General features: G+C 37.8%; 9 protein-coding genes and 1 pseudogene across 13 annotated transcripts; 3 read left to right on the plus strand and 7 right to left on the minus strand.

Moving 5' to 3' along the window:
• Window positions 1-23,648: 23,648 nt before the first annotated feature.
• Window positions 23,649-26,880, minus strand: LOC149402266 (protein CHUP1, chloroplastic-like). The gene is made up of 4 exons (XM_089608094.1): window positions 26,414-26,880; window positions 26,257-26,321; window positions 25,176-25,820; window positions 23,649-24,895 (listed from the first exon to the last, which is right to left on the minus strand). Exons 1-4 carry the CDS (start codon window positions 26,526-26,528, stop codon window positions 24,287-24,289), a joined length of 1,434 nt encoding a protein of 477 aa, XP_089464220.1. The 5' UTR covers window positions 26,529-26,880; the 3' UTR covers window positions 23,649-24,286.
• Window positions 26,881-30,690: 3,810 nt separating this feature from the next.
• On the plus strand, window positions 30,691-34,318 carry LOC149402267 (snRNA-activating protein complex subunit-like). Of its 3 annotated transcripts, none has more exons than XM_089610136.1 (11): window positions 30,691-30,855; window positions 30,943-31,004; window positions 31,094-31,160; window positions 31,261-31,319; window positions 31,473-31,623; window positions 31,952-32,037; window positions 32,123-32,213; window positions 32,370-32,465; window positions 32,989-33,114; window positions 33,194-33,454; window positions 33,914-34,318. In XM_089610136.1, exons 1-11 carry the CDS (start codon window positions 30,730-30,732, stop codon window positions 34,193-34,195), a joined length of 1,407 nt encoding a protein of 468 aa, XP_089466262.1. In that variant the 5' UTR covers window positions 30,691-30,729; the 3' UTR covers window positions 34,196-34,318. The 3 variants fall into 3 exon arrangements, with proteins under 3 accessions (XP_089466262.1, XP_089466263.1, XP_089466264.1); XM_089610137.1 differs by having other exon boundaries at window positions 30,724-30,855; window positions 30,950-31,004; XM_089610138.1 differs by lacking the exons at window positions 30,691-30,855; window positions 30,943-31,004 and having other exon boundaries at window positions 31,445-31,623.
• A 10,447-nt stretch (window positions 34,319-44,765) lies between these two features.
• On the minus strand, window positions 44,766-45,161 carry LOC149402268 (uncharacterized). Its single transcript, XM_089608297.1, has one exon. The coding sequence runs from the start codon at window positions 45,159-45,161 to the stop codon at window positions 44,766-44,768; it is 396 nt and encodes a 131-aa protein (XP_089464423.1).
• Window positions 45,162-47,883: 2,722 nt separating this feature from the next.
• LOC149402269 (Enhancer of polycomb-like transcription factor protein) lies at window positions 47,884-52,376 on the minus strand. The gene is made up of 11 exons (XM_089609933.1): window positions 51,803-52,376; window positions 51,613-51,715; window positions 51,288-51,411; window positions 51,133-51,204; window positions 50,903-50,941; window positions 50,633-50,713; window positions 50,498-50,545; window positions 50,122-50,172; window positions 49,844-49,912; window positions 49,175-49,417; window positions 47,884-48,637 (listed from the first exon to the last, which is right to left on the minus strand). Exons 1-11 carry the CDS (start codon window positions 52,122-52,124, stop codon window positions 48,386-48,388), a joined length of 1,404 nt encoding a protein of 467 aa, XP_089466059.1. The 5' UTR covers window positions 52,125-52,376; the 3' UTR covers window positions 47,884-48,385.
• A 2,345-nt stretch (window positions 52,377-54,721) lies between these two features.
• On the plus strand, window positions 54,722-58,647 carry LOC149402270 (TatD related DNase). Of its 3 annotated transcripts, none has more exons than XM_089610193.1 (7): window positions 54,722-54,794; window positions 55,187-55,400; window positions 55,800-55,932; window positions 56,040-56,140; window positions 56,232-56,385; window positions 57,378-57,575; window positions 58,207-58,646. In XM_089610193.1, the coding sequence occupies exons 2-7, from the start codon at window positions 55,201-55,203 to the stop codon at window positions 58,306-58,308; spliced, it is 888 nt and encodes a 295-aa protein (XP_089466319.1). In that variant the 5' UTR covers window positions 54,722-54,794; window positions 55,187-55,200; the 3' UTR covers window positions 58,309-58,646. The 3 variants fall into 3 exon arrangements, with proteins under 3 accessions (XP_089466319.1, XP_089466320.1, XP_089466318.1); XM_089610194.1 differs by having other exon boundaries at window positions 55,190-55,400; XM_089610192.1 differs by lacking the exon at window positions 54,722-54,794 and having other exon boundaries at window positions 54,874-55,400; window positions 58,207-58,647.
• Window positions 58,648-70,382: 11,735 nt separating this feature from the next.
• On the plus strand, window positions 70,383-72,175 carry LOC149402271 (large ribosomal subunit protein uL18c-like). Its single transcript, XM_089608737.1, has 3 exons — window positions 70,383-70,675; window positions 71,139-71,300; window positions 71,890-72,175. The coding sequence occupies exons 1-3, from the start codon at window positions 70,499-70,501 to the stop codon at window positions 72,037-72,039; spliced, it is 489 nt and encodes a 162-aa protein (XP_089464863.1). The 5' UTR covers window positions 70,383-70,498; the 3' UTR covers window positions 72,040-72,175.
• Window positions 72,176-76,850: 4,675 nt separating this feature from the next.
• Window positions 76,851-78,413, minus strand: LOC149402272 (uncharacterized). The gene has a single exon (XM_089608298.1). The coding sequence runs from the start codon at window positions 78,351-78,353 to the stop codon at window positions 76,851-76,853; it is 1,503 nt and encodes a 500-aa protein (XP_089464424.1). The 5' UTR covers window positions 78,354-78,413.
• A 29,447-nt stretch (window positions 78,414-107,860) lies between these two features.
• LOC149402273 (uncharacterized) lies at window positions 107,861-108,379 on the minus strand. Its single transcript, XM_089608299.1, has one exon. The coding sequence runs from the start codon at window positions 108,377-108,379 to the stop codon at window positions 107,861-107,863; it is 519 nt and encodes a 172-aa protein (XP_089464425.1).
• An 18,273-nt stretch (window positions 108,380-126,652) lies between these two features.
• LOC149402274 (enolase 2-like) lies at window positions 126,653-129,840 on the minus strand. The gene is made up of 14 exons (XM_089608300.1): window positions 129,764-129,840; window positions 129,538-129,660; window positions 129,325-129,435; window positions 129,167-129,247; window positions 128,920-129,039; window positions 128,689-128,832; window positions 128,539-128,601; window positions 128,367-128,444; window positions 127,640-127,891; window positions 127,387-127,478; window positions 127,228-127,279; window positions 127,086-127,142; window positions 126,930-126,973; window positions 126,653-126,826 (listed from the first exon to the last, which is right to left on the minus strand). The coding sequence occupies exons 1-14, from the start codon at window positions 129,797-129,799 to the stop codon at window positions 126,802-126,804; spliced, it is 1,278 nt and encodes a 425-aa protein (XP_089464426.1). The 5' UTR covers window positions 129,800-129,840; the 3' UTR covers window positions 126,653-126,801.
• A 10,785-nt stretch (window positions 129,841-140,625) lies between these two features.
• LOC149402275 (secreted RxLR effector protein 161 pseudogene) lies at window positions 140,626-141,222 on the minus strand (annotated as a pseudogene).
• Window positions 141,223-142,601: the final 1,379 nt, after the last annotated feature.

Genomic DNA, 142,601 nt, shown 5'->3' on the forward strand with positions numbered 1-142,601 from the left:
ATAACATTTTATTATTTTTTTTTACCGAAAAAAGCGTTGTTTTGTACACTTTCATTCTTCGATGTTTACAATTATTTTTAAAATTTGTTTACTATTGGGTGGCCGTATTTAACTTTATTTATTTACTAGTTTCCGTATCATTTAAAGGAAAATAATTATTTCCAATTTCAAAAAAAAAATTGTTGAAATAATTTAATATAGCCTGTATTAAAAATGTTACATCCTAAAACCGTTATTTTCATAATTCTCTCGAAAAAGTTTAAATGAGTGATTACAAATTTTGGGGGTTGGGCTTCCTATTTTCACTCCTATCTTGGCCGTTGCATTTGAAGCCCATTAGTTGACAAAGACAATAATAATAAATAAAATGAAAAAATTAATTATCATACGAATTTTTTGTTAATGTCACAAAATGACTCAACACGAAAAACATCTCGCGGTTAGACCCAAGTCCGGACCCTGAGGCTCACGTGAGCTAAATGTGGTAGCCTTCAGGGACTCAACGTCATTGCCCTATCGGAAAGTGATTTTTTATTCTTGTAAGCTGTAAACAGAAAAAAAAAAAAAAAAAAAAAAAAAAAAAAAAAAAAAAGAAGAAGAAGAAGCTATAACTAAGGGGGTGCATGGGAGTTACCCTCCGACGCATTTTCGACACTCAATATTAGTATGTTTGTTGAGGTGGGGGTCTCATCTTGTTTCTAAGTATAGAGAGGGGAGTTTGAGTTTTGTGGGAGTGATTTAGTAGAGAGAGAGAGAGAGAGAGAGAGTTATTTCAAGTTAGAAGACGTTTTGGCTTTATATCATATAGAACTCTTAAGAGCGGGAAAAGTTTAACTGCCTGGTTGGAAACCTTTGGGCTGGGCTTTCTATTTTCATTCCCAACGTTGGGCCGATATATCTGAAGCCCAAATGTTAACTGAGACTGCTAACTTCTGTATTTATGGGGGAAACGATGGCGTTTTGACTCCTCATGGACTTCAAAGGGTAAGATGTCATTGCCTGTTTTTATGGCAAGAATAACGTTTAAATTATTTTTTATTGGAAAAAGCGTTGTTTTGTAAACTGTCATTTTTCGATGTTTACAATTATTTTTTAAATTTGTTTACTATTGGGTGGCCGTATTTAATTTATTTATCTACTAGTTTGCATATCATTTAAAAGAAAATAATTATATACTATTTGAAAAAGATTAGATTGTTGACATAATTTAATATAGCCGTTGTATTGAAAATGTTGCACCCTAAAACCATTTTTTTTCATAATTTTCTCGAAAAAGTTTAAATAGCTTATTACAATTTTTGGGGTTGGGCTTCCTATGTTCACTCCCATCTTGGTTGTTGTATTTGAAGTTCATTAGTTGACAAAGACAATAGTAATAGTTAAATGACAATATTAATTACCATAAGATTTTATTGTTAATGCCATAAAATGAATCAACACGAAAAACATATCGGGGTGAGACCCAAGTCCGGACCCTATAGCCTCATTTGAGCTAAATTAGTAGCTAGCCTTCCTGGACGTATCGTCTTGCCCTATCAGAAAACGGTTTTTATTCTTGTGACCTGTAAACAGGGAAAAAAAAAAGAAGCTATAACTAAGGGGGCGCATGGGGTTACCCTCCAACGCATTTTAGACGGTCAATAAGAGTATGTTTGTTGATGGGGGGTCTCATCTTGTTTCTAAGTATAGAGATGGGAGTTTGAGTTTTGTGTGAGTGATTTAGTACATGACGGAGAGATAGATAGAGAGAGAGAGAGAGAGAGAGAGAGAGAGAGAGAGAGAGAGATGTGTGTGTGTGTATGTGTGTCAGAGAGAGAGAGAGAATTATTTCAAGTTAGAAAGTGTTTTGGCTTTATATTTAGAAGAGTTTACCTGGAATGGAGGAGGAGAAGAAAGCTATATATAACCTCACCAAAAGAGCTTAGCGACAAAGGAAGCCATCAGTTAGAGACAAAGGGATCCATCAAATGAGGGGGAAGGGTTGGTAGATATACCTAGGTTGGTCGATACTTCACGCTGGGGGAGGTCTCGGTACGGTCCGAGCTCCCATCAATCAAGAAATCTTGCTAAAGTTTCGTAGCTCGGGGCCTCAAACTTGAGGTCTTAGTAGTCGAGACCTTGCACTGGAGGTTTTGTCAACCACAACCTTGAGTGATGTTATATTGAATGAGACCCTATGCTTGAGGTCTCGTTAATTAGGACCTCGCGGTTTGGTCTCATCGTTTTGGGCCTTGTGCTTAAGGTCCCCGGGCTTGGAAGTGGCCTCGTACAAGGGTGTGCACGCGGGTCACAGTGCAATTTCCCTTGGTCATGGTGTGAGGGATCCGAGTGTGGCGCACGACTTACTATCACATCATATTTCATCGGGAACCTAGCCAAAATCGGCATGATTACGTGTTCGTCTGAGATTTCAAAGCCTACCACAAACAAATGGTTTGTGATTCCATTCATCTTTGCAAAGTAATCGGAGATGGACATTGATCTTTTCTTCGTCGCCTATAGTTAAACTTTCAAAGGAACGAGACTCACGTTAGACTTCATGAGGAAGAGTCTTTTGAGTTCTATCCATATACATCAAGACATGCCAATTTGTGTTACTCTTCTAAGAATCAACGTGGTTAGAGAGGAGAAAAGTCAGCTCAGGAGAAGCTGATCCACATGATTACACTTATCGAATATAGGATTAGGCTCAGCTGCTTATGGTATTTCCTTCTACATCGATGGAGATGAGAAATCATAGTTTACAACGACACCTACTACTTCTATCCTTATTCAAGTAAATTGTTTTCGGGTAAAGATTGTCTTATTCTCTTATTGGTATTGATATTGTTAGTTTAGCAAGGTTTTACCTGAATTTTTTTTTCTTTTTGCAGAGATGACCAAGAAAAGGACTGCCCTCGCCGAGTTTCCGGTCAACCCTAATCGCGAGCGAGTCTCCAACTCCGCGACCCCGAGTCGGTGGCTCAGGCTTCACTTAATATTGTGGACCCTTCCAAGTCTCCTTCTGGGAATAAGGTTTCGGGGCCTTCCGGCACTCGAGACCACTTGGTGCCGACCATAGATATCCTTCATGATCACCTGACCACTGACGATGTGGAGCTCATTAAGTCTAAGGCATCAGTGGACCATCTAGTGGCGATCTCGGTACTTATTTGGTCGGTGTTATGGGCTTGGTCAACATTGTTGGGGCCGAGCTCTCCTCCTTAAAGAAACGAAACAATTGTTATATCAAGGAGCGAGATGTCACGAGAGCCGAGGTTGATTTGGTCAGGTCGGAGCTCCAAGCGAAACATTGCGTCGAACTCGAGGCGGCTTGTACCGCCACTCGTTCGAAGCCTGTGGAGGAATATAAAGCCTCCAAGGATTTCCGCAGCATGCAGGATGACCTTTATACTGCCGGGATGAATGATGCAGTCAAGATTCTTGGTCCATAGAATCTTACTCTGGATACTACGGATCTCGATGACGACTCTAAGTCGACCGATGAAACGCCCGAGAAGGAGACTGATGATGGGCGGACGCGTGAAGACCGTATCTAGAGAAGAATTTATATATTTATTTTTATAGTATTATTTTAGTCTAACCCGAAAAGGTTTTGAACAATGGATCCTTGGTCGGATCTTTTATTTTGTAATAATGATTTTACTTTATAGCCTGCTTGGGTTTATAACAATTAATTCGTGGTCGGATCTTGTATATTTATGCTTGATCCGAGTTTGGATTTCTATGCCTTTCAAAAGAGGATATCGTAATCGGGACTTAAAACATAAGTTATTGGATTTTAGACATAATTTTGAAAATTGCATCCAATCAAAATATAGGGTATTGGACTTAGCCATAAATTTGACAATAAAATCTGAATAGATTATAGATATTGGTCTTGGCCAAAATTTTGAAAATAACTTTTGATCAAAATATTTGAGGGCTCCTCATGTTAACTTCTTACTTCTGGGGGAAACGACGGCGTTTTGGCTCCTCATGAACTCCAAAGAGTAGATGTAATTGTCTGTTTTTATGGCAAGAATAACATTTTAAATTTTTTTTTTACTGAAAAAAGCGTTGTTTTGTACACTTTCATTTTTCGATGTTTACAATTATTTTTAAAATTTGTTTACTATTGGGTGGCCGTATTTAACTTTATTTATTTACTAGTTTCCATATCATTTAAAAGAAAATAATTATTTCCAATTTCAAAAAAAAATTGTTGAAATAATTTAATATAGCCTGTATTGAAAATGTTACATCCTAAAACCGTTATTTTCATAATTCTCTCGAAAAAGTTTAAATGACTGATTACAAATTTTGGGGGTTGGGCTTCCTATTTTCACTCCCATCTTGGCCGTTGCATTTGAAGCTCATTAGTTGACAAAGACAATAATAATAAATAAAATGACAAAAGTACTTACCATACGAATTTAATGTTAATGCCACATGTTAATGAGACCCAATTCCGGACCCTGAGGCTCACGTGAGCTAAATGTGGTAGCCTTCAGGGACTCAACGTCATTGCCCTATCGGAAAGTGATTTTTTTATTCTTGTAAGATGTAAACAGAAAAAAGAAGAAGAAGCTATAACTAAGTGGGTGCATGGGAGTTACCCTCCGACGTATTTTCGACACTCAATATTAGTATGTTTGTTGAGGTGGGGTCTCATCTTGTTTCTAAGTATAGATAGGAGAGTTTGAGTGTTATGGGAGTGATTTAGTATAGAAAGATAGAAAGAAAGAGAAGGCGATTTATTTCAAGTTAGAAGACGTTTTGGCTTTATAGTTAGAAGAGTTACTTGGAATGGAGGAGGAGAAGGAAGCTATCTATAAACTTGCCAAAAAAGCTTAGAGACAAAGGAAGCCATCACTTAGAGACAAAGGGAGCCATCACATGAGGGGGAAGGGTTGGCCGATATACCTAGGTTTGTCGAGACTTCTTGCCGGGGGGAAGGTCTTGGCGCGGACCGAGCACCCATCAATCAAGAAATTGTTCGAATAGATCTAGGGTTAAGAAAAGTTTTATCGCTTCTAGCAAGCGGCGGAATATAAAAAATCTCTTTAAAACTCGTAAAACATTTTTATAACCTAGACAAAGTGCATAAACATATGATTTAAAATTTAAAACTACATTTAGTTTTTACTCGGTACCAACCTCGAATGGAGCTTGAGCGTTGAGAAGCCTTTGGAAGGTTGAAACGTTCGTCTCCCCACGCAGCACGCCTCTCCCACTAGTCTTCTTGAACATGTGAGCAACCACGAAAGTTTCTACCACTAGAGTCTTAAGAGAATGGTTGGATTTAGTGTGTGGGCACTTTTAAACACGATGACTCAAGAGCAAGTCTTTGAGCCAAAGAGCTAAAACAAATGCTAGGTCTAATGAGGACCTAGGTGCCAAAACAAAAGAACAAGAAGGTGTTATGAACGAAATGACACTCTACTCCTTCGAGGGAAGGCCGCAAAGAGTCTCCTTTCATAAGTAAATGACTCATCATTAATGCATAGCCAAGATGTCAATACATCAAAATTGACTAGCCACCTTGTAAAAGAGTTTGATCACTCACATCCTTTCGCAGGGCCTCGAGGGAGGATTACTAGGGATTGAGTCTAAGTGTGTAACCAACCACTTAGTCCAAGAGATCGACTTTGAAAAAACAATCCACCGAGGGGAGGCCTTTTTTCGTTGTCTCACTCTCAGACGTAGCTCTTTGAGCAATGATCAAAGCAAAGCACCATTGAGTACTCTCATTTAAGAGAGGGCCACGAGGGTGACTCTTAGTCTGGCGACAATTGCTCTTTTCATTAGTGTTGGGGATCGGGGGTTGCAAACAACAAGTATAACCCTCCCACTTAGTTTTTAGAGTTGGCACATCGTCTCTTATAAGTTCGAAAACATATTTCCTAGTTATAGATGTTGGAATTAATCTAGGGTTAAGAAAAGATTTAACTCTTCGAGCAAGCGGTGGAATTTAAAAATTTTCTTTAAAATAAGTAAAACATTTTTACTAACCTAGACAAAGAGCAAGTACATATAAATTAAAACTATAAACGAGCATTATATGTTTACTAACCTTTGAGAAGATTGAACGTTGAGAAGCCTTAGGAAGGTTGAAACGTTCGTCTCCCCTCGCAGCACGTCTCTCTTCTTTCCTCAGGAACTCGAGCAACCACGAAAGTTTTTATCACAAGAATCACTCGAGAAAGAAAGGAATTAGTGTGTGGGCACTTTTAAACACGACGACTCGAGAACAAGTTTCAAAGTCGAAGAGCTAAAACACTAGGTCAAATGTGGACCTAGGTGCTAAAACAAAAACGAACGAGAACTTAGAGAGAGAGATGAGATGGGCGGCCAGAAGGTCTAGAGAGAGAAGCTCTCAATCTCTAACTTATGTGGACTGAATTGAATGAGAGGAATGAGGGCTCTATTTATAGGAGAGGTTTTACCTTCAATAATGTAGTATCCTCTTCTATAGAATATCACATATTCATGAGCAAATATTGCCTTTATTCTATTAAGGTCACACGTCCAAGGCTTGTCATGCTAGTCCTTGGATTTGTTTCCTTATTTGTTTTGCTTCTCTCTTGCCTCTAATTTGCCGCCCATGCTCTTTCCTTGTAGAGGAAATTTGTTTCCTCTTTTTCTTTTGGCAAGTATCTTCATACATTAATGCACAAAATTGGTCTCTCTTTTTCTTTGGGTTGGACGTGCAACATGGGGCTTCTAGAAGGTGTTTCTAGATTTTTCTTCACTTATTCATGACAACATAAGAAAAACCCATTAAGAATTTTCAAGTAAAATTCTATGAAATGAAATTAATCCTCAAGGCCCAATAATATCTTCATGGCCGAGTGGTTTAAGTTTCATTTGTCGTTTATTGACATTCATTTTGTCCTATGTCCTAAAGGACAAAAATACCCTTTAGACAATTTTCGTAAAACTTGTCTCGTTCTTGTTTTGACTTAGCTTCTAGTTTAACTATTCCTACTCGATATGATTTGTGACAGTGATCTCATGCATCCACATGAACAAAGCTTGAGCTAAAATACTTGGACTCAAAAGTTCACAAACCTTTTCCAAGTTTAGCTTAATGTCAACTGACTCCACTAAAGAGTTGACACTGAGAATCTCTCGGTTCGAATGAATTTATTTTCTACTCAAGAATTCAACTAAATTGTGATGAGTGGATCCAATGAATATTATCTATGTTTACCCTTCATGAATATCATCAACTAGTCGGGATTTACAAAATTACCATGTTACCCTTCTAGCTGTTATTTCCTCAACTCCTTTGTCGCTTGTGAATAAGTTAGAAACAATGTATTGAAGAGGAGCTAACAAGTCACATTGATTCATCCAAAAGAGTCATGATTCAATTTGGACACTAGTCAGTTCATTTATTCACATTCCAATGAACAAAGCATGATGTGATATACATTGCATTTCAGCAATCTTGTACATGAATTCCATATCTATGAGAACTTCACAAAGTTACTCATGACATCTTCATAACTTAGTACTTCACCAATAGGTCAGTTAAGAATCATATAGTGAATCCGAACTCTGACTTTCTCAAATGATAATACGTAAGCTATGAAATGACATGTCTCATTTCAGGATAGAGGTAAGCATGATGCAATTCATACGTAGTGACCTCGAGACATAAGAGGTTAAATGGTTTGTTCTTATCTTGTCTTTAGAAGTGCACTGGTCAATTCAGTACCTTCAGAAGATACCTAGAAGAACTATAGAGTCTCCAACTATCAATGTCCCATAACCAGACATCGTAGATTTTCCTAACAATCGTACTGAGATCAATAGTCCTTCGATCCTTAGATTAGGAATATATTGTTTTAAGCAAACCATGAAGAGTTTGTTCATGCAAATCTACATTTGTCTCTTCATGTGTTATTAGGTTTGTTTAAGGACTAAAGACTAAGGTTTTATCATAAAGCTTCAGACAAGGAAAATGAATGAATGTTTGAACTTTTATTAATGAATAAGCAATTACAAGCAAGTGTCTTCGTGAGACTTTATTACATCAAATGTACAAACGTAAAGACTAAAACTCTTCTTGTGGGCACCATTGACAACAATAGAGCGATAGAGTGGAATTCTAGAAATTGAACCTTAGATCGTCATGCTTCTAGGAAGAGCAGTGTTAGTGCATAAAGGCACAAAGTACATACTCGGACATTTTCCTATATTTTCTACTCGGGAAAGTGTATGAGGGAAGTGTGAACTTCTAAGTCATTCAAACACTTGAAGTTTGAAATTACACATTTCTTGCATTTTTCGACTAGTCTACGAGGAGACCTCCCACTTAAATTTACAAGAGCAAGTAGATTTTGAACATAAGTGATATAGATATAGTTTTGAAAACTTATTTGATTTGGATGATAAAATATATTCAAGTTTGAATGTGAAAACGGTTTTTCAAAATTCAAACTAGTTTTTGTAAAACTCAATTTCAATTAAATATTCAAAAATCAAAACTTTTTAATCTTACACATTATGTTTATAACATTTAGAAAAACATTTTTGCTCAAGGAAAATTTTCCATTTAAGTTCTAGAACTCTTGGAATTGGAGTCGGGATTCGGAATTCAAAAATTAAATTTTCAAGAAATCCTTGAATCACGGGCAGCGAACACCTCGGAGAAAAAAATGCCGAAAACGGCGATTCCGATGTGCAATTGAGCTAATTCTAACTGTTTTGGAAAGTAGACTCACAGACCTTTAATTTCGTTTAAGAACCATTCAAATTCAAGTTCCGAGAAGAAAGATGCGTCCCTTTTACAATAGGTATTTTTAAGCTCAAGGAAAACTGGACAGAATTTCGGTCGGGACTTTAGTGCAAAAGATTTAACTGTAACAGAACGTTTTATTGAGTTGTTAAGTCTTTGAGAAGTGTCTTATTAATATATTAATAGTATAGCACAAGAGATAATAACAACAAAAATAAAACGAGCGAGTAAATAAGCAAAGCAAGCAAGACAATATTACTTGTCACAAAATGGACAGAATTTCGGTCAGGACTTCAGTGCAAAAGATTTAACTATAGCGGAATGTTTTACTGAGTTGTTAAGTCTTTGAGATGTGTCTTATTACATATTAATAGTATAGTACAAGAGATAACAACAAAGAAAAATAAAACGAGCGAGTAAATAAGCAAAGCAAGCAAGACAATATTACTTGTCACAAAATCACCCGAAATTTCTCAAAACTTATGAAAAAATGATTTTGATCATGAAAAAATTAAAAGAATTTAGAACTGATTCTAATGTGTTTTATTATCATCCCAAGGTTGTAGAAAATCAACATGCTTTTTAATTTAAAGACACGAGCAATAAATTAAAAAAATCTAAAATAACAATTCTAGCAGTAAATTCAAGGAAACGATTTTCAAGCGGTAAGCTATGAAATGACATCTCTCATAGTGAATATAGAACTCTAACTTTCTCAAATGAGAATACGTAAGCTATGAAATGACATGTCTCATTTATTGAGGTAAGCACGATGCAATTCATACGTGTGACTTCGAGACATAAGAGGTTAAATGGTTTGTTCTTATTATGTCTCTAGAAGTGCATTGGTCAGTTCAGTACCTTCAGAAGGTACCTAGGAAGAGCTATAGAGTCTCCGACTCTCAATGTCTCATCACAAGACATCATAGATTCTCCTAACAATCATATTGAGATCAATAGCCCTTTGATCCTCAGATTGTGAATATACTGTTTTAAGCCAACCATGAAGAGTTTGTTCATGCAAATCTATATTTGAATCTTCATTTGTTGTTAGGTTTGTTTAAGGACTAAAGACTATAGTTTATCATAAAGCTTCAAACATACAAAGAAGGATGAATGAATTTTTCAACTTTTATTAATAATTCAGCATTTACAAGCAAGAGTCTTCGTGAGACTTTATTACATCAAATGTACATAAATAAAGACTACTACTCTTCTTGTAGGCACCATTGACAACAGAAATCTTGCTAAAGTTTTGTAGCTTGGGGCCTCGAACTCGAGGTCTCGGCACTCGTGACCTTGCACTGTAGGTCTCGTCGACCACAACCTTAGGTGATGTCGTATTGTACCAGACCCTACGCTTGAGGTCTCTTGAGCTGGGACCTCACAGTTTGGTCCCAACATTTTGGGCCTTGTGCTTAAGGTCCCGGGCTTAGAAGTGGCCTCGTAAAAGGATGTGAACGTGGTTCATAGTGCGAGTCCCTTGGTCATGGTGTGAAGGATCCAAGTGTGGTGCACGATCTACTATCACATCATATTCTGATGGAAGGCCGTCCAAAATCGGCATAATTATGTCTTCATTTGAGATTTCACAGCCTTCTACAAACAAATGGTATGTGATTCCCTTTGTCTTTGCAAAGTAATTGGAGATGGACATTGATCTTTTCTTCGTAGCCTATAGTTAAACTTTCAAAGGAACGAGCCTCACGTTAGACTTCATGAGGAAGAGTCTTTTGAGTTCTATCCATATACCACAAGACGTGCTGATCTGTGTTACTCTTTTGAGAATCAGCATGGTTAGAGAGGACAAAAGCCAGCTCAGGAAAAGCTGATCCACACGATATCACTTATCGAATTTAGGATTTGGCTCAGTTGCTTATGGTATTTTCTTCTGCATCGATGGAGATGAGAAATCCTAGTTGAAAGACTCTAATTATCTAATTCGTTCATTTGTGATTTGTGGGGGTCAAGAATCAATTTTCTAAAACATAATCATTTTGGTTGGGCTTTAGTTTTATCAAAAGCCCACCAACCGACCAGTCTGACTCTCGAAGACCTGGCCAAGCCCAGTCCGACTCTTGAAGGCCGGCCCAAGCCCAGTCAGCAGGCCAGTTCGCCAAAGAAGGATAAGTTGACCGTGGTGTTGAATTAGTCAAAGGATTCAGTCTTCGTCAGACCTCGCCGCGAAGACCGGATCTGAGACGAATTCGTCCAGCGACGTGGTAGAGCTTAGCTGATCAACACGTGTTATCTTCAACGAATTCTCTTCTGCTATAAATAGAAGCCGATATGCTGATTTTCGCACACACAAGCCTACATAATTATTCTCAATATTTCTTTGCTATTTTATTGTTGAGCTCGTCTGCTAGAGTTCGACACTTCGCCCCTCTTTGTAACACAATTGATCATCAATAAAGATATTAAATTCTTGTATTCGTCTTTGTTCATTTCTTTTTATTCCACTTTTGTTTCTTACACGAAGTCTTCTGATACCCATATTTAAATAAATCAAATTTATATCATATTATAATTTGTGATTGTTAGCGATCCCGAAATCTACATCAACAATTTGGTGCCGTCTATGGGAAATTTCAGAAAGACCCACCTCAAAAGAAGCAAGTTCACAAGAAAAGAAACACCATGTCTTTCACCCCAACTCATTATGAATCAAGAGATGAAATCCCTCCGAGATCAGGGCAATCCTGGATATGCTGAACAAAAAAATAGAAAGTCAGAAAGAAACCAACCGGATTCTTAATGCTCGGTTGGATTCCCTCTTGACCCCTCAGAATACTCTGGATCCCCAGGCGAGATCCGGCGAAATGAACACCTAAGAGTCTGCTCGGAATGCGGCGCCAGCCGTGTAGACGAGCCGGGTTCTTCCTCCTGGAGTCCGCCTGGACTTCGCCAGGATCCAGGTCGCCTAAGGGATAGATCAGTCCCCGGGTCCAAGCTCCCGCTCGGAGGGACTGCAGAAGAGGCCGCCACTGAAGCTACGATCGATCCAGCTGGACTGCCCCAGCTCCCACCGGCAGGAGCACCCCCTGGATCCTTCCCAGCAAGTCTCGGACCTCGCCCTTCGGCGACCTCTTGGATGTTCACCCCCCCCCCCCAATATTTTGGCGGGCAGAACCAGACACAGTACAATCACACCGAAGTCACTACAGTCACCCCAGTGCACACGGGACTTCGCCTCTCTCAAGAGGGTGAACCCAGGATGAATGAGTTTGAAAGATTCAAGGAATTGGTGACGGATGAACTGAGAGCAGTCCACTCAAAATTTCACAGTGCGACCAGCTCGGCCCCCGAAATAGACCGACTCGTCACAGAAATGGGAATGACTCTTTTTTGCTAAAAACGTCACCGACGTGTTCATCGGCGACGCTGGGAAGGTCCGCCTTCCTCGGTACAATGGAACGTCGAATCTGAAGGCTTATATCATGTCCTTCCGAATTGCAATGGGACGGGCTATGCTGACAGAGAGAGAACTAGAGGCGGGTACTGCCAACTGTTCGCTGAAAGCTTGTTTGGTGCTTTGGAGTGGTTCTCCAGACTTGAGCTTAACTCTATCAATAGTTTTTCCAACCTATCTGCAGCATTCCTAAAACATTATTCGATGTTCGTAGATGACGAACTCATGATAGCAGATCTGTGGGGGGTCCAGCAGAAGGAGAATGAGTCTCTGAAAGACTACATGGTCTGTTACAAGGACGTTCTCTCAAAAATCTCTAACGTTGATCCCGAATCTGCCATAACCTCTCTAAGGAACGGTCTGTGGCATGAATCAAGATTCAAACTAGAGATGACTATAAACCGCCCCCTTACATTGGAAGACGCGATCAAGGCCGCAAACTATGCTAAGGCCAAAGAGGAATTTGCCTCCTTATAGCGAAACAGCGTATGGCCGAAAAGTAGTCACATGGGAACACATGGGTGCGGCCCGCAAGATTTGGGGGCAACCCCCGAAGGCCCAACCCCCAGGAGGCCGAACCACAAGTCAAAAAGCAGCACGCCCCTCTGGGTTTCGCTTTCAACATAGGAGATGAAAGCAAGGAGGGATGTCCCTAAGCGAAAAAGTGGACAAGGGACCCGAACGCGTTCTGCGATTTCCATCAGACCAATGGCCACGCCACGATAAATTGTGAAACTATGCGTAAAGTCTTGGCCAAAAAATATGCAAAAGGGGAACTAAAAAACGTCGATTTGGGTCCCCCGCCCAAAAAGAAGGCCTTCAGCAACAACCGAGGGATGGGTAACCCCCTCCCCTCCTAAGAGATCAAGGCCCAGCGACGAAGGAGAACCCGGTTCCCCGCCGACCACCACAAAACATCGAGTGGACTTCATAATGGGCGATTCAAAATTTTGCAACAGCTCCGTCAACTCGATTAAAGCTCATCAGCGTCAACTGATGAATAAGACCACCAAGATCGAAGCAGAACAGGATGTTCAAATCTCGTTCTCTTAAAAGGAGGCCTCGGGGGCAATAGATTCGCATGACGACGCACTCGTGATAACGATCGATGTGTCTAATTGCGAGGTCGCCCGAGTCCTGATCGATTGAAGAAGCTCTGTAGATCTCATTTTCAAAGACACCCTCACAAGGATGGGGATTGAAGAGTCCGAGATCGAGAAGGAACAGACCCAATTAACATGCTTCAATGGATCTATTACTCCATCAATAGGGACCATTAAGTTGCCCGTAAAAACAAACGGGATAAACAAGATAGTTGAATTCCAGGTTCTGGAATGTCTCTCCCCCTATAACATCATCTTGGGACGACCTTGGATACATAGGATGAGGGCTGTTCCCTCAACCTTTCATCAATGTATCCGATTTCCCACGCCTGGAGAGATAGGAGAGATCAGAGCAAACCAGGCAACCTCCCGTAGATGCTATCTCACTAGCCATAAGCGAAATGCTAAAGACACCAATGACAAACAATAGCAATTAATGAACATAGAGCCAGCTAAAAAAAGAAAGCTCTAAATTAGATGAGTCAGACTCACCAAGTACTGAGATGACAGTACAAATACAGCTCGATGGCCGCGACCCCTTCAAGTGTGTAGGGATCGGAGCCGAGCTCAAAGGAAATATACGGCGATAGCTGATTTGTTTCCTAAAACGAAACAAATCTACCTTCACCTGGACGACGGAAGATATGTCAGGGATTAGTATCGACATTATGTCTCACCAACTTAACATTGATCCTAGTTTCAAACCAGTAAAACAAAAGAGAGTAAGCTCGGTCCCGACAGAGCATCAGTGGTCAACGACGAAGTTGAAAGACTCCTGAAAGCCGATTCAATCCGCGAAGTTAAATATCCGGATTGGTTAGAAAACAGCGTCGTCGTAAAGAAAAAGAACGGAAAATGGAGGGTATGCATTGACTTCACGGACCTGAACAAAGCATGCCCCAAAGACAGCTTCCTCTTGCCGCATATTGACCAACTGGTTGAGGCAACCGCGGGACATAAGATACTCTCATTTATGGACGTTTTCTCAGGATATAACCAAATCTTGATGCATCCAGACGATCAAGATAAAACAACATTCATAACAGACCGAGGCACATATTGCTACAAGGTCATGCCATTTAGACTAAAAAACGCTGGCGCCACCTATCAAAGGTTAGTCAACAAAATGTTCAAAGAAAAAAATAGTAAAAACGATGGAGGTGTATATTGATGATATGCTCGTAAAGTCCCTAAGGGAAAATAACCACGTAGGACATTTGGAGGAATGTTTCGAGGTATTGAATAAGTATCAAATGAAACTGAACCCCACCAAATGTTCATTCGGAGTATCCTCCGGGAAATTCCTCGGGTACTTAGTCACCCGGTGAGGAATTGAAGCAAACCCGGATAATTTAGATGCCCTACGAGAGATGCCCTCACCTCGTAACAGACGCGAGGTGCAGAGGCTGACAGGCCGAATCACTGCCCTCAATCGCTTCATCTTTCGATCTGACAAGTGTCTCCCATTCTACCGACTCCTCAAAAGAAATAAGAAACTCGAATGGGACGAGAAATGTGAAGAAGTATTCAAAGAACTAAAAGAATATCTATCGAAACCCCCGATCCTAGCAAAGCCCGTGGCTGGATAGCCACTCTACCTATACGTCGTCGTTTCGCAAGTGGCGGTTAGTGGAGTGCTCGTCAGGGAAGAGCAAAGGGACCAACGACCCATATTCTATGTAAGGAAGTCATTAGTCGATGCAGAAACTCGATATCCTATAATAATGACGACCCAACCGCTGAGAAGTTTACTACACTGCCCTAATCAGTCGGGGAGATTGTCCAAATGAGCCGTAGAACTGAGCGAATATGAAATTGAGTATCGAATTAGGACGTGCAGTAAATCCCAAGTTTTAGTAGACTTCCTTGTCGAACTCCCAAGAGAAGACCATACTGTAACCGAAGACGAGGGCACCTGGAGACTAAAAGTGGACGGCGCATCGTCAAAACAAGGGGCAGGACTAGGAATACACCTAACATCCCCTAACGGAAAAATCATCGAGAAATCATTCAGACTCGACTTCGTTGCATCCAACAATGAGGCCGAGTACGAAGCGCTAATAGCCGGACTAAGATTGGTTACAGCCGTTAGAGCAAAGCAAGTGCAAGCTTTTTACGACTCTCAGCTCGTAGCAAATCAATACTCCGGCGAATACGATAGATGGGAAGAGCGAATGGAAGCCTATTTGAAGGTCGTAAAAGACCTTACGGCGCAATTCAAACAATTCTCTCTAATGTGAATCCCTAGGAGTGAGAACACCATGGCAGATGCGCTGGCCGCTTTAGCGTCAACTTCAGATCCGGACCATAAAAGGATCATACCAGTCCAAACAATCAAACAACCTTCCATAGCCATCACTGTTACCGCAGTCATAACTATAGAATGAGGGATTAGAGAGATGAAATAATACATTACATCATGATTGGTACGGTCCCGTCCGACAAGATGGCAAAACGCAAACTCATACTGAGAAGTGCAAGATTCTGCGTGATAAACGGAAACCTGTTCAAAAGAAGCTTCGCAGGACCATACCTTAAGTGCGTCGGAATGGATGAGTCAAAACGAATCCTTAAAGACGTACAAGAGGGAGAATGTGGAAGTCACGCAGGGGGAAGAGCACTCGCCATCAAAATAAAGAGGCAAGGCTACTTTTGGCCGACCATGTTGGCAGATTGAGAGGCACATTCGCGCCACTGCGACCAATGCCAACGTCACGCACCTAACATAAAAAGACCCGCAGAAGAGTCGTCCTCTATCTTGATTCCATACCCATTCATGAAATGATCTATGGCATCGTGGGACCAATGCCGACCGCCCCGGGTGGACTAAGATTTTTGTTAATCTTAACGGATTATTTTTCGAAATGGGTCGAAGCAGACGCCTTCGTCTTTATCAAAGACGTTGATGTCAAAGCATTCATCTGGAAAAATATTATCTGTCGGCGCGGGACTCCCCACAAGATCGTGGTGGACAACGGGTCACAATTTATATCCAAAAAATTCATAACATTTTGCTATAATAATAACGTGGAACTGAGAATGTCAACACCATGATACCCTCAGGGAAACGGACATGCATAGGCAGCAAATAAGACCATCGTAAACTCCATCAAAAAGAGGCTCAAAACGAACATGCATAGGCAGCAAAAGGTGTGCTCTGTGCCCTGAACCAGCCCGCGAAGTCTGACAGGGGAAACTCCGTTCTCCTTAGTACATGGAGTCGAATCAGTCATCCCGGTCGAACACCAAGTGTAGACTCTAAGGACGATGCACGCACATGAGGATGAGCTAGAAAATGATCAATCGCTATGCGATGCCTTGGATTTTATAGACGAAAAGCGGGAGTCGGCCTTGATACGGCTATCCCACTATAAACGGTCAATTTCCAGATTCTATAATAATGACATAAGCTCTTAAAAATTCGAAGTATGAGACACTTAGTCCTCCAAAAAATATTTCATAACACTGCCGAGAATAATTTCGGGAAACTAGGCGCAAATTGGGAAGGCCCTTATAGAGTCACCAAGATCGCACATCCCGACGTATATATGAACTTGAAACTCTCGACGGAATCTCGGTTTTAAGGTCATGGAACGTCTCAAACCTTAAAAAGTACTACTGTTAAAACCAGTAAGAATCGAACTACGTCCGACTTGATCCCTACATAAGGGTACGTAGGCAGCTTTTCTTTGCAAATGCACAGTCCCACCTTAACAAAAATACTCAAACCTCTCATTTCGAGAAAACTACAAAAAATATGATAATAGGGCTCCGGAGCCCACACTTCGTCCGAGAGGTCTAGACCTCGAACTAGGACTACGGTGTGAACACCTCATGACCGAGGCGAGATCCGAAATCTCACTTCGTCATCTCACGTGACATCTGAATTAGAAGCCGCACCTTAACAAGGTCGACCTCGCCCAAGAAAAATAAAGTGACAACATCTGGGAAAAATTCATTTGATCACTTCAGCCTAAGAGAAACATTTTGGATATTTGACGATCTAAAAGACTTAGCAAATATAAAATACATATGCCCACGTGACTCTGGCCTAAGGGAAATTTTTTAGATATTTCGACGATCTAAAAGACTTAGCGAATTTGATAATATAATTATATCACTTCGGCCTAAAATCTTAAGGGAAACGTTTTGGATCTCGGCGATCTAAAAGACTTAACAGATTTTAGGAAACCCGAATTGATTAAGACTCTGACTAAGTAACATTTGATGGAAGCCCTCAAAATATAAAGGCGACATGAATGACTTAGACAAAATAAACAAACATTCATGCATTCATAACAGAATTTGGTAGGCTAAAAGACTTGGCAAAATTTAAGAAATGAAATTGCATAAAATAATAAGAATAATCGAAATAAAATAGAGGTACCGAAGCCCCCTATAGTTGTTCCAAAAGAATAGAAACTTCGCCAAAAACAAGCAGGCCCCAAAAACAAAAAGATAATAATAATAACAGGAAAAAAAAGAGTCGTGGAGAGCGAGGCTTCGAGCTCAGGCTTTGGGGTGCTCCGAGGTCGAGGTAAATGGCAGGGCGTCCTTGTTGCCCTCCGGAATTGGGTCAAGGCCTCGTCCGTCACACACATCACCGATCCGTGCTCATCAAACGGAGGAGCTTCTGGCTCCGGTACCTCGGCAGGAATGTCGGCGGCGGAGTCAGTAGGGACTTCGGAAGGGGAGCGGTCGGCGTAGGGCGTGAAGGGGATATCCTCGACTTCGGGAAAGGTGATGGCTACGTATTCAGCCTCGTATTGAGCAATGCCATCCTTAGTGTCCTTCAGCCGCCGGTCCAGTATGAGATATCTCCCTTCAACACCTGCGAGATCAACTCTTTGTTGCCCCGGCATTGCTCGAGCTTCTTTAGGACGAGGAAGGCCTCGTCCATTTTCTCCTTTTGAGCACAATACTTCAGTATCTGCTCCCGATACCGCAGTGAGGTTGCCTTCCTCGCCGCCAAGATCGTCATCTCCTTCTCGGCCTTAGCCGACCTCTCAAGCTTCGCCGCTTCATCCCGAGCGGCCTCCAGGTCCCGGTCCCGGTTCCTCACCCTGGCCTCGGCCACCTTGAGCTTCTTCTTCAGCTCAGCTGAGTGAACGCCCCACCGCTCAATCATGCTCTTCTTTTTCTCGACCTCGTCTTCCAAAGCCTTGGTCTTTGCCCCCAGATCCACTTGGGCAGCCTTGTACTTCTCCAAGAGGGCGTCCTTTGCAGCAACGTCCTCCTCGAGGGAAGCTACTTTGCCGCCCACCTCTTTGAGCTCAGCCTGAAGGGACTCCGCCCCCCTTCTTCACCGAAGACAGTTCGGGGAGAGCAGTGTTTGCCTTCCGGAGGCGCTTCTCGTACCGGTACACCCCCTGGTTGAACTGAGTCGACAGCTGCACACAAAATATCGCTAAGTATCCCAGTTCGACCTCATAATAAAAATGATAGTAAAAAGAGAACTTATCCCGATGATGGTCGACGCCATACAATGGTACCAGTCCGCCTCCGTTAGCTCGAGGACTTTAGGCAGCTCGTGACCTTCTATGGTCAGCTGCCTAAGAAAACCTGCGGACGAGTAGAGATAGTCGCAAAGCAAGTTGTCCTGGTTATAGTGGAAGTTGCCTAGTACGCCTTCTTCAGTTTCAAAGAAGATGCACCAAGGTCACCTCCACGAGACCTCGCCAGACTGCCGCGAGGCCTTGCCGGACCGCTCCCACCGGCCGGGGTCTTCTCCCATTTGTCCCCCTGAGGCACTTCGGCCTCGGGGGCTCCACTCTCTAGCCTGTTTGCGGCCACCACGGGCTCTCCCTCACTCGTCTTCTTCTTCTTCCTCCTCAACTCACCCTTAGGAGGGGCGTCATTCTCCTCACTTCGGCCCTCGCTCCGGCCCGTTGACAACTTCCTTTTTTTGTTGCCGCCGCGGCCTGGGCCGAGTTGTCGCCTGCCAAGCCGTCGTGGCCGGAACAGACCCACCCAGGGGCTTGATTGCCCTGCACATCGCCGGTCCCCGTGGGAACCGCCTCGACATCCACAACCGGGATGTCGGCCTGAAGACGCTCCCCGGTGACCTTGACTTCGGGGTCCTGAGAAGGACCTGAGGGTGCAGCGGCCGAAGAGGAAGCCATGGCGGCCTTCTTGTTACGCCTCGCATCGCGAGCGCTGATAGGCACGTTCATGCCGTCCTTGATATCTATAAAAAAAAGAGGGAAGAGAGAGAATTCTCAATCGAAAGACTAAAGAGAGATAGAAAAAGAAGAAGAAATTTCGGTCGAACTAACCTTTTTCAAGAACAACTGTTGGAGAAGATGGCCAAAGTCTGGCCAAAATGAAACGCTCCGGGGTAAAGCTCGGGCAATCACCGCGACCTTCCTGAAGTAGGGCAAGCTTGGCAGCAAACTCCGCGATCAAAGGTGATAAGCGCGTTATAAACGTGTTTGTTTGTACTCTCGAAAGTGAAAAGAAGTTAGTTCGAGAGCATTTTCATGTGTTTTGGAGTGTTTTTCGTAATTTTCAGAGTTTGGAGGATAAAAATGACAAATAGAGCATTCGAGGATGACGGGGCAATCACAAGGAGTTCAGAACATCTTTCGAATCTCGATTCCGACACTCGGAGCTCAAGATAAGTGGTTCAAGGTGAATCGGACCTTCGAGGCAACGCACAAACTTACAGAGTCTTGTGTGTTTGCCCTGTGCGGTCCCTGTGCGGCGCACATCAATTTCAAGACCCTGTGCGCTCACCCTGTGCGTTGCTGTGCGGCGCACAGGCTGCCCAGAAACGACCTGTGCGGCGCATAGGAAGGGTTGAGCGGCGCACAGACCCCGATTCCAACTTATTTGTCGCGCATTTTAATTGTAATCCAAGCCGTTGGGCACGATCCAACGGCCCATATGAGCTCCGAAAAACCTAGGAAACCTACAAAAAGACTTTAGTTTATTCAGAAACACATCTTTGCTTTTGTTTTTAGTTTTGTTTTTCTTATTCGGCCGCAAAATCCCGGAAGAGAAGAAGCGTTCAGAGAGGATCACCATCGCCACAATATCGTTTTCACCATTCACAGTTTTTATCTCTATTCTCTGAATCTTTGGAACTCCCGTTTTTATTAAAATAATTCAGTTTCTAGTCATGGTTGCTTTATATTCATCGCCGTTTATTTTCCGTTCAATCATGCACTAAATTCATTAAGGGCTATGGTGTAGCAAGTTAGGAATATGGTTATGGATTCAATCATGTCAAATTAATATTCATATGCTCTATCATGTTTGTTTATTTTAATTCCGTGTGTAATGCTTGAATTCGATTAGCTATCGTGTTCATGATATTAGGATTGCTTGATGCTCGGAAGAGATTAGGTTAGCCGTGCACAAGGATTAAATTACCGAGATACATTCATAGGCTAGACATAGCTAGGCTATTTCGGAGTCATGTGAACGTTCTTGTTTTTAATGCTAGCCGTTGTTTTTAGGGGTTGAGATCGAGAGAAGATATCCCGGCATAGGTTTAGATTCTTAGATGTTCGAGAGAAATCTTAGATTACCATTATCGTGAGCGTGATTAGCAAACATAAGAGTGTGTGTTTAGTGCTTAATTCTCGAATCCAAACCATATGAATAACTTGTGAAGCCATGGTTCTTGCTTTCTCATTATCGTGATCTACCGTATTTTAATTGCTTTTAATTTTCGTTCGTGTTTATAACCATCACAATCATCAAATCATCGGGTTCAATTCGTGCTAGTAATCTTGTCAATTTAATTAAACATTTTTCTCGTGGGATCGACTCGTACTTACGAACTCTACTACTTGAGCAACTACGTGCACTTGAGTACGGAAAAATCGCAACAAAAGGAGCCTTGATTTTTCCTATACAAAAAGAAAAGAAAAGAGTTAATATACTCAACCAAATAATATTAAAATTTTAAGACACAAGGAAATTCGTGTACTTGGTGAGCTTGCCCACTTCACTGAGAAACTGCGAGCTTGGCTCCCGAGGGATTGTTCTTTAACGGCGACGTAAAAATAACGCCGTCCCCAATTTTTATCTTTCGAATGGAGAATAGAGATCACTCCCCGGTCCGCGGCCTTCGAAAGATAAAAACATTTGTGTTCATGTTTTGAGTTCGCGTTGATCACGCAAAGACGGACTAAGTCCATCAGAGCGAGGTCGACCTTTTGTTCATGGGCCACGACCAGAAGACCCAGAACCATCCGAACAAAATTGGGGCACTTCTGGGGAAGGGTTAACCCTAAGACCTCTACAAAGTCGAAAAGAAGAGAATGGATTGGAAATCGAAGCCCACACGATTCCAACCACACTCACCTAAGTCGCTCGAAATGTAAATGGAATAAGAAGTCTTTTCGAATTACTCTTATTTATAACCATATATATTAAACCGAATTCCGATAAAATCTAATGATTACGAATCAAATCAAATATTTAGCGGTTAAAATAATATAAAATCTCAACTGACACCGACTCTTCGATTTCGACCATCAAAGCGCAGCTAATATCGCACCACGTGTCAAAAATATTTTGGAAATGCGCGCCACGCGCCAAAAGAAAATTTCGGATTCTTCCCCCCCCCCCCCCCCCCCCCTTTTACTTCGGAAATTGCGAAAGTTTCGCTCAAATATTTTCAAAAAATATTCGGAATATTTTTTTTAAAATATTTGGGGGCTAATTGTGGGGGTCAAAAATTAATTTTCTAAAACATAATCATTTTGGTTGGGCTTTAATTCTGTCAAAAGCCCACCAACCAACCAGTCCGACTCTTGAAGGCCGGCCCAAGCCTAGTCAGCAGCCTAGATCGCCAAAGAAGGATAAGGCGACCGTGTTGACTTAGTCGAAGGATTCAGTCTTCGTCAGATAAAAGACCTAAACGCGAACACCGAATCTGAGACGACTTCGACAACGACGTGGCAGAGCAGAGCTGATCAACACGTGTCCTCTTCAACGAATTCTCTTCTGCTATAAATAAGCCGATATGCTGATTTTCTCACACACAAGCCCACGCAATTATCCTCAATATTTCTCTACTATTTTATTGTTGAGCTCGTCTACTAGAGTTCGACACTTCGCCCCTCTTTGTAACACAATTGATCACCAGCAAAGATATTGAATTCTTTTATTTGTCTTAGTTCATTTCTTTTTATTCCACTTTTGTTTCTTACACGAAGTCTTCTGAGACCCATATTTAAATAAATCAAATTTATATCAGATTATAATTTGTAATTGTTAGCGATCCCGAAATCGGCATCAACATGATTGTAATTTGAAATCTTTAAAAAGATCCAAGAGCGCCAAATTGTATACTACTTTCAATCCAATTTGATTGAGACTATTCAATTTGATTGAGACTATTCAATTTGATTGAGACGATTGTGTTGAAAGTCGTAGCTAAGGGAGATTGAACATTTCAGAGAAGAGGATTATCGTTGAAAAATATATGATCAACCAACATTTATAAAATTTGAAAAAGAGTCGGAAGAAATGGTTCGATCCTCTTATTTTTATTTCTCGAACCGAGAGATCCATGAATCGGGATCCTAATGCAAATCGATACAAATGGTCCAATGGGAGCAAGAATTTACAGGAACATTTCATTTCTGAGCAGAAGAGCCATTTTCAAGTAGTGTTCGATCGATTACGTATTAATCAATATGCGATTGATTGGTTTGAGGTTATCGACAAAAAAGATTTGTCTAAGTCACTTGCTTTCTTTTTGTCCAAGTTTCTTCTCTTTTTGTCTAACTCACTTCCTTTTTTCTTTGAAAGTTTCGGGGATATCCCCATTCATAGGTCCGAGATCCACATCTATGAATTGAAAGGTCCGAATGATCAACTCTGCAATCAGTTGTTAGAATCAATAGGTCTTCAAATCTTTCATTTGAAAAAATGGAAACCCATTATTGAACATTGTTATATTGAACGGCCTCTAATTACCTCACTTGCTAATGTTGATGCGTTAAGGCATTGACTTGTGGAGTTGTCAGTACCTTTAACAATTTAACTTTGTTTATAGGTTATATTTTCATTTGTATAGGAAAATTATTTTTTACAATTTACAAAAATATTATATTCGTAATAAAATTAAATTAGAGCTATTTTCGTAAACAATCAGTGTTATATTTCAAAATTTCCCTTTAAAGAATTGTGTATATATTTTTTTTTATAACGACATACATAATTAGTGATGGCAATTTGATCCGCTGCCCTTTATTTTATATCGGGTAAAAAGGTAACGGGTCTAATATTTTTAACCCGCATACTCAGCAGGTATTCTCGTTCCCGGTCCGTCTCAAAACCCGGAAAAACGGATCCGGGTAACAGATAAAAAATTATAGCGGGTACGAGTAACAAAATGAGTATACCCGACCTTAACCGTACCCATCGCCATCGCCATCGCCATCTATAACTTGTGGATTTGAACTCATGGTCATTTTAAAAGTGGCCTGGAATTATCACCATAACGAACTAGAACCACAATTTAATGCATGCTTTGATTTTATATCATGCATACTTTTATTTTGAATAAATGAAAGTGAGTAGCAAACGCAATCCTTTTTTCTTAATCCTAGGCATGGGAGTTAATAAATCAGTAGGTAGATCCAGTCTCTTATTAACTAGCCATACTTCTTAACTCGCTCACATATTCTGCAAATCCTATTTTTATTTTTATTTCTTCATGGATATGCTAGGAAAATCACAACCCTTGTTTAACTTTAAAAGATCTTTTACATGGAAAAAAAATAGTAAAATACAATAACACCACCAATAATTTTTTTTTTTTTTTTTAGGGATAACGACACCAATAACTAAAGAGCGCAATTATGCTTTTTTTTTTTTATTTGTTTGTTTTATGTCTCATTTCTTTTTTTAGAATACAGAAAATAACTTTAAAAAACACTTTAGCTAGTATCTACTTCTAAATTGTATAATAAAAGAGCAAAATCCATAAACTCTTTTACTTACACCACAATTAATACTATAATTTCTATAATTGCCAGAGTAAAAACAAGTATGACTAATCTATACCTCCAAAAAAGAGCGTCAACAGCCAAAAGAAGCCGATTTCTTATGCAATTGAAGAGATCCACGGCGAGACCTATTGAGAGCCTCTGCGTATTTCAACAGCTCGGATTGGTCTTTCAAGCTCCTCAAAGTCGGAAGATCTAAAGAGAGCCTGGGCAACGTAGTAGGCCTCGGAGGACCTTCCTCCTCAGGTTCTTCTTTCCCTCTCACAACCCTCAAGAGCTTGCCGAAGAATCTCTTCCCGGTGGAAGAGTGGTTGGCCTTCTCGGACGAAGACGAGGACGAGGACCCGCCTTGCTGCTCGGCCCCCGAGTCCGTGAGCGCTGAGGACCACCGACCGGACCCGAAATAATCGAAATCCAACTCGGTGTTTGCGTACTCCATGATCAGCTGCTTGGCTTTCTCCTCGGATTTCGGGCTCAGAGACTTGCTCAGGTCCCGAGCCACGACCTCGGCGGCTTTCCCGTCCCGAGGCCGTTGGTAGTCTCTCAGCTCGTATCTCAGGCACGCGTTTATCCACCGCAGATATACGAGCTCCTCGATCTCCGAGCACCGCTCCGCCTGGAGTCGCTCGATCTCGCTCTTCAGCTCCTCGTTCTCTTTCCTTGCCCGATCGCCCATCTTCACCTGTACAAAGATGACACTAAATCTATAAACCACGAAAAACAAGCATACACATGTAGCGGAATACAAAAGACCTGAAAAAACCAAGGGCTGATGAGAAGAATTCATGGGAGAAATTCAAATCCAAACCAATTCAATTCACGAATACTACAACAACAAAAAAAAGAATATGTGGATACAAGCCCAATTCTCAATGTCTACTGAATTATCTTTATCTTTTATTTTTATTATTTATCTTTTTTATTTTTTTTTACAGATAACCTTTTACGAAAACTAGTAGTACCTCGGGAGATTCCAACTTCCGAGTCAGATCCGAGTTTTCGAGCCGCAATATCGAATTAGAATGGTTCAGCTCTTCGACCTGGCGCTCTAATTCCCTAAGCCGTTTCAGCTTCGTTAGAACGTCCGAGCTGTTCGCGAGAGACTCGTACTCGTCATCTTCGAACTTGGAAACTCTTCGCTTCAGACTCAATATCTGTTCCTTGTTCTTCGAAGCTTCGACTCTGAGTCTCTCCTTGAGATGCCCGATCTTTGCTCTCGCGGCGTCGAGCTCGCCGCCCAGACGGGCTTTATCGGCGACCTGAGCCTGAAGCCTCCGGTTCTCGCCCCCCAGAGACTCGATCTTGAGGCTCAAGAGCTTGGCCTCCATGGCGTTCAGCTTCAGCTGGCTCCGGAGCTCGGCCACGGAGCTCTCTTGCTCTCTGAGCCCGTGAAACTCAAGAAGCTGTGCCTCGAGAGCACTCTCTCTCACACGCAGAGTTCTAACAGTGTCTCGAAGATCAGCGATCTCACTCTCGACATACCCTTCTGAAGTCTTTAGCTCATCTTCCGAGATATCAAATTCCTTTATGAGGTCGTCGAGTTCGGGAAAGAGAGAGACGTTTCTGTCTCCATCGCGATTGCTTTTGGGAGAATCAACGACGAAGGGCTACACATGAAAAAAAAAAAAAAGGTGACTTACAATTTTGAAAGAATTGCTAAAATTCCTCTTGTTTCCACAAATTTTGCAACCAAAAAAATTGATTCCACCAAATGAAAAAGCCATTTATTATTCATAACATTAAAAAAAAAAAACAATTCTAAGATTAAATCATGTTTTAATAACATGAAAGAAATAAGTGTTTAGGTTCAGAAGTTGAAGAAGCATAAAAAATAGCTCAGATTAGTATTGAATAATGGCCAAGCTTGACATTATAAAGAAAAGGAAAAAAAAAACCAAAAAAACATATAAACACAAGGCTATATATCTATTCATTTAGACCAAAAAAGGACATGAAAATCGCTGTTTCTCCCAAATTTGGCAAAAAATTATACTGAACTAGAAAGGACCCACCAAAAGAAAAGGGTTAGAACAAAGTACTCACATGTGTTTCCGATGAAACCGAAGCCATTTTCTTCTCATCTTTTCCACTCGAATCACTTCCACTATCTAAAATTTACCACATATTATAATCATGATCGAACGAATAAATTGAGGGAAAAATAAAACGCGAAATTAGAAAGTAAGAGATTGAAAAAGACCTGAAGATCTTCTGGGTCTGAGTCTGAGACGAGAATAGACAAGACTCGCTAAAGACACAGCCAAAGCCAAACCAACTTTCACTATTACAGGCTTTATATCGCTCTTCTCTTTCATTTTCACATGCCTTTTTTTTTCTTATTTCAATAGACAACAAACATACAAAAACTCATAAACCCTTTCGTCTTCTTCTTGTTCTTCTTCATCATCCATGTTCTTGATCAGACACGTGAATATATATATATAAATACGCCCAGGAATAAGAGAGCTTTGAAAAAAATCTTGGAACAGAAGGAAAAAAATTGGGTTTTTCTAATTAAGAGCGGATCAAAATGACAGCAAAGTTTAGATTTTGTTTTGCATAAGACTATGATGTGTATGGCTCAGAGGAAGATTCGTTTGTCGAATTGTTTACGACTCCTTTTGTTACTCGAGACGAGTAGTTGGTGACTTGGTGGTAATAAACAAATTTTTAGTTGTATGTCAAAGTTCGAACTTTATAATTATGAAAATGGCATTTAATTTTGTCTCACCTCATTACGGGTGTGACGTGGCGTTACCGAGAGCGTGAGAAAGATGCTCCCAATTTTGAAGTCCCTTCAATTTTGTCTCACCTCATTACGGGTGTGGCGTGGCGTTACCGAGAGCGTGAGAAAGATGCTCCCAATTTCGAAGTCCCAAGAGTAGAGGTGTTAACAAGGTTGGATCGGGCTGGACCGGCTTTTTTTCTTCAAGCCAAAAGATGTTTAGATCCGAGCTTGACCCAAACTTTTTTATTAGAAGGTTGAACCGAGCCGAGTTGGACTTAATGAATATGATTTTAGGTTCAAATCAGGATCAAATCCTCGACTATCGGAACCGAAAACTGGGTTCGAGTCCGGACTTGAAAAAGACTTAAGCTGGGCTACAAAAAGTTCGAATTATAGTCATGAAATAATAATAAAAAAAAATATTTGTAAAATTCATAAAAATACAATTTTAATCAAAACAACAAATATGTTATTAAAAAGCATTAATTCCATTAATATAAAATTAAATTTATGTGTAAAAAGTACATTTTTAAACATGAAAATATAAATTTGAAACACAAATAAAAATTATTTTATTTAAAAAGAGTTAGGCCCGAAGCGAGCCTAATTTAGGTCCGGGTCGGGTCCGAGTTGAGTTTTTTTTAGGGCTCGGACCGGGCAGAACTTGAGGGCCCATACCTTAGGCCCAGCCCAGACTCGTCATATAGCTCGGTTCGGCCCAAACCTATTCCAAAGAGGATCGGGCCGGCCCAAAACCTCTAAAAAGGGCCGGGCCGATTAGCCCACGAGCGGTCCGGCCCAATTGACAACACTACCCAAAATGAAGAGTGGATTAGTTTTTGTGTTTTTTTAAGCAAGGAAGAGAGGATTAGTTGTCACATGCTAAAAACAATAGAGTTATTTGCGGCAAAAATACTCAATATTTTTTATTTGTTGCAGTTAAATATCATTCTTTAAAAGTTGCGGAAAAATTACTCAATGTTACAATATCCTTTCACCGTTTAAATGTAAGTCATTTAAACGAGTAAAATTAAAAATAAATTTAATTTTTTTTATTATGTTAGAAAAAACAAAAGTTAAAAATTCTATATTCTCTCATCTCCTCTATTTCCTCGCCATGAGGATGAACATGTATCTTTATATATACGATTTTTTTATGCAAACTTTACGTTAATAGCATTTTATTTATTATTAATTTTTAATTCTTTTGATGTTGTAGAATAAATTAAATAAATTTCTTCTAACTATTTATTTATTATTAGTTTAATATATTTGTAATTTATTTAAAAACAAGAGTATTCAAATTTTTTTAGTATTAAAATAAACGAAAAATATGTTGGAGGGGTAGAAAATTAGGTCAAAGATAGAGAAAAAAACTATTTTTTAATTTTTTAAATATTATAAAAATATTATGTTTATTTGTTTAATTTTGCTCATCTATATAGCTTATATGTGTTTTTTCATTCATTTCAATTGCAACAAATCGAAAATATTGAAGGATGGGTATTAAATATTTTTACGGTGGAAGGATATTGTAACATTAAGTAACATTACTTTTAAAGAATGTGTATTAAATTGTAACAAATCGAAAATATTGAATATTTTTACCGTCAATAACTCAAAACATTATGATGCTGTAATGTTTTTTGGTTAGATAAATTGATAATTGAATTTTCTTTTAATTATGATTATTTTATAAATTAATTAATTAGCTAGAAGGTCACTTTTCTTATATTCTTAGGACTTTTTTTTTCTATTATAAATGGGGCCATTATAAATAATTTTACGTTCTATATATTAAAGTATCTACTATTTTTTACATTGTTTTTGTTTATATTTTAAATATTAACTCTCTTTTTAATCATTAAGTATTTTAAGTATTTTAAATATTTCGGTTTTAGACTAAATTTGACCGGATACTGGACCGAGTTTTTAAAAACCGAAAATTCGGATTCGGATACTAAAAATGTCAAAAACCAAACCGAACCGATCCAGTTTCACCCCTACTAGATTCTCATTTTCCATTTGATTTTCGAAGGAAAATAAAATCCTCATTTTAGTTATACACTTTCCATCGTATTTTCCATCATTTTTTTTTCACCCTATTTTCCTCAATCCAAACAACCTAAGTAAAATAGGAGGGATTTCCATTTTCTTTTCCCTCCTATTTTCCGGGTTTCAAACGGAGCCTAAAGGTGTTGGAAAACAGGCTTGCTTATATAAGTCAGCCTTGTCTCTCATTCAAGAAGAAGAAGAAAAAAACCAAGAGCTTATGGCCGAAAGAACACACGAAATACTTTTCATTTTTCCTCCTCAATTCTCTCGGTGCAGATGGTAGTATTCTGGCATACGTTCAAGTTCGCCGGAGCTGAACAAGTTGGTGCTTTGTTCTTCTCGTACGTCGTTGTATCCTGGGAGGCGGTTGCTCGCGTTATTTCAGTATCCGGTGGGAGAGCAATAACGCTTTAAAGAAATTATCGAACAAGCTTCGACGTGTTCTCCATTTCATTTTTTTTACCGGTTTCTTGGTGATATCCGATTTGATTGTTTTTGGTTATTTATTTTGTACTCTTGTTTACATATATATTCGTTGATACTTATTTTATTACATTATTTTTTTGTAATTTGTCTATTATTTTCAGCTTATTATTAGCAATATGGCTAACAGGACTTTCGTTGATATTCGACGCAAGTCGGGTTGAATTTAATGTTTTTTTTAAGAACGATCGATCTCATATTATCATTCTTTTGTAAATCAAATTTATCGCCCAAGGATAACCACCTTAGAAAAGTAGGGTTGAAACTGAGAGGTTATCCGCGAGATTTTGAAACAGAAATTCGAAGCCTAACCATTCAGTTTTCAAAGAGAAATTTCATTTTATAGACCTAAAATTTAACAAAATATCGGGATTAGACCTCACACTTTAAAATATCTAAAAATGGATTTTTGTCCCAATTTCGGACATAAATACCCTTTTGAACAAATATATTCATTTTACTTGAGATATCTTCTCAATCCTTCATTCGATCTTTAACGCTCGATTCCAATGAGATATAACTAAATTCAATGAGATATGAGGGAATCCGACGAGCTATAATAACATAGAATGACAAAATTTCACGTGAATTTGACTTTTTCCGCTTAAAATATTCAAAAATATGAATTTTATCGTATAACATCGTACATTGTCGTATGGCATCGTACGATGTCGTACGATGCCATACGATGCGATACGATACATTATAATTATAATGTACGATAAAATTCATACACATTATAATGTACGATATCGTACAATACTGTACGATGTTGTACGATTCGATACGATACATTATAATTATAATGTACGATAAAATTCACACATTAATGTACGATGTCGTACGATGCTGTACGATGTCGTACGATGCTGTACGATGTCGTACGATGCGATACGATGCCGTACGATGAGATACAATGTGAAACCCTCAAAATCGAAACTGAACACATACCCAAATTCCTTAAAAAAAATTCTAATCCTAGCGCAACCAATTCGAAGATGAAAAGAATTGCGATGAAAATTATTTGAAAATGAGAGAAAAATATGGGTTATTTGAATCAGGGATATTTTGGTCCAAAATGTGTCAAAAAGTCCAATTTCAGATATTTTTAAAATGTGAGGTCTAATCCCGATATTTTGTTAAATTTGAGGTCAATAAAATGAAATTTCTCTTTTCGGTCCGGCTCTTGGCTTACAAATTATTAAAAAAAAAACTATGAAAGAAATAAAAGAAAAGTAGATTTTGGGAGAATGGAGAAGAGTAACGGCGAAGAAGAAGAGAGTGTCCCGAGAGGTGGTCCCATTTACGTCCCCAATCTCGTCAGCCCTCTAACTAGCGTCCATTTCTTCCAGTCTTCTCTTCTTCTCGCTGTTCAGGTTTTTCTTTCTTTCTTTTCTTCTCTTCCTTAATTTCTGTTTTTTAACTATGGGTTCTAATTTTGTGTGGGCTGTTTTTCTTTCAAGGGTTTAGAGGTCGAAGTTTCTTCAGATGGAAACAACGTCAACCAAGATGATGAAGATCTTTCGTACGCGTTTATTTCGTTGATTTGTTTCTCTTGCTCCATTTTAAATTGGAACTGGAGAATTTAATCGAAAGAATTTTGTTTTGGTGCAGAGTGGACGAGCTCAAAATATTTTCCGAGGAGGAGTTGGTTGATATGGCCATGAAAGAAGCGTTTAAGGTACACAGCTCTCAATTTTTTTTTTATTTTTTTTTTCTTTCTGCTTATGGGTTTCCTAAAGTTTAATACTTTATTTTTCTGATGCTGATGAACGTTAAAGGAAAAAGAAGGCGATGAAGAGATAACTTCAACGCCCGCAATTGCTTTCCCAAATGAAGAGTTAGTGTTTTAACATTTGTACCCAAGTTTTTGTATGATGGCTCATTATTTTTACAGTTTATACCCGCATTTTGATTCAACATTAAGCTATTCTACAATGTAAAATCGGCTGAAGTTAATTTCAGGTGACTTGCGTATTTTCATTCGATTCAGGAAAGACAATGAGCGTGGAGTGTCAACCAACGGAGACACGTATGTCGATGAAAGAGCAATATTCTTGACTGAGATTAGAAACAGTGAACGAACAGGAAATTGTGAATCTAAGCATAAGAGACGAAAGAAATCTCGTGACCCGATCAGTGAGGTAGAAATTCTGTTACACGAAGGGTTGTTTTGCGTCTGCTGTGTAAAAAGATTTTGTTCTTTCGTCATGCCATTATTCATTTATTTATTTTTCTATTCCTTTTTGTTTTTAATTTCTTTTAGCTGCTAGGTAGCTTCTAAATCGTACAGCTTTTTCAGGACTGGAAATTTTTGATGTTTAGATATCACACCTAATTTTAGGAATTGTTTCTTAAAGCACCTATATGTACACCAGAATTTACATGTACTGTGATTCGAAACACCGTCCATCAAATGACATTTTACTTTTTGTAATTGTCTCAGGGCTGATATGTTACAGTTTTCTTCAGGAAATATATGTCAAGTTGGAGGAAATTTCCAGAATAAAGAAGAAGCAGGATGAAGATAAAGCTACAGCGACACTACATTCATTCAAGTTTGTACTAGTTACCATGACCTCAAAATTTATTCAAGTATCTTAAATCTTTTTCATAAAAAAATGTTCTATGAAATTGTTTTAGCCCCAGCTGCAAAACAGTGGACTTGGCCGTGTCATCCTCTGAGAGAACTGAAAGGCTTAAGCCCCTCAGGACCGCAATTGCAGGAACTAAGGTGTTTTAGCTTCAATTTCCACCTTCCCAGGCCTTAACTGCAAAAACAACCCAGTGACCCACTAATTTCTTTTCTATCTCACCACAAACTTTATCGATGGCGCAGAAGAGTGGAAAGTTGAACTTTCTTGTTTTCTTCATCTTTTGTTTAAATCAGGTAAAATCGTCAAGTATTAATGAATATGTTTCCATGGTGAATCCAGAAGTTGCTCTCACCATTGAGGTCTACCATAACATCAAAAGATGGGTAAAGGTGTGCATCTTTGAACTTTCGCCTTGCTACAGTTTCAATAATATTAGTTTGTATTTACTAATTACTTTATTTTAAGAAAATTCAACAATGTTTTGTGCTAGTAGTCCCTTCTGTTCTTTAATTTTACCTTCTCTCTCATCTTTTTTTCATCTCCTTTGAGAAACAGTCAAGAGGTATGGTTACACTCGTTGCTTTTTTCTCACATTCACTTGTCTGTTATCAATAAGTGGATCTTGTTTTCTTTTCACATTCACTTATGATCTTTCTAGCTGGTATTATTTATTAATTATGCCTCTCGCTTGAAATAAATACGAGAAGATGGTTAGAATATCATATTATTTTGAGAATTACACTGAATATCATATTATTTTGAGAATTACACGTTGATGTGAAAAGTTTTGCTTATTATAGGAAATGCAAATAATTTTCCTCATTTTGTTTCGCCACGTCCCTTTTCTATTTCTCCTCTTAATTTTCTTCCCGAACTTTAGCTGAAATAGCCTCGCTTCACGACTATTCGCAGACTCAAGAATTCCTGGTTCTAGGACGACAGAGATTGACCGACTTGAAGGATAAGATCTACTGCTTAACTGATCAGATGATGCAAAAAGCCGAAGAGCACGACCCTTCTGGATATTTCCTCATAGAGGTAACAAACCCGAACAAATCAATATATTTTCTTCATCATAAGTGGTTTCACACAAACTAATCACAGAACGCATAAACAGGATGTTTTTTGCAATGACCTGAGGGACCCATCAGCAATAGACTACAGCGAACCGATATTCGATTGGCTTAGGAACAATAAGGATGAAGCTACCAAGAAATGGGAGTGTATAACCACCGGAGCATTGCATCAAAAGCAGAAGGCAATCATCGGCGACACCGCCACCTCACAATTGCCTCGTTTCAAAGCTGTCGATATGCAAAGAACGCTATTCTCCGACTTGAAATTCCGTCTCGGTGCCGGATATCTGTACTGTCATCAGGTATATTTGGTCAGAAATGACATTCGAGAGGTGTGCACGGCCCGGTCCAGTCTCAAACTGAGACCGGACTGTACCAGACTATTTTAAACGGTCTTGAATACTTAATAGCGGACCGGACTAAATAGTAAACTGAACCAAAGCGGACCAAAATTTTTATTTTATTTTTTTGTTTACAAAACTAACTACAAAAATATCTGACATATTATTATGTCTAAATATAAGCATTCTGACAGTTAATATATTTGACTCAAACTTAATATACTCACCTGAAACCATAAAGTTCAGATGCCGAAAGTTAAAAAATACAATAAAAAAAATATAAACTTTAGGCCAGGTCAATGGCTTAAAAATCTAATGGTCCAGTCCTGTTTACGATTTTTCCATTCTTTTTGCACACCCTAATGACATCTCATATCTTCGCCTTGTTTTTGTGTGTTAACAAATGTGTGTACGGTCCAGGGAGATTGCAAGCACACAATCGTGGTGCGAGATATGAGGCTCGTTCATCCAGAGGATGTGCAAAATCGGGTCGCTTATCCGATTGTCACGTTTCAGGCAAAAGCGCGGGTGCAGAAATGCAGTGTGTGTAGGATCTACAGAGCGACAAAGGTGACGGTGGACGACAAGTGGGCTCAGGGAAATCCATGTTATTTCTGCAACCACTGTTATTACCTTCTACATTACAAGGATAGTTCTCTGGTTTATAGCGACTTCTCTGTATATGATTACCTGCATGATTGATTGCCATGGCGTTCTGGTGAATTCTTTATCTTAATATTATGATATGCTAAATCATGGGACAGAATGTTGTTTACGCACTTCTAAGGATTCTTTGATACACTAATTAAACCCTAATCTTATAAAGTTAGCAAAAAAAATATTTAAGTTTCAAAAGCATATTTTAATCAAGTTGTCTAGAATTCGTGGTCAATAAGAATTCCCAATAAAAAATTGCATACATGACTGAAGATTTTTATTATGAAGTATATAATTGTCAAGATAAACATCATAATTTTGGAAGTGTTAGACATTATTTGCCTTCCAAGGAAATTTGTTCTCAATAAAATTATTTAGGTGGGTCCTACTAATGTGTTTGTGAATAATATTATTTTTATCACAAACATGAAGACATCACTTGTCTTTAGGTCTTTAAGCTTCTTCCATAAGTAATATGCGTGCATGTACCACGGTTCTAAACGTCGGCGAAAATCGGCGACTTTCGCTGGCGCCGCCACTGTCGGTGGGTTAGCGGTCGACGAAGACTATATTTTTCGTTTAGTCATTGTTGTCGTCGAAACGGCACGTCGATCGGTAGAAAAAAGGCCGCAAAATGTCATTTCATTTAGACCAAAAAAATATGTCTAATATCGACGGTAATCGAAGAAAATCTGGGAAAGAGAAATGATCTGGCGATTTTTGACCACCATAAAAAAGACGAAGTGCATAAGAGAAATGGCTGCCATGGTCATTCTCTATGAAAAAAGTTGTCAAGAGTGTTAATAATGCGTTAATGAGCTTGGGCTTTTTCAGATTATATAAGTTAAATGAAAAATTTTTGGGCTTTTAAAACAATTGTCCTAATTGTTAATGAGATTATTCCTATTCTATGACCTCCACAATGATTTTGGACCAAAATCAAATAAGTTCAATTTAATCCTAAACTATGATTATCTATTTTCTTTAAGTACAAAAATACCCTCAATTTTATTAACAATGCCAAACCTGTCGGTTTATTGACATTGATGTCAATAAACTGTCAGGTTTATTGACATCAATGTCAATAAACTGTCTGGTTTATTAACATCAATGTCAATAAACCGGCAGGTTTGACATTGTTATCAATAAACTAGCTACTGTCAACGACCCCGACAACACCAAACACATGTTATCAAAATTGGGAAACAACAGCTTTGTTTAAAAAAAAAATTTGGGCACCAAGAGTTAGAGATGCATTTTTAGTAACATAATTAACATCTCAACAACATAACCACGCTCGGCTTTGACCCATCGGCGCTGGGATGGGAAACGCGAGGACTTCTACGCACCACCGGGGGCGATTTCTCAGGCGAGGGTTTGGGTTTCTTGGCGGGGGATTTCTTTGTTTGGGTTCATCTTTCTTTAAGTCGTTGAATTTCTGTGGTTTTTGAAGTTAAGAAACAAAGAAAAAACGATTCTCGCGATTCTGGAAAATTTTGAAAGTTTCTGGAAATTTCTGGGTTTTCGTTGAAGATTTATTTACATTGATGTCAATAAAAATGCATATTTATTGACATCAACGTCAATAAATCTTCAACGAAAACCCAGAAATTTTCAGAAACTTTTCAAAATTATCCAGAATCCCGATAATCTTTTTTCTTTGTTTTTTAACTTTAAAAACCACATAAATTCTACGCGTAATCCATGGCGGGCTGTTTCGGCGGACACTTCGAGGTCGCCGCCGCCGGGATGACCATGGGCTGCTCTCCGGCGGCCACGAGCTGCTCTCCGGCGGCCACGGGCTGCTCTCCGGCGGCCATGACCGTCGTTCTCAGGAGCTTCAGCGTCGGAGATGGGAGAAGATGAAGGTTTGGGGATAGAGCTGTTCATAATGAAGGTTTGGACGCAGAGAGAGAGAGAGAGAGGATGTGGATTGTTTTAAAAAAAAAAAAAAAAACTGACTAGAGGGATAAGAAATGAAAAGAGGAAAAATAAAGAATAAGGTTAAAAACGTAATTTAATCAAATGGGTAGTCATAGATTTGGATTAATTTAGACATATTGGATTTTTGTCCAAAATTAGTGTGGAGGTCATAGTTTAGGAATAATCCCATTGTTAATATTTCATATACCATCGGATGGATTTAATATGTAAACAAACATGTAACATAACATATATTAGACAATTAATAAAATGTAATATACATACACAAAATGTTAAAATGTATAATATGCATAAAACATATTATTATTTCATTATATTATCTTATAGAGCATTGTATTACGCGACTCATTTATTATCACATATATAAAGCAAAAAGAAAAGGAAAATTGTCAAAACTAGGACTAAATTAAGCCCAATTTCCATTTTCCTACATTTAGTCCTAGTTAAGGAAATGTCCCTATATTATATTAATGAGGACATGAAAAACGCAATACAGACTACGTTAAATATATGACCACCAACAAATATCAAAAGCACATTCTAAAATAAATAAAAATGTTTATTATAAAATTTGATTATTTTACTATACATCTAAACATGTTATAGATATTTATTATTGAATATTTATTACCCATGTTTAGTACATATATAAACACGGGTATTTCTTTATGTATTAATGAATTAAATAAAATTAGATAAATATATTTTAAAAAAATACATACTATGTACTAAATGTATAAATATTGCTATAACTTTAATATCGTGAATATTACAATCTTAAAATTTGAAATATTTATGTGTGTGTGTATATATATGTACTATATATATTTTACAACATTATTTCCGTTCGGTTTTCCATACCTCATTTCATTTTAGGATTCAATTTCCTAGTACCATGACCAAAATGAATTCCCTCTTCTGGAAAAGAAAATGTTCCTTACAAATGGATTCAATGTCATAACCATGGGTTCCAATGTACGAGATCCGTAAATCAAGAAGCTTGAAATGACTTCGAAAACAATATTTCGAACCTTGGTATATACATATATTTAGGCCAATGATAAAAATACCGTTACTGATGCCGTACCGAGACTCATATTTTATTGGTATAACTTGGTATCCAGTAAAAGAAAACGTATATTGTGCTGATGAAGTTACTGTTGCCGTCATGGTAAACCGTCAAATACCAAATCTAGCTTGTGGTATCCAGTGAACAACTATTTATAAAAATTCATATATAACATAGGATAAAAACTAAAATAGTCTACAATATCTTCATTAAATTACAAGTCATAATACAAATAGTTCAATAGATGATATGAAATAGTTCAACACAACTCAACACAAACCAAATGAAATAATTCAATACAAAGTACAAACCAAAATGAAAAAGTTCAACACAATCCACCAGATAACACAGCTCAACAAAAACGAAAACCAATAAAATGACTAATACCAACTCATGTAATGAGCATATGTAGTCAAGTACATGTTCAAATGATCGTCGTAATTCTATTGAGTTCCACCAACAGAGATAGAGTACGGGGGATAACCTGGTTGATGTTGGACTGCGAAGATAATGTTTCCAGCGGTGACCGAAATGACCAAGGGAGGTCGTTGTGATTATTACTCGTTTAAGCGGAAGTCGTTCATAATATGTGTACAAATACTCCGCGGGAGGTTAATATGTGATGACCCCGCTTTCCAGACCGTCTTACTTATCTTACTTTTAAACTTTCTTTAGAAAAATTGAGGTAATTTTTTTTAACCATAACTTGAGTTGCAAATTTGAAAACCCACAACTTAAGAATAAAACGCTTAATTCATAACTCGATAAAATAAATAAGTCAAACATAGCAATTGGTCAAACAAGAATTTAAATCAAAATACGATTGTAGATAACTCCATAAATAAAATCGTAACCTTTTTCGAAATTGAAATGATCTAAAAATACGTAATTTAAAACGATATAAATAAAACCTTGGGTTTGATTATATAAAACTGAAATCTAAGCGGAAGTCTTTTATTTTCGTGAATGGCAACCATAACCCAACCCTCTCACTAATGTCGCCGCTGGTCCACCCTTCTCATTTGTTCAAATATTGTTTACCTACAACACAGACGGATATACATAGAATGAGCTAATGCTCAGCGAGAATAACTATAACTCACAAAACACAAGAAAATATACATAGAATGAGCTAACTTTAGCGAGCATAACTATAACTCACAAAACATAAATAATAAAAATGCATGAACCGGTTTTTTAGTGTTTTAAGCTAAACCGTGACATAAGATACCCTATTATAAGTCTATCATATTTTAATTCGGGGGTCCCCTAGAGTAGTCGTACCAATTTTCAGTGCACACTTTGGATACGAAGATATGAGGTTGCAAGGTCTCATACTTCGCTCCATCATATAAACTTATAACATATGAGAAATTTCCCCATTTGGGCCCGTAAGTCGGCTCGAGAAATTCTCCGTAAGACATTCATAGCTCGAGGCGGTACGACTCTCTTACTTATCTTTTCACTTGATTATTTTCATTACATATATGAATGAAATATAAAATAAACATACATAATAAACATATATGATAACATAGCTAGAAATAAGAACATGTTATAAGTATTCTAATTTACAACGTATCATCACATAACACAATATAACATATCATATTATCAACTCGACATATCATAACATTTCACATACTAAACTCTCATATCGTATCATATCATAACATTTGACAGAATATGACTAACAGACATGTCCAAACAAATAGACATATCTAACAAACATATCCAAACAAATCACACAAATAAAACACAAACTCTATCTAATTCAGATCATATAGTCAGAGTATTTATTTTCGAACAAATCCGTGTTGCCGTGAGATTATTCTCACCTTCTTTTCGGATGGTACGACCGTTGGTCGTGGACGGCTCAAGAAAACTAGACGGCTCGGAAAAGCTAAGCGGATCGGAGCCTAATCGACGGAAGAGATTTTTGGGGATCAACTTAGAAATGGATTTCAAGACATACTTTAGATTTTGAAAATTTTCGGAAACGACATTCAACATGAAATTACTAAAATACCATCGGCTACTAGGGTTCCGGGGGAAAAAATAAAACTCTGTAAAAACTTCCGTAAAAAAAATAACTATAAAACATAAATTTGAGCACCTTTTGTAAAGGCATAATGGCCAAAAACATCCTTTAACTATTTCTTAAAAATAAAACAAGTATAACATGTTACTTTAAAATTTTGTGAATAATCAGAAAATATTATGTATAGCATGAAAATATTTTCAATTACTTTTTTAAAAAGAAGACATGTAAAACTAGCGTTTCCAAAAATAATCAACACAAAATAATAATTTTTGAATTCACAGTAAAGTGTTTTAAGTCTGAAAATCAGAAATAGGCCAGACCAACGAATCAGGTCTGCATACTGATTTGAAAATAATCGGAAATTATTCTGCATTTCATAAAAATATTTTTCGATTAATGATTTAGATAGAAGACATTTAAACCTAACTTTTCCAAAAAGAATCGATGCAAAATAACGATTTTTGAAACCACAGTAAGCGTTTTAAGAAACGATTTTTATTGAAGAAATATATACCTGTTTAAACAAAAAAAATGATTGAGTTTCATAACTAGAGCTACGAATTTTGAGAGAAAAAGAGGAACTGAAGAGTGAGTGAGGACTGAGAGAAATCGTTAAAAAAAAAGGATTGGATGCTATATATATGATTTGATTAAACCCTAAAAGTCCAAACCCTAAAAGCCCAAAACTAATCATAGTTTTATTTTTAATATATTAATTATTACTTTTATTATATATAAAAAAATATACGTATATGTATAATTGTATATACTAACCTAACGCTCACTTTTATAACATATAACTTTTTAATCTAATATTATATTATATAGTATAATATATTACATACTATCATATATATATATATATATATATATATATATATATATATATATAATACGTACATATTAACTTAACAAAATTAATCGTAACTATATAAAATATATATAATCATATAATAAATATATATATATATATATAATATATAGATACATATAATATATATATATATATATATATATATATATATATATAAAGATAACTTACTTATATATAACTTATATACAAATATATATATATATATATATATATAATATATATATATATATATATATATATATATATATATCCATAATTTGTATTCTAAAGAGTATTAAAATTCAAAAACACTCAGCACACATAAAAAATAAAATTTCAAAAACTACCACATGAATAAATCATTCACTATACTATACTAACGTCACTCGAACATAAATATTTTAGCATTTTAATTAAGCTTAAAAATTTGGGATTTCACATAGTACTCATGGAGATGATTGCCATCCATAAAATTTAAAAAAATTGGCCAAATTTTTTTTCCATTAAGTGGCGGTTTCCTCCGGCGGTTTCCTCCTAATATTTCTAGTATTCAATCTGAAAGCTTATGGAAATAATCGAATGAATTTCATTAAGCCATAATAGGCGTATATATAGGATTTACAACCTAACAGAATATACATAAAAACAGCAACTAACTTAATTAGCTAGATACAAAAGATAAATATAGAATAAAATCCGATCATAATAACTATACAGAATAATCGGATAATAAATAATAGAATAACATTGATTTCTTCACTCCCCCTCAAGTTGGCAAGTATATATCGTACATGCCTAACTTGGAAACCATCTTCTTGAAAATAGGTCGGAATAGTCCTTTAGTAAGGACATCTGCAGTCTGCTCTGTTGTTCCGACGAAAGGAATGCATATAATTCCAGCTTCCAAATTTTCTTTAATGAAATGTCGATCCACCTCGATGTGTTTTGTCCAGTCATGTTGGACCGGATTGTGTGCGATACTTATCGCAGCTTTATTGTCACAGAATAGCTTCATAGGCAGATTAATCTCCATCTTCAGCTCTCCAAGAACCCTTTTTATCCACAACAGCTCGCATACGCCATTCGCCATTGCCCGATATTCTGATTCTGCACTGCTCCTCGCCACTACACTTTGTTTCTTACTCCTCCATGTCACCAAGTTACCCCAGACATAAGTGCAATACCCGGAAGTAGACCTTCTGTCTACATCAGACCCTGCGTAGTCTGCATCGGTGAACGCCTCTACTCCTCGTTTGTCTCCTTTTCTGAACAGGAGTCCTTTTCCGGGGCAGCCTTTTAGGTATCGGAGTATACGATTCGTTGCTTCAAGATGTTCTTCAAATGGGCAGTGCATGAACTGACTCACCATACTCACAGCAAAGGCAATGTCCGGCCTCGTGTGAGACAAATAAATCAGTCTTCCTACAAGACGTTGATACTGTTGCTTGTTGACTGGGACTCCTTCTTTGATGTTTCCCAGCTTCAAGTTGGGATCTATGGGCGTGTCTGCTGGCTTGCACATACTCATTCCAGTGTCTTGAAGCAAATCAAGGATATACTTTCGCTGAGACACGGAGATTCCCTTCTTTGACCGAGCAATCTCCATTCCCAAAAAATATTTCATCTCCCCCAAGTTCTTCACTTCAAACTCCATAGCCAGTTTTTCGTTCAAGACCTCCATCTCTTTCAGATCGTCTCCTGTGAGGATAATGTCATCTACATAAACAATTAGGATTGACATTTTACCTTCACTTGAGTGTTTGATAAAAAGAGTGTGATCCGACTGAGATTGCTTATAGCCTTGTTTCTTCACAAACTGCGTGAATCTCTCAAACCAAGCTCGTGGAGATTGTTTCAGCCCATACAAAGCCTTCTCTAGCCTGCAAACATTTCCTCCGAACATGTCTTCAAAACCAGGAGGTGGACTCATGTAGACTTCTTCTTCCAACTTACCATTAAGAAATGCATTCTTAACATCGAGTTGTCTAAATGGCCAGTCCATATTTGCAGCAATTGAGAGTAAGATTCTGACGGTGTTTAGCTTTGCGACCGGGGAAAATGTCTCCATGTAGTCGATGCCATAGGTTTGAGTATACCCTTTTGCAACCAGTCTCGCTTTGTACCTTTCTAAACTCCCATCGGCATTGAACTTGGGTGTAAATACCCATTGGTAGCCAACAACCTGTTTCCCACGAGGTAACTCTTCAAGCCTCCATGTTTGATTCTTCTCAAGTGCATTCATCTCCTCCATAACAGCCACCTTCCATTTGGGTTCAGATAGGGCTTCCTGTATACTTTTAGGAATGACAAGAGAGGACACATTTGTGGTGAAGGTATTGAAGGACATAGATAGACGAGTATTAGAGACATAGGAAGACATAGGATATAGAGGAGTCATAGTACAAGACCTTTTTTCTTTTCTTAGAGCTATAGGAAGATCAATTTCTAGGATTTCTTTACCTTTTTCATTAACCACTTCCGGCTCGGATTCATGATCTACTGTAGGAGCGATGACAGGCTCTATTTCTTGATTCCGGTTCCTCTTCCTATAAAATTTGTCAAAAGGACTTAACATCTTCCTCTTTTTTATTTCACCAGATTCACTTTCTTCATTTATAATGTGAGGTGGTTCACTTTGACTTTCATGATCATTAATTTGATCAGTAAGTTCCATATTATAATTAGGATTAATTTCACCATCTTCATTATTTTTTTAAAAATCACCCATTTCATCCGTTTTTAGAAAATCTAACTCTAGACACTTTGTATCTTCATTATGAGTCTCCCCCTGAAGATAACTATAAAAAAAAGCTTCATTTAAAAAAAAAACAACATCCATGGTGATAAACATTTTTTTTAGTTGATGGATCAAAACATTTATATCCTTTTTGAGTAGGTGGAACTCCTAGAAAAACACATTTTTTACCTTTTGGATCGAGTTTACTTGCTGTCCGATTAGGATTTTTAATAAAAACAGTGCATCCAAAAATTTTCAATGGCATGGAGTTAATGGTTCGAGAATTAGGAAAATATTTATGAAAAACATCTATTGGAGTTTTAAAATCCAATATTTTAGAGGGCATGCGGTTAATAAGATATGTAGCATGAAGTAAAGCATCTCCCCAAAGATATTTTGGAATTTTAGTTGAGAACATAAGAGTTCTTGTAACTTCAAGGAGATGTCTATTTTTTCTTTCCGCAATACCATTTTGAGCTGGAGTATCAATACATGAACTTTGATGAATGACACCTTTTTCAGCAAAAAAAATTTGTAAGCTTTTTGAAAAATACTCTCGACCATTATCACTCCTCAACATTTTAATTTGTGCATTGTATTGAGTTTGAACCATGCTGAAAAAAATTTTAAAAATGGTTTCAACCTCACTTTTTTCTTGTAGTAAGTAAACCCAACTTATTCTGGTATGGTCATCAATTATAGTCATAAACCACCTCTTCTCATTTGATGTAGATACTCTAGATGGTCCCCAGATATCACTATGAATTAGTGTAAATGGAGACGTAGGAGTATAGACCCGACTAGGATAATTACTTTTATGATGTTTAGCTAAAGCACAAATTTCACAATGAAAAGAAGAAAGGTCTTTATTTATAAAAAGATTGGGATACAACCTTTTTAAATAAGAAAAACTAGGATGTCCTAGTCTAAAGTGTTGTAAATACACTTCTTTATTATCTGGGAAAGAAAAAATTTGAAGACAAGAGGCCTTTTGACCTATTTTATTCGTGGCTGATCCATCTTCTAAGAAATAGAGTCCATCATGCTCCTCAGCATTGCCAATTGTCCTCCCCGTTGTTAGCTCCTGAAAAACGCAAGAATCAGGTAAGAAGTAGGCACAACAATTAAGCTCTTTGGTAATTTTGCTCACTGAAACAAGATTACAAGCTAGGTTGGGAACATGAAGGACTTGTGACAAAGAGATGAAATCAGATATTTTTATTTTTCCTGTCCCTGCAATTGGTGAAAGAGAGCCATTTGCAATTTTTACTTTCCTATTTCCCGCACAAGGTTTATATGACAAAAAAGGCTTGAATTTGAGGTCATATGATCTGTGGCACCTGAGTCTATAACCCAAACATTATTTTCTTTAGAGCAAAGATAAGAAGATAGAGGACCTGCGAAGGAACACGAGGGAATATCAGAGTTAGAGGCTTTTTGTGTGGTTTGTAGCATCTTTAGGATCTGATCTATCTGAGCCTTAGTGAATGGTGGCTGCTCGGAGTTGGCTGACTGCTCTTGAGAAGTATCGGCCATATTAGCTTGAAGAGCTCTCTCTCTCTCTTCGTCTTGTATCTCGCTGGCTTGCCATGGATCTTCCAGCAGGTCTCTTTTGTATGAAAAGGCTTCTTGCAGTGTTCATACCACGGTTTCTTCTTCTCCTCATTTCCGTGTGTAAACAAAGCAGATGTCTCCGGGATCTGATCGCCAGTTCTTTCAGTGCCACGCATGATCTTTCTTCGATTTTCTTCGATTCGGATTTCAGAGAAGACTTCTCGGATAGAGGGCAGCGGTCTTCTACCAAGAATTCTTCCCTTCACCTCATCAAGATCACGATTCACACCTGCTAAAAAGACATAAACCCGGTCATTTTCCTCACGCTTTTTTTTGCCGAGCGCAATCTACTTTACTCTCCCATGTGTCATCATTGTATTGGTCCAGCTCCTGCCACAGCGCCACCATCTCGTTTTAGTAGGTCGCCACATCTCGATCAGCCTGCTTGGATTGCCACAGCTTTGTCTTTAGTTCGAAGACCTGCGAAGCATTCTCACGATCAGAGTACGTCTCTCTGATTGAGTCCCAGACTTCTTTGGCCGTCTTCAAGAACATGTGTGGCTTGGCAATTGAGGCTTCCATCGAGTTGAGCAGCCATGCCATGACCTGCGAGTTTTCAGACCTCCAGGTGGCGTATCCATCGTCTCCTACCTTCGGTTGCTTGATTTCGCTCGTCAAGAAGCCAAGCTTTCCTCTTCCATCAATCGCAAGCTTCACGGACTGAGCCCATTCTAGGAAATTTTGTCCTGTTAGTCTGTGCCCAGTTATGAACATAGACGAGTGAACTATTGGTGAATGGGATGTTTCCATACTATTGATTTGAGTAATAGAGGAAGAGGTATTTGGTGTTTTAGGGTTTGTCGATTTTTCCATAAGAGTATCGCTCTGATACCATGAAAGCTTATGGAAATAATCGAATGAATTTCATTAAGCCATAATAGGCGTATACATAGGATTTACAACCTAACAGAATATACATAAAAATAGCAACTAACTTAATTAGCTAGATACAAAAGATAAATATAGAATAAAATCCGATCATAATAACTATACAGAATAATCGGATAATAAATAACAGAATAACACTGATTTCTTCACAATCCTTGTACATTCCATCCATTTTATTAAGTTTGGTCGATGCGATAAGGTGAATGTATATCTCGATAATAACTCTTTGTGATTTGATTTTATCTTGTTTTATTTAATATGAGATATTTATTCTATGAATAGAACAAATCAAATTTCTTCAAGATACTTTAATAAATAAAATATTCAAATTATATCTAATATTTATTTACTTCTCATATTAGAATATATTATTCAGTAATATAGAATATCTCCAGAATATTCTCAATAAATAACATAATTAATATATTATTTGTTTCTCACAATAAGATATACCATTCTATAAATAGAATAGTAGAGAATATCTACAGGATACTTTTATAAATAATTACTATATTAAATACTCATCAAATCAGATCATATTTAATGTATAATATTTATCTCCTATATGAGAAAAGCTCCAATCCAAGGCCCATGTACCTCATTCTACAAGACTTCCACAAGCCTTTTTGGGCTTTGTAGGGTAATTTAAATAGCTCTCATTTAAATCTCAGTGATATTCTGAAGTTACTTAACAATTAATAGCTTATTCATAAAAGCACTTTGTTACGAATGCAAAAAATATTGCAATAAAGTTGTAGTAATGAGTGCGTAATCATTTATTTAATTATTATAACTATCTCTATCCATCTTATCAGAGCCATCTTGGGAACTATGGACCTAATAACTGAAGCTCCTACAAATACGAATATACATATGAAATATCTGTTTTCAATTATTCATTCGATTCGTCAATCACGACATCTCAAGATGAACTGAGACTGCACTCTTCCTGTGAATCGAATTATATTTTACTCAATGTTTATGAGCGGCCATTGATATAGTCAGTTCATGAGCTCAATCCTCCAGGTTCAACTCGTATAGAGAAAAGTCAATTATTTTGTTATACCTTTCTTGATACATATGAGCCCTAAGCACCGCTGTTTCCCCAACGAAATATTTTTTTCGTACGTACGTACTACGAAAGTGCATGCAATCAATCGGTTATGGAATCAACCATTAGGTGAGTGAACATTGATATTCTTTCAGGAATGTTGTATTCCGTATTTGTGAATCACTTTTCGCTTAGATCATATCCCGAATTCTCAAGGTATAATTATTTAGGCATCTTCAATTAGCCATTAACGACTGAGTTAAAGACCTTAGTAATACAACCTAGAAGTCCATGACAACTTCAGGATTTAGATTAAGTCTTACTATAACCATCATAGCGACCCCAGTTAGTGTGTCGTAACAGTACTTAAACGACACATCAACAACCAAAGTTTGTCCAGGTCGTACAAATATCAATTGTGATTTTAGATCCAACTATCTAGGCATGAATCAATCACCGATCATGTTTTAGCTCACCACCCGAACTTAGATACCCAACAAGTAATTCAGTATAACACAGAGACTACAAATGATAGTTGTTATTGATTCTAACTAGAAACAAACTAACTAATCAATGATGCTAATAAAGTAAACTTTCTATTATATTCATCATTCATCTTTATTTTATTATCTTCAATAGGCAATATTCCTAGCATATTCATCATTGTGAATATTAAATGTTGAGGGACATAGATATAAACAAGTATTTTTTTTAAAAGGTCAAATTAAATTGTTAGTTTATAAGTCAAAAATCAAGGTGAACCTTATATTTCCATCATATTCATAATTCGAAAAATATCATATGTCTCCCTTGTGTTTAATCGAAATGTCGCGTTTATTCTCACAGTTTCTAGAAATATCATAAGTGTCTCTTAGCATTGCTATTAATATAAATTATATACCTTAAAACACGTTTACATATCAAAACTCTCCCTTTTTTTTATAAAATTTTGTTTATTTTTTTAATTAAAAATTTAAGCCCATTTTCAAAGGATGTGATCGCACCTGGCCATCGACGACGGCGGCAGAAGGAAGAGCTTCCCTGAGAGAAGAGAAAGCATTGTTGTCGCCACCAAAATAGTCACCGAACACAATGCAAACTCACTGAATCAGGTTGATTAGCCCAATCAAGCTCTTCATAGTCGTCACGATAAAAAACTCTACCGTAAAGTTTTTTCTCTATCAAAACCCTAGAACTCACTCCATTTGCCAAGTCCTTAACGAAGAATAAATGGAAGACATTCCAAGAGCCAAACAAGAATTTTGTTCTTTTAAAAAAAAAAAATTATAAATACAATTCATGGTATAATATGAGGGAATTAATTAAAGGTAAAATGAGCGGTTCAATTTTTTTTATTTAAAAACAAAAAAAAAATTATGAAAATGGAGGGTTTTAATATGTAAACACGTTTTAAAATATATGATTAATATTAATAGAAATGCTAAGGGACAATTCTGGTATTTCAAAAAGCTGTGGGAATAAACACGGAATTTCGATTAAACATAAGAAAACATGAATTTTCCCTTCATAATTTAACATTAGTTTTACCATTATTACAAAAGGCAAAATAGACACTCGTGTTATTTTATCAAAACAATTGATAGTATACCCGTGGGCCGTGCCATTTTAATAAAACTCGGAACAGTTTTCGTCTGGAGTTTTGGTTCATAGAAATTGGATCAAAGACTGACCACAGTACAATACCGAATTTGAAGCAGAGACACGAAGTCCATACGGTAAAATAGAAGGCACCTTATGTGAATTTTTTCCCGGTAGAATAAATTAAGAAATGTAATACAGCAACGAGCCTCTCTAGCCGTTTTACACATCTAAAAATGATGGGATCGTTGGCCATTGGAATGATAAATTTTTTACCTTCCAAAATTTACAATTACTTGATTCTGAAGCCACCCCGACATCCGGACAATCCAAACTCCATAGTAACCACTGCCCAAAGAATTGGTTCATATATATAAAAAAAGGCGTGGAACTCTCTCGGTGCATTTATTGCCTAGGATGGACAAATGACTTTTGATCAGTTATATGTGGCGGGTCTGGGCTTAGGTGGTATGTAAAATGAATTGCCACAGTCGATCGGCGTTTGCATCAACGGGTTACATCGATCGAAGATCAACCGTCCGCCCCGGCCGATTCTTCCCCGATATTTACAAGGCGATGCAGAGACTTCGTCTTTTGTTGAAAGTTCCATCGGCAAGGAAATCCCGGCAGCAGCTAGTTTCTCCGGAACTAGAGGTCTAGCAAACAAGAGAACCGGTTCACGAGGGTCCTGTATCAAGCCCAGGAAATCAGTAACATTATGCAAGTAGCTTCACATTCGAACTAAGGCAAATAAAAATAAATAAATTGTCCATCTGCCCCCTTAGTTACGATGGTTGTCATTATACCCCCTGATGTAAAAAAATGGTCCAAACTGATCCTTACAAGTTATAAATCGTAGCACTATATAGGCCTTTAGTTATTTTCATAGCTGAAAATGACCAAAATTAATAAAGTTTCCAAAACCACTTAATTATTTCAGTGGACAACATTTATAATCTGACCACGAAATCCAAAATCTGAACCACAAAATTTCAACTTGAAACCCTAAATAACTAGTGTTTTCAGTTTAGAAACTAAACAAAATGCATATAGTGTTAGATTTTTTTTCTTCTTCTGCATAATACAATCTAGACATCTTATAGGGAGAAATTTGGACGATTGGTTATATCGGGGGCAAAGATACACAACTCAGAGGGAAAACATTCAATTCATCCCTAAAAAGATTGAATAACAAGAAGATGAGAAAGGAATGACTGAAAAATACCATTCTTTGAAGCCAGCCTTGAGGAGCAGGACGACGTCTAAGCTCTAGCTTTATATGTCCTGCGGGTGCTGAGATCAAGTTGGGCTCCATTATCTGCTTACTTGCCATTGAGGACCATGGTACAGAACGGCTGTTTGGGATGTCGTCTGAATCTATCAAGTCATCCTCATTTGAACCGAACTTGACAGTCGATGACGGGAATCCAGGAAGGGCCAAGCTATCTTCCATAAGCTCCGTTTCATCCTGTAATTCCACAATGGTATTAAAAAATGAATAAATAGATATCTGTTTTGCAATTTTCCATTCTGTTCATAGTTCAAATATTATCGAAAATCAAACATGAATTCTGAGTACAAAATTGGTTAAAGCCATCCCTGATTCTACATTTTGTGACACAATTTTGAAACTTGGAAAGAATTTAATGGAAATAAAAATAGGAGCGAGCTATCCGCATACTAAATGGGCAACTCATGAACTTTTTAATAGCTACTTATAAGTGATGCTTGCGTTCAACTACGTCCTAAGGTTACAAAATGTTATCCATCTCTATGCTTCCAACACAAAAAGTTAGTTTGGATCGTACATTTGTTGGTACTTGTAAATACAAAAGCGAAAGAACTGTTTAAGGATAAATATCATTGAACAGTAAAAATATATAAATATGCCCACCTTGTATTTCATTTGAAGCCTCTGCAGGCTAACTTCTGCTTCCATGACTTCTCTCTTTTTCTCCTCTCTCTGCATGTGTTCAGTTGTGGTGATAAGTGTTTCTTACAAAAATGAAAATTAATTGATGAGTAAACAAACTCTCAAAGAACAATATTGTTATTTAGGGTGGGTGTTTATCAGTATATTTAGTAAACAAACACATATTTCCCAAGGAAAAGGAAAAAAAGGAGGAAAAGGTAAAAATAAAATAAACAATAAATGGAAATATATTTAATTACCTTTATTAATGCCTCGAGCAGTGTCTTTGCTTGGTCCAGGTTGCGCCTCACCTTACAAATTGAGTTTCAAGACAAAAAAAATTATTTATAATATATAAACACGTGCAAGTTGTTTATAATGATCAGACTGGAATTAAAAACAGTTGTAACTTCATATTGTTCATATCGGCCTCTGGATTCTGACTCTTAACTCTGATTTTTCCTGTTTTAGCCTTTCCAATCTCTCCCGAGATTGGCCAAGTGCGATTTAGCTCGTATCTTGCTTCATTCTAGATGAGGCATTCTTTCTCTTTTTAATATATACAATAAGGTTTGCAATTTTATTTTTCATTTACAGTATCAAATAAATAAACTGAAAAAATGAAAGCTTACTAACCTGGCGAAGCTTTTCAAATGACTGCACATTGTTCTCTCTTCTTTGCATCTACAAAGAGAATAACAAGTAAGAGATACTGAATAAAATAGCATATGGACTCACAAAATAAGAAGTGGAAATGCAAATTTGACATACTCTTCTGGTATGCAGTCTATGAGCCTTCTCCCTTGGTCTAAATACATTGTACGGATTGGTATCATTAACAGGAGGAGGAGGCTGTCAAAAGAAATAAATGAAGCCTTGCAGTTGATTGATTCAATTCACGAACGAATATTGAAAACTTCAGCAAAAATGTGAATCACAGAAAATAACAGGCGGTTTCACTTTCATTGATTGAAAATGAGATCCTGGCCTACACCATTCGCCTAATGACTTAATATACAGGGTTACTTAACGCCAACAGACCTGCAAGCGTCGTAAAACAGGCTTTTGCCATCGTTCACGCTGCACAAATGAATCAATAACACATTAGGTTGCCAAATAAGGGAAAAGATTAATAATATTATTGTACTTTTTTTTTCTTCACATATTCGAGATCATTCGTGGTTATTGAACGCAGTGAGCCTGACGAGGATCAGATCAACAGACCAGAATTCATTACTTTCTCATTAAGTTATTCAAGGTGTTGTGCATACCTTATCCTTCCAATAATTATACACAGATTGAATAACAGTGTATTTGATGTTCTGGGCTTGAGCTTGTAAAGCCTACAAAAAGTTTGTTTATTCACAATCAACATGACATAACTTGTTTTCATATGTACTAGATATATCTACAACAAGGACAATACCTCCATTGCGACATCCATCTGAAGAAGAACAGGAATTGGCGAACCAAGAGTAGGCGTTATCAATCCCGCTCGTTCACGAGCCTTGTGATCCAGAACCTCAAACTTGAAAAGAAGAACTTCGAATCTGCATTCCACACCAAGATTTTCCACACAATAAAAAAATGTCAAGAGTTATTCACTACGCAGTTTGTCAAGAATTCCTCATTTCCCTATCAATATACATCTCTGCGAATATAATCCAATATTTCGTCTCCCTACTTCTTTCAACTTTTATCCACATTTCTCTCTCATTTCCTACAGAAATAATCACTTTTCTTTCACTTACTTGTCCGGAAAAAGAATCTTTCGGTCTCTGTTAAATTCTTCGAGCCAGTCCTCGTCCTCATTGTCGAGATCATACTCAACAAATTCACCAAGCTCCGCACGAGCTGTTTTCAAGGAAGAAAAGAAACATACACACTGAAATCACAGACAAAGAGAGGGGAGAGAGAGAGAGAGAGACTGTGTAATCTAACCTCCTCTGGCGCGCAAGTACGAAGTTGGCTGACCGAAAGTGCGCGAATAGTCTCGCTCGTACGTGTCGACGATTACGAATTGCGGAGTCGGAATCTCCGACCCCGTGGGCTTCCGAATCGCCGTCGGAGTCGGCAAAGGCTGGTGGTGGTGGTAGTGGTTCTCATTGTCCTCGGCAGCAGAAGAGACGGAACGGAGAAACTGAGAGTTTCGCGTCGAAGAAGAAGTCGGAGCATCGTCGTCGTCGATGTCCTTAGGCGACTTAAGTATCGGAAGCTTCTTGTGGATGTCCAACGGCCGAGGCCTGATCGAAAGCCTGCTCATTGTCTCATCAAAATTGGGCCTCGAAGCTCACCAGGCTATGGCTACGACAATCTCTAGGGCTGACGTCACTATCCGGCTACGCTTCACGATTCCTTCCCAATCTTTTATCTTCTGCAATTCTTGTTCTTCGTGTTCACCTTTCTTCTTCTGCTTCAAATTAGGGCTTGCTTTCAAGTTTCAATTAGGGGTTTCGATTTCAAATAGAAAATGGGTTAGACTTTTTAGTTTAAAATAATAACCCGGAATAATTTAAACGCGGAGTTTTGAGCCTTCTTGTCTTGACCCCTCTCATTTATCATTGGGAAAATAACACATTTATACCCTGTGTTTTAGTGAAATGTCGAGTTTAACCTTCGGTTTTCAAAAATGTCGAGTTCATACCCTCTGTTTAACTAAAATGACGAAATTATACCCTCTGTTTAAGTAAAATGACGAAATTATACCATGAAATAGACAACAGTGTCACAAATATTATTTTTATTGGCTTTTCATTGACGTTGACTATAATATTTATAATATAAACACCAATTATCTTTATTCATTCGCGCCATATATGTAATTTATTTAACAAATAATTAGCTGTTTAGCCATCTAAAACACTAGTAATTTGGTTTTAGCCAACATTTGGTTAATTTTTTGTAAATGGTCATTGCGCCTACGTGGCATGATATTAACTGTTTTTTTGTTACTTATTTGCCCTTACTCATTATATGCGGCAGTTTTTTTAAAATTAAAAAAAAAAAACAAATAAACTGTAAATGGTTTTTATTTTCGGAAAGCAGTTATTGCATTGTAGTTATGTTTGACGTGTGTTTTGGTCTGTATATCGGCATTAATGGTAATGATTCCCTGAGAGTCTGGACGTGTAAATGGTAATTTGCACGTTATCTGTTGTTAATTGATTTGTCAGCTTATTTACAATACAAATAACCTGTAAATAAATTTCGTATTTATTGTCCATTAACATCAATTTACATCTGTTTCTTTGTTGAAGCCTGCCAAAAGGATGTTCTCCGAGTACGGATTCTGAAAAAAATATTTACAGTTATTCAACATTTTGCAGCTATGTTTTTTCAACATAAAGTTACTGCCTTAAAACGAATTCATTCAATTCGACACCATTATCGTTGTATTTTTCCCCAAAATAAACCTAGAATTGAAAAGGCCTTGAACTAATCGCACCGAAATCCCTAAAAATTAGCAACAAAAAAATGAAACAAAGGGCAGTGGAAGGCGGCGTAGACCGAGTCTGAGTCCGGTGAGTCCGCGACGGCGGCGACTCGCGCCTTGTAGATCCTCGGATCGGAGGCGACACTCCACTAGACCGAGCCGAGGTTCCGGCTGCCGGAGAGATCGTAGAAGTGTAGCCCCGCGGCGTAGTCGGATCCGAGGGCGGCGATCTCCGACGATCGGCTGAGGCGTCCCAGGGCCGAGATCTCGTCGAGGTGAGTCCGGATCATGGCGGAGCGGAGGAGATGAACATCGTAGCTGGAGATCTGGCCGGCGTGGGCGAGCCAGACGGAGCCGTCCGCAGCGGAAGCGGATATCGCGGTGGTGAGGCCGTCGGAGGCTGGTTGGAAGGTGGCGGCGATGGAGGCGTCGATGTCGGAGAACAGCGGAGGAGATGCGGCGCTGTGGAGGCGGTGACCAAGGCCGTAGTAGAGAGCTTCGTTGGCGAGCTCGTGCTTTGAGAATCGGAGGGCGGCGGAGGGGAGACGGTTTGAGCGGAGGAGGGAGAGTAGGACGGAGAAGATCTCTGGATCGCGGTCGATGAAGATCGGGGATTGGCGATAATGGGGTTTCAAAAAAGGGTTTGCGTTTTTTGTATTGCGTCTGAGAGAAATATTGTGGGAATCGTGATATTAATGACCGAGTAATGGTGTCCTCGATTACCGGGGCAGTTATTATCGATATTCATTTAAATGTATTTTTTTTTCATTAACGTTTGGGCGGGAACAGGTAAGGGTTAAATGGTATTTTTATTCGTGTTAATAAAGTGGAGTGGCTATTTACACAAAATTAACCAAATGGTGGCCAAATCCAAATTGGATATAATTTATGTGGCCATTTAGCTATATAACCCTTTATTTAAAAACTAAAAAAATAAACAACAGTCTCTTAATCGTGAAGAACACAGAAAGATGCAAAGGGGTAAACATCGATAGTTGATAGTCATCAAAATCGCATATTCGAACAGAGAATCCAAGATTTAGAGTTACAATTCGAACACGGAATGAAGTCATTTCTTAGGCGGTATGAGTTTTATTATTTAATTTCAATTTAAGGCTATTTTTATTTCAAAATTGAGAATTTGGAAATTAGGGTACTGATTTAGATTTGATTCGGTTTTTCTTATATAAGAGTTAATATCAATGAAAGAGAGATTTGTGACGCTGTTATTCATTTCAGGGTATAATTTCGTCATTTTAGTTAAACAGAGGGTATGAATTCGACATTTTTGAAAATTGGGGGTTAAACTCGACATTTCACTAAAACACAGGGTATAAATGTGTTATTTTCCCTTTATCATTTGACATAATTGTCCTCGATGACGACAACTTTAAGAGTATAGTTTTTGTCTTTCATAGTTTACTGTTTATTTTGGCTAATTTTCTGTGTAGTCGAACCAAACCGCTTGTTCTTCTTTCTAACTTGTCTTGCGAATTTCAGGTTTGTATTCGAATTTTTCTAAGCTTTTTGCTATTTTTTTTAGCTGCTCTTTATTTTCCGAAAACCTTGCAATTCTTTTCCATTGTGTTCAAATAATCTTTTGTTCTCGTTCCTGATTATTCTCTGTCAAAAGGAAACTTAAGAAAAAATGAAATAAATTAAAACAAGAAAAATCCAATGTCTATGCTATCACGAGGCAAACTTTTCAATTTTCATTCTGGAATGGAATGAAATATTGTTCTTCAGCTTGTCAAGATGCTTAACACAAGTGCTATCCAGGTTCCTATGCCTTCATTTTGAATGCTGGCAAATTTTGTACTGTTGTCAGAATAAATCGTAAAGGGAATTCTCGTAATATGATATGAATCTTATTTTTGTTTGTACCAAAAAAGAAGAGTGGTGTAGAATGAAGGTATTTGACGCTCACTGTCATCTTCAAGACCCAAGAATATTGAGCAAAGTTCCCCAACTAATCTCGAAAGCACACGAGGTTGGAGTTGCTGGTTTCGCCGTCAATGGAGTCTCCGAGAATGACTGGCATTTGGTTAAACAACTTAGTCAATCTTACCCCAATTCGATAGTTCCTTCATTCGGAATCCACCCTTGGTTAGCCTCATGTTTATTATTTGTTTTTTTTACATTACAGTTACACAAATCTCCTACACAATTTACATGCCTTTTGTCTTATAAGCTCCCCTATTTATAAGCTTAACTGATTTTAACACATTCTATGTAACTCCTAAAAAGCTACTAATTATTACACTATCCTCTCGAACTATGAAGTCTCAATTAATATTATTTTGACGCATTGTATTTTTTTTTTTTTTTTTTTTTTTTGTGGGTTACATTTTCATTGTTGAGCATGGTTAACCTTGTTTATGGAGAGGAAAAGCTTCCTGTGAGAAATAAGTTCTTATTTTTTGTTAACAAAAACCTTGTTTGATTTTATGAACATATCATTGTCAGTTCTTTCGAGAATTTGAATTGGTTACGTCAATTGTGTAGGTACGTTATGGAAAGGACACCTAACTGGTTCGACACACTCAAGAAGCTATTTGCCTCCACTCCTTCAGCTGCGGTCGGAGAAATCGGGTTGGACAAAGGCTCGCGAGGGAAACAAATCGATTTTATAGAGCAGGTTTTTTATGCTTCTAAAAAAATAAAATAAAAAACTAGCCTGCCTTGGAAATTTTCTTACACGTGCTTAACTATCCGTTCGATGATGATGTGATTTTTCTTCATCAGGTTCGGGTATTCGAGCAACAGCTTCAACTCGCCAAAGAGTTGAAAAAACCAGCGTCGATACATTGTGTACGTGCTTTCGGTGACCTTCTTCCTATAGCCCAGTATGCCTCTCCATGTATATAATCGATACTAAACATAACGCTGAGTAAGTCGTTTGGCCTTTCGGTATAACGAGAGTCTTTTTCATCTCAGGCGTATTGGTCCTTTTCCCGCTGGTATCATACTCCATTCCTACATGGGCTCCGCTGAGATGGTCCGTGAATTTTCCAAGCTCGGCGCTTACTTTTCGTTCTCTGGGTTTATCATGGATATGGAACCACGCAAGGCCAAGAAGATGCTCAAGAGTGTGAGTTTCGTAGACTCTGTTACTACAAATAAAATAAAATAAAAAGCAGAAAGTTTTGTAGATAAAAAATGCCCCGCAAAAGCTTAATATTACAAAAGAAGGTACCCGGTTGGGGCCTAATCACAAGTAGAAATAGGAAAAACCAGGGACCAGAAACAACCAAAAATTATAACCAAAATTCCATCCAGTACAAACTCTCTTGAATTTCGCATTCAGGAATGTTGCCGTCTCCAAATATATATAGAAATCTATATTTTGTTTCCCCCGAATCGAGTGCAAAATGGCGATCACCCCGGTCTTTGTACATTTCAAGCTTTTCCCCGAGGTCGAGTGATTAGAGAACACTTCTTCTAAGGATGAACGCCCGATAGAAGCGCTCAGATTGGAGAGGCAGGTTATAAAAGGCATGTGAGGCGCGCGAAAATGCCTCGAAAAGTTACGCCTCTCACCAGAAAAGTGAGGCTTACGCCTCTCTGATGTGAGGCAGTGAGGGGGAACTGAGGCACACTGACGCTTAAGCCTCACGTGGGCCTGTTTTAAAAAAGCCTAATGGGGTTTTATTCAGGTTGAGAAAAAGAAAAAATTGCTTAAAAGGGCATCAAAAATCTTAGAATGCATTATTATAATTATAGAACGTATTGAGGGACGCCTCAATACTCAGTTGCGTATCGGGCAGGAGCTTGGAGATAGGGCAAGGACAGTGTTAATCTTCCTGAGAGTTAAGCGTCGTAGAACCACACCTTCGCTTAGCTGGCTCAAGGGAAGAGAATAAGGACTTCGACGAGAAGTATGTGGAACCAATCTCCGCGATCCGGGAGCTCTTCCCACAAGTTGACAGGGTTGAAGTAAATGGATAAGCTCAGTCGCCTCGAGCATTGAGGCATCCTCTTCCAAAATACCCGAAATAGGGCGCGCCATATTCAGGATTGGGACATTCCGTTTGTTGTTCTTCTACTTCATTATTTTTGGCTCTCACGGTATTAGTTTCACAGGTTCCTTCCGAAAGAATTTTGCTTGAGACTGACGCTCCCGATGCGCTACCAAAGCTGACACCGCCGGATTTGTTGTACCCAGTCGAAGGTGATTCGTCTGGCATCGATGAGCATCAAACTCAACAAGGCAGTTCGAATTTCGGCGACGCACCGGCATCGCAAAAAGGAACACTTAATCATCCAGCAAATATTCTGAATGTAAGTAGTTTGGTTCATTAGCTCTGTAAATCCTTTTTTTGACGGTTTTTGTTTTGTTTTTGACTTGGGGTCTCGGGTTGGCGTGTTATTTAGCGTTTGGTCCTTCTTTGCCGTGATTTTCTGATAAAGAGTAGTTTGGTTCATTATACCTGTTCTTGGTGACCATAAAATTTTGTTGTGAACTCTTTGACCGATATTCTCATGGGGAATATCTTTGTAGTCAGGGTTGGAGTTGCTTCATTGCTGTTTACTATCCCTGGTTGAAGGGTTTTTGCTTTCTAATTTGACCAAGAATTCATAATCTTTCTATATCTCTAGTTTTGTTTGGAGGACAGCTAGTTCTTTTTTATCCTAGCCATCTATAAATTTATATTTTCTCAAACGGAATTCGAATATTTGGTGATTATCCGTGGCCTGTTTACAATTTTTACCTGTTATCTAAAGCACATTAAAATCCAGGAATGACCGTTGCCTTGTATAAAAATAAAAATAAAAATAAAACCATGGCGCACTAAAAGTGGCTATTTTCCGTCATGTTACCTGTGGCTTGTCATTAAAGAAGTATAGTTTGTTGCTTCTTCAGGTAAAACCGTACCGTTATTGACTTTTCTCTGTTTATCTGTTTTCTTAGGTACTCAGTTATGTTGCATCTTTGTTAGAGATGACAAAAGAGCAAGTTGCGGAAGCAAGTTACCTAAACGCCATGCGCCTCTTTTCTTACAAGGATAGTTGAATCAGGTTGCTCAGCATGAATCATTCCCTATAATGAAAACTAAATCAAAACAAGTCTGTCGTTACGAATCGCACGAAGATTGTTGGTGTGTGTGTGTGTGGACAAATGTTGAGTTATGTAGATCGTATTAGTGCGAACACGAGTAGTTGGAGTATTTTGTTTTGTTAGAGCTAAAAAGCCAATTAAAACTAATCCTTTTGTAAAATAGTCAAAGTTTATCTAAAATTAGTTAAAATAGTTCAAATGCGTAAGTTCTAGATTTTGATAATTTTTTTTAACCAAATAATTAATTATTTTGAAAGTGAAAATTGTTAAAATAAATATACATTTTTTTTTTACACTGAAAATTTACAAATTACCCCGTTGAATTTTTTTTTTTAAATTAGCCCAGTGAGTTTCTTTGGCTCCGTCCATGGATACAATCATAAAAAAAAATTCATTAGTAAAAAAAAGTATGAACAGCTTAATTTTGAGTCTTGACTACTTTGTTGAAAACGTGTATTATGACCATTTAAATGGCTAGTTTTTAATTTTTTTTCCTTAATCAATAGTCACAGTGAATGATATAACATGTGAGTGCAAGTTTTTATCACGGGAAAATTACAGAAATAGTAGATTTTGCTTGCCACTTTACGAAAAACAACGGGCTTTTTAAAACCTTACAAATATGACAAATTTTACTTTTTTGGACAAAAATGTCCTTATTCAATGCGCTCAATATGATCTACGAGATGCAAAAACTCGCCGAGCTCCGTGCCGCCATGTCTGAGCTCGAACGCCCGTGGGAGGCCGTCTATGCCGTCATCATAGCTCCAACATTCATCTTTGTCCTCGCCGATCGATTCCAACTCCCCGTCGGATTCAACATGTGGTGTCAGTATATTGTATGCAAATCAGATCTATGAAGATGCGAAAGCGCCAAGTTTCGAGCCGCCATGTCGGAGCTCGAACGCTCGTGGGAGGCCATCTCCGACGTCGTCATGGCTCCAACGCTCTTCTCTAACGGTAATAATATTATACCTTAATCATATTATCAATATATTGTATACAATATCTCCACCGTCGTTGTAATTTCGACGCTCCTCTCTGACGTTAACAATATACAATAATCACATTATCAATGTGTTGTATACAATAGCACATAATCAGTATATTGTATACAATAACCAAAACCGACTCGTAACTTTGGACCTAATAATTCAAATCTAGATGAACACTATCGATAGCGTAGACACTATTACCTTTCTTCTTTTGTTTTATCAAATCTTAGTGATATTCTACTCCCAAGACTGAATCTCTTGAAGTTATCAGAATTATATTTACTTGATCATTAAATATAAGTGTTCATTGATATAGCCAGTATGTAAGTATCTACCCTCCAAGTTCAGCTCGTGACATGAAGGGTCAAATATAGCATTATACCCTCGAGTCACTTATGAGCCATGAGTTCCGCTGACTCCCTAGTGAAAGATTCCTCTGCTTCTCATATCACAAAGCTGTTGACAATCGATCAATTATGGATTCAGCTATCATGTGAGCGAACATTGACTTATTAAGAGCTACATTCCATTTTTTATGTTTTCCTTCCATCACTGGTCATACCTCGGTCTCCCAAAACATAAGTATATAAGCATCATTGTAGCTGTGAACGAATGAATCAAAGAGCCAAGTATATAACCCTAATTTCTAGGAGCATCTCAAGATTTATGCTGATTCATATTGTGAACATAATTTGTGATTGCGATACGTCTAATTGTAAGAGTCACTTAAATGATGTACTTAATCACAACATGTCCAGGTCATGTATGATACCCCATACAGAATGCTTCAACTTGTCATAACCAGTCTACAATGACTTGCATATGTGATCACTGATCAGTTTAAGCTCTCCACCCGAGACTTATACTTCTAACATCGGATGTAGAGATATAATATCAGTTACTGCAGAGGGCTATAAATAAGTCGAATGCTTTGCTTATAAAGGTTTGTATTTACTATAAGAAAAATTACACGGACTAAGCCATTTGAAACGTTGGAATTGCAATGTACCCAACGTTTCAACTAAGTTCCAAATGTAGCCACAATTGATGACAAGGATTTATTATTCATATAGCAAATTACATGATTATCTTTTCTTAAAAAATCGGCAGAAGATAACATGTAGCCAACGTTTGGGCACAACAAAATAGTCAGGCTTTAATACACGTTATACTCATTTATTCCATAGTATTTTCTTTCCTAATTTGTAGTCCAATTAGTTACTCTGAAATGTTGATTTCTTTTCATTGACGTGGATTTTATTTTCGTTGACTTTCTATTTTAATTCACAAGTTGATATGGTGTCTGTGGTCAAACCCCTTAATTAGGGAGTAGTTATGTTTTTTTAACGTAGGAATATAGGTCATAGTTAATTTTGGTAAATTAGAGATAAGTTATAGCAGATATTGGTTTATTTAAGTTAATTTAGTGAGAGAGAAACACATGATTTCGTTTATTTTTTTTTTAAAAAAATTGGGATTAAAAATGTTTCCCACTTTTACTCACATGTCAGATTTCCTTACTTATTCTAATAAATATTTAATTATTTCATATATTATATTTCACAATGAATTTCCTTTTATATTTTTTAAATTTAGATCTCAAGCGTGGACTTTGGAATTTTTAACTAACTTAGTTGACTTTAAATTTTGACGGGATGAAACATTGGCTAGTGGTTGGCTTCTATTTATGCTGGGAAATGATATTTATGATATTTCTTATCCTTTTATTTCTGTAGATGGCTCAATTACAAAATTTATCAAACGTTGGCTAGACCCTTAAAACCATATTTGAGATTAGCTACGTTACTAAATCACCCTTACTATAATACTCTCCCGTGGGCAACATTCTCAACAATCTCCCACTTTGACATAAGATATCATGATGTCAAAATTTCCTCCCACTACTTGGTGAAGGATGAGAATTGTCCAACAATCTCCCATATTTTACCTCAGAGGGCAATGGTCATTTAATCCTAAATTATTAGAAAGCGAGACTTCACTAAAAATCTCCCATTTGAGTTATGCTAGACTCGGGTTTAACCCATGTCTTTTCTCTAGATGAGTGTGAAATTTCTATCGAGATCTCATCCACAGCATAACCGGTTATCTTCTACAATTTGCAGGATTATAGGATTGCTTCAAAAAGCTCTAACTATATTTGACCTTTAAGAGACTTGACCCATTAAATCTCTTTATTTTACTCAATCAGTTTAGACCATGTGGAACAGGGGCTAGACATATTGAGTTTGAACGAATTGTCTGTAGTGGCTACCTGTAATTGGATACCCTACACATTCTTCACTCAGGTTATAGTGAACTTTTTTTAGCAAAACACCGTTTCGTTAATTTTCATTTATTAGTTTTCATTTTCTTTATGATGGTTCTTTTAGATCCTAGATATCTAAATACGATACTTAAGAGGTGGTGATTAGAATTACTCCATAAAGTACATCTCTCTCATTTGATTGAATACCGTGCATTCAATCAGAGATTTGTATCTGCAAAATGCATTTACTCCGATGTCATCAAGTGCTTAACAAGTAATTGATATTTATTTATGACCATTTCAATAAATATCATTTATTGTATGTTTATCATTACCTTGTATTGTTTGTAGTATTAGTTTCAATGACTCGGATCTACTCACTAATTTTAAATGCTAGTGAATTGTCAATCTTTATTTACATGCAAGATTGGCTAATCTCAATATTTTCAAGATTTTCAATCTCATGATTATATCATTTATGTCAATGATATTCAAGAATCAGTCTTTATAAGGAGGTTGACAATTAACCCTTCATCAACGACATACCTCGACCTTCGAGCACATCTAAATAAGCGATTGAGATAATGTGAGTATATAAGCTTTATTACAATCCATTGGATTCTAAACTAGCTAGTCACATATTCTTGGTTGGAGTCTTGGAGGTTAATAAGTATCCATTCATATGAATGAGACTTAAAATTTTCCATGTTCAAGAATATATATCCGAACGAACACATCTAGATCATTTAATATATACTAAAGGTTCATTTAAAAATCTTTTAGGTTTTAAGCATGAACTATTAGATAATTTAGGATAGTCCATTCTATGTTTCTCGAAAGAATCTTCAAAATATAGCAAATCATTTTCCATCCAACCATTTTATCATGAAATTATATTACTCAAGAATATAAATAAAGCTCTAAGTATTCTTTGAATGATTTATTAAGAAAAACTTTTACATGAGACAATTCTTCTCAAATCATTCGAGGATTAGATAATTTTATAAAAACAATGCCAATGCTGACCTATTTTTATTCTTGAGGTCATACCCCAATCATTATATTCGCTTTTATAAGTGATTAATTCTTTTTTTCCATTTATGGAGATAGAATCTATAAGTGATTATCACTTTGATTCTCATCCACTAAAGATTTACTTAGATATTTCAATATTCTATGATTCACGACATCTTGCCATTTAACTTAGTCCTTTTAATATCTTGCTTAAACATGATCTTTCATTACTGTTCAAATTTCATATGTAACAATATGAATTTTTCTTGTACCCTTTAGAACTTCAGTTGGAGATCTAATTAAAGATCCTCACACTCAGTTAAACACACAAAGTATGTGCTTTTCATTTCAATCACCTCCCACTAAGTCAAACAAGTTTGACTTGGGATGATCATTCTATGAATCCTTGTTCATAGATACTAGTATACTACTAATCATTCATACACATAGATTAATAAGTATACAATTATTAGCAATAACTAAACAGTTTAAAGCTATTTAACAAATAAAATAAATAGAATAATTTTAAACATGCATAATTATCAAACAAGATAATTAATTCATACAAGAACATAAGGCTACTATATGGAACAAGTATAAGATAATTTCATAAGGCATTAAATTCTAGAGAAAGAAACTCATCAAATACTCTCAATAAAAGGTTTCATGCAATAACTAAGTTAGGTCAGTTAATGACCAAAATATCAAGGAATAAATTAGAAAAATATCGACACATCCAATATGTTCGATATAAATGTGTGAAATACATAATAATGAAAATAAATTCATAAACGAAGATTTAATTGAACATTAGATTCTTGAGTTGATCAATGAACTTGTCTATGAACCGGGCTTGAATCCGGTTCTTTCTTCTTCCATGCTCTTCGATCTCATCGATCGAGTTCTTTCTCAAGATCTACTTTGCAAGTATAAGAAGAACACATACAATTAATAATCCTCAAATCATATTTGGGATTGTGATTAATTTGTCTGTTTAAGTTCCATACCAGTATTCTTTTATCCTAGTACTATGGGTGGAGAGAACAACTCCTCATCTAGAATTCGTTAGAATTGGAGTGGAAATATTTTCCATCGTTGTTCTTCTTCTTTCCTCTTACTCTTCTCTTGAACCTCTTGCTTTCCCTCTTAGCATAATATTTTCCCTTTGTGGTAATTGCAACAGCCTTTAATGACCCAACTCCAGAACAAAACTTATTCTTCTTCTTTGGCTTTTTAGAAGGGGTAGTATCATCAACATAATTTGCTGACCCCTTGTTTTTGCCATGATGCTGGATAGACTCGAAAGTCTGCAGCTCATTGATGAGTCGGGACAATCCATATCTCAACTCATTCATGATATAGTTTGATGTGAATTGTATGAAATCACTCGAAGGAGAATTAAGGATAATTCTCATCTCAGTAATTTCATCCATCTGTGCCCCATAGAGTTCAGCTAGAAATTAGTCATTTTTCGTGACATTATCTCTCACATGATTTCCAGAGTCATCTTTGTGCTAATGAACTTTCGAATGAGCTCAATACGGGCTTGCTCATTTTGCACGCCAAACATGGCCTGCAAAGCATCAATGATCTCCACATCAGTCTCCATGTCTTCCATCTTAGTTCGCAACGTATCAGACATACTCGCGAGCATGTAGGCAATGGTTTTGTTGTTAGCCATCACCCACTTGTTGTATTCCTCCTTTAGGTTACGTGAAGGGTAAGCATTATGAGCGATTGGTCTCTCATAACTGAGAACAAAGCGGATGCTTTTCGCTTACCAGCACGATATTCAGGTTTGACTTCTATTTGGAGAAGTTCTCCCCAGTCAACATGTCTTTCGATAGTAGAGCCATAATAGAGTTTGACATAATTACTATACAAACAAAATTAAGCGCATACTTATAATATGAAAAAGAAAACATTCAACATATAAGTTTCATAAGAAATACTATAGCTTTAAGCTCAAAGATTACAACACTTATAAAAGAAACCCTAGTTTTTAACATTTCTTTGATATTTTGACTACTAGTCACACCCAATCTCCATATGGGGACATAACTAAAGCGCACCTAGCCAAAATCTTGAATGCCTTTCTAGATAAATGAATAATTATCGCACATAAATTATTGTTGTATATTCACTAACTACCGAGATTTGTTTGGTCAGTGAGCGACCCTTTTGGATCCCCGCTGTGAGTCGATCCAATTTATCCTGATAGGAGAAAGTCATAGGCAAGAATGCGTGGTAGGAGAAAGTTGCATGGAAGTCCTCTGTGAGAATATTTGTGGTGAAAGGCGATGCAATGTCCTATATCATGCTACAGATGTTGGGCATCAAGGTATGTGCAGTTCGTAGACCTCGCACTTCGTCCCTCAACTCTTGGAAGAGAATCATCATGTGCGTGTTATTGTGGGAGTTGCTGTGGGGAAGGTCTTGTTGTGTGTCCTCTCTCTTTTGACTCTTGGTCAAGAGGCGCAATGTGTAATGGACTCGATTTGGCCAGGATTGGCCCCGTTCCCGCTCGGGGGTTCACTTGTTTCAGAGGGGGAATTCTGTGGAATCTCTCATCGAGCGTTGAGCCCAACCCGCCATGCTAGCGGGGGCTGGTGAGATTTGTCTGTGCTCCAGCCTGGAAGCCCGGTGGGCTCTCGGGCCCAATTAGTTTTTTAAAAACATATATTTGTCTTTTTTGAAACTTTATTGGGCTTGGCCCGGAAAATTAATTTTTCAAAAATAAATTTTTGTTTTTAATTAAGGGATAATTAGGCCAGTAGCTAATTAGCCCACCCTGTTTTTGAGAAATAGCCAAAGTTTCATTTTATTTAGAAAATAGCCTACCAGGCCGAAATAAATTAATTAACTAATTAGGATAATTTAATTTACTTTGGAAAATAGCCAACATGCCGAAGTAAATCAAATTAACCTAACCAGTTAATCAACTTACTTTGGCCCAATGGACTATTTTCTTAATAAAGTGAAACTTTGGCTAGAATATTCTTAAAGAAACTAAAAAATTGGCTAGTTTCAACAAATTCTTCTTTATTTAATTATCATATGGGTCGGGCTCTAATGATTTTTAATTAAAAACATGGAAAAATAAATAATTTGATATTGATTTATTTTTCAATGAGACTATGACATGGGCCCAAACCGAATCTATGAGCCAATTGTATTGGGCTCATCTTGCTTGTTTTATTTATTTAAGAATCTTATACGATACGATCAAACCGAAACAAACCATGCTTGCATTTTAAATGCTTTTTTTTTTCCTTACTTGTTTCTATGCTTTAACTTATAAATTGTTTTGTGGGTTGCTTACTTACATTGGTCTTATCGTCTAAAACATCTAATCGGATTAGGATATTTTTAATGAATGATCGTTGAACGAACCGGGGAGCTTTGTCACCAAACCGATGGGAGGCTAAACTGGGAAAGCTCTTAAGAAGACGTCGTGTATCACCTTCCCTATTGGGAGCTCTTTCGTGAAGGGATATTTTTAGGTTAATCAAGACTAGCTGTCACGAAAACCTAATAACTAAACGAGGTTGTTAAGGGTAGCTTATAATCACTTTGATTTATAATAACGATTAGTAAATCTAAAGATGAATATCCTAGATTAAAAATAATGTTGGGGAATTAAAATACTAAAAGTATATTGAGTCAATCTAGGCCTCCAACATTGATACCAACACCGTGAGGATGAAAAATTGCATTGTGTCAACAACTCTTCTAAGTGAATGCTATGATATGAATTTTCGTACGGAAAGCTTTTTCTCGATTCCAATAACAAGGTTGGGTCTCTGACGATAGGCAGAAGATGATGTATTTCGTTTCTGGCAGAAGACTCTCCATGTTTTAGGTCTTTTGGCGAGAGGATCTTTTGGACTTTACATTTTGGCGGAATGATCTTTTGATTTTAGGGCCTTTGGTGGGAGTATCCTTTGGCTTTGGGATTTTTTAAAGTAGTCTCATGGCGTTTTTTCTTTTAAGGTATCGTTTTTACCTCGTGAAAACTACGACATAACAAAAGTATTTTTTCGGATTATCATAGACTAAAGAGAATATGTGGATAAATCTTAGTCATCACCATGCAGAAATACTTTAACGATTTGTAGTCGGACAAACACGAGACGAGTGGTACGTGGTCTTCTTTTGCAAAATCTCCTTGCTGCTCTAGCCACAAAAATCGTATGTCTAATTCATGATGGGAGAGAATAGACTATTTTAATTTTTGTCGAGAAACACAACCATTGGTGTTAGTAGTTACATGCGTTAGTAGTTAGTCTGTATTGTTGTGGAACAGGGGTTAGTTTTATTTTCAATTTGTTGTTCTTTTGTTATAAATAGTTACCCTGTAAGTGTTCGTTAAATGTCCAAAACCAAACAATTAAAATCAGATCACATTGTTTTTTTTTCTCTGCCTTTTATTTTATTTTCCCGTTTCAAACACTTGTGTGTGTGTGTGTGTGTGTGTGTGTGTGTGTGTGTGTGTATGTTTGTTCCTTTATGTGTTAGTGCAAATTAAAACCAACAAGCGGTATAAGAGCTCTAGGGATTTCAAAGAAGATGTCGTCGTCGAGCCGATCATCGCAGATGTAGCGATACAGAAAGGCGGAAGAGAGTGCGTGCTTCAGTACCTGTTGCTCATGGAGAAACTATGCCACATGGTAGATCAAGATGCCGGTCAACTTGCAGGCTCAAGGCGTGTGGGATGCTATTAAGCACGATGACGTTGACGACCGCACGGATAGTTTAGCTCTCGCCACTATCTATCAAGGAGTCCAAGAAGATTTGCTCCTAGTGTTGGCTGAGAAGGACTCGGCTAAGGAAGCGTGGGAGATGCTCAAGACAATGCACATGAGCGCGGAGCACGTTAAGGAGGCAAAGGTGCAGACCTTGAAGAGTGAATTCGAGATGATTTGCATTAAATATGGGAAGTTGGTGGATGAATTTGCCATGAAGTTGACGACGATCGTCAACAGCATCCAATCATTGGGCAACAATGGAAGAGGTCTACGTCCCGCCAAGAATTATGTAGATCGTGACATCGATCTTGCAATTTGGAGACTTCGAGATCATGACCATGAAGAGATTATGATAGTGCAGATTAAAACCAACACACCATTGTTTACTTATATATATATATATTTCATCATCCATTATATTTAAAATCCACTCATTATCCTGATATCCATAACAAATATATTTTCAATATTAATTGATTAAATAAAACAAGAAGAAGAATTTATTGCAACTAGTCAATCTCCTAACTTCTTTTCTGATTTTAGTCAAAATTTCATTTCATTAAAAAAATAGTTCACGAGGCTCGCAGTAAAATAATTAACTAAAGAGTAAATTTAATTTACTTTTTAGTTAATTAATTTACTGCGGACCTGATGAACTATTTTCGTTATAAAATAAAATTTCGGCTATGTTTCTAAAAGGAGGGTGTGCTATCATAAAATAATTAATAAATAACTCTCATAATTATATAAAATATAATCTCCTAATACAGTGCCACAGAGTAATGCACCGCCGATCACAAGACGCCACACTGCAACTGACCGCATGTCACAGCACGAGGCCACAGTCGACCGCATGAAAATGCACCGCAGCCAACTGCACAGAGACTACAGTGGCTCAGATAATTGCCAGAGACCTACGAGATCAATTAAAAAGCAAAGTCATTTATTGACAACGGCGACCATGACGATCGCACTAAAGCATGTTGAGATTTGGTTTGAGATGTTTTCAAATAGACACATAAGGCTTTTTTTCTTTTTAAATGTACATAGTTTTTAAATTTCAAGTATTTAGCATTGTAATTTACACAGTCATTAAAATTTTTCAACGTGATACATATACAAATTAGGGTCCAATGGCTAGATAGCCATATGAAACGCTAGAAATTTTCAAATAACCAACGTTGAAATAGCCACATAAATCTACTTACGCTATCAAAATGATAAAAAATGGTAATTTAGCAAAATAACCAACTTAAACGTTGAGAATTGCTAAATAGCCAAGGTTTGGTAAATATTAGGTAAATAACCAATTTTATATATTTACAAACGTAAATATTAAGTAAATAACCATTGACATATTAAGCCACGTCATCATTTATGACTATTTACCTAATATTTACCAAACATTGACTATTTAGCAATATCAAACGTTTAAGTTGGTTATTTTTCTAATTTTTTGTAAAAAAAAAACAGAGTAAATTTCTAGTAAATATGTGTAAATAACGTTGGCTGCGTCATATTTTTTACTATTTACGAAACATTTTGACTATTTACGAAAAATTTACAAAACGTTGGCTAAAACGCAAATGCTTATGTTTATGTGGCTTATATCGCTAAATTTCTGCACATATTAAGCTCTCTTTTTTTAGTCAAAAGCCATACGTGTTCGACATTTTACCAAAAGATTTCGTTTTATTTGTAAATTGACCTTAATTTGATTTTGAATTGCTAATTTAGTTTTCTTTGATGTTGAATAATTTTGAATTGAAATAAAAACTTTGCTGATAAATTTATTCAAATTTTAGAAATTTATATTTTTAAAAATTTAACTAGCTAGGTAATTAAACTATATATATATATATATATATATATATATATATTTTTTTTTTTAGTTTTGTAACTAAACTAATATTTGTTAGTCTGTTTTTTTTTAAATTTTAAATTATTTGAAATTTCAGAAGTTTGTTAGAAATTTGAAATTGTTAGCAGGTTGTTACAATATTGTTAGAAATTCATTTTTTTAGAAACTCTTGGAAACATTATATATATATATATATATATATATATATATATATATATATATATATATATATATATTTGTAGGTTAAGATTGTTGCGATCAAGTCAGTCATTGTGGCTCGATTTCTAACATTTAATTATTAAGATTGTTTTTGGTGGTTCAATTATCTTATTTCAGGTATTTGGGGATTTGATATTATAAGATAAATTTAACTAAAATGTTGGTAGATTTTCTTACAATGTGTCAACTCTAAATAGACAATAGATATCCGAGAACGCCATAATAATTTCAGAGTTTAAGGGTGGCCTGAGTGAGTTCATATGTATCCTTGCAAGTAATGAAATAACGCAAGTTACCAAACAATCGAAGTTGTCAATATATAAACATGTGTGTGAAGGAGTTTAGGAGGAATTATAAACATTGGGCTCATCATGGTAAGCAACGATTTACTCTGGTTATTGAAGAGTCGACCATCGATTGAGATAGAATCAGTGTTGGAGGGATGCACGATGCTTTGTACGATATTATGGATAACGAGGATCATGACAATATTGAAGATCTCTCTATGAGTGAGGAGGGCGCTCACGAAAAGATAAGAGAGTTATTCGCGAAGCTCGAATCAGATGTTTGATTCGAAATACAAACAAATAAATATAAAAATTAAAAAGTACGATGAATGCCAAAATAAGAGGTAAAATAAAATCTGACAATAGTTGATTCCAAAGTAATCAAAACTTGTCAATATTGAGGATACAAATATATTTCAAATTAAAAAAAAATGAATAATAAATCTACACAAATTCTCAGGTCACTCCTTTTGGCTATTTTCAAAATCACTTGAAAAAATTGACATTTTGTTTATATTAAAAAACACTTTGAAAATCTTGACTAGTTTACAATTTCATTATTACTAAATAAAAATGATTTCTTAGAAATCAATGTCGTTTTGGACCCACTCGTTAGTAAGTAAAAGAGCCGAAGCTAAAAGGGATGGGGTTTGCCCATTTCCTCTTCTTATCCTTTCCCAAGGGAAGATTTTATTTCCTTTCTCCAGGGAAGATTTCCGTTGCTTGTCCTATCGGTTGAACAAACAACAATAAAAATGTCAGCTTCTTCACTCTCGTTCCTTCATTGCTCCGTCGCTCCGTCGCGACAGCTTTTCGGGACCACGCTCCGTTCGCGGCCGCAGAATCACCACGCTCCGTCCCTCGCCGTCGAAGCCAAAGCCACTACCAGACAAGATAACAGAATCGCTCGTCATTCTCGCATCAGAAAGAAGGTACTCTCTCAAATTTTCCACTTCACCAAGTGGTTGTACTATGGGAAACGTTCAGTCGTTTTCTTGAAATTCAAATGTTGATGCTGCGGATGTGTGGAGTTAAGCAGTTTAAGTTATTATCTTGAAATTCAAATGTTGATGATGTGAATGTGTGAAGTAGAGCTATGCAAGCTATTTTTCTTGAAATTCAATCGCTGATGGTATGAATGTGTGAAGTTGAGCTATGCAAGTTATGTTCTTGAAATTCAAATGTTGATGATGTGAGTGCGTGAAGTTGAGCAGTTAAAGTTATTTTCTTGAAATTCAAATGTTGATGATGTGAATGTGTGAAGTTGAGCTATGAAAGTTATGTTCTCGAAATTCTAATGTTGATGATGTGAATGTGTGAAGTTGAGCTATGCTATATGTATATGTTTGCTGTGTGTTATTTTGTCCATTGATCTGTTTTGGGTGAGTGTGATAGGTTGAAGGGACTCCGGAGAGGCCGAGGCTATCGGTGTACCGTTCGAACAAGCATCTGTATGTTCAGGTCATCGATGACACCAAAATGCACACGCTTGCTTCAGCTTCCACGATGCAGAAACCCCTTGCCGAGGAGCTTGACTACTCTTCTGGTCCTACCATTGTAAGTGTTTTTTCTTCCTACTTTCATTCTTCCATCACACACATAGTATAACAAATGATTACATTAGACATTTAAGCATGAATTACAATAGACATTTTCTACAAGACCATAGACTGAACTATACCCTCACGCAATAGGAGACCTCACAGGAAAGAGGAAGTGTCGCCCAAATTAAACTCTTGGGAGTCTAGAACTATAAATCAACTCTATTATAGTTGGGCTCAGACACTTTGAATAGAATGTTCAATTTGATGTGTGTGTGTGTGTTTTTTTTTTTTTTTTTTTTTTTTTTCTTGAAAAAGAAATCATCAGAGTTTGAGGGCTCTTATTTACACCAGATAAATAGGCTTAGATTCACGATTTTTTTTTTTATCGAACATTCTTCTCTGATTATACATGGATTGCAGTGTGTGCCAAGCGTAAGGAAGAGAACTTGTGAAGAAACACTGTCTTAATTGTTTTCGACGCATGGGATTTCAGAAAACTACTAATAATGAATCCGTGTTTTCTAGAGGCTGAGAGTTCTCGTTGTGCGATTTTCTTTTAGGACAACGAATGTCACTTGCTAATTGCTTTTTCTTTTTTCCAGGAAGTAGCAAAACGGATCGGTGAAGTGATAGCAAAGAATTGTTTAGAGAAAGGGATCACAAAAGTGGCTTTTGACCGCGGAGGTTATCCATACCATGGCCGCGTGGAAGCCATCGCCGCTGCAGCTCGGGAGAACGGACTTCAATTCTAAAATGGTTTTTGTTTTCATTTTCTTGTTTTTTGTTTTTTACAATTTCCTGTTTTGCACTCCTTTGAAAAAGCATGTTGTAAAAGGATGCATAAGACTTTAAAAATAGCCATTTAAGAAAAAATATTTTATCAGTTCCCGTCGAATTGCACATTCAATATTTGTAGAGAAGGACTTCACTGAAATGCAACCTTTAGCTTCTATTCCCTAACACAGTTGTATCTCACCGATTCGAGCAACTGTCTCTACTCCAAAGATGTTCCTCGCTACGAATTGTCTTCTCATTTCAAAGTCAGCTCCTCGCTTCGAATTTGTCTCCTCGAACCGTCACCTCGAAGTCTCCTCGAATCATTTTGTCATATTTGCGACAATATTGTTACAGAGGATTGCGAGGACACCTTTTGTCATATTCGCGACGATGTCATTACTGAGGATCGCGAGGACACCTTTTGTCGTATTCACGACAAGATCAGATAGCGAGGACACCTTTTTGTGCTATTCGCGATGAGGTCACGAGGACTCTGAATATCGTAAGGACCTCATCTTTGGGGTCGCGAGGTAATTCTCCTCGACTTGTGAAGTCCCGGTTCGCAGTCGTGGACACGAAGTCCTGAGGTCTCCTTTGTTCTTCTCAGCTTCTCTTCCTTCGTTTCTTGATGACTTAACTTCTGCGCTCGCTTCGTGTTCTAGACAATATTCGTCCATGATCTACTTTGAAGACTTGCATGTAGGGATCATCGCAACCATGCAGAGGTCTTCGATTCGAGAGTAAGAAGACTCCGAATTGAAGTTTAACGAGAGAGAGAGAGAGAGAGAGAGAGAGCAAGTACTTCGACCCTTTAAGAAAATCACGGATTCTTGTCAAACCTGCTCAGAACCTGAGAATATGCTTGACACAAAAGTCCTTTGAAACTTGCTTTCGAACGACATACTTAGAACACGAACTATGTTCATGGTTTGAGAGTTATTCGAAACTTGCTTCCGAACAACGTACACGAACCGAGCAATAGCGATAAGAGTTTCTAAAAGTAAAGCGAGGGAACTTAAGTTGGTTCGTTAAAATCCATGAAGACTGAACATAAGGGAGGGGTTCTAAGCTCAAACGAAGGCATAACGAGTTATAAAACATAGCATAGCATTTCATACATATAACTCGACAACAATACACCAAGCTCAAGTATATCATAACGCAGAATCAGGGGTTCGAGTTAAGGACACTTATGTAGACTCGAAGATGCGTGAAGAGTGATAGCAAACGGTTTGGTCTTTCCTTCGTGCTTCCTGATCGAGCTTTGGGCCAAGCTTGTTCGAGTCCTTCCTTGACTGGAACGCGGGAAATTTCTGGGCTTTAAGTGCTAGAGAGTTTGGGAGAGTTTGTAAGTTTGAGCGAGAAAAAATGAGAGCGTGAGAGAGGGAGAGAACAACGATGGAGGGGTATATCGAAGGGTTCTCTACTCGTGCAAGAAGGCTCCCTACTTCCACTCGAGTGCCCTAAGCGTTTGTCCTTTAGGTTCCGTTTGAAACCCGGAAAGTAGGAGGGAAATGAAAATGGAAATCCCTCCTATTTTACTTAGGTTGTTTGTATTGAAGAAAATATGATAGAAAAAAAATATGATGGAAAATGCGAGGGAAAATGTATAACTAAAATGAGGATTTCATTTTCCTTCAAAAATCAAATGGAAAATGAGAATCTCTCCACATTTGTCTATGAGGGGATCACTTTTGTCTAGGGTAAAAATGTAAAACTTTTTAAAAATGCGCAAAAAATATAAAAAAAAAAATTTAAGGGGGGCTAATTTAAAAAAAATCATGGTGAAAATGAAAATTAAAAAAAAAATGGGTCAAAAGTGTAAATTTTTTATGGTAAAAATGTAAAACTTTTTAAAAATGGGCAAAAAATGTAAATACAAAAATTTAGGGGGGCTAATTAAAAAAAATCATGGTAAAAATGATTTTTTTTAAAAAAAATGGGTCAAAAGTGTAAATTTTTTAGGGTAAAAATGTAAAACTTTTTAAAAATGGGCAAAAAATGTAAATAAAAAAATTTAGGGGGGCTATAATTAAAAAAATTCATGGTAAAAATGAAATTTTTTTAAAAAAAATGGGTCAAAAGTGTAAATATTTTAGGGTAAAAAATGTAAATTTTTTAAAAAATTGGCAATAAATGTAAATAAAAAAAATTTGAGGGGGAGGGGGCTAGAGCCCACCCTGGACTTGAGTTAGCTCCGTCCCTAGTCTCATCGTTACTTTCCCGTCAATTTTCTCTCATATTTTCTATGACTTTCAGACACAATTAGAATTTTGATTTTTTCTATTATTTTCTCTTACATTTTCATTTTCTCTATTATTTTCATTTTCTCTCTTATTTTCCGGGTTCCAAACGGAGCCTTAGCGTTTGAGCAAGAGAGAAATGAAATGATCGATCAGGGGGAAAGAGAGACATAAGCGTGCGACGTTTTCCAACCGTGCACGCAATCTTTCTGCCTTTCAGGCCCCCTACTCGAGTGCTCGCAAGGTTTTCCTTTATGCACATGTCTTCCTCTCGGTTATCCTAGTTACTCCTTGATGGTTGGGTGAATGAGCGGCCCAAACATCAAAGGTTTTCTTATTACAGCGCTTATTTGCGCTCCAAATCCTCAAATTCCCAGAATCTCGACTTTGGCCCCTACACTACTACAAATATGGGCATCAGGTGCGACAAAAGTCACACCTGATGCCCACCGAGTCGCACCCGATAGTACTATCGGGTGCGACTAAGTCGCACCTAATAGTCCGCAGCTAGTCGCACCTAATAGTCCGCAGCTAATACTATTGTGTGCGACATGTCGCACCCAATAGTATATACTATTAGGTGCGACTTATCGCATCTGAAGTCGCGCCTATTTTTCCGTGGGAAAGGAGGGAATTTGACTTTTGGGTGCGACATGTCGCACCCAATAGCCTACCCGCCAACTTATTGGGTGCGACCAGTCGCACCCAATACCCTTCCCGCCATAGTATTGGGTGCGACTAGTCGCACCCGATTCCCAATTTATTTAAATTTTTTTTTTTACAAATATTAGAATTAGAATATAATATTATTAGAATTAGAAATTAATATTATTAGAATTATAATAGAATTATAATTAGAATTAGAAATTAATATTTCATATTAAAATATTTTTAATATACAAGCAACTAATACGAGTTTGTTCGCTAATATAAAAATATACAAGTGCAACTATTTTCGTTGTTGCCTATAAAACTTATCTATAGAGGAATTTCCTCTTCCTCCAAATAAGTTGCCTCCGCGGCCACTACTGCTGCTTCCTCCTCGGCCATTGCCGCTACCGCTAGGACGATCACGCTGAAACTCCGCAGAACCTGGCGTTTCATTATCAGCCATTGCCGCTGATGTCGGCGTAGGGGAAGCCTGAGTATGCATCTGTGTAAACGAAAGCAGCTGTCGCTGCATCTCTTCCATCTGCATTTGTTGTGCCGCCATTTGAGCTTGTTGTGCTGCCAACTGAGCTTGCAACTCGGTATACAATACTGGATCGGCGCGTGACTGAGGTGACGAACCAGACGAGCTTCCATCTTGAGCTCGAGCCACACTCAAAGCCCCAACTGGTGTCGTGGGTCCTATCCCGACATCCCAATCACGGCGTGGCCCGAGAACGTCATGCATCGCATACTCCTCTGCGCGTTCGAGGCTCACCTCTTCGCCTCTCTCCTCCGCTTGTCGCATAATATCTGCCACTTGGGCGTTGATTCGCGCCTTTACAAAAAAACCAAATAAAATTATTATATAATTATTATTAAGTAATTAAATAAAATAACTTACAAATTGTTGACTCGCGAAGGGCGTTGTCCAGTTGCCGTTAATATCTTGATGCTTTTTCTCCCACGTCGCTAATGCGGAGGACAATGTCCCATCCTCCTTCCTCTGCAAGTTTTAATCATCAAAATAAGACTAATGTGTCTAATGTTAATAAAAATTAAGCAACTTACGCTCTTCTGTCGATGAGCGAAAAAAGGTATCGACCCTTGTCTGGCCTTTGTCTGCTTCTTCTTCGCATTTTGTCGGTTGCGGTCAGCCTTTGTCTGCGAGACATAAATTCATTTAATTCGATTCGATGAGAAAAAAAATTCATGTTCAACTCATACCTTATGTTCCGGTGTGTTGAACACCTCTATTGCCTTCAACCAAGCCTCGTGCGTATAGCCCTTTGGTGTTTCTTCTCTGGCGAGCTCTATTTTCCCGCAAAACTTGTTGAAGAATCTAGATGATAACTTTGACTTTTGGTTGCGTCGCAACAGCTTCATTTCGCGAATGATAGTAGACTCTATCTCGTTGCAAATGCAATCAGCTGGCACTCTCTCGCCAGTTGCAGGATCCTCGTACACAAAACGGTACTCGTTATGGATTGCGGTCATAACGGCCGTCACATGCTAAGGCTCGACTTCATTCCAGTCATTTGCGTGTGCTTGAAACGTCGCCTTGATCAAGTTTCCAAGACGGTTCGAGAAGGTGCCGATCAAGGGATTTTGCTCCCTGATGTCCTGGTAGAACATCATGTGTCGCTGATCGTAGCGAACTACATTCGCACCAGGAGTCCCTACCCCTGCTCTCGCTGACACGAGACCCTTCGTTGGTCCACGTGTGTTCTTCGATCCGGAGGATCCCGGCGTCTGTGGTGGATCCTCGCCTCCACCTGCTCCAGTCGACATCCTATAAGAAGAAAACAAAATTAGAAAACAAAGAAACGTGGACGACACCACGAAATTTTATTACAATGCCCTCACATATGGCGGAGGAAAACCGTGGTTACATATTAGATAAATATTAGAGCTTCTACAACGTAAGCTTCCGCAACAGAGCCTTCAGGCCTAGCTCTGTTTTTAACAAAATGTTTTAACGTCCCAAGGTATCTCTCAAAAGGGTACATCCACCGCATATGAACCGGGCCGCCATACAACGCTTCCTCTGGTAGATGAATCGCCACGTGAACCATGATCGTGAAAAAAGCAGGTGGAAATATCATCTCAAGCTTACATAGTATCTCGACAATGGAATTTTGCGCTTTTTCGAGATCTTCCACTCTCAACGTTCTAGAACTAATCAACTTGAAAAAGTTGCAAAGTTCAGAGATCGTATCCTGTATTGCCTTTGGCACAAAAGGGCGAATACCAACAGCCAACAACCTCTGCAAGATCACGTGGCAATCGTGCGACTTCAAACCTGTGAGCTTCCCGTCAGCAGTCACGTTTTTCTTCAAATTACCAGCGAGGTCATCTGGAAATTTGACAGATTGGAGGAACTCGGTAAACCGCTGCCTCTGCTCAAAGGTCAAAGTGTACGCTGCTTGCGGTTTGTACCACCCATTCCCTTGTTCTTGCAAGTGCAAACTGGTTTTGATTTTCAAGTCCATTAAATCAAACCTCGCCTTCTCGGTGTCATAGTTTTTCTTTTCTAAGCTAAGCATGGTCCCAAGAAGATTCTCGCACACGTTCTTCTCTACGTGCATGACATCCAAGTTGTGCTTCAACTCCAACTCTGACCAGTAAGGCAACTCGTAGAAGATGCTTTTCTTCGCCCAATTAAGCTCACTCTCGGCTCGCTTTCGTTTTCTGCCAACGGAACCAGCGTGTTTGCCAGTTTTCGTGCAAGAAACACTAGCCAAATGAGCTAGTATGTCTTGCGGAGTCAACTTGTCGTGTTTACTGCGTCTCTCGTGGCGATTTGTGTAGTGATCGCTACTTTTCCTCAATCGGTGACGCGTGGGCAAAAATCGACGATGGTCGTAGTACACAATTCTGTTTCTGACTTTCAGTGACGGCGTGTCAAGGTTGCACGTGGGGCAAGCGAGATACCCTTGGCCACTCCATCCCGATAAATACGATCGAGCCGGAAAGTCGTTTATCGTCCAGAATAGCGCAGCACGCAACCGAAACACTTCATCGTTGGCTCCATCTCGAACGTTGAATCCCGTCTCCCACAATTCTTTCAGCTCTTCAACTAGTGGCTGCAAGAACACGTCCATGTTTTTTCCTGGTGAGCTCGGCCCGGGAATCAGAAGCGTCAACATGAGGTACTCTTTCTTCATGCACAACCAAGGCGGCAAGTTGTACGCAGTCAGCACCACATGCCACATGCTGTACGCTAGACTCATTTCTCCAAACGGGTTGATCCCATCAGAAGCTAATCCAAGCCGCACGTTCCGAGGCTCTTCGACAAATTCTGGGTATCTCTCGTCCAGGTTCTTCCACGTCGTACCATCCGCAGGATGTCGCAAAATGCCTTCTTCTCTGACGCGATCTCTTTCGTGCCACTGCATCTGAAGCGACGTGTGTCGAGAGGCGTACAACCGCTTCAATCGATCTTTCAGGGGAAAATATCGCAATATCTTTTGCGGTATCTGTTTCCCAGTCGGCTTCCATCTGCTCTCGTTGCAAACTGGGCACACTTCAGCTTTCTCGAGATCTTTTCGAAACAAGACGCAATCGTTTGTGCACACGTCGATCATCTCGTACCCCATGCCGAAGCGCTTCAGTTTCGCCTTTGCTTCGTAGTGCTTTTCCGAAATTCGGTTACCGGTTGGATGAGACTTCCTCAAGAGCTGCAAGAGTTCTATGAACGACTTGTTCGTCCAATGGTTCGTGACTTTGATGTGCATCAACGAAACCAAGAACGACAAAGAAGAAAACTCTTTGCATCCAGGGTACAATTCCGCTTCCAACTCGGCAAATAAGTCTTCCACTTGCTCCTCCGCACGCACCTCGCTCGGGGTCGGATCCGCAAAGTCGTCGAAATCCTCGTGGTCCATGATATCATGTAGGGCGTCGTGCAATCCTCATACTCCTCTCTGATCAGTTCCAATGGGATCTTCACCATGAGTAAGGACAAGACGCTCGCCGTGATGATACCATTCTGTGTAGCCTGGGGTAAACCCATTGTCCAGGAGGTGATGCCTTACGACTCCGATGGCGTGCCATCTCACGTTGTTGCAAGACTTGCAAGGACAACGATATTGGCCATTTTCGTTCGGTTGTTTGCTTGCAATGCGGATAAACTCGTTAACCCCTGTTTTATACTGCAAGCTCAACCTCTCGTTCTCGGTAACCCAATCTCTACTTGGATTAGACATTGATTTCGCTGAACGAGAAAGACAACGAGAATTATTAATTAGCATTGAAAGTCCGATCTTACTAAAGGACCGAGAGCGAATTTAGAAGGAATGAGAGAGAGACTGTGAAAGGTATCTTATTTTTTTAAATTGGATTGTAGAAATTGTGGGAAAGATACTAAAGCGCCTCAAAATCTTGGAAACAATCCTGGAAAATGGATTGTTTTTGAAAATGGACTGTTTCTAGTGGATTTCGATTCTAATTGGTTCAAAACTCTACCGAAATTTTGGCAGAGTTTCCCCTATAATATTATTAAACCAAAAACCTGCAAACTACTTTAAAAACATTTAAAATCCATCCTGAAACTATCGTATTAATTAACTAAGTCCTAAACCGAGCCTCCGTGGCTCGGTCACAACATTTTATCAATATCTATAAAACAATCACTCAGCAATTAATTAATTACAATATCATAAACAACTAAACTAACAACTAATTAACCAATTTGATTTCCATTACAATTTCAATTTCAAAATAATATTTAATCTAAACTTTTACAATTACAATTAATTTCAACTAAGCATTAACCTAAGCATATTACTAAACTAATTATAAACACTATATATATTAACAATTATAATTACATTAATTAATACATGTTACTAAACTAATTATAAATACTATATATATTAAACACATATATAGAATTTGAAACTAAACACACTAAATTACTAATTAAAACTAATTAATAATAATTAACACTAATTATATATGCTAATTAAAACATACTAATTACTAATTAAAACATACTAAACCATTTAAATTTTGTTTTTCTAATTAAAACTAATTAATAATTATTAACACTAACTATATATGCTAATTAAAACATACTAATTACTAATTAACACTAATTATATATATAACACTAATTATAAATATATATATATATATATATATATATATATATATACACACAAAAAAATATTATGCCTTAGGCGGCGAAGGAGATCGGACCGGCGCGGAGAAGCGGCGCGGTGGAGCGAAGGTGGAGGAGAGGACCGGCGCGGAAGAGAGGACCGACGAGGAGCGGCTGCGGAGGACCGGCCGACGCGGAGGAGCGGCTGCGGAGGAAAGGACCGACGGAGGAGGAGAAGACCGGTCTGAAAAGAGCGGCGCGCGGACTTGGACGTCGGAGAAGGCGCGCGGAATTGGACGTCGGAGAAGACTCGGAGAAGAGAGAGGGAGAGAGGGAGCGAGGTCGCAGAGGGAGGGAGAGAGGGAGGTAGAGTCGCAGAGGGAGAGAGAGAGGGAGGGAGAGTCGCAGAGGGGCTGTTGGGGCTGTGAAGAAGATGAAGAAGACGCAGCTGTTTAAAAACTAACCCTAGTAATCAGGTGCGACAAAGTCGCACCTGATACTCGAGTAGGTGCGACTAGTCGCACCTAAAAAAGATAATAGGTGCGACTAGTCGCACCTAAAAGTAAAAAAAAAAATAAAAAAAATAAATGCCACGTCAGACAAATGAAAACAATGAGGGGGAGAAGTTGAGCGCTTATTTTTTTAAGACTTTCAGGTGCGACTAGTCGCACCTGAAAGTTTTCAAAACTATTGGGTGCGACTAGTCGCACCCAATACCACTTAAAATCAGTGAATTTTTTTTCATTTTTGGAGCCCTTTGGGTGCGACAAGTCGCACCTGTTGCCCATTTAGGTGCGACTTTTAGGTGCGACAAGTCGCACCTAATGCCCCTCCGCACCAGAAAGGCTTATTTGTAGTAGTGCTAATCTTAAGAATCCTTTCTTATTTTAATTATCTATTTGACCCATTTTCAAATAGACTTGGTAAAAATAAAGTTACTCCTTATAAAAAAAAAATTTCGTATAACCTCAATAAATAAATCCAAGGTCTGGCGCCATGTTTTATTATTTTTAGGGCACGTTACAAATTTCCCCATTTCCTGAAGCTAACTCGGTTTATAGAAAATTTACGGAACGTACTTAAACGTTTCCAAGTTGAGCTCAATTCATGCGTGTGAGGTCAAAATAACAAAATATTATTTTCTAAATAATCATTTTATTATGAATAAATTATCTATTTGCCCCTTGTACTTTGGCACATAATTGAATACAGTCGTTATACTTTTATTTCTGCAAATTTGCCCTTTGGACTCGGGCTTTGGGCCTTTGATATCCTTCTGTCAACTTATGAGTCACGGTTTCGGTTAGTGGTGCACATGTATTGCACGTGACCTGTGTAAAAAGGGCATTTATGTAATGTTGTATAAAAAATGTAAATAAAAATCTGATGAATATGTAAATAATTAGAAGAAGAAATCGTTAAAACAAAACTTAAATCCACATTGCACAGTATCAGATCGACATTGCAGAATATCAGAAGTTGAAAAAAATCGATTTCAAAAACCCTAGAATGGTACTGGACTGAACAAGCTTGGAAGAAAATGGTGAGGGCGAAGGAAAAATCTCCGGTGAAGAAAACACCGCCGAGCTCTGGTCGCGGCAGGAAAAAAAGCACTCCATCTCCGTCGACGTCTCGTCAAACCCCAAATCGTCGACGGAGAGATGAATCCACCTCATCACCAGGGTTGCGAAAACCTTATGGGAGTAGAAATAGAACCCCGATTCAGTGTGGAGCTTATGGTAAGTACAAAATATATATTTTCTTGTATTTATATCTTCGCTTTTTTGGGACCACTTTCTGGTCGACTTAATTTGTCGAATAGTGTGAGAAAACTCTTTTTGTCGACATATTGGTTCTGTATGGGGTCCATTTTTTGTGGGTTTGTCTCGTATATTGATAAAGTGTAGGGTATGTGGTTAGAATAAACAATTTAAAGTACATTTGTGGTGTTGGTGGGTGTTATAACGATATGGACATGTGGTTGGTGTGTTATTTAATGATTTTTTTTTATGTGTATCTGCTTCTTAGAGGAACTCCTAAACTGCTTCACTATAAATGTATACCATGGAGGTGTAATATCATTGTCAGATACTGAAGCCAAGTACGTAGGTGGTTCTGTTGCACACTATGACAACGCTGATTGGGATAGGATTTCTATTATTCAATTGGATAAGATGATAAGAAGGGATTTAGGTTATGCTGATCGTTGTATCTACTACATGAGGTACCCGAGGTGTAGGAAGATGGAGATTGTGTATGATGACGCTATTTTGCTTGAAAACTCATCGGACGCATTGAAAACCAGTTGGGAAGTTGACGTGTATTGTGATCACCCAGTTAATGTCCCCACTGTCATTGACGAAGGTGAAGAGCAAATTCGTATGATCACATTTGGTGATGATGTTCAAGAAGAGATTGATGTTGACGATCACGGCGTGTTCTGTGACGATGAACTTGTACAACAGGACCAAGATGAGATAGTGCAACAAGAAGAAAATGAGGCTATTGAGACTGAGCCACCGCAAGAAGCTGATGAGACTGATGCACCCCAACCACAGCTAGAAGCTGATGAGACTGAGGCACCACAACCACAGCCAGAAGCTGATGAGACTGAGGCATCACAACCATAACACCAGAAATCTCCGTCCTATGCGTCGTCGAGAATTATTCCGAGAGTGATCGAAAGGGGTGTTGTCAATGGTGCCCACAAGAAGAGTTGTAATCTTTATATTGTACATTTGATGTAATAAAGTCTCATGAAGACTTTTGCTTGTAATTGCTTATTCATTAATAAAAAGTTGAAACGTTCATTCAATCTTCCTTGTCTGAAGCTTTATGATAAAACTTTAGTCTTTAGTCCAGAAACAAACTAAACAACTTACGAAGAGACAAATGTAGATTTGCATGAACAAACTCTTCGTAGTTTGCTTAAAACGATATATTCGCAATCTTAGGGTCAAAGGACTATTGACCTCAGTACGATTGTTAGAAGAATCTATGATGTATGGTTATGAGGCATTGAGAGTTGGAGACTCTATAGTTCTTCTAGGTATCTTCCGAAGGTACTGAATTGACCAGTGCACTTCTAGAGACAAGATAAGAACAAACCATTTAACCTCTTATGTCTCGAAGTCACTACGTATGAATTGCATCATGCTTACCTTAATCCTGAAATGAGACATGCCATTTCACAGCTTAGTATTCTCATTTGATAAAGTCAGAGTTCGGACTCACTATGTGATTCCGAACAGGGCCTATTGGTGAAATACTAAGTTGTGAGAATGTCATGAGTAACTTTGTGAAGTTCTCATAGATATGGAATTCATGTACAAGATTGCTGAAATGCAATGTATGTCACCTCATGCTTTGTTCATTGGAGTGTGAATAAATGAACTGGCCAGTGTCCAAATTGAGTCCTGACTCTTTTGGATGAAACAATGTGACTTGTTAGCTCCTCGTCAATACATTGTTTCTAACTTATTCACAAGCGACAAAGGAGTTGAGGAAATAACAGCTAGAAGGGTAAAATGGTAATTTAGTAAATCCCGACTAGCTGATGACATTCATGAAGGGTAAACATAGATAATATTCAGTGGATCCGCTTATCATAATTAGGTTGAATTCTTGAGTAGAAAATAAATTCATTTGAACCGAGAGATTTTCAGTGTCAACTCTTTAGTGGAGTCAGTTGGTATTAAGCTAAACTTGGAAAAGGTTTGTGAACTTTTGAGTCCAAGTGTTTAGCTCAAGCTTTGTTCATTTGGGTCCATGAGGTCACTGTCACGAATCACATCGATTAGGAATAGTTAAACTGGAAGCTAAGTCAAAACAAAAACGAAAATTGTCAAAAGGGTATTTTTGTCTTTTGAGACAAAGGATGAAATGGATGTCAATAAATTTTTTGACAAGTTCATTTGATGACTTAATGTCACTCGGCCATGACTTGATCATTGGGCCTTGTGGATTAATTTCATTTCATAAGAATTTTATTGAAAATTCTTAATGGGCCTTTTTCATGTTGTCATGAACAAATGGAAAAGCTTCTAGAAGGCATTTCTAGAGTGTAATAGGCGCCTACCCTATAGAGAAATAGGAGAGATTATTTTGTGCATAAATGTATCAAGATACTTGCCAAAAGAAAAGAGGAAACAAATTTGCATATGGGATGCATAGGGGAATCAGCCAAGTTGAGAAAAAGGAAGGCAAGGAACAAAATAGGAAACATATCAAGGCTTTTAGAAGCCTTGTGTTGGCCGAGTATCTCAAAGGGAAAAAGAGGAAATTGGCTCATGAATATGTGATATTCTATAGAAGAGGAAACTACCTTATTGAAGGTGAGACCTCTCCTATAAATAGGAGCTTCATTTCCTCACATTTCATTCATCCAAGTTTAAGAAATTTGAGAGACTCTCTCTCTAGAACTTTGGCCGAACTCCTCTCTCTCTCTCTAGTTTATTTTTCGATTTTTGTCTTGGCACCTATGTCCTCATTTGACCTAGAGTTTAGCTCTGCGACTTCAAGACTCGTTCTTAAGTCGTAGTGTTTAAAAGTGCTCACTCACTGATTCCTTTATTTCGAGTGATTTAGTGATAGAAACTTTCGTGGTTGCTCGAGGTGCCGAGGAAAGAAAGAGAGACGTGCTGCGAGGGGAGACGAGCGTTGCAAACTTTCCAAAAGCTTCTTCAAGGTTCAAGCTTCAAGAAAGGTTAGTAAACTTCTTAGCTCATAATAGTTTTTAATTACGTGTACTTGCTCTTTGTCTAGGTTAGTAAAAAACTGATTTTACTTGAAAAGAAAATTTTTAAAATTCCGCCGCTTAACGAAGCGTTAAACTTGTTCTTAAACCCTAGATCAATTCCAACAAGGGGTTGATCAAGGACAAAGATAATTCAGCCTGTCTGTTGTCCCTTGTTTTGTTAATATTTTGTGTAAATGTAATCTGTATTAGGGGTTTATAAACCTACAAACATGTCACGTGTAAAAAGCTTGTAAAGCTTGTTTTTGTCTAACTACTAGAAGTTAAAAGGATGTGTCACAAACTAAAGTTGTTTTGTGAATGAAGAATATTCACGAATGAATCATTGTTTTGTGTTTACTCTATTTATTCCTATTAATAACTTGAATATGCAATTATTTATAACTCATGCAACTGAGACATTATACTGATTCTTTCAACTTCTTTATAGTATAAATAGGCAAATACTTCAAATATGCAAATACTAGTACAATGTCGGTATATATAGCCAGTTATTTGAAGACTCTTCTTATTTGAAATACAACACAACAACAAAAACAACCAAAACAATAACTAGCATTTTAATCTTCGTCAATTCAGAAACAATAAGCTTCTTCAGTTCAATTCCCTCACTAAAGTCCTCTTTGACGTCCATAGCTCGTTCTTCGTCTTCAAGTTCTTCATCAACAATACTTGACATTCTTGATTCGTACCACTTCATTTTCTTCAGCAACATCGGAATGTCTTGAACTGCTGTTGGGCACTTAGGCGGGTCCAGCCACATAAAGAAATCACATCCCGGTGACTCCTTACTCTGACCCAATCAACAACAATACATAAATCACCAAAAAAAAAATAAAAGCTTAACAAAACAAATACATAAAATCATCAGAAGCCATATTTTACAGTACAACTAATCGATTAATTTGAAAAGAATCACCTTATACACTCGACATGATTGAAATCGCCTTCCAGGGTTATCTGAGGTCCACGCAGTTCTCTCGACGACGCTCAAACCGCAGGTACAAGTCGGAACTCGTCGGCGTTCTGCTCCATTGTCGCTTCTTGTCAATCGCGACTTCTGTCGACTTGACGAACTAGAGAAACTCGAATCCATAGCAAGACGAGATTGAGAAGAAGAAACCCTAGATCGATTAGAACAACAAGTTGAGAAGAAGACCTTGGTTTTAGATTTGGGATTTCTGTCGATTAGTTAGCTAGGGATTACAAATTTGGGATTTTGTAAACTCAATTCCTTATTCAATCTAATAATCGACGAATATAAATTGAATAAGGAATAGATCCAATAACATTAAGGGTAATAACGTTATTTACTATTTTTTACGTTATCACGTGCAATACATGTGCACCACTAACCGAAACCGTGACTCATAAGTTGACAGAAGGATATCAAAAGCCCAAAGCCCGAGTCCAAAGGGCAAATTTGCAGAAATAAAAGTATAACGACTGTATTTAATTATGTGTCAAAGTACAAGGGGCTAATAGATAATTTATTCTTTTATTATTTCTTGGTTCGTAAATGGGACTTTCCCGAGACAAGGGCAATTTAGTAATTATTCAATACTATGGGGCATTTCCCTAACTTTTGCTCCGAGTGTCCGAATTGAAAACCGATCATTTCTGACGAATCGTAGTACAAAAATAATTACGTTTATTAATCATAATTAGTAAGAGTACAGTACATGCTCGAAAAAGTGAGCTAAGAGGGTATACACAATTTACGGTGTTACAGTATTGATCATAGTGAGTTTGATAAGATCATTGCAAAGACACAGGCGTGACCGATAAGTTCGTTCTTGAGTGTTCCTCTAGCCCAGACTTGGCTACTCAAAATGCACGGTGTTTAGAGAAAAGTAGGAGTTGCAAGAACCAAGTAAGTTTTAGATTTTGTATTCGCACTTTATGGTATGTTTATAAATGCATGTTAGGTCAATTATTCAAGGTATTATAATATGGCATGCTCTAGTTTATATGAGATATTAATATGTTATTGGAATTGTTCTAATTAATTTAAAAGGGTCATAATTGTTTACTAGTTAAGTAAATTTCGAAAGGGTCATAACCTTTATTTACTAGTTTAGTAAATTAATATTCCACTTAGAGCATCTGGAACAATCAGATTGCAGATCTAGAAAATTTATGTTTTCCACTATCTCATAGATCCTACAACTGTTATCAGAACTTATGGTTTTGAACTGCAAGTAGATACCGGTTTCCTACACCTCGCGCCCAACACGAGGTTCGTAGTATCAGACCCGATCCAGGCCCATCGAAACGAGCCTGGCTCACCTTGCACCAAATCCGAACCTGCGCATGCATCCGCCGAGTCGAGAACACCCACAGCTTATCTCCGCCTGATGTTGATGCCGCTCGCAGCCTCCTATCGCCCTGCCAAACTGCCAAAGCCGCTGTCTTCTCGCCTGCACCACTGTTTGTCCCCCTACGCTGTCATCTGGCCGCCTATCGGAGCTGCTGAAGTCGCCGGAAAGCTACCGTGACCGCTGAAAAGCGGTCGAGAATGCCGGTGCCGATTCAGTTACAAATAAAATTGCAAAAATGCAATAAAAACTTCTAAAACAAACTCTAGATTTATAAGAAATCCTAACCCGAATCAAGGTCGAAAAATTTATCTAATAAATTGAAATAACGAACTCAAAGGGACCAACCGAAATGACGATCAAATCCAAAACCATCACATCACATGCATTAATAAAATGTGTGACTTTCAAATTGTATAATTAAACGGACTACAAGTTTACAACCTACGTTCTGATACCAGTTATTAGATAGTAATATTAAAATGAACATTCGATACGAATGCAGCGGAAGACTTTTAAAATTTATTTCAATTTAAATAATTATATCTCATATAATTAATGCATCATATCAGATATTAATAACTCGTATAAAAATTGAACGTGAATGCATGTATAGATTAGTAAAGGTAAGATACCAAAAACTTATTGTTGAAATCGAGCTCGTCAGTTCGCCCTCCCGCGTCAGTTCGCCAGCTCGCCAGCTCGCCGATCCGCGTCAGCTCGTCAGTTCGCCAGTTCGCCAGTTCGTCCTCCCACATCAGCTCGCCAGCTCGTCAGCTCGTCCTTTCTCCTGTCTAGCGTGCTTTCCTCCTGACAAGCATGCCTCGGGAGTCCTCACTCCTTGGAACTCATTCCACATGGAAAATTGTCGCATTTATTTCTCATGTTATTTCCTATGACTTGTTCTCTGTGTATATTTATTATTCTCTATTTCCTAGAAGTAGTTATTACATGTATTTATTACACTCTCTATTGTATCCACCATATGTATAAATAGGTGATACAAAATTCACATTAATAAGAAGAATATTCAAAGTCTCGGAACACTCTCTCTCTTCTCCGATTCTCTCTTTCTTCATCTTCTCTCCAGATTCGACTCTCTCTCTCTCTCTCAACTTCAACACTTATTTTTCTTTATCCATTGATTATGGTATGGCTACGTCTTTTCACTGTGTGTTACGAGTCGCCAAGTTTATGCCAGAGAGGAGGAACACTCATCAACGATCTTATCGGTCACTCGTTCGAAACTTTGATTCTTCCGAACCGTGGCTCCTGGTATACAAGAACCTATGTGTGGGTAAACTTAATGCACTCACATACATAATATCAACCGTAAATATAAATCTACATTGATATACGTTACAAGCAAAGGAATGATTTATTCTCTTCTAACTCGAGTTGTTTATTCTCAAGGGTTTTCTAACTCTTAGAATAACTCTGAACTCTAATAACAGTGTGTCTAACACACTATTTACAGCTTAGGAATTAGATCAAACTCTAATAAGGATAGGTGTAAACGATAGCACCTTTTTGAACTTATCTTTAGGCACACTTTTAGGTAGTCAGTTGAGATATTTTAGGATCTCAACTAACCCTCCTATTTTTGTGCTGGAATAATTAAATCCAATTTAATTATTCAACACGTGAAGTTGGTGCCACCTTTAGGAGAGAATCTCCAAGATTCTTCTATCCAATCAGGTGTTGACATGTCGTTAATTAATAACTATTTATTAATTAATGTATTCCTAATCATATATACATGTGACACGCCATATGTCAAATCATGAGGATGTCTAATTAATTCCAAATTAATTGCGTAATATAATTTTATGAATGATTCTAAATACTCTTTTTTAGAATTCATCAAATAAACTCTTTAATTAATTACATGTGAGTGGAATAATTAATCTAATTAATTATTTAAGTATTCTTGTGTGCTTATAGAAGTCGGCTCGGGGACCAAGGACCCGAGATAACTGATGCTCCAATAAGTAATCTGATTTCCGTAGACTCTTTTGAAACATCAGATTATTTGTTAAATCTGCGTGACTCCACTATAGATACAAAGTGCACTCAATAGAGTATCAAATATAGTTTACACACATTAGTCCATCGAGAAAGTCACTACATAAGTTTCAATCATTCAGGTTGGTTCATGTTTTGAAAAGGTTCTAATCGTTAGACCTTTTTGAGTCACCTCTTAACGAATTAAAGAACCCGTACACAACCGTAGAATCTAGAACAACGTGGGGATTAAGATCGAATCTTATATGACAATCATTGTGATTTTGATACGTGATTCATAACGGATATTTTATGTCTCGTTGTTATTGAAATCGGCCATGGTTGTACATAAAACTCTTTTATGTAGAATACCCCCACTGTCATCTCATGTCAATGATGAGTATATATGATTTCCATCGAGCTACCCTTCAAGTCGATAAATCACCAACCCTTTATTTACGATACTTAACCTATAGTTGATACATCGCATCTCATGCGCAATCCAAACTATAGTAATGCAAGTATTAAGGATATCGATATATGTTTGTACAAATTAAACTATATTTATGCATTCTAAAACTTATAAAGAAAATGTAAACACATCTATTTATTTCAGCAAACTTTGTAACAATAAACATATTTATGTGGGCCTCCACCCCTTACACTATTTATATTAATATAGAGTGATTCGAGTGCGTTAACTTTACCCACACATAGGTTCGTGTATATATACCAGGAGCCACGGTGCTGAAGAGCGTGGTGTCAAACGGGTGACCGATAAGATCACGGACAAGTGTTCCTCCAGCCTAGACTTGGCGACTCGTAATGCTCGGTGAAAGACGTGTCCATACCATCATCAATGGAAGAAAAAATGTAAAGTTCAGTATCTTTATCTTTTCTTCTCTTACATACATTCACGTTCAATATTTATACGAGTTATTAATAATTGATATGACGCATTAATTATATGAAATATAATTATTAAATTGAAAATCTTATAAGTTTTTCATGCATTCATATCTGATTATTAATGTTATTTTGAATTGATGATGATGATATATATGCTTTTGAGTCACTTTACCAAAGAGAAATTTCATTTTCTAGAACCAAAAACTATGAAAATATCACCATTAGACCCGTTACTTAAAAAATATCTAAAATTGGACTTTTGGACACATTTCGGACAAAAATACCCTCACTTCAAAATAAACCCTAATCTTCTTCTCCAACCACACCATTCTCACTCTCTCACTCTCACTTTCTCTCCAACCACACCCATTCCGACGCCCCTCCATTCCGACGCCCATTCCGACGCCAACCACACCCATTCCGACGAGTTCCGACACGCCTCCGACCGAAGCTCCGTCACGCCTCCGACCGAAGAGACCGAAACCACCATAGCTCCAACCTTCACCAAATGACAAAAAAGGTTAGTTTTTTTTTATAGTTTTTTCATGGTTTGATTAGAGTAGGAATGATAGGATACAAGATTTGAGTGGTTGTTAGTTATTTTAGGTTGATTTGAATGAGATTTGGAGGTGAATTTTTTTTTTTTTTTTAATTTCTGGGAATTTCCGATGAATACCATCGGAATTCATCGGAAACTGTCGGATCCGACAGTTTCCGATGAATTCTGATGGTATTCATCGGAAATTTCCGACCGATTCCGACGTTTTCCGACCTCTTCCGACAGTCTCCGATGGTTCCAACAGTTTCCGACCCGATTCCGAGAGTTTTTTTTTTTATTTTTTTATTTTTTTATTATAAATAATTTAAGATAAATAAAGAGTTTTTTGTATTTTATTTAAATGATGAACAACATAATTAATCTAATTAGTTGTTTGTGTAATTAATGGTTAGTTTTTTTTAATTATGAACATCATAAATAGTTGTTTTTTTCTAATTAATGATTAATTGTTTTTTTATTATGAACAACAAACTAATTAGTTGTTTTTTGTAAGTAGATTTTTTAAATGATGAACAACCATTGTTTTTTGTAAGTATATTTTTTAAATGATGAACAACATACTAATTAGTTGTTTTATATAATTAGTTTTTTTTAATTATGAATTCTTGGAGTTATGAAGATTGTTTTTTTTTTAATTATGAATTCTTGGAGTTATGTTTAATTCTATTAATATTTTGTGATAATTAAATATGTAGGATAAATTGACGTATTTATGCGACCACGACTTTGCCGGTCGAATCACATACGGTGGTTCGGGGCATTTTAAGACGGTGAAAGAAAAATTCACCGATCTCGGTCTACTTCAAAGGGTCGCGGAGAGTCCGTTCGCTCAATTCTTCGAAGGGAGCACACTAAACTTTTCTACGGTACTTCTAAACTCTCTTCTTCTACGTAAGATCCATCCAACAAAAATGGGGGAGATTCATTTCGGAATAGGAAATAAACGCGTGAGATTCGGGAGACTCGAATACGCATTGATAACCGGAATGAGCATGGAAGATGGTCCATCGAAGGAGGAGCAGAATGAGCGGAGGAGCGATAGGCTCATTAAAGATTACTTGAACGGCGTGTCAAACGCCAAGTTCGACGCCTTGATTAGCGCGTTCAAGACATGTCAAGATCTAAACGACGCGTACAAGCTTGGATTATGTGTGTTTGTCTTGAGATATCTCCTCGGACTAGAACACAACAAGGCAGTCAACGACAAGTACCTATACATGGTTGAGGATTTGCCGTTCTTCTATTCTCTGCCATGGGGGAACATCTCGTGGGCTGAGACGATGTCTTCCCTCTCAGTAAACTTGCTGCGGTACTACAAACGAGTAAAGGAGAAATCTCTCAAAGAGAATGTCCTACAGAAGGAGGCGAAGTATTCCTTATCAGGGAATTTGCACGCGGTGCAATATTGGGCGTTCGAGTCGATCCCAGAGATTGGTCAGCAGTTCGGGAATAATGCCGGTGTTCGAGTACCGAGGATGAATTCTTGGTCAAGCACTCGAGTGATCACGCGCAAGGACGTCGAGAAGATTTTGCTCAAAAAAACGGTAATTTATAATTTTTAAAAATATTTTATAACTACAATTATCTAACTTATAAATTTTAATAAATTTTGTTGTCTTGTAGCTCGGTGTTTTTCAGATGTTGAGACCACGGACCGGAGAGCGCGAGTTCTTCGAGCTACTAGAGACGCAACTCATTCAATCACTCTATCCGACTGAAGGCGAAGACATGGTTGAGCCACGTAATATCGAGGAAGAGATTGACTTAGTAGAGTCAACGGCGAAAGAAGCCGGCGTGCTCAGACAAGACGAAGAGGAGAAGTTGTGGAGTGATGAAGACGATGACGAAGCCGACGTAAGTTCTAGTTTATTTATTAATTAGTGATTAGTTTATAATTTATTAATTAGTTACTAGATTATTTACTAATAAATTTTATACTTATATAATTTATTAATTAGTTAGGCTAGATTATTTATTAATAAGTGATTAGTTTATCATTTATTAATGAGTAAGTAGTTTATTTATTATTATTCATTTCAGTTCGAACGTCCCGATCATCCCGCACCTCCCGCTCGTCCCGATCATCCCGCTCCTCCCGAAAGTCACGATCATCCCGCACCTCCCGCTCGATCCGATCATCCTGCTCCGTGGGCTTTGACGGAGGATATGTGGAATCAAATGATACATTCTCAAGCAACCGTCTTGAGAGCACTGAGTACGAACGGTCGCAGGCTAGAAAGAATGAGACAAGATCAGGTTAGTATTAATTTTCGTATAATAAATAAGTTTCTAATCAGTCGGTTCTATAAATGTTTAGTTTCTTATTCAGTATTTTGTGTCACAATTTATAGCTTGACATGCTTGAGAAGATAAACATCATGTTCGAGGACGTGACGGGTTTACCTCCGGGGCCGTTACCAACTACGCAAGCTGGTTCACGCCGTCGACATCGATCGCGTAGTCCTCCTCCTCCTGGTCCTCCTGATCCCCCTAGTCCTCCTAGTTCTCCTAGTCCTCCTCCACCACCTCCTCCTCCTCCTCCACCACCACCTCCTCCTCCTCCTCCTCCTTCACAGCCGTCCTCTTCGACAAAGGTGCCTTACTCGACTTCATCGTCGAAGAAGCCGTCCTCTTCGACAATACCGCCTTCTTCGACTCCATCGTCGAAGAAGCCACCCTCTCCGAAAAGGAAACGTTCACGACGGCTCGATGTATCGGAAAATACGCTACCATTGTCAACCCTAGCGTAGAAGAGGCTGAGGTCGGAAAGCGACTCGGTACGAACACCATCTCAGAAGCGTCACCGAAAAGATACTTTTCCCTCCGATTTCACGGACCCGACGCGGCCGAAATACTCCTCAGAGGTACGGGTAACGCCGTTCAGACCATTGAAGGAACCAAAAACTTCTGATTGGAATGACTGCGTGAAGTGGACCCGCACTTCTAAACTTGAGGGAAAGTTCTTGGGCCGAGTTTATGTGAAGGTCACTGATGTGGAGACCGACTTCTTCAAGCTTCTTTTGGAAAATGGAAAATGGCTAACAGATACGGTAAGTTCAATTCCAGATACGGTAATTTTGTGGTTTTGTCTTTCAGTGGTGATTGCGGGATGTTCGCAATCAAGTATGTGGAGCACATCCTTGTTGGCGTGGGGTTCGATACACTTCTAAGCGAGAACATGAGGACGTTCAGGAAGAAATGGTCGACCGATTTATTTTTCCAATTAGAAGCGCGATGATATGTATTCATTAAATATTTGGATATTTTTGTGTCATTAAATATTTTAAAATGTTATGTTAATGTTCGCTATGAAAATATATGATAAATAGTAAATATAAATTATATGAAATTACATAAAGACGAAGTTCACCTTAAACTACAAATATTCAACAAAACACGTACAAAAGTTGGCAACATAGAAATGCGTCTTTAATTCAAAACAAACAAAATAAAAGATAAATGTTGTCACTCTCTCCAAGTGCACGTCTTCCTGTTATGGCCCATACCACCACATTTGCAGTGAATAACAACTTTTTCGCCTTGCGAAGGATAACGATTGACCCTGCGCCTTCCTTGTTTACTTTTCTTCGGTCGACCGGCTTGTTTCTTTTCAATTGGTTCTGACACCTTCATGTTCTTTATGTCATCCGGAACGTTCCATTGGTCTTCGTTCCCAACAGGATATATGGATTCCTTGTACATCTCAATCCATGTTTCCTTCGAATAGAAAGGACTGCATAAAGAATAGATGTCGACACTCCTGTGTTGTGCAGATGCAATGGCATTATGCTCGCATGGGATTCCAAGTAGTTGTGGTAGGCCGCACGTATGATGCTAACATGTCAATCGGATATGAACACCAACTCTTCAACGTCTTCACCGATAGCTTCTCTCAACTTTCTCAAAAACCAAATCCACGAAGCATGACACTCGCTATCTACTACCCCGAATGCAAGTGGATATAATTGTGAATTAGCATCCATCGCAATTGCGCATAACAACTGTCCACCGTATTTTGTCTTCAAAAATGAACCGTCTAGTGATATCACCGGTCGACAAGACTTGAATCCTCTACGACACGCCCTAATAGAAAAGAACGCGTACTTGAATCTATCGCCATCTTTCACAAACGCAGTCAGAGTCCAAGGGTTCTTCTGCTCCAACATGTATAGCCAAGATGCTTAGTTCTGATAAGATTCTTTTGGCGTACCCCTTACGTATGAAATTGTTTTCTCCCTGGTTCTCCAAGCTTTCAAGTACGAGATGTCAACACCCCATCTTGTCTTGACTTCCTCTCTTACGTTATGTGCCGAATACTCAGCCATAGAGCTAATATTGTACTTATCTTTAAAGACGTGACCAATAACCCATGGTGCAGCTCCTCTATGTCCTTCTGTTCGAACCACACGCGCACAAGAATGTCTACTCTCGTACGACGTAATCTGCCACATTTCAGACCACTGCACAACACCCATCAGCTTCCAAGTGCACATCTCATTTTTGCATATGACATACCATCTACTTCTCGAAGAGGATTTCACTCTAAACTCGAAATTATTTTTTAGAGCAAAAACATGAATCTCTTACTTCATCTGCTTCTTGGACTCAAACTCCTTCCCAAGGTATATTTCTTCTGTGCTACCTATTACATTCAATGGTTATAATACATATAACATTACATTTTTCATTTAAGAATATAAGTACATCTCATTCTTAATACCTGTCGAAGAATTTGGCAACCGACTTGGATCGTCATTATGTTCTTCCTTGACAAAATCATCGGTTGTGAACTCAGGGGCTTTCCATGAGTAAGGCACGCAATCTGTTGGTGGTACAACTTTATGAGGGTTACATGATTGTTCACCGTGTCTCGATGGTTCACCCTGTCCCGATGGTACTGTAAAATGTTTTACAAAATCTTCATATTCTTCAGTGTTCACGAACTCTTAAAATTCTGTTCCTTTGTCACAGTTGTTTCCATCATCTACGTCAAACTTGTCCTCATCATCCAGATCGTTGTTGTGGTAGTCATATCTATCACGCTTGTATACTTCATCGTCTCGGTCATCTATTCGACTGTTGAACTCATGATTATCATCTCGATCATTTGTAATAAGATTATGTTGTCTCTTGTTGACTTCAACACGAGACAATTCTTCTTTAATCACATTTTTCCCTTTATCTTTTTTTGTGGAGTTAACGCCCTGACTTCTTTCGATACCAAAGTTACACAAAGTGCATAACTTCTACGACTTTTATTCTTCGTATAATACTTAACGTCCATATCGTCCTTCAACAAAGCAGGCTCAATTGGCATATTACCAGCCTCATATGGAACTTGAAACTTTAAGTCATACTTTGATCTGTCTGTATCGACTCTCTTGTACACATTGTCGACTAACTCCATGTAGGTTGTCTCTTTCGAAACTTCAAGCGGAAATGTTCTCGCGTTTTTGAACACGTATAAGTGTCCATTTCTCTCCCACGTGCCGCTAACCATCAATAAAACTGCAAGAAATATCACAAAAATGCAGTAAACTTTGATTTTTTCCAAACTCATCGGAATTGGTCGGAACCGGTCGGAAACTGTCAGAAACCATCGGAAAATTGGTCTTGTCGGAAAATGTCGGAATTTGTCGGAAAGTGTCGGAAATTGTTGGAATTTGTCGGAATATTGGCTTAAATTTCATCGGAATTTTTACATGATTTTCATCCGAAAAGGTCGGAATTCATCGGAAATAACGTTAAACTCCGGAAATTTTAACCTACATCTACCAACTATATTTTTTCTATACAAGCTATATGACTAAAGCAATAAAAGATGAATGGAGAAGCATACTTACCCATTTTGAAGGAATTACACCAATTGGATACGCGAAATGATGAAAAAATGATAGTGAATGAGAGAGAATGAGAGAAGTAGAGAATGAATTTTTTTTAGTAGTGTTATATGGTCTTGTAAGGGTATTTCTGTCCGAAATGTGTCCAAAAATCCAATTTTGGATATTTTTTAAGTAACGGGTCTAATGGTGATATTTTCATAGTTTTTGAGTCTAGAAAATGAAATTTCTCTTACCAAACTCTTTTGACTCGGGCCTTAGACGTCATTACAAGCTTAGTAGGACCCTTTGACTCTTTCTTGCAGTTTGATTCGAGTAATTTGATATGTGTGTGATCAATTTGGTTTAACATGTTAAACAAAAGAGAAACTAAGTTAATTTTTTGCATAATCCAATCTGGACAAGCTACCCAAAGTAAGTGACCATAATTTACGCATCAGAGCTAAAATATTTTTTCATGTACATGAGCTTTCAAAGAAAATGTATCTATTTTTGATTTGTTGTTCGATCGGCTTCTGTGTACTTGACTTTAGAGAAAGATTTATATTGGATCTTATTATGAACTCATTAATATATTTTTTATTTTGTTTCACGTTTATTTTTTCATATATTGCATATTTTCATTTCTAGTTAACTTCAGTTTTGCCTATTTTTAACCCTGTCTTTTATTTCTGATTCTTAGTTATGTGTATTCCGTTGGAATAATGTTAATAAATATTATTTATTAACATGTGGATGGCTGATTTGTGGCAACAATTTGAGTGGGTTCCACTCATCGGAATTGAATAATTCCAAGTGATACGGATTCCTCGTAACGAGGGCTATAAAATTGAATATTTGTTTGCCAAAATCGGACCTAAGGTGAATGAGGAAGTGACGAGGTCGACTGGACGAAGTGATGAAGTCATTCCAGCTCGACTGGGCAAGGTCGACTGGACGAAGTGACGAAGTCATTCCAGCTCGACTAGGCAAGGTCGATTGGACGAAGTGACGAAGTCATTCCAGCTCGACTGGGCGAGGTCGACTGGACGAAGTGACGAAGTCATTCCAGCTCGACTGGACGGGCTCGACCAGACGAAGTGACGAAGCGTACGTTTGAGAATTAAAGCCAACGGTTTGTATGCTTCAATTCAATGGTTTTTGAGCTTTAAGTGCGCATTATGGCTGTGTAATAATGTCATTAAGGCTGAAAACGTTGGACTGTTCGCATGGTTTTGAATTCAAAACGGTGTATAAATGGTTGTAATAGCCTGCGTTTAATGCCTTTAAGGCTGGACGTTTCTGAACTTCAAACCGACGTAGCCTTGGCCTATATAAAGAGGCTTCAGCTCTCATTCATGAGATACGAATTCCATTGTTTCCCCACTGTTCCCGAGCTCTCTCTTCCCCAGAAATTCTTTTCTTTTGCTTTGTCGTGGTGATAGTTTTCGCACAGGTTCCAGTTCGCCGAGAGTCAAGTTTTTTGGTGCAAAGCTTGCCTCTGCTAGTCGTTGTGTCCTGGGAGGCTTTCGCTCATTTTTCCAGCATCCGTGGGAGAGCGATAAAAAGCTTCAAGGAAACCGTCCAACGGGCCTCGACTATTTTCCCCGTTTTTGGGTTTTCCGGTTCTAAGGTTTACCTGGTTATTTGTAATTATTTTACGTGTATTTTTTCTTTCCATGCAAAGTGTCTTACGTTATTTACGTCAATATTAATATAATATTGCTAACAATCTTGAAGCTTTTTTATCTAGTTTGAGACAGGTTGCGAGGAAGGAAAAAATAATTGTTTTCCATTATTCCCGGATTTGTTTTGAAGATTACTAATTCTGAATTTCTTTTGTAGAAATATGTCTAACGTGAACGACTCGATGAACGTGAATGTTGGAGGGAACGTCAATTACAATCCCTCCTTGGTGAACAACCCGACGAACTTGATCAACATTGGCCAAATCCCCGTGGCTGTGGGACAAGGCTCGATGGCGGCTACGGACGGGAACGGACCTGCGGGTCTCGTTCAACCGATGGCGGGTTTGGGCCTAGATGCTCCAAACATGGGTGTGGCTCAAGGGCCTCCCACGGTGATGACGGCCGAGAGGCTGGGGAAGTTTGACGGGCTCAACTTCAAACGTTGGCAACAAAAGATGGTCTTCTTCCTGACGACCATAGGACTTGCTCGGTTTTTGACCGAAGATCCTCCGGCCACTCCTCATGAGGGTGAAGCCGACCCACAAGTGCTTCGGGCCTATGTGGGGTGGAACAAATCCGACTACCTTTGTCGTAACCACGTGTTAAATTGTCTCGCCGACTCTTTATACAACTTGTATAGCTCAAAAGCCTTGTCTAAAGAGATTTGGGATTCGTTGGATCGAAAGTACAAAACCGAGGATGCGGGCTCTAAGAAGTACATTGTGGGTCGCTTCCTAGAGTACAAAATGGTGGACACGAAGACTGTTGTGAGTCAAGTGCAAGAGCTTCAACTCATTTTCCATGAGGTTCAAGCCGAGGGAATGACCATTAGCGAGTCTTTCCAAGTTGCCTCCGTAATTGAGAAATTACCACCGGGGTGGAAGGAGTTCAAGAACTACCTCAAGCACAAGCGAAATGAGATGAGTCTTGAAGACTTGGTTGTTCGCCTCTGAATCGAGGAAGACAACCGTGGCTCTGATAAAAGACTGAGAACCGTCTCCGAGCGAGCCAATGTCATCGAACATGGCGAGAACTCGAAGGGGAAGAAGCACGCCCACAAACTTGGAGTCAAGGGAGGGACGTTCAAGAAGAAGTACCAACAAAAGATTGTTGGTAAATGCTACAATTGCGACAAGGTTGGTCACCAAGCTGCCGATTGTAGAAAGCCAAAGAAGAAGAATGAGGCCAATGTCATGGAGGATGATAATGACCTCCTCGTCGCTGTGGTCTTCGAGGTCAACATGATTGACTCGAACCCGAAGGAGTGGTGGCTGGACACTTCCGCCACATCTGCGCTGACAAGAACTCCTTCTCCACCCTTGAGCTGCTAGGAGATGGAGAAAAGTTGTTCATGGGCAACTCTGCCACCTCTGAAGTCAAGGGGGAAGGTGAAGTCTTCTTGAAGATGACCTCTGGGAAGGAGATGAAGCTCACCAAAGTTCTCTACGTGCCGGATATGCGGAAGAATCTTATCTCTGGGACTGTGCTGGATAACCATGGTTTTAGGATGGTTTTAGAGTCTCAAAAACTTGTATTGTCTAAGAATGGCATGTATGTGGGCAAGGGCTATGTCAAGAATGGCATGGTCAAAATGAATGTAATGGCCATCAAGGCAAAAGAGGTGAATAAAAGTTCTTCTTCCGCTTATATGATTGAGTCGTCTAATTTATGGCATGGTAGGCTAGGTCATGTAAATTATGACACACTGAGGAAATTGATTAATTTGGAGTGTATTCCAAAATTTAATATTGACTCAAATCATAAATGTGAAATTTGTGTTGAAGCAAAATTAACAAGAACATCCTTTCATCGTGTTGAAAGAAGTAATGAACCTCTCGACTTAATCCATACCGATTTATGTGATTTAAGGTTCATGCCCACGAGAGGTGGTAATAAATATTTTGTGACTTTTATTGACGATTGTACAAAATATTGTTACATATATTTGCTTAAAAGCAAAGATGAAGCAATTGAGAAATTCGCCATATACAAATTGGAAGTTGAGAATCAACTTAATAAGAAGATTAAGAAAGTGCGAAGTGATTGAGGAGGTGAATATGTTGAACCATTTGGTGCCTTTTGTGCACAACATGGAATTATTCACGAAGTCACTCCACCTTATTCTCCTCAATCAAACGGCGTGGCCGAACGTAAGAATCGCACTCTCAAGGAGATGATGAATGCGATGTTGTTTAGTTCTGGGTTACCCCAACAAATGTGAGGGGAAGCGATCTTGTCTGCAAATTATCTTCTGAACAAGATACCCCGAAAGAAGGATGATAAGTCTCCGTCTGAGCTATTTGTAGGAAAGAGGCCTTCCTATAAATACTTGCGAATGTGGGGGTGCTTGGCCAAAGTAATGGCTCCCGCTCCAAAGAAAATGAAGATAGGACCAAAAACTGTAGATTGTATCTTCATTGCGTACTCACACCATAGTAATGCATATAGATTCCTTGTGTATGACTTGAAAAACCCCGATATACACAATGATTCAATTATGGAATCTAAAAATGCTTCGTTCTTTGAACATGTATTTCCTTATAAGTCTAAGGAAGTTGAACCGAGTTCATCAAACCAATTTCTTGAGGATATTGAGGAAATAACTCAAGATAATGATGAAGAGTCCGAAGAAGAGATAGAGTCTGAGGGACTTAGACGAAGCAAGCGAGCGAGGGTAGAAAAATCTTTTGGTTCTGATTTTTTCACCTATATGTTAGAGGCTCCACCTCTAAATTATAAAGAGGCAATGAACTCTGTTGAGGGTCACTTATGAAAAGAAGCCATAAGAAGTGAAATAGACTCTATCATGCAAAACCACACTTGGGAGTTGGTTGATCTTCCTCCAGGAAGTAAAACGCTTGGATCTAAGTGGATCTTTACGAGGAAGATGAAAGTCGATGGCTCAATTGATAAATATAAGGCACGACTGGTAATCAAAGGGTATAAACAACAAGAGGGTGTTGATTACAGTGACACTTATTCTCCTGTGACGAGAATAACTTCTATTAGATTGATAATTGCAGTTGCTGCATTACGCAATCTTGAAATTCATCAAATGGATGTAAAAACAGCCTTTCTTAATGGAGATCTCGAAGAAGAGATCTATATGAATCAACCTGAGGGTTGTATTGCACCTGGACAAGAAAAGAAAGTCTGTAAACTAGTCAAGTCTCTTTATGGCCTTAAACAAGCCCCAAAGCAATGGCATGAAAATTTTGACAACGTTATGATGTCAAATGGATTTAAGATCAACGAGTGTGACAAATGTGTGTACATTAAAACCACTGAACATGGATATGTGATTCTGTGTTTATATGTAGATGACATGCTCATAGTGGGGAGTAATGATCGTATGGTCCAATCCACAAAAGATATATTGAACTCAAGGTTCGATATGAAAGATCTGGGGATTTCTGATGTAATTCTGGGGATCAAGATTACCCGAACACCCAATGGGATTGTACTGGATCAAACACACTATGTTGATAAAATTCTAGACAAGTTTGGAAAGGACGATTCTGGAGTCTCGAGAACTCCCATAGACATTAGTCAACACTTGTCTAAGAATAAAGGTGAAAGCATCTCTCAAATTGAATATGCTAGAGTGATAGGCAGTCTCATGTACTTGATGAGTTGCACGAGACCGGATTTAGCCTACACCGTGAGTAGACTAGCTCGATATACGAGTAATCCAAGTGCTGAACACTGGAAAGCAATCGTAAGAGTATTGAGGTATCTACGATTCACTCGTGATCATGGTCTACACTACACAAGATATCCTGAAGTAATTGAAGGGTACACTGATGCAAGTTGGATATCTGATATTCAAGATTCAAAAGCCACGAGTGGTTATGTATTCACTCTGGGAGGTGCGGCCATATCTTGGAAATCCTCCAAACAAACTGTGATAACAAGATCCACGATGGAATCTGAGTTTGTTGCATTGGATAAATGTGGAGAAGAAGCTGAATGGCTAAGGAACTTTGTGGAGGATATTCCTAATTGGACAAAACCTATGCCTGCAATATGTGTATATTGTGATAACCAATCTGCCATTGGTAGGGCACATAATGTGATGTATAATGGTAAGTCTAGACATATCCGTCGACGACATAATACCATTAGACAACTTCTCTCATCTGGAGTCATTAGTATTGACTATGTTAGGTCCAAAGAGAATATTGCGGATCCACTAATCAAAGGGTTAAATAGGGACCAAGTAGAGAAGACATCCAAAGGAATGGGGCTAAAGCCCATGGCAAATAAAGCCAAGGCAAAGGAAACCCAACCATGATGACTGGAGATCCCAAGATCTTGGTTCAAAGGGACAACCTAACTGTCAAAGGCTATGTGAGGTCACTGTGGGGGAAAACCCCAAGTCCTATTCCTATATTAAAATAGTGAGACTCCCGTACGAGGTTAAGCTTAGAGCTTTTAATGATTCTGTGAAATCGGATTGTTGAGATTCCGAATGAGTAATTCGGGATTACTCTTGATAGAAGAATCACCTATGTGAGAGAGAAGTAGGCCCGCTTCGAAAGAGAATTAATTGATCTTAATTCTTTAGAAACTCTTGCAGAACCAGGCTGATGTTCAGGGTCAAAATGAACATAACCATGAGAACTGAACCTGTGTCAGGGAGATATCAGTGGGGGATATGTTTATCGTTTATACAAAACGACTAACAGTTCAAGGACAACGTGTCTACTGAGTAGTCAGTAAAGATGGCATATCTTTCTGAGGGAAGGTTCAAAGGCCCTGCCTACCTATCCTATACTGGTACTGACCGTAGAATCTATCACCACATCGAGTCGTGTCTTTATAATTGTCGTCTCTATTTCATTCATGTGGGGGATTGTTGGAATAATGTTAATAAATATTATTTATTAACATGTGGATGGCTGATTTATGGCAACAATTTGAGTGGGTTCGATCGGAATTGAATAATTCCAAGTGATACGGATTCCTCGTAACGAGGGCTATAAAATTGAATATTTGTTTGCCAAAATCGGACCTAAGGTGAATGAGGAAGTGACGAGGTCGACTGGACGAAGTGACGAAGTCATTCCAGCTCGACTGGACGAAGTGACGAAGTCATTCCAGCTCGACTAGGCAAGGTCGACTGGACTAAGTGACGAAGTCATTCCAGCTCGACTGGGCGAGGTCGACTGGACGAAGTGACGAAGTCATTCCAGCTCGATTGGACGAGCTCGACTGGACGAGCTCGACCGGACGAAGTGACGAAGCGTACGTTTGAGAATTAAAGCCAACGGTTTGTATGCTTCAATTCAATGGTTTTTGAGCTTTAAGTGCGCATTATGGCTGTGTAATAATGCCATTAAGGCTGAAAACGTTGGACTGTTCGCGTGGTTTTGAATTCAAAACGGTGTGTTAAATGGTGGTAATAGCCTGCGTTTAATGCCTTTAAGGCTGGACGTTTCTGAACTTCAAACCGACGTAGCCTTGGCCTATATAAAGAGGCTTCAGCTCTCATTCAGGAGATACGAATTCCATTGTTTCCCCACTGTTCCCGAGCTCTCTCTTCCCCAGAAATTCTTTTCTTTTGCTTTGTCGTGGTGATAGTTTTCGCACAGGTTCCAGTTCGCCGAGAGTCAAGTTTTTTGGTGCAAAGCTTGCCTCTGCTAGTCGTTGTATCTTGGGAGGCTTTCGCTCATTTTTCCAGAATCCGTGGGAGGGCGATAAAAAGCTTCAAGGAAACCGTCCAACGGGCCTCGACTATTTTCCCCGTTTTTGGGTTTTCCGGTTTTAAGGTTTACCTGGTTATTTGTAATTATTTTACGTGTATTTTTTCTTTCCATGCAAAGTGTCTTACTTTATTTACGTCAACAAGGCCGGCCCTGGGCTAAGGCGGGCTAGGCCCAAGCCTAGGGCCCCGGATTTGGAAGGGCACCCAAATTTTTTTTTTTCCTATTTAATGAATGAGGCAACAAGCCTCTCTTCCGCCTAACCTAACGATGCGAGTCACGCGACCCAAACGAAGAGCCACCTGCGAAGAGCTTCTCCTCCGCCTCAGCGGCCCAAACGAACGACTCCTCCGCCTCCGCGCGACCCAAACGTCCTCTGCGCCATCTCCTCCGCGCGCACGTCAAGTGAAGGGAGCTGGTCAGCACCGAGCGTCCGAGTCCGACCTAGCCGGCACCCAGCACCGAGCCAAAATTTCTAAGAACGGATTCGATTCAAATCAAGGTGAGGAATTAGAAAAGGGATTCGATTCGAATCAAGGTGAGGAATTAGAAATTTCTCCCCAAATTTTTACTTGAGATTGAGATTTGAGACTTAGGGATTTCCTTCTCTCTGGTTTGAATTTACCCTGCGTGTCTATAAACTATCCAACTTTTGTCGATATTATTTTCTTACAGTGTAAATATTGATAGATTTTTTGTTATATTTTATTTTATATGCACAGATGCAGCTTTTATCTACAGCCATGCGAAGGTTCAACAGTTCAGATCCTAACGCAAGGAAAGTTGAGCCCACCTCGTATATTGAGAATTCATAAAGTAAGTTTCCATTCATAGAGTTGACCGCACATAGAAAAGAGAAAAGATTTTTAGTGTGTATAGCCTAGTATAGGTTTTAGTTAGTGCATGTGAGTATGCAAATTTCTCTATATAAAAATACTGGAGCAGATTTCTCTGAAATCTGAATGACTCTTAACTAAATTGGGTTGAAACTCTATAATTTCGTAAATATGCTGTTGGATTGGAAGGCATTCTTATTCCTGGCTTTCCATCATAAACTTGTTAAATTGCTTGGATGTTTTTTTTAACCACCCCCTCGCACAGGTTAAGGCGAAGAAAAACTTCCATTAGCCACAACGGCATCAGCAATAATGGCTTCCCGGACAGGTACCGGAGCCAAGTTCAGATTACAAAATCCGGGTTCTCCGTCTCTCGCTGCGCACTGGCACAAGGCATTAGCAGCTGAGTTCGAAGCCCTCACAACCCAATTAAAATAAATGCGAGAGAGAAAGAAATAGAAACATTAAGAATCTTTGTATCCAACGAATTCAAAAACCAAAAAGGGCATTTTTTACCCAGCTTCAAACTTTCTATCAATATCTGGTTGTCTCCCTCGATCACGACCTCCCTGTTGCCTCTGAATTTCGCCACCAGCAACGCCTGAAGAATTCCGATCAGCTCCGCCTCCATGGCCGAGGACACTCGAATCTTGCTGCTCCACATCCACAATAAACCGCCGCTACTGTCTCTGGCAACCAGGCCCACCGCGGCTCCGAAACCCCTGAAAGAGGCATCAGAGTTGATTTTAGCCAAACCCACATCTGGCCGTTGCCAAACCCGCGACCTGCTAGCCGGATGGTTCAGTGCCTTCTCAGCAAGTGGAGCTCGCAAATGTTCACAGATCGCCACACTTGCTCTTCTGATGGATATCTCGAGATCTACAGTAGCATATTCCATAACCATCTGATTTCTTCTTCTCTAGATTTCCTCCAGAATCACCCAAGCCCTCACCATAAACTCATCACGGTGACTGCCCCCGTCCTCACATTCTTCATTCGCTGCCAACAGGAGGTCTAACAGCTCAGTGCCTCTCTCTGTCCCGGAACCAGCCCACCTCTTCCCCAGCCCCAGAACAAACCACATTCTAACAACCTCCTCACAGTAGAAAAAGAGATGCCCCACCGATTCCTCTTCTCTTCCGCAGAGTCTGCAGCTGTCTTGGTCAATCATCAATCTTCTCTTCAGTAGGGGGGCTAATGGAAAGCATTCTTTGGCTATCCTCCACAGGAATAACTTGCCTCTCTCATGGATCTTTAAACGCCACAGTTTTCCCCAATTCATCTCTGGGGTAACATTGTCCTCACTTTGGATCGATCTCAACGCCGATCTCATAGAGAAGGATCCAGAATCCGTCGCCGACCATACCAATCTGTCCACTTCCCCTTCACCTCCGATGGGAACCTTCAGAATATTCTCTACAAGCTCCGGTCCACAAATATCCAACACGTTCTGGGGATTCCAAGTCCTGGACTGTTGGTCTAGTAACAGCTGAACCGGGTATCCCGTTGGGCCCATTTGGCTTAGGTCGTGAACTTCCTTGCCCCTATAAACCCATCGATCACCGAAGATATCCACCTCATCTCCTTTAGCAATAAGATAGCAAGAGTTTTTTCTCAACAATTCTCTCGTGCCACAAAGATCTTTCCATAGCTTCGAATGATTGTTCTTGACTTTAGCCGCCAAGAAATTCTCCCCACCTCCATATTTTTTGAGTAATATGTCAACCCAAGCTAAATTCTCTTTAGTCGTTAGCTTCCATCCCAACTTAGCTAAAAGAGCGAGGTTCATATCCTCAAATTTGCAAAAGCCGAGGCCTCCTTCTTTTTTTGGTTTACACATCTCTTCCCATTTAAGAACGGCCATGTATCTATTCCCTCCTCCAACTCCTTTCCACCAAATTTTTTTTGCCATTTTATCTAGGCTCCGACAAAAAGAAACCGGGAGCTTAAAGGTCGACATAGAGTAAACGGGAATACTTTGGATCACCGCTTTGACTAAGGTTGTTCTCCCGGCCTTAGATATTGTTTTAGCCATCCACCCTTCAAGCCTATCCACTACCTTTTTCTTAAGGAAGGCAAAGCTCTCACCTTTCTTTTTTCCAACGAAGAGCGGGTTCCCGAGATGAAGGATATCTTTCTCACATTCTTTCATACTTAGGATATTACCCAACTCGGCCTTGATATCCTCCGAGCAACTTTTTGAGAACATTAGCCCGGATTTTGACAAATTCACCATTTGACCCGACCAAGCAAGGTATTTGTCTACACAATTCCACACCGCTTCGACCTCTTTTTTTCCGCGTTACAAAAGAGGATTGTGTCATCCGCGAACATAAGGTGGGAGATACTCGTAACCGACCTTCCAATATGAATGCCCTCGAAAGCCCCTTTCTTTTCTTCTCTCTCCAAAAGCCGACTTAGCACTTCCGAGGCGATGATGAAAAGGAAAGGCGAAAGAGGGTCTCCTTGGCGAATACCTCTTCCAAGCTTTAACCTTTCAATCGGGCTCCCATTGAGAAGAACCGCGCTAGAAGCCGTGCACACACACTCTTTGATCCTATCAATAATAGTCTCCGACATCCCAAAATTCCGGAGAACCTTGAAAACGAAGCTCCATTCCATTCTATCATAGGCCTTACTCATATCCATTTTGATACCAATGAGCCCCTTTTTCCCTTTCTTTTTCTTCATTTTTTCCACTACTTCTCTAACAAGAATGGAGTTTTCGGCAATCCACCTTCCGGGAATGAAGGCCGATTGAAAAGGAGATATCATCTTATGGAGCACTCTTCTAAGCTTGGATGTGATAAGCCTCGTGATCACCTTGAAACAAAAGTTACATAAGCTTATCGGTCTAAACTTGTCAAAAGTCTCCGCCCCATCACTCTTCGGGATAAGGACAATATGCGCAAAGCTTGCCTCGTGATCTAACCCCTTTCCCTCGAAAAAGTCGCGAACAAAAAGACAAAGTGACTCTCCCACCACATCCCAAAACTTTTTGTAAAAGCAACCTTGCAGCCCGTCGGGTCCCGGGGCCTTAAGGCTAGGCACATTCCAAACCGTGTCTTTTATCTCTTCATCCATAGGCACTCTCTCTAACTCTTGATTATCTTCTTCATTCAAAACCGGCTCAATAATTCCCTCTAGGTCGTCCGGGGAAATAGGATTGCAAGAAGAGAAAAGATCAAGGAACTTACAATTTAGGTGCTAGCCGATGTCATTCCGGGATGAGACTCTAGAGCCGTCCTCCTTGACAAGACTTCCAATGTAGTTTCGCTTCCTTCTAATGATCGTCGCCGTATGAAAGAATCTTGTATTACCGTCACCATGTCTTAGCCAAGACTCTCTAGACTTTTGGCGCCAAACTCTCTCTTCCTTCTCATAAAGGCCAACAAGCTCCCCATTAATTTCGTCTTCTCTAGAAATTTCGGCCGAAGAGGGAGAGATAGCTTGGAGCCTTCCCAATTCATCTTCAAGAGCTTTAATTTTCGCCTTCGCACTTCCCCACTCAAGAGCTTGCCATTTTTGGAGTTTCTTCCCCACCTCTACACAATTCTTGAGAAGCTTCCATCTACGCCTATCGCCATCCGGGGGTCTCCAACATGTTTCCACAATCTCTCTACATTCCGGGTTTTCGGACCACACTTCATAGAATCTAAAGGGTTTACTACCTCTATCATCTTGCATGAAACAATCCATTAAGAGAGGGTTGTGGTCGGAACCCATAGCCGGGAGCACTCGCGAGCCGGCCTTCGGGAAACGGCACATCCACTCCGGACTCGCAAAGGCTCAGTCTAACTTCTCTCTGATGTTGTAACCAGCCCCCCTCTTATTGGACCAAGTGAAATGACGTTGAGCCTCTCTTTTGCATATCTACGATTATTTATTCGTCTTTCTTTTATCAGGTTTTGGGCCCGGACATGAGCTTAGCCACGGTGCGAGCTTACATATGGAAGAAATCTGATGATCTAGTTTTGAATTATACACCCATTCAAGGAAGATGACTTTATGGGTCGTTGGACTGGTTAGTTCTCTTCTTTGTAGCTTTTCATTGGAAGAGTAATTTTTTTTTTAAATAGAATAAAGTGACGAGAGGTTTTGAGACGACGAAGGTTCTCTTTTTATGGTGCATCCACATGAACTAATTAAATAAGTCTTTGATAGCATGACTTTGCCATAGGCTAATACCAGTAAATAAATTGACTAGGAATCCGAATAAGTAAATTTTTTGCCGGTGGAAAGACTTTAATGTATTGTGGATTTATATTAACCTAATTCCTCGAGCTTCATGGCTAATTACTTGCAGGTGATATTGTGCATTGTAAAGGTCTGGGAACTATGGATTCTTCCAAGGATGTCTCTGGGGGTCAGAATACTTTCGGGAATTTATTGTAAATTTATAAAAGTAATCAGTCACAGTCAAGAGCATCCTCCAATATCTCCTAAGAAGTTCAGAGTTAAGAAATTTTCCTAATTATGGGTGGTAGTTATAAATTTTGAAAATTTATGGAATAGCGTTTGACTGCTTACAACAATTAATTTGGCTGTAAAATGTTATATTTATTTTTTATTGTTATCAAAAGGCCCCAAAATGTTTATTCGCCTAGGGTCACGGATGAGATCGGACCGGCCCTGTACGTCAATATTAATATAATATTGCTAACATATTCTACAAATAGGCTTGTAAACTCAGAAAAACACATAATTCTATATTTTAAAACACTTTGTACTCTAGCTTTCATAGTTTTCTCTCTAGTAATTTATAATTTCTTAGTTTTGTTCTCTTCTTCTTCTCTCTTCAACTATGAATATTTTGTGTGAAATTCTTATTATGACAAGCTAATTTATTTAAGGTTAAGGGCGAGTTCTAAGCCTTATTTATGAATCGATAACTATGATTCCCGTTGACAATTGATTTTGCATATTTTTATAAATCGTTGTTGTTCTTCCATTTATCTTTGATTTTATGAAATTTAGTATATTGTTTGGAGTGATAAAATAAATGTAATTTATAGGTTTATATTGTTATTCGAGAATTTTGATGCGTAATCGTTAAAAATTGAGAACTAGGTTACAATTTCGAGGTTGGAATATTCTCCAATACGATGTTGTGATTTAGGATGAAGAACATAACCATAGTTAATTGAATCTTGCGTGTAAATTTTATTGTTTTGTTCATTCTGTTTTCTCTTCTTAATGCTCTTGTTTGGTTGACGTATGATACTTGATTTCAATTGTCGTCAACAAGAAGAGTATTTGAATACGCTTTGTGTTATTTAATTTAATTTAGGAAAATTGAGATATTTAGTCGCTTCAATTTCTTATCTTGAAATGTTGGTTTATACGTACACAATTTCATTGTCATTGTCATAATTTGATATAATTGTTTAGTGGTGACGAACGAGCTCTTGACATTTTCCTTTATCTATTATTTCATCAATTATTTTCCATTTTATTTTAATTGTTTAATTGCTTTTATTTTCTCTAAAACCAAAAACCCCCCTTTTTAATTGTTTATTTTTCTTTCATTTATATTCATCTATTAATTTAGAGTTAATTAATTTATTTGCTCTCTGTGGTTTGACCCTTGTTATCTCTAGACTATAGTTATAATAACAATTTATTTTACAGCGATTAAGACACGCATTAATTATCTAGTACCAGAATTGACTCATCAAGAGAACCTAACATTAACTCTCTTTATTAGAAGATGGAATCCATTTTTGTATATCTCATTCCTCTATGGTCATGTTCAAGATTCCCAAAATGAAAGTAGTCTGGTCGGCATATTCGATTCACCCTGAATGAGCAAATCAAAGAACCCGTCAACACAACCTAAGAGTCTAGAATAACTTCTAGATTAAGACCGAATATTATATGACAATCGTTGTGATTTCGAAATTAATTATACATCCTCACGAATTGACATGTGTGGCATGTGGCATGCAACATGTGTAATTAATTAGGAATATATTTATTAATAAATGGTTATTAATTAATGACGTGTGAAGACTTAATTGGATGGAAGAATCTTGGAGATTCTCTCCAATAAGTGGTGAGAACTATGCGACAAATAATTCAATTGTATTTAATTATTCTAGCACAAAAATAGGGAGTTTGTTGAGATCCTAAAACATCTCAACCGACCAAGAAAATGGTGTCTAAAAATATGGAGAAAAATGTGGAATTAGTTTCACCACTTATTATCATATTTAACCTAATGTCTAAGCTATAAATTGTGTATTAGACACGAAAAACTGGCATCCAACTTAAGTATCAGAAACCCTAGAGATTTCTAAATCCAAGAGTTATTCTAAGAGTTATAAAACCTGTAAGAATAAACACCTCTAGTTAGAAGAGAACCTATTGTTCCTTCTCTTGTAACGTATATTAACGTAGATTATTATTTACGTTAATGTAGCGTGATTTGAGTGCTTTAAGTTTGCCCATGCATAGGTTCTTGTATAGCAGGAGCCACGGTGAGAAAGAGCAAGGTGTCGAATGAGTGACCGATAAAATCGTTGACGAGTATTCCTCTAGCCCAGACTTGACGACTCATAACGCACGGTGAAAGACGTACCCATACGTCGTGAATGGAAGAAAAAAAGTACGTTTCGGTATCTACATCTTTTCTTCTAGGAAAAATGGTACGAAGTAGCCAATTCAAACTATGATTTTTGCAAAATAGCCATAGTTTCATTAGGTATAGTAAAATTAGGGGTGGCAATTCGGGTCACGTGTCGTGTTCGTGTCGTGTCCTATTCGTTTTCATGTATTTTTTGACAGACCCAAACCCGACCCATTTATTAATCGTGTCTAGGAGCAAAACCCAAACCCGACCCACTATGTTTTTGCCAAACCCAGACCCAACCCATTAAGACCCATTTATTAATCGTGTCTTAATGGACCATGTAACCCACGAACCCACTTAGACCCACAAACCCATTTAGACCACTAAACCCGTTTGAACACGTGAATCGGTTTAGGCTCTTACACATGTTTATTTCAAAATATTAAAATTCTCTAAATCAAATTAATTAAAAAATTAGTCATAATAAGTAATTAATAAAAATACTCCATATAATCAACTAAGCCACCAACATAATATTTGTAATACAAAAGAGAAGTTCAAACACAATCTTTCAAAAAGCAATGTATATATCTCCAACAGATCATTAACTAGAGATTATTCTATGTAAAGTGGATACACTTCACTTATAATTTGTATTGTATATAATATTTATTCTTATAATTTAATTTGATAGTTGTTTTTAATATTTTAACTGGGTCATTACGGGTTTGATCGTGTTTACCCATTTAATATTCGTGTCTAATCGGGTCCCAATGGGTTGTCGTGTTCGTGTCGTGTTCACCCGTTATTTAATCGTGTTAATCGTGTTCGACACGGATGGATCCAGATCCATTTAAGGTCGACCCAAACCCATTTAAACCGTGTCGTAATCGTGCCGTGTCTCGTGTCCGGCCTAAATTGCCACCCCTAAGTAAAATAGCCAATTGAGAGTACTATGACTTTTAATTCTGCCTCGATTAATTTTAATCCAACCTTCATAAAACTTACATTCTGTCTTTATAGTTCGTTGAGATTAAATTTAATCCAGCTTAGATTAATCTTACTTGGGCTAGTTTGCTTATAGTTGACAAATTATGGCTATTTTGCAAAAGTTTAAGTTTTATTGGGCTATATAACCAATGGACCCTTTCTTCTATTACATGCATTCACGTTTAATAATCATACAAGTTATTGATAATTGATATTGTCACGACCCGCCGGCCGATACTGCCGGCGGCGAGCCGCGACGGGCTACTACTGCTATGTTAACGTGAATTTAAACGCGTTTATAAAATTACCGCTATCTGAACGGTCAAATTGCTGTAGATTATTTATACATAATGATAGTTTGCTTAAAATAAAATGCGGAAAGAAAACAAACTAGTTATTACAAACATAATTTAAGCTAAATTTTTTAAAAAAAAATATTACAGACCCAAAAAGTGTGCTAGAAAATTTTTCTTTTAATTATATATATATCTTTAAAATAACAAAATATATTTTCATACATAAGGCCCATGAGTGTCAGCTGTATGACTACTATGGACAGGTCGTCATCCACATGTCTCTGTGATCCCGTCTGGGCTGCTACTCCTCCATCTTGCCTTTTACCTTGTCTACAACGTCAAGGTAATTCTATTGAGTCATAAAGACTCAGCAAGTGGATAAGTATATGGTAACGCCTACACTGGTTGCGTTACAATGCAATCTAACCTAAATGTCATGACTGGTGGAAGCAAGAATGCACAATTGAAACATACATACATTCAACAATTAACAGATACTAACTAACTCAACAATACTTAGACACTACACCAATCACATTCCAATACTTAAGAGTATAACCGTCTCATACCGGGTAACCCCTACCGTAAATATCGACTAGAATGACTCTGACTTCTAAGCGTCTCACTCTGCCCATATAGTCTCTTGGCGACCTATTATGAACTCTGAATTGACTGGCACTGTGTCTGTCGGATAGATCACTAAGCTGTCCGAGAGACTGTCTGGGATCCACTTGTGATACCATACACCACTATCTTGCTCATGAGGACCAGCCCGTCTGATGTACAAGGAAGGGTGTTATTCTGACACTATGGTACACCGACACTGACCTTTTTAAGCTGGACTGTTCGACTCTGCGTTATAAATCCGGGCCACAGAATGGTAATGAATATGACTCAACTGTGGGAGATAGAAGCTCGGGTAGAACTCGACTGATTGAACCCAAGATCTATGTCTTAGTCAACTATCATTAATTATTACTGTTCACGTTGCATACTTGAGTGTTTTATAGGAGTTCGGAACTATTCCAGACATCCCATTAATTTTCTACACGGCGGCTACTCGCTACGAAAACTGACCAATTATTGTCTCCCATTATCTCGGACTCTAAGGTCCGTGAATAACAAGTTTATATTCAAGGGCATATACACAATAAAAAGGCTGCTAAGATTTTTGGGTAATTTGTCTGACACCATTTAATAATCCTAGTGTACTTGCTAAACAAGTTATTGTGGTCATAGCCTTTACTTTGATGGTGATTAATTGTTATTGGGGTTTGACCTAATCTTAATTACTATCGTACTAATGCAAACCTGCCATAATGGCCATATACGTAGTCCCTGACGCTGATGTGCTTAATATCCACTTACAGTTGGGCTATGCTTCGTTTGCTTGATTCTATGTCTTACTGTCTTTTCGTGGTCTACGAAGTCTCGACCTTGCGGGAGAATTACGAAATTACTAATTTTCTAAGTTACGGAAAATTAGACAGCATAACATTACTGACTAAGAAAATGTAAACCTAAGACGCATTTATATATTATTTGGAAAAAGTACGGTCAAAAAGTCAAATGCTAACTTTGACTTTGACCGAGCGTTGACTATACGATTCTAGATTATTATTTTCGTAAATTAATTCTATTATTAATCTTATATCTAAATATCATTGAAAAAGATCAATTTTTACTTTTTTTAAATAATTTGGCCAAGAATGACCATTTTGCCCCTTACTTGGGCTAAAATAGGTTTGTTAGCAAAATATGTGGCAAAATTGTAACTTTTTACAAATTCTATTTAGCTTATATTTACAAATCTAATTAGATGATGAATTTTTAAAAACTCCACTTTGACCCCAGTTTTTGAAAATTCTTTACAAAAATGTCCTTGGCCTATTAATTAAAAACCGAGTGTGATTTTGAAAATTTTGTTTGAACCAATGTTTATAAAACATTATTTCTACTTGGAAAAACATATTTACATGTTTAATTCTATGAAAAAATTAGGTCAAAACATATTACTTAAAATGCAAGTTATTTCTAAAATCTTTGCATTTTTTCCCTTTTTACATTTTTGGTCATTTTTAAGGCAAATTTTGAACTTTGAAAACTTTCATTTTGCTCTTTAAAAACAGTTCTTAAAACTTAAATACGTAACCTTTGAATTTTTATAATTCTTAAACGTTTTTAAGAATCCGAACATGGAATTTTGCTCGATCGACATGCCAGTCATGACTAACATACATTCACTTACAATCTGCATAATTACATACCTTAAAATCAAACATACAAACACAATTGTACAGCCCTAATATGTCATTAAAAACAGTACCAAATTTCCTTTGAAAAATTACCCGAAAAACTCGTTTTTGTGTTCGAACACTAATCGAACAAAAACGATTGCTTGACATAACTTGACATACTTGTTTTTAAGGATCAAATTTACAAACTTGCACAAAAACTCCATTTTTACCAAAATTGGTTAATACCTTAGAATGCAACTTATCTTGCAAAACTTTTATGTAAATCAAAAAAATCTGTTCTAATACTACATGTTATTAAAGTGTTTGAAATCACTAAACTTGATTAAAAACAATAAAATCCGAAATCTCCAATTTTGCACAGAAAGTTCATTTTTGAAAATTTTCAGATTTTGAAAAAAACGTTTTCAATGATTCTAAGAGTGGTACCATTCACAATCAACATATAAATAATGTCTAAACTAGTATAGACATTAACAAACACAATTCATTAAAAGTCAGAAATCAAAAACAAAGTTTTCAGAAATTATACCTCGAATTTCTGAGTGTCGTAACTCAAGCTCATTAGAAACAATCTAGACCTCGGTTTTTGCTAAAACTTGTTCAAGCCTCTTAAGGAACCTACAAGCTTTCTTAAAAGTTAAACAGTTATTCTTGATTCAATCTATACATAAATAATGAGCTTAATCTTCGCGCCCCGATTTTACAAAATTTTCGGTTTTATCAAACCAATGTCAAGCTCGGGAGGAAAAACTACCAAATGAAACTCAGATTTAACAACTTGGACGTGTTCTATATGTTAGAGTGATGCCCGTGAAAAGATGATTATTGTAATTATCTGACATATATTGATTATAATAATAATAGTATATTAACTGATTAAGAATAGAATGCGTAAATCTTAATTGATTTGTACAAATATTTGCATATATCCTTAGTACTTAGCATATACCTTAGTAAGTGTATTCACATGAGATGTTAGACACCAACTTTGGGTTAAGTAACTAAAACATAAGTGGTCGGTGATTTATCGAGTTCCAGGATAGCTCGGTGGAAATCATATATATTCAGCATTGGCATGAGATGACAATGGGAGTATTCTGTATAAAGAGTTTATATATGACCTTGACCGTGTTCGACATCGATGAGAAGTCAAATATCCGTTACATCTCACGTGTCGAATACACAACGATAGCCATATGAGATTTGATCTTAATCCTGACGTTATCCCAGAGTCTGCGGTGGTGTTCTCGGGTTCTTTGATTTGCTCGTTAAGGGGGGATCGAATATGCCAACCCGAATACTTTCCTTTTGGGAATTCGAGACATTGCAAAGGGGAATGGGATAGACAGATATGGAATCCAACTCTCAATAAAGGGAGTTAACATTGGTTCCCTTGTCATGTCAATTCTGGTACCGGAAGATTGCTAGCACTTTTATGATACGATCATAATTGAATCTTTGTTAGTGAATTGATGATATGCAAGGAATAGTTAAGAGGTGAATCGAAAGGTCTAACGGGTTAATCTTATTCGAGACACGAACCAATCTGGAGGGCCGAACTCATGTAATGGCACTTATCAATGGACAAAACTGATCGTGTAAACTCATAACAGCTATATCTGATAATCTCTTGAGTGCAACTTTGTGTCTATAGTGCAGTCACGCAAAGTTAACAAGTCGTTTGATATTCCGAGAAAGTCTGCGGATATCAAACGTACTTGTTGGAGTAACAGTTATCGGGTCCATGGTCCCCGTTCCGGCTTCAATAAAGTTTTTAGAAATACTCATAATTAATTGGATTAATTATCTCACACAATTATATTTTGATTAAGAGTTAATCAAATTTTAACTTTCATGGTAAAATAGTTTTACCTCACTGTAAAATAGTTTTACCACACGGTAAAATAGATTTACCGTAAGAAGTTAATTAAAGAGTTAATTAATTTAAGACATTAATTTTATGTCGATCACTCACACAGTGACATGTGGCGATATGAGATAGGCGCCTAGTCACTATAAATAAGGGAGCTGAAAATTACGTAGATTTTATCTTCGATGATGTGTCGATTTTTCATTGGATGAAAATTAATTATAGTAGATAATTAATGGGGCCAATTTAAGGATAAGAATATGATTTTTATCTAGAGATTTTCTCTCAAGTTAGTTGAGCAAAAATCTCCAATTAATTGTGTTATTGCCACGTGTCGACGAGAGAGGAAAAATATCAACTCCCTCCCTTGAATATAGTTGGCGCCAACCACATGAGAGAATCTCTCATGTTGGTTGAAATCTTATCAGATAAGATCTCGCCACGTATCATTCAAAGAGGAAGAATCTCAACCAGATTCGGTTGAGAAATTTTAGGCTTCAGATGGATATAAATAGAAGCCTAGGGCTTCACAATTCCACACGCCATTTTCTCTCTACAATACCAAACGGTATTAACAAAAAATTAGGGTTTTCACATGGTTCTATAGTGTGATACTCAGTGAGTGAAGAAACTTGTGAGATTCGACTTTGCCCACCCAAGAGTTTCTATCAACTCGAAGAACAGTTCGGAAGAGCAGGGTATCGATCAATATAGTGTTGGCTGATAAGACATCGTATCAGACTCAGCGAGGCATGGCCGGTAAGCTCGTTCCCGAGTGTTCCTCTAGCTCAGACTCGGTGACTCGGAACGCACGGCGGTCAGAGAAAAGAAGGTGTTCAAGATTCAAAGTAAGTTTGATTTTGAATATGCACTTCATAATTTATAATTTTTTTTAGAAACTACATGTTAGGTCAATTAGGTTAAAGTATTATAATATGGCATGCTGTATAATTATATGATATATAATTAAGTTATTAGAATTGTTCTAATTAATTTAAAAGGATCATAACCTTTGTTTACTAATTAAATAAATTAGAGAATGGTCATAACCTTTGTTTAACAGTTTAATAAATTAATATTCCGCTTAGATCAAAGTCCGTAATTAGATTGCGGATTTATTTGGAAATTTTTTTGTTTTCCATCGCCTTATAGGATCATCGATCAAGCAATTGGTATCAAAGCTTTTTGTTTTGAACCGTACGCAGATACCGGTTTCCTACACTATACATGTTGTAGTTGCTTAAAAACCAATTTTTTTCATCACGGTTTGCCTTAGAATTGAAAATCATCGTTTAAAATTTTCGGCCAAAACAAGGCCTGTTTTTTCAAAATTTTCGAGCAAACGGGTTAAGCTCGGGGAAAGAATCTACGTGATGAAAACTTATTTTAATTATTTGGACATGTTCTATATACATCTTAGATGCTTTAAAACTATTTACATGTATTCGATTTACACTAAAACTCAAAATCGAATTTTGAAATTCTCGGTAAAAACACACCCTGTTTTTTAAACATTTTCGGACCAAAAACACTTCAAGTTCGGGGAATTTTTTGGCTGAAAATAATGCACAAAATAAAATGTGAACATGTTATAAATGTGAACATGTTATAAACATGTATTAGTTACTTATAAAAATTACGTAAGCACGGTTTTGATTAAAACTTAAAAACATTCTTGAAAATTATCGGTAATACTACCTCGTTTTTTCCAATTTTCCGGTAGAAAACAACTCGAGCTCGGGGGAAGTTTTGGCTTGATGAAATGATATAAAACTTGTTTGGAAATGTTACAAAAACATCATAGATTTAATTAACACAAAAATCGGCTCGAGATTACCTGAAAAATAAACTAGAATTCGCTATTCTTCGTGAAAAACAGACCCTGTTTTCCATTTTTGGTTTACGATTTTTGTAACGATTTCTAAATCAATTACTGCGGTTGTTTTGTGTTTGAAATCTAGAACACACCGAGAGTCGAGAGGGAGAGAGAGAGAGAGAGAGAGAGAGAGAGAGAGAGAGAGAAGAGAAAGAACGAGATTACACATTTGTTTGCGTGAGAACGAAGCTGGAAATTTTTTTTGACGTATCTATACGTATACGTCTTAAATTTTCTTAGGTCCAATCACGTAATATGTGAAAATACTCCGTAATTCGTATGTTTAACAACACAATAGCTGCGTAATACAAAGTTTCTACTAATTCAATTCAATTCAGTCGGTTTTAATAAATTTACAAATTTGCCCCAACTATTAAAATCTTTGCAGTGTAGTCCCTATGTCGAATATTAACTTTTTTCGAAATAAAAACATTTTTTAAAATTTTATTTCACAAATCTATTTAATAAAATACAATAAGGCATTTTGCCAAATTACATAATTTTTAAAGCTCATTTTCTATTTATTTTGAATTTTACAAGTTCGGGATTTGAAAATTTGACGAAAAATACCAAACGATATTGAAATGAGCTGAAATTTTTTATGATTGGCTAAAATAATATATTAATATTTTGAAAATATTAATTCTATGATTTTTATGTCTGGAAAAGTGATTTTCATAATCACGACCCTTTTTAGTAATTTAATTACTAAAAAATTAGAAATAAAATTATTTTCTATAATTTTATTTCACCAATAATTCCTATAATTATAAATAAGGCCTCATGCCAAATTTGATAATTTTAGGAGATCATTGGATAATTTTCCCGAATTTTGTAAAATTCAGATATCATTGAGAAATTTTTATGAGTGGTTAAAATAATAAAATAATATTATCCAAATATTCATTTTATTATTCTCTTGTCTTGGAATAGTATTTTCCGAGACAGGGTCATAATGGTCAATAATTGACCTAGGGGCATTTTCGTAAAATTGCCCTAAGTGTCCGAATTGAAAACCGATCGTTTCTAGCCACTCGATATACTTAATTATTCATGTTATTATCTAAATAAAGTGAAATACTACCGTACAAGGTATTATGACGAGCTAGTACGGTTTACGCTATTACAGATATGGCGCTTTAATTATATCATATATAATTATTAAATTTAAAAAATTTAAAAGTCTTCTGCCTCGTTCGTATCTGACTACTATTATTTTGAATTTACGATCCAATAAATTTACCTATAGTTGATAGGATGCATCTCATACTTAATCCAAACTATAGTAATATACAATATTAAGGATAACGACATATGTTTTTACAAACTAAACTGCATTTAAGCATTCTAAAACTCATCATGAAAATACCAACTTATTTTATTAATTTCAACAATCATTGTAACAATAAACATCTTTATTGGAGCATCATTCCTTACGAATCAAATTTTAAGTTTCACGGTAAAAGAGTTTTACCGTACGATAAAATAGTTTTACGATAAGGAGTTAATTAATTCAAGACATTAATTTAATATCGACGAATCGCGTAGTGGCATGTGACAATATGAGATAGGTGTCTAGTCACTTAAAAAAAAAAAGAAGCAAAAATAATATTAAGATTTTATTTTGATGATGTGTCGAATTTTCATTGGATGGAAAATTAATTTTAGGAATTAAAGGTGGCAAACTATATAGAATATATGATATTTTATACTTTGAGATTTTATCTCATTACGGTTTAAATAATATCTTGAGAGTTAAAATATCATCACGTGTCGACATGAGACATAAAATCTCAACTAATTAGTTAAATATAGTGTTTTAAATACTATAATCTTATGTTAAAGTAGTTAAGATCTTAGAAGATTTAGAATAAAATATTATATTATGAAAATTCTAAGATATCGATAAGATATTCTAGTAGATTTTTAAGGCTTCGCATGATCTATAAATAGAAGCTTAGGGTTTCATTCTAAGCGTCCAAGGCCAATTAAGTTCTTTACACTTATAGTGACTCTAGGGTTTTTACACGCCTAAAATAGTGAGTAAGAAACTTAGTGAGTTCAAGTTTGTCCCCCATAGGTCTCTACAAGCTCAGAGGCACATATCAGAAGAGGAATGTATCAATCAAGCATAACCGATAAGATCATTCTCAAGTATTCCTCTAGCTCAGGCTTGGCGACTCAAAACGCACGGTGCTCAGAGAATAGAAGGAGAAAGAAGAACAAGCAAGTATGTACTCGTTCTTCGTTTATGCACTTTACGGTTGATAGAATTGCATGTTAAATTGTTTATTATGTTATATTGCATGCACCAGTTTATATGAGATATAAACATGTAATTTAGAATTGTTCTAATTAAATTTAAAAGGGTGATAACATTTGTTTACAATTTTTTAAATTAATTATTCCGCTATGAGTTTGTCACGACCCGCCGGCCGATGCTGCCGGCGGCGAGCCGCGACTGACTGCTGCTACTGTGCTGGCGTGAATTTAAACGTGTTTATAAAATTACCGCTGTCTGAACGGTCAAAGTGTTGTAGATTACTTGTACATAACGATAGTTTGCTTAAAATAAATTGCAGAAAGAAAATAAACTAATTATTACAGACATAGTTTAAACTAAATTTTTTTAAAAAAAAATTACAGACCCAAAAAGTGTGCTAGAAAAATTTTCTTTTAATTATACATATATTTTTAAAATAACAAAAATATATTTTCAAAACATTAAAATATATTTTTATACATAGGGCCCCTGAGTGCATGTTTTCTGACTACTGCCGATAGGTCGTCATCCACATGTCTCTGTGATCCCGTCTTGGCTGCTACATCTCCATTTTGCCTTTTCCCTTGTCTACAGCGTTAGGGTAATTTCTAGTGAGTCATAAAGACTCAGCAAGTGGATAACTATATGGTGACGTATGCACTGGTCGTGCCACTATGCAATCTAACCTAAATGTCATGGCTGAATGCAAACAAGAATGCACAACTAAAACATGCATACATTCAATAACTAACATACACTAACTGACTCAACAATACTTAGACACTACAACAATCACATTCCAATACTTAGGAGTATAACCGTCCCATACCTGGTAACCCCTATCGTAAATATCGACCAGAATAACTCTGACTTCTAATCGTCTCACTCTACCCATTTAGTCTCTTGGCGACCTATTACGAACTGCTGAATTGACTGACACTGTGTCTGTCGGATAGATCACTAACCTATCCGAGAGACTGTCTGAGATCTGCTAATGGTACCACACACCAGGATTATGTCCAGCGTTTGCAAGACGCTCCGGACATAATCTAAACCTTCTTGCTTTGGAGGACCAATCTTTTGGCTCGCACGAGAAGGGATGTTGTTCTGAAACCGTGGTCCACCGACACTGACCTTTTTAAGTTGGACTGTTCGACTCTGCGTTTAAAATCCGGGCCACGGAACGATAACCGGATATGACTCAACTGTGGGAGACAGAAGCTCGGGTAGAACCCGACTGATAGAACCCAAGATCTATGTCTTGGTCTACTATCATTAATTATTACTGTTCACGTTGCATACTTGAGTGTTTTATAGGAGTTCGGAACTATTCCGGACCCCCCATTAGTTTTCGTATACGGCGGCTACTCGTGACGAAAACTGACCAATTATTGTCTCCCGTTATCTCAGACTCTATATATCTATATCTATATATATATATATATCTATATATATATATATATATATATATATATATCACAAAGAGTGTTTTTTTCCATAAATTATATAATTTAAGTTTATGAATTTTCATAAGTACAAAGAGAGCGAGCAAATAAGTTTGTTCGTACAATACTTCAAAATGTACTATTTATTTATGCTAAATGAAATTACTGATTATGCACAGCTGTTGCAGAATTTGTTGTAACAGAAAGTGCGACAGTTGCTGAACTTTAGAGAAACAAAAGATTAACGATATGAGTGCAGAAATAATAAATAGACACCAGAGTTGGTAACGCAGTTCGGTAATTCGTGCCTACGTCTGGAGGGTCTTTGCCCGGTGGAAAGCAATTTACTACGATAACGTGGTACAATAAGAATTTACACTCAACGACTCCCTCGCTAGCTACCCAACCTACGTCTATCCTCTTCAAAAGCAAATTAGGCTCCCCCTAAGCTCAAGATCCCCTCGATTCCCACAGAATATCTCTCCCGAGACTTCTAAACGTGTTTCCCAACAAAAACAATTGAAAAACCTAACCTCTAGCTTCTAATACAATCACCCGTATATAGGCAACAAAGTAGAGGTAAAAGACACCTTAAAAGTTTGAACACAAGTCGTTCTAAGCTCAGCTAAAACACTCAAATAAATCTCTCAAAAGGCGTGAGTGAATGTGGTGTGGTTATGACCTATTTATAGAGAAAATTAGGTTAAAACGAATCTTGAAGTCGGATTAGGATCATCAGCCCATTATATCATCAATCCACACTGGAATCCTACTTCAATTCGGAATAGAAAAGCCCAAAAGTGAATGGGCCGTAATTGTTGCGCAAACTGTTACAACAGAAACTGTAACGCTTCCAGAATAATCGTAACAAGGCTCAATTCTATTCGAAATAATATATCACAATTCTTTAAATATTTTGCCAACATTAAATCTCCAATTAATGTAACAACAATCTCCCCCTTTGGCGTTTAAAGGCAAAACAAAATCGTACATGTGACGAGGTGACGATGACGACGAAGCTTCAATACCATTATAGCAAGAGTCACCAAGAGTCACATAATCTCCCCCTTTTTGCCATAAACATACCTCCAAAATTGAACAACCACCAACAAAAGTTTGCTCCCCTTGAATATGATGCATCATCGTAGAATTTTTTTCTTGTCGAAAAGAAAATATCACGGCGTCGGAAAAAACACGACTCAAGCTCAATACAAAAGCTTATAGCTCAATGAGTGTAGAAAAGAGGCACTCATGGTAGTGTAAATCTACTTCGGAGGTGGAGAAAAACGTTGGTTCATCGGAGAAGAAAATACAAATTTAAAAAAAAACGCAACTACTCCGACCAGCCTTGCCAAACACGAGTTTCTGAATTCGTTAACCGTTGGATCGTCACGAATTTTGTACACTATGGTCGTAGCACATAAAGGTACATTCTGAACGGTGGAGATTGGATTCTGAGACTTTGACGGCTGTCTCAATAAAAGTGTATTCGAGCATTAATTTTCCATATTTATACTCGAATACACGTCGATGATAGATCACGAATCAGTCACACAAAGACCCAAGGCAGGCCTAAGTGATTCGAACTTTGAATCGTCTTTCGTGAGAATATCTGCAAGTTGTTGTTCCGGAGCAACATCCTCTTTTATGAAGTTACCGCATATGATAGATTGCTCGTCTTTGGTCGGGACTTTCAGAGGAGTACATGCACCGCGAATTTGTGGATCTTTGACTTTCCAAACTTTTTTCATGGCAAGAGGGTTTGACCTTGAACGTCGTTGCTTTTTCAAATCTTTCAGGAGCTTGTAACACCAGGGTTTAATATGACCCTTCTTCGCACAGTAATGACAAACCCAAGATTTTTGGCTTGCCTTCGCAGGTGTTGCAGAAACTGTTGTAACAGTTGTTGAGCCAGCAGCTTTATTCTGGGAATTTATGCTCGGGACGAATATATTCTTAGAGCTGGATGCTCCTCCTCTCTGATAGCCTAGACCATGATGATCGCCACTGGTTTTGCCTATACACAAAATTTCATCAAGTTTTGACGTTCCAGAATTTAGCATTCTAATATTTTTCTTCAAGAGCGTTATTTCAGAATGAAACTTATCTTGTTGAGATCTTTCAGATTTCAATTCTTCATTTAAGGAGGCAACATAGGCAAGGAGTTCATCATTTTCTTTTGAAGCGGTGGCAATCTTCTCATAAAGCCTTTGATTAAGACTAACAACATCATTCCACTTGCTGTAGAGAAGTCCATAAGCCTTGGTAACAGACTCAAATGTTAATTCTTCTTCATCTTCTTCGTTGCTACTAACTTCAGAGTCGCTGTTGTAGAAAACGTCACTAACACAACCTGCGACAGTGTTGCATGGCTTCAAATTGTCTTGAGAATCACGGGCAGTAAAAGCAAGGAAGTTTTCGATAATGTCTTCCTCTTCTGAATCCTCATCACTCCAAGTACGGGTGCTGTAGCTTTTGTTACGCTTCTTGAGGGTGTTGGCACATTCTGCTTGGATATGACCGAATCCATGACATTCTCGACGTTGAATCCCCTTAGCTTTGACATTCAGATCTGTGGAAATTTCGTTGGCGTTGGATCTGTTTTGGGAACTGTCAGAGACAGTTTCTGAAAAACTTCTGCGAGTGTTGCTGTTCATCCTCTTCATGAATTTGCCAAAGTTCTTAGCCAGAAGAGAGATAGTCCTAGGCAAGTCTTCATCTTCAGTAAGACTGTGATTTTTGTCGAGGTCAGCTTTCAATGCAATTCCATGAGTCTTCGGCTCGAGATTGTGGTGCTCATCATTCATCTCAAAGGTTCTGAGGGAACCCATTAACTCTTCCAGCTTCATTGTGGATATGTCTTTAGCCTCTTCAATGGCAGTGACTTTGTAGATGAACCGCTTCGGAAGCGACCGTAGAACTTTTCTGACAAGTTTTTCCTTTGACATTTTTTCACCAAGGGCAAACGATTCATTAGACAAGTCACAAAGTCTAGAATTGAATTCACTAATCGTTTCATCTTCTGTCATTCTTAAGTTCTCAAATTTAGTAGTCAAAAGCTGGAGACGAGACATTCGTACCGTATCAGTTCCTTCATGAGTGACTTGAAGGATATTCCATGCGTCTTTGGCCACTTCACATGTAGAAATCAGCTTGAATGTGTTCGGGTCAACGGCAGCCATGATCGCATTAAGAGCTTTAGAGTTACCGCTTGCCAGTTTATCTTCATTCACAGACCAATCAACTTCAGGTTTCAAAACAGTCTCTCCGGCATCATCGGTGGTGGTGGGGTGCTTCCAGTCAGTGAGGACGGCTCTCCAAGCTTTCTCGTCTAGTGCTTTTAAGAAGGCCTTCATCCGAGCTTTCCAATACGAGTAGTTTCCACCGTCGAGGAGGCGCGGACGGCCATTAGATGCACCTTCTCTCATGAACTCCATCTCTAAATAAACAGATCAGTAACACTACGGATCACACTCAACAGGACTGAGTGAACCGCTCTGATACCAATTGAAATTACTGATTATGCGCAGCTGTTGCAGAATTTGTTGTAACAGAAAGTGCGACACTTGCTGAAATTTAGAGAAACAAAAGATTAACGATATGAGTGCGGAAATAATAAATAGACACCAGAGTTGGTAACCCAGTTCGGCAATTCGTGCCTACGTCTGGAGGGCCTTTGCCCGGTGGTAAGCAATTTACTACGATAACGTGGTACAATAAGAATTTACACTCAACGACTCCCTCGCTAGCTACCCAACCTACGTCTATCCTCTTCAACAGCAACTTAGGCTCCCCCTAAGCTCGAGATCCCCTCGATTCCCACAGAATATCTCTCCCGAGACTTCTAAACGTGTTTCCCAACAAAAACAATTGAAAAACCTAACCTCTAGCTTCTAATACAATCACCCGTATATAGGCAACAAAGCAGAGGTAAAAGACACCTTAAAAGCTTGAACACAGGTCGTACTAAGCTCAGCTAAAACACTCAAATAAATCTCTCAAAAGGTGTTAGTGAATGTGGTGTGGTTATGACCTATTTATAGAGAAAATTAGGTCAAAACGAATCTTGAAGTCGGATTAGGATCACCAGCCCATTATGTCATCAATCCACACTGGAATCCTACTTCAATTCGGAATAGAAAAGCCCAAAAGTGAATGGGCCGTAATTGTTGCGCAAACTGTTACAACAGAAACTGTAACGCTTCCAGAATAATCGTAATAAGGCTCAATTCTATCCGAAATAATATATCACGATTCTTTAAATATTTTGCCAACATTAAATCGCCAATTAATGTGACAACACTAAACATATCACCAAAACGTAAATTAATCAAATGATAAATAAATTTCATCCCGTTTTTCCAACAGTTCATTCATTTTACATAACATAAAACGAGCTTTTAACCGAACACGCCAAAACCAAAGCCAAAGGCAAGAGAACAAAACACAACTGAAAAGAAACCAACAAGATAGGTCCAACTAACGTCATGAAATGTTTCAGCTGGACTTTTCACATCATATTGAAATAAACTTCTCGTCACCGTGAGCAACCATGTCTTCAGGCTTATTTTATAAAATTTCAGTAGATCTCAGGAGGAGTATCCCTGAGAATGAATTAAAATATATATTTGGATGAGTTAAGTTAAGTTAGGAATGCGAAATTGCAGGTCATTTTATCCATGACATAATTTAAGTTAGGCGACTCACGGGAAAGATTCAGCATATTTCTCGGCGCCTAATAGCTCCCAGAGCTGAACATAAAAGCCAAAAGAGGACATTAGTGCCAAAAGAAAAGGCAGATATGTTTAACTACCTTTGATTATGCTTTGCTTAACGAAAAAGAGAGATAAATATCAGACTAACCCGGTCACATATTTTACAAGAATTAGTGAGACAAGAGACTCCAATCTTCAAGTAATCCTGGCAATAAAGTGAGAAAATTTAAATATAATAATTATAATAATAATAATATTAAAAGACACCAGAAAACCTGGATGGTACTTACCACCATTAAACCAACACATAAATCTGCAATAAAGGGATCACTTGTTTCACAACTGAAAAAGAAAAAGAAAAAAAAAAGGTTAACAAACATTATTAGCTGTTTCTTTTCCTTTTATTTTCTTTTGAAGAGTCATTTGTAAAATAAATTCTCAAGCCGAACCTGTAGTGGCTGGACATCAAGCACGGCCACCCAGTTTCTCTGCACTGCATTGCCGCTACAATGCACTCTGTTACAGATCCCAATCGAGTCACCTGTAACCAAAAGGCAATTGAATTCGTTACACAACTTTAATAAAGAAATAAAATGATATATTTTTATAACTTAGTTAAGGCTCTTGGAGCACCGACTGAAGAGGATATGAGCCCCCTTGGCTCGATACTAACGCTAAGAAAGTGAATTTTTGTGCGCATACCTCTAAAGGCAGTCCACTGTACGTATCAGAGAACAGTGCTTTATCATATTCATTTTGGTTCATGATACAATCCTTTCCCATAATTGTACTTATAGCAGGGCGTAGTCCACGAGTTAAGATGGAGTATTGCTCTCGGTCATCCGGGTGAAGTGGATCTTCGATCAACGTAAGTGAAAATTTTTGCCTAAGTGAAAAGTAGGCATCTATCAGATCATCCCCACATAACTTTGCTGGAATATTATCGATCTGGTGCTGCAGCAAATAAAAAGGCAAAAGGAGAGATTAAGAGAAATATTGTAAACTTTGATTAATGCTGAAAAATGAAAACTAAAGTCGGATTGATTGTTATTGAATAATATCGCAATCATAGTTTATAGTTCTATGATTCAGGAATAGAAAAAAATAAAGAGGAACATCCTAATGACAAGAAATCTGGAACAGAAATACAAAGTCAAAACCATTAATTCCCAAACATGTACTGCCTTACAATCTGGCAAAATTGAGATGAATTGAATTCTGTAATGAGAACTCAAGATCCAAGCCTTGGAGAAATATTTTTACTAAGATTTTCATCCTTCTCGTTTTAACTATTGGATTGGAAAAGTTATCGGCTCTCGGTTTATCACGATAAAGAATCAATTAATTCATTAGATAGAAAAAATAGTTGGCAAAAACTGGTTAAAAAATTACTGGTATCACAAAGCTTGAAAAAGAAAAGAATACTAGCCTCTTCCTTGAAGTTCAAGCAGTATGTTTTATCATTCCCATAAAACTGGGATGCTCCGATATTCAGTCCAAGTAATACCTGAAAAGAATTGAAATTTGGAAAACATTGGAAGTATCTATTCAAATCACACGCCCATACTAATTTATCACAATATGACTTTTAGATAACTAACTTGTCCCGCGTATCCCAAATTCTTAATGGTAGTCTTCAGTGATTTTAGGCAATCTTTGATATCCTAAAATGATACAACCAAATAAAAAAGGGTTTATATAGCATTTATACTTGAGATAAAAGTAGAACAAGCAGTATCATAGTTAAGTACCGAAATATTAGGGGTGTAACTCCCTTCACCACTCTCATCACTTGCATCCACACCAAAGTTCCCTGTCTCATAAATTTGCTTGACCACCTCAAAGTTGTAATCAAATGCATTTGTCGCAATGGATGTAATCAAAAGATGCTGGAGCTGCAGGAACAAAAGAACAAGATTCTATCGACAAAACCATCATTGAGAAACAAACAATATAAGAAATAAATAAATTAGAAAGCATGCCTTGTTTGAAATGTTTCTGGATGGAGGCAACACACCATAACCGGTGCTAAAAAGCGGAAACGGAACATAATAGTCTGATTCAAAGTAACAGTTGTGACCATGAGCAAGCCTTCCGATATGCTGCACTCGAGACGGGAAATTCAAGGTCAAAAACGATTTTAGATTTATGATCAATACAAAAAGAAATCTAATGGAAGATAAATATAGGAAAAAAAAAAAAATATATATATATATATATATATATTACTTGGAACAACGGGATTTTCTTGGCAGAAGCACCTGCTTTGCAGACTGCGGCGGACACTGCCCAATTGAAATTTGTAGCAAGCTAAAATGGGCACAACAGATTTTTATTAATTATGTGGTTACTTTAAAAGTGGTAGGAAAGTCTAAGGCATTGCGCACCTTCATAAGTTCGTCCGAAGAATGGCGACTAAACTTTTTCCCAAGAAGCTCAGGAGTTTCTTTCACAAGTTGTTGCAGAATTGCATCAATTTCTTCCTGTCTCACCGGGTCCTAAAGAAAAGGGAAACTTAGCCAGCAATCCATTGTTACAAAAAATATATATATATATATATATATATATATATATATATATATATATATTTCTTCGAGTACCTGACCAATCATTTCCTCAACCACAAAGTTGGCGTAAGAAAAGACGAAGAGCTTATCATCAGCAGTACAAAACAGCGGAACAGAAGCTTTTGCCTCAGTTTCATCCAACAATTTCAACACAACCTAATTTTTTTGTATGAATTATTTAACCACACAAAAAAAAATTACATTAAACTAAATTAAAATGTGTGTATAATACAGAAAGAGAAGGAAAGAAAAAGCGGACCTCAATTTCCCAATCGCCCACCGCTCTAACTTCCATTTTGGTGACAATCGCCGCCTGCGTGAGTAAAATGATGAAACAAAGAAAAATACAAAATTTAGAGAATAATTCAAACCAAACTAAACCAAACCTTTGGAGCGAGTTTCCTGAAAGATTTTCTAGCCTCATCTATCCAGTCAAAATTCATTCAAGAAAAGAAAGAAGAAAACGAAAACGGCAGAAACGTTTTAGGGTTTTCGCCTTTTGCACAACACTTTATTTCGTTTTGTTTGGCCTTCAACTTTTTATATAGAGGAAAAATTATAAAAATAGTATTTAATGTTGCTCCGAATCTCAAGGAATCATATGAAACGATAACAAAACCAGATTTTTCTCATTGAGATGAGATTGAAACTAATACACAGAATCCCCTTAAAATACAGAACTGAATTTGTCGCCATTAATACGGCGCTATTTTAGATACGTACATATAGCGTTAACTTCTAGCAATGTTTGAAAGAAAAAAAAATATCTCCATAAAAAATAATATCTTCAGGCCACGCCAAGACCCTTCTCATTAGCGATTCGCTTTTCTCGGAGATCACCATAACCGTCGCCTCTCCTTCAACGTCTCTCCGCCACAGTATCTGTCGCCGTCACCTTCAACGTCGCCAATCCCGCCGCCATTGTCCCTCCACAGATAGTTAGACTACCCTCACGTGTCGCTGTATTCATGGGAAAAAGAGTAAGTATTTCTCTTCAGCTTTTATTTTATTTGTACATAAAGCTTTAAGAACAAGTTTTGTGTTGAATGTTATGCATTTTCGTTCCTTTCTTTGCATCATATATCTCATCACCGCAATATTCGTCGCCACGACCTTCTCCGTGTTCATTATGAATATGGGAGAGAGAGAGAAAGAGTGAGCATGGCTGTAACTTAGTATCTATGTTTCAACGTCTTAGTTTTCTTTCTATGGTTTTTTAAGTTTCTTTTTTCGTTATTTTTCTGTTGTTACGTACTTAATTTTCAAAGAGCTTTTTGCATGTTGAATGTTTATGCATTTTTGAACCTTTCTTTGCATCATACAATAGACATAGAATCCTAGCGTCGTTCATAGTTTCGTTTTTTCTGGATTCACGTCGTCATGTTCTTTTTTTACTCATCGAAAATTGTAATTTTCTTTACTTTTTTTTTTTAAAATAGGTTTTTCTTCTTAACACATAAGTCTTCGTTCTACAATTTTGTCCATTTTTCTCATCCACTTTTTGTTTTCTTTACTTTTTTAAAATAAACCAAAAAGTCTCGTTTCTGGTTTATTTTTATCAAGTTAACCTTGGTTTCTCGGTTCTTTGGTTTTTGCTCTTCATCTCTTCCTTTTTCTATGGCCATCAATTCTGGACCATACTTTCTTCTTTATCTTCCAATTTTTTATTTTATTTTATTTTTTTATTTATTTTTTTTATTAAAAAAATAAATCTTAGAGCTGGTTATCCCTCTAGAAACACATCGAATATCTTCGAGTTTGCAGTTTTTCATAATTCAAGGTTTTTCACTTATAATCTCGTTGATTATCTTTTTTAACTTTGTTTTGTTTCTTCTTTTATTCTTCTTTTGCCATGTTATTTTCTTTACTAGTTCCCGGCATCTTTTCTTTTTCATATCTTTGTTTTTTCACTTTCAAATCTTATCTAATATATTTAAAAGATATATATATATATATATATATATATATATATATATATATATATATATATATATTTACTTTTAAAATAAATGCTCGATATAATTGTATAATTTTTTTCTCACATATTATATATATATATATATATATATATATATATATATATATATATATATATATATCTATGTCGGTTCAATTTGTAACTGTTTTTTATTTCACATTTTGTAGTCTTTTTTTGTTCTTATTTTCTATAACCGCTAATTAAAAACGTAGAAATAGATCTAAAAAAAAAAGTAGAAATTAAGCCTTTATCTTTTCTGCCTGGACTATTTTTGGCAGTTATGAAAATCTTCAAAATAGCAGTTTTTTTAAATATATATATATATATATATATATATATATATATATATATATAGTTTTTTTTTTTGTTTTTTTTTTTAAGAAATCTTATCTGTTAAATGCTTAAAATATAAGCAGTTCTTTGTTTTGCCTTGTTTTTTTTTAATTACTTTTTGAGTATCCAACGGTGGTGGTTTTGAATCCTTTGATGTGAGTTTTGTTCTTATCGTCGTTTACAATAAAGTTTTAGAATTTTTAGTTTCTTTGTTTTTATTTTTTATTCAGTTTTTAATTCTTTTTCTTTTTTAACTACTATATATATATCACAATTTTCACTTGTACGCTTAAAAAATATTTTGAAGTTCTTTAGTCAAATTTTTTAAAATTATTTTAATATTTTTTTTCTTCCAAAATAAATCACACTCACACCAACACCAAAAATCTCAATTTTCAAAATTGAATGTGTTGAGTTTTTCTTTTGCGCCAAACCACACAGAACCAAGACTACCACAAGTTTGTTTACGAGGTTCAGTCAATACGACCTAATCCCCGGAATTCCCCTCTCGGAATTCGTTTTGCACTATGATCAAAGAACACCCTTACAACCACTCACCCGGTGATCTCACAATCCGAGAACCACCACCTAAAGAATTGGAGAAGAAGAAGATGATGAACTACCCAAGAATTTTCCCAACTCTCTCGCTCAACCTCTCAGACTCTCTCTTTCTCAATTCTTTTCTTTATGTGACTGTGTGTCAATATTACCGTTAGTACAGTACTATATATACATCCTCTTTTTAACTCTCATGACTAACAACTAACTTAACCATTATAAACCATGATTAAGCTTAGCTTTACAAAAAGAGAGCAACAAGCACTAACCGCTAACAAACTAACCATGGTTAAGGTACAACTAATAACAACAAACTCCACCTTAGTTGTTCCTTGACCACCAACCATAGTGCAGAGCTCCGAGAGGATCATCACTCAATCTTCTATCTTCTTGCTTGAACCCCAAGCAACTTCAAGCAGTGCTTAAACTTGCTCAGAGGAAGAACCTTCGTGCCACAATCCGCCGGATTCTCTTCAGTTCCCACTTTCTGAATCTCCACCACACCTTGCATCACCTTGTCCCTTATGAAATGATATTTCACTTCTATGTGTTTCGTGCGGTCGTGAAACACTGGATTCTTGCACAGATGAATTGTGCTTTGACTGTCCGAGAACACTGTAGCCTTTCCGGTGAAGAACTTCAACTCTCTCAACATTCCCTGTAGCCAAATCCCTTCTTTCACGGCCTCTGTAGCAGCAATGTACTCTGCCTCGGTAGTGGAGAGAGTTACCACTGGTTGAAGCTATGATCTCCAGCTCACACAGTTATTGTACACAAGGAAATAATAGGCTGATGTTGACCTTCGAGTGTCTCTGTCTCCAGCATAGTCAGAATCCACAAATCCACATAGATTAACCTCTTCATCAGGCTTGCCAAAATACATGAGACCAGATCGTGTTGAACCTGCTATGTATTTTAACATACCCACAATAGCAAACCAGTGAGGCTTTCCCGGATTTGACATGAATCGACTGAGACAGCTAATGGCATAAGCCAAGTCCGGACGAGTACAAGTCATGGCGTACATGATGGAACCCACAACATTGGAGTAAGGTTTATCAGCCATGAACTTGTGACTCTCTGCATCCGTCGGGCACTGGGATTTTGACAGCTGTAATTGGCTTCCCAACGGCAAACTGTTTACCTTGGCTTGACTGACTCCAAACTTCTCTATCAGCTTTTCGAGGTATCCTTGCTGATTTAAGAAAAGCCTTTTTTCTGCACGATTCCTCTCGATCTTCATCCCAAAGATCTTCCCAGCAGCTCCAAGGTCTTTCATATCGAACTCAGACCTGAGTAACTCCTTCATTTTGTCAACTCTATGTTTGTCCTTACTTATTAACAGCATATCGTCAACATAGAGTAATAGATACTCTGCATCCATAGGACTTGACCCTCTGAAGTAAAGGCACGAGTCATAGTAGCTCCTACAGAAACCTTGAGCAGTGATAAACGTGTCAAAACGAATATACCACTGTCTTGGAGACTGCTTCAGCCCATAGAGCGACTTCTTGAGTAGACAAACCATGTCCTTCTTCTTCTGAACCTCATACCCTTCAGGCTGCTCCATGTAGATAACCTCATCTAAGTCTCCGTGTAGAAACGCAGTTTTGACGTCCATTTGTTCTAACTCAAAGTTGAACTGAGTTACAAGAGACTACATCACTCTAATGGTTTTGTATTTGACCACCGGTGAGAATATCTCATTGTAATCAACCCCTTCCTTTTGAGTGAACCCTTTTGCTACTAAGCGAGCCTTGTATCTCACAGCATCACTGTCCGTAGCTCCTTCTTTTATCTTAAAAATCCATTTGCATTCCACTGTAGACTTGTCTTTTGGTCTCTTCACCACCTCCCAAGTTTGATTCTTGTGCAGTGAATCCATTTCTTCATTCATCGCCATTCTCCATTGTTTTGACTCTTTACACTTCATGGCTTGTGCAAATGACTCAGGCTCTGTCTTGTTGATTTCCACAGCCGCCATAAAAGCATAGGCCATCAACTCTGTGTAGGCTGAGAATCCATATCTCTCAACATGCATGTGCACTCTTCGATCTCTGTCTCTTACTAGTTGATAGCTTGTAGGAGATTGGCTTCCATCTTCCTGTGATAACTCTTCTAGTGGCTTTGGTGTTTGAGGCTCAATGTCAGCAGCTACATTATCTACCTCGTTTTGATCCTGCTGAGTGTCCAAGCTTAGCTCCACCTGATCAGATAACCCACGTATTTGATGTACTGTAATATCTTTTTCTACAGTCCCTGCAGGGTTAGTTTTCGCAGGCATAGTAGTAGACATATCACCAGGTTTTTGAAGACAAGGAAAATTATTTTCATTGAAAATAACATCTCTACTATTGATAACCTTAAAACCCTTTTCACCTCTAAGCCACAACCTATATCCTTTTGTACTCGATGGATAGCCAAGAAAAACACGTTTTATAGCCCTAGGATCTAACTTGCTTTCCTTTTGGTGAGCATAAGCACTACAGCCGAAAACCTTAAGGTTAGAGAGATTGGGAATTTTACCAGACCATACTTCTTCAGGTGTTTTGAAAGATATGGCACTTGAAGGACTTCTATTGACCAGGTAGGTTGCTGTCATCACAGCCTCTCCCCAGAAGTTCTTCGGCAGTCCAGAGCTAATTAGCATGCACCTTGATTTGTCCAGCAATGTCCGGTTGTGGTGTGTGCCTCACCGAGTGATGTCTTTGAATTCATGTTTCCTTACAATACGAGTCAAACAGCTCATTGCAAAACTCCAACCCATTGTCAGTCCTTAAGGTCTTGACCTTTCGATCCGTTAGATTTTCAACAAGGATTTTCCAAGTTCTAAATTTTTCAAAAGCATCACTCTTATTTCTAAGCAAGTAAACCCACACTTTCCTAGAGTAATCATCAACAAGAGAAAGAAAATAAGTGTTACCACCATGTGTAGGATTCTTCTCCGGTCCCCACAAATCAGAGTGGATATACTCGAGAGTGTGTGTAGATGTGTGTTTGCCCGACTTGAACTTCAACCGATGATGTTTGTCGAGCACGCAATGTTCGCAGAAGTCAATATTTGGCAATTTGTCCTTGCCAAAATATTGATTTCCTTTCATGATCTGAAGACCCTTGTCGCTTATGTGTCCTAATCTTCTGTGCCATAGGATAGCTTTCTGGTCCTCTGAGGAATCAACTGCTGGTGCTGCTGTGCCTGATATTGTTTCTCCGATAAGATAGTATAGGCCATCTATCTTGACTCCCTTGATATATGTCATGGCTCCCTTGGTGATCTTCATTGTCCCTGACTCGATCTTGTTGTTGTAGCCTGAGTCATCTAAAACTCCGAGAGACACCAAGTTCCTAGTTAGAGTAGGGACTAGCCGGACATTCTTTAGCACTCTGCAGCACCCATCGAACATCTTTATGGTGACATTCCCAATGCCTGCTACTAGACAAGTTTCACTATTGCCGAGGACCACTTTGCCTCCTTCAACTCTTCTGAAATCCGAGAGATATTCCTTGTTATGCGTCATGTGATACGTACAACTGGAATCCAAGATCCAATCACTCCTCTCTCCTTCATTTGGGATCAGCAGAACCTCTCCGCTATCGCAGCCGTCACCATAGTTGGCCGAGTCTTGATTGGTGGTGCTTGAACTCGCTTTTTCCTTCTGATTCTTCTGCCATTTGAAACAGTCTTTCTTCAGGTGTCCAACCTTCTTGCAGTAGAAGCAGGTTCTTGTCTCCTTGTTTTCATTGTTTGTTGACTTTTGCGGACTCTTGTTACTGGACTTTCCCTTCTTGACCTTTGGAGTGTTCTTATTCTGACTTCTTTCTTGACCATAGTGAATTTCTGCATTTGATGAGTTGGTCTTCTCTGACTTCATCTCAAATTCCTTGGATCTCAGAGCAGACACAACTTCATCAAGAGTAATCTGTGTACGACCATACTTGATAGCAGATTTCACTTCCTTATATGCGTCAGATAAAGAATTCAGAATTATAATGGCCTGATTTTCTTCGCTCAAAGATTCTTTTTCGCTAGAGTTAGCTAATTCGATAGTCATTCTTCTAAAGTCATCGAGATTCTCCTCTAATGATTTGGACGAGTTCATCAAGTCTTTCTTTCAGAAAAATTTTGTTAGTCAAAGATTTTGCTTGAAAACGTTCATCAAGTCTCTTCAAAATTTTAGCAAGAGTATCGTCACTATCGATCTGGCGAATAATGGAATCAGAGAGATTGAAAATCAGGGTACCTATCGCTGTTTCGAGAATCTCATTCTTCTGATCCTCGGTGGTCTCTTCTGGCCAGATTATCGGTTCCTCGATAGCCCTTCAGAAGATGTTGTTGAGCGAGCAACGCCTTGATTTTCCTCCGCCATATCCGATAGTCGCCGGAGCCATCAAATTTGTCGATGTCGATCCTCATACTGCTCGCCGGGATTGGATTTGAGAACAGCTGGATTTCGCCGATTCGACGACTCTGTATGGCTCTTGATTCTTCTTTATCCGTGTTCCTTTGATCTTCAGATTCTTCTTTGACCGGATCTGGTTTCGACTTCGAGTCCGCCAGCTTGATTCAATCTTGATTTCATGAGGTGTGATTCTTGAGCGAACGCCGACCAGGCTCTGATACCACTTGTTGAGTTTTTCTTTTGCGCCAAACCACACAGAACCAAGACTACCACAAGTTTGTTTACGAGGTTCAGTCAATACGACCTAATCCCCGGAATTCCCCTCTCGGAATTCGTTTTGCACTATGATCAAAGAACACCCTTACAACCACTCACCCGGTGATCTCACAATCCGAGAACCACCACCTAAAGAATTGGAGAAGAAGAAGATGATGAACTACCCAAGAATTTTCCCAACTCTCTCGCTCAACCTCTCAGACTCTCTCTTTCTCAATTCTTTTCTTTATGTGACTGTGTGTCAATATTACCGTTAGCACAGTACTATATATACATCCTCTTTTTAACTCTCATGACTAACAACTAACTTAACCATTTATAAACCATGATTAAGCTTAGCTTTACAAAAAGAGAGCAACAAGCACTAACCGCTAACAAACTAACCATGGTTAAGGTACAACTAATAACAACAGAATGTTTATACTTAAACACTTTTTATGAAATCATGCTTTATTTTATTTTCAGTCCTTTTAGTTTTTTTAATACCTAGTGTATAAAAATAAATCAATCATATCTTTAAAAAATAATCACCCTACACCAATCTTCTAAAAATCTAACTAGTTGTTGTAATTGAAATTTTTTACCTTATAAATGTTATTGTCTTCCTACATGGAAGTTTTTGTCTCTCTTTCCTTAATGGGAGTTTTGGTCTCTCTTAATGAGAGGTTTTTTTTTATTCTCCTTGGTAGTTTCATCATGATTGTCCACATCTTTAACTTCGAACAAATAATTTATGTTTTGATTTATTTCCCTTTGTGGTTTTATGTTTTTGCATAAGACTATTATTTTCTTATGTTGTCTGTATTTTTTTTCTTTCTTTTAAAAAATTGAGTTTTATTGATAAAATTACGATCTTGATCTTTGTAAGTATGGAATGGTGATGTTTTTGGGTGTAGATTTTAGACATGCCACTGATGACATCTTAAAATTATATTGTTGTTAGTTTTCAGACTTTTATTTTATTTGGGCTTATTTGTATTCTTTTATATAATATATATTCTTCACAAAATTTTGGTTACCTCATTTGAAATGCTAAGAACAAGAGTCGTTTAGAAATTTATCAAAAATCCATACTAGATTATCTCGTGGACGTCAAATTTTCTTCTTGAATTTCAGTCTGTCCAAACCAGAGGGTCATCTACATACAGCTTGCCGAGTGGTCCTGAACCCAGACAGGACCGCTCCCAAGCAAGATGGATACCTCGAAGTTGCGACCACTACAAACTCATCGTCGATGCTTCAATTCCTAAATCTTCAAACTACTTTGGAGTTGGAGCTGAGATTCGCAACTCTTCTGGACTGGTTATGGCTGCATTGGCTCAAAATCTTCCACGCAAATTCACGGTCAAAGAAGCTGAAGCTCTCGCTCTCCGCTACGGCTTATCTTGGGCTTTGGAAGTGTTTCTGCCTATCCACTTTGTGGAGTCAGATGCTAAGATGGTGGTACAAGCTCAGAAACTATCTTCAAGAATGAGTTTGGTTCCATTTTGTTGGATGTATCTAGTTTATTGTCTAACTTTCCAGGAGTAAAGTTGTCTCACACTCTATAGGGAAGTCAACATGGCAGCCCATGGTTTAGCAACTTACGCTCTTTTCATAGATGATAAACTCATTTGGTTGGAGGACTATCCTCCTTCGATAGAGTCTGTAATTAATCAAGAACGCTATGATTAATAATAGATTTCTATTTTTCAAAAAAAAAATCTCAACTTGGCCCTAATGTTTGAAAAGTCAAATTTACTTTTATTGGCATTATTTTAAGGGAAGATTGTGGTACGGTATAATACATTTTTATACTATAATTTGACCAGCGTGTTATGATATAGTACAAAATGTGTGGTATAGTACATTTTTATACTATATCGATATAGCAATTAAATAAATATTTGGAAAATTTTCATAAATTTCCTTTAAACTCTTACCCTCATAATAGAGTGTAAGAGTGTCCTCTGAATTTCAAAACGTAACAAAACTTCCCCTAAATTTAATAAATGTATCACAAGTTTCTCTCGTCTAAAAATTAACCGAAGTTGAACACGAAAAGACACGTGTCGCATTAGTAACATTGTTGGTGAGTATTAAAGTGCGAATTTATGATAATACCCTCACATTGGTGAAGAAATTAATAGTAGGAAATGATTGATAGAATTAGGGCTCGACAAATTCAATTGGGGTTTTTCAATTTGGGTGAAAAAATTAGGGCTCACAAAATCATGTCAAATGTTATGGATTCGGGCAGCAATAATAGTAAATCGGCAGGTATCGTCTATATGGAAGCAACAAAGAATCACAGCCGAATTGACACATTCAATTGGGGTTCAATTTGGGGGAAAAAAAATTAGGGCTCGCAAAATCCTGTCAAATGTCATGGATTCGGGCAGCAGTAATAGTAAATCAGCTAGGTATCGTCTATATGGAAGCAACGAAGAATCACAGCCAAGTGGACACAAGCGTGAAAGACCAAATTGTTTTGCTGTTTGGTTAGCATTGAGCAAACGTCGTGGACCGATGAAAATGTAGGATGAAGATTTTTCGGATGTCCTCAATACAAGGTAATGTTATTTATGCAATCTTCATGTTGTTTAATATGCAGAAAGATCGATATAAAAGGTGCGGTTTTTTAGAGTGGATCGATCCTCAAATGTGTAAGAGATCAGTTCAAATAATACCTAGGTTGTTGAGAAAGATAAATCAAATTGAAGGTCAACTATGTGATCTAAGGCAAAAGTTTGAAGAATAGCGAATAAAGTTTGTCACGACCCGCCGGCCGATGCTGCCGGCGGCGAGCCGCGACGGGCTGCTGCTGCTGCTGTGCTGACGTGAATTTAAACGTGTTTATAAAATTACCGCTATCTAATCGGTCGAAGTGTTGTAGATTACTTATACACAACTATAGTTTGTTTAAAATAAATTGCGGAAAGAAAACAAAACTAATTATTACAGACATAGTTTAAGCTAAATTTAAAAATATTACAGACCCAAAAAAGTGTGCTAGAAATTTTTTCTTTTAATTATACATATTTTTAAAATAACAAAAATATATTTTCAAAATATTAATTGTCATCTCATGTCAATGCTGAATATATATGATTTCCACCGACCTATCCTAGAACTCGATAAATCACCGACCACTTACGTTTTAGTGACTTAATCCAAAGATGGTATCTCACATATCATGTGAATACACTTACTAAGGTATATGCTAAGTACTAAGGATATATGTAAATATTTGTACAAATCAATTAAGTTTTACGCATTCTATTCTCAATCAGTTAATATAATATCATTATCATAATTAGTCTATGTGAGATAATTAACATAATCATATTTTCATGGGCATCACTCTAACAAAGGGAACCTAATATTAATTCCCTTTATTGGAAGCTAGATTATGTATCTGTATATCCCATTCCCTTCTAGTAATGATCAGGGTTCCTAAAAGATGCCTTATAGAAGATGTGTCATTTCCCTAAGCCCTATGCCCTCCATATGTCTGTTGAAAACAGCCTCTGGTAGCGTCTTGGTAAATGGGTTTGCCAGGTTGTCATCCGTAAGCATCTTCACCACGTCCACATCTCATCGGCTTACAATATCTTGAATGAGATGATATTTTCTGTCCACATGTTTTGTTCTCTTGTGGTTTCCAGGATCCTTTGAATTCGCCACAGCTCCACTGTTGTCACAATAGATTACTATTTTCTTATTAAGGGCTGGAACAACTTCCAGCTCAGTCATTAACTTTTTCATCCAGACCGCCTCTTTAGCCGCTTCCGAAGCTGCTATATACTCTGCATCTACAGTAGAGTCTGCGACACTGGTTTGCTTTACGCTTCGCCATATTACTGCCGCACCACCAAGAGTGAACACTGAAGCAGACGTGGATTTTCTAGAATCCTTGTCTGCCTGAAAATCAGAGTAAGTGTATCCACGTAACTCCAACTCTCCACTTGAGTACACCGACATGTAATCCCGAGTCCTTCTTAAGTACTTCAGAACATGTTTGACTGGTATCCAGTGTTGAACAACGGGGTTTGGCTGATATCTACTAACTACTCTCACTGCATAGCAGATGTCCGGTCTAGTGCACAACATTGCGTACATTAGACTTCCAACCGCAGAAGCATAGGGAATGTTTCTCATGTCCTCGGCTTCTTGAGGTGTCTTGGGAGACATCTCTTTGTCAAGGCCTACTTCATGTCAGGATTGCAATAAACCCTTTTTGGAGTTCTGCATTTTAAATCGAGCAAGAATCTTGTCGATATAAGATGCTTGAGAAAGCGCTAGTAGTTTGTTCTTTCTATCCCTTATGACTTGGATACCTAGAATATAACTAACATTTCCTAAATCTTTCATTTGGATTTGTTCAGCCAGCCCTTTCTTTATGTCAGTCAATATTCCTACATTTTTTCCAATGAGTAGAATATCGTCCACATAAAGAACTAGAAAAACCACAACTTTATCCCTGATTAACTTGTACATACAAGGTTCATCAGGATTTTTTTCGAAACCGTAGGTTTTGATTACTTCATCAAACCTTAAGTTCCAGGCCGTGGATGCTTGCTTAAGTCCATAAATGGACTTATGCAGCTTGCAAACTTTTTGCTCCTGACCCTCAACTATGAATCCCTCTGGTTGAGCCATATAAATTTCTTCTTCAAGATAGCCATTCAAGAATATTGTCTTGACATCCAGCTATACAATGGATAGAATAATCTTGATGGACTTCAACATGGCAACAGGGGACAATGTTTCATCATAGTCAACTCCCTCCCTTTGGGTATAACCTTTTGCCACGAGGCGAGCTTTGTAGGTCTCTACTTGTCCATCAGCTCATCTCTTTCTTTTGTAGATCCATTCTCACCTGATTGGTCTTACTTCCTCAGGTGGGTCTACAAGAGTCCAGACTGTGTTAGAGTACATCGACTCTATCTCTAAATCCATTGCTTCTTGCCATTTTTCCTTTTCCGTACTGGATATAGCTTCTTTGTAAGAAGATGGATCATCCTTATTTGCATCACATGCAATATACCCTTCGGCGTGTCCTAGATATCTGTCAAGTTCTTTAGTAACCCTCCCACTACGTCTAGGTATAGCCCCAGTCGGTAATCCGATTGCGGTTCCTCTTTCACCTCTCACTGGAACAACTCTTGTTCGTCGAGATGAACTAGGATCAACAACTCTTATTGGTCTTGGTTCAACAACTCTTGTTGAATCTAATTCATCAAGTATTATTTTTCTTTGAGGTTTGAATGCAGTCATGTATTCATGTTCAAGAAAAGTACCGTGCGTTGAAACGAACGTTACTTGTTCTTTGGGATCATAGAAGATACCACCTCTTGTGCCTTTTGGATATCCAACAAACATACACACTTCTGTTCTAGATTCCAATTTACTTGTCTTTTTCCTTAAGACATGCGCAAGACATCCCCAAAGTCTAAAGTGTTGAATACTTGGTACTCTGCCACTCCATAATTCGTAAGGGGTTTTGGGAATAGATTTAGATGGTACGACATTCAAAATCTCGACTGCCATCATTAATGCGTATCCCCAAA

Source organism: Urtica dioica, chromosome 3 (assembly GCF_054948205.1).
Source record: "Urtica dioica subsp. dioica isolate 48M chromosome 3, U.dioica_male_clone48M_v1_H2, whole genome shotgun sequence".
Classification (NCBI taxonomy): Eukaryota; Viridiplantae; Streptophyta; class Magnoliopsida; order Rosales; family Urticaceae; genus Urtica; species Urtica dioica.

Excerpts from the sequence above, each read along its gene's own strand:
- LOC149402266 (XM_089608094.1), bottom strand. The coding sequence starts at position 26,528 with ATGAAAGAGAAGAGCGATATAAAGCCTGTAATAGTGAAAGTTGGTTTG. Across the intron at positions 26,322-26,413 it reads CAGACCCAGAAGATCTTCAG|ATAGTGGAAGTGATTCGAGT; the intron begins GTCTTTTTCAAT and ends GGTAAATTTTAG. Across the intron at positions 24,896-25,175 it reads GGAAGTTGGAATCTCCCGAG|GTGAAGATGGGCGATCGGGC; the intron begins GTACTACTAGTT and ends ATCTTTGTACAG.
- LOC149402267 (XM_089610136.1), top strand. The coding sequence starts at position 30,730 with ATGGAGAAGAGTAACGGCGAAGAAGAAGAGAGTGTCCCGAGAGGTGGT. Across the intron at positions 31,161-31,260 it reads CCATGAAAGAAGCGTTTAAG|GAAAAAGAAGGCGATGAAGA; the intron begins GTACACAGCTCT and ends TGAACGTTAAAG. Across the intron at positions 33,455-33,913 it reads GATATCTGTACTGTCATCAG|GGAGATTGCAAGCACACAAT; the intron begins GTATATTTGGTC and ends TGTACGGTCCAG.
- LOC149402268 (XM_089608297.1), bottom strand. The coding sequence starts at position 45,161 with ATGGAAACATCCCATTCACCAATAGTTCACTCGTCTATGTTCATAACT.
- LOC149402269 (XM_089609933.1), bottom strand. The coding sequence starts at position 52,124 with ATGAGCAGGCTTTCGATCAGGCCTCGGCCGTTGGACATCCACAAGAAG. Across the intron at positions 50,173-50,497 it reads CATTTGAAAAGCTTCGCCAG|GTGAGGCGCAACCTGGACCA; the intron begins GTTAGTAAGCTT and ends TCAATTTGTAAG. Across the intron at positions 48,638-49,174 it reads AAGGCTGGCTTCAAAGAATG|GACCCTCGTGAACCGGTTCT; the intron begins GTATTTTTCAGT and ends GGCTTGATACAG.
- LOC149402270 (XM_089610192.1), top strand. The coding sequence starts at position 55,156 with ATGAATCTTATTTTTGTTTGTACCAAAAAAGAAGAGTGGTGTAGAATG. Across the intron at positions 56,386-57,377 it reads CCAAGAAGATGCTCAAGAGT|GTTCCTTCCGAAAGAATTTT; the intron begins GTGAGTTTCGTA and ends TTAGTTTCACAG. Across the intron at positions 57,576-58,206 it reads ATCCAGCAAATATTCTGAAT|GTACTCAGTTATGTTGCATC; the intron begins GTAAGTAGTTTG and ends CTGTTTTCTTAG.
- LOC149402271 (XM_089608737.1), top strand. The coding sequence starts at position 70,499 with ATGTCAGCTTCTTCACTCTCGTTCCTTCATTGCTCCGTCGCTCCGTCG. Across the intron at positions 70,676-71,138 it reads ATTCTCGCATCAGAAAGAAG|GTTGAAGGGACTCCGGAGAG; the intron begins GTACTCTCTCAA and ends TGAGTGTGATAG. Across the intron at positions 71,301-71,889 it reads ACTCTTCTGGTCCTACCATT|GAAGTAGCAAAACGGATCGG; the intron begins GTAAGTGTTTTT and ends TCTTTTTTCCAG.
- LOC149402272 (XM_089608298.1), bottom strand. The coding sequence starts at position 78,353 with ATGCAGTGGCACGAAAGAGATCGCGTCAGAGAAGAAGGCATTTTGCGA.
- LOC149402273 (XM_089608299.1), bottom strand. The coding sequence starts at position 108,379 with ATGGGTTCCGACCACAACCCTCTCTTAATGGATTGTTTCATGCAAGAT.
- LOC149402274 (XM_089608300.1), bottom strand. The coding sequence starts at position 129,799 with ATGGAAGTTAGAGCGGTGGGCGATTGGGAAATTGAG. Across the intron at positions 129,436-129,537 it reads TTGAGGAAATGATTGGTCAG|GACCCGGTGAGACAGGAAGA; the intron begins GTACTCGAAGAA and ends CCTTTTCTTTAG. Across the intron at positions 126,974-127,085 it reads CTTGTAAAATATGTGACCGG|CTCTGGGAGCTATTAGGCGC; the intron begins GTTAGTCTGATA and ends TTTTATGTTCAG.